General features: G+C 40.6%; 1 protein-coding gene across 2 annotated transcripts; it reads left to right on the forward strand.

Annotated features, from left to right (window-relative positions):
* Nucleotides 1-17,940: 17,940 nt before the first annotated feature.
* MBOAT1 (membrane bound O-acyltransferase domain containing 1) lies at nt 17,941-114,130 on the forward strand. 2 transcript variants are annotated; one of them, XM_046641294.1, is made up of 13 exons: nt 17,941-18,312; nt 67,495-67,640; nt 68,682-68,759; nt 76,491-76,586; nt 88,764-88,819; nt 90,744-90,798; nt 92,300-92,483; nt 94,363-94,555; nt 99,515-99,618; nt 102,386-102,450; nt 104,499-104,631; nt 107,108-107,259; nt 112,913-114,130. In XM_046641294.1, exons 1-13 carry the CDS (start codon nt 17,956-17,958, stop codon nt 113,037-113,039), a joined length of 1,746 nt encoding a protein of 581 aa, XP_046497250.1. In that variant the 5' UTR covers nt 17,941-17,955; the 3' UTR covers nt 113,040-114,130. The 2 variants fall into 2 exon arrangements, with proteins under 2 accessions (XP_046497250.1, XP_046497251.1); XM_046641295.1 differs by lacking the exons at nt 102,386-102,450; nt 104,499-104,631.
* The last annotated feature ends 30,049 nt before the right edge of the window (nt 114,131-144,179 follow it).

Consider the following 144,179-nt stretch of genomic DNA (forward strand, 5'->3'; position numbering starts at 1 on the left):
GTAGTTTCCATTAAATGTCCATCTGAAGAGGAAGGATCCTAGGTTTGAAAAAGGAGCTCGACTGATCTTGATGGAGCTCCAAAGAATGGAAAGAATTGGTCTCCAGCCACAGAATTCTCGCTTGGCTTGAACACACTAAAGACACAGGCGTGGCCTTGGCCTACACCTGTTAGAAGCAAAATACTCTAGATAGGTGTGGTGCAATTTAGTAATGTGAAAGCACGTCTTTCTCTATGCAGATGGTGATAAAAAGAAGTGTTGAAAATTTAAAGGATTTGAAAAGGTGGGTCAGCTCAACAAGATGTTTTGAGTCCTGAGCTCCCTCCAGAAGCCCATCTGGAAGAAAATCAATAACAGTAGATAAAGTAATACATTTGTTGTTGTTATTTTGTTTCTTTTCTTTTTTTAACTGAAAAACTTTGTAGTTGTATCAGGGAACATTTAAGTTACCGCTTTCTTACAATTTGCCTATAATTTATGGCAGCCATTGGTGAAAGGTGAATGTATACTCTAGGGGATATTTGCTCCCTTTAAATGCCGTTAGTATTCTTCCCCCACTACAATTAATACATATTATTCCTATAGCTATAGAAAGACAGAATGGTTAAAATAATACTTTTTCAGAGCAAAATACAGTCCTTTTCCTGTCTTCACCAGCTTACCAAGTAGCTGGCACCAAAAATGCTTGGGTCTAAAAACAGTTTAGGGAGGTTAAACGTTTGTTAGCAACCATATTTACATTTCTTAAGGTGGCCGCAGTACCAGGAAACAGAAAGCTTTTTCTCTTCACACTTTCTTCCTCTTGCCCCAGTTGTTTGACCTTCACTGGATGGTGAGGTGTTCATCTATTTTCAGTGATTTCTCTTGCAGTGAAGGATAATGTGCCACGTGCTCTCATGGATCTCAATGTCATCCCCTTGGAGAATGTCGTTTAAGATGAAGATTTTTGGTCCCCAGCTCTAGTCATTCTACTTTGGAGGGTCTGACATGAAGATCCCCCAAATCTGCATTTTTCACAATTATCTCAGATGTTTCTGATACTGGTAGGGTCTGAGCCTGCTTTGGGGCTGGCAGCAGCAGAGTGCTGGTTACAATAAAGATGCTTTTAAAATACACCTGGCTTGGGGATGCAAATGGCAATCAGGGTTGGAAGAGCCTTCGGTGAGAGGCCCTCCTATGTGTCCATTCTCTCTACAGGCCCTTTCCTCGCCAGTTGCTTCTCCCATGGAATGTTCTCTGTTGTCTTCTCAGCAGCCGCAACAATAGTCCTTCCTTTTCAGTCCTCGTGACTTCATTGAGAATTTGACTGACTACTGTGGTCTACATGGATGTCCTCCTTTTCTAGACTTGCTACCATTCCAACGAACGAAACAGAAGCATTCTGAGGTTGTGCTTTCTGCTCGAAATTTCATAAGGAGGGTTCTAGGCTCTGGCTTGACCATGAGGCATCTGGACTAAGTAACGCTTCTTTCCCTGATGCGTCTCCTGTTGCTACCTCTTCTGCCTCCTCCGCGGTCTCTCCTTCAATCACCCTCCCTGGACCTTCACTGCCTCTGTGACTTCGCCCTGCCACCTCCTCCTCAGCACACGCTCCTTCTTCCCCTGGCTTTGGGACAATACTTTCTCTGTGCTGCCCAACCCCTGAATCAGTTCCACGCCCTCCCCATTTGCATTCAAGAAATTAGAAAGTTGTTTTTATAAGCACAGCAGTGACAAGGCTAAAAATTCAGGCTAGGTTTCCACAGCCAGAGATTTTGTAAAGTGAGGCATAACTGTGGTGTCTATTATACGCTTTGTCACTTGCACACTCAAATTGAGTATTGCACTTTACACAATTTAGTCTTGCCACCTCAATTTCACTGGAAGCTCCTTAAGACTAGGGACCATGTCTTCTATTGTTTTCCACATTTTCCGTAAGGTTCATTGAGAACTGGAAAGGATGTCAGAGATGCAGTGAGAAGGGAGTATGATATAAAGAAAAAAGCATGGGCTTTGGAATCTGTAGGTAGAATAATAGCTCCCCAAAGATGTCCCCTTTCTAATCCCAAGAAACTGTGAATATGTCAGGTTACTTGGCAAGGGGGAATTAAGGTTGCATATGGAATTAAGGATGTTAATCAGCTGACCTGAAAGTAGACATATTATCCAGGTGGGCCCAATATAATCACAAGGCAGAAAGATGAAAGATGGAGGCAGGAGAGTCAGGGTCAAACTGATGTGACATGAGAAAGACTTGACCAGCCATTGCTGGTTTTGAAGACAGAGGGGGCCCGTGGGCCAAGGAATGTGGGCAGCCTCTAGAATATGGAAAACGCAAGAAAATAGATTTTCCTCCCAAGTCTCCTGAAAGGAATGCAGGCCTGCTGACACCTTGATTTTAGGCCAGTGAAACCTGTTTTGGACTTCTGATTTGCAGAGTTGCAAGATAAAAAAATTTCTTTTGTTTGAAACCACAAAGTTTGGGATAATTTGTTACAGCAGCAATTGGAGACTAATACAGAGTCTGACAGTCTCTTCACTGCCATTTCTTCACTTTGTGTGAATTTTGGCAACTTAACTTGACCTCCTCATCTTCAAAGCGGGGATAATGACACAAACTTTGAGGCACTTTTATCAGGATTCAATGAGATAATGGTATGTGAACTTCTAGCACAATACCCAGCACATAAGCTGATGCTTAATAAACATTAATTCTCTTTCCTAGAGAGACGATCAGTTCTAACTTTTACTTGATCTAGGAGTCTCTAATACAATATTCTTCCTTAATGGTGAATTTTTTTCATGAGTACTCCAAGGGAGAGAGAACTCACTTCATCCACTCCACTTTCAAAGTCATAATTGTTATGAACACTCTTCTCTATAGTTTTCATATACTAGTTTTATTCTGTGTTTTGGAATTAATTGGAATAGAGCCACAGGGACACTGCCAGCCTATAAAGTGCTTTTATCAAATGAGAAAAAAGGCTCCCCCTTCTCAAGACACTTTACTTTCTTCTGTTGGAAAATTGTTACAATTCACCAATTTTGTAGCATAAGGCACTTTGTTGCCATGAATCAGAAAATTGTTGTACTAGATACAGTTCAAATGTGTGATGCCTATGAAGTGAATGGTGCCCTCTTCAATGTAGCCCTTTATGCAGGTCACCACTTCCCATCTAAACATGACACCCTTGAGTAACCACTGACTTATACAGTGCTTTGCAGTTTAGACAAGTTTTCACCGCAGTGATCTAATTTGCTCTTCACAGTGGTCTGTAGAATATCTCAAAATAATTCTTAGTGTATAGAAATGCAACCGATTTTTGTACATTGATTTTGTATCCTGCAACTTGACTGTAATCCTTTATTATTTCTAAAAGTTGTTTAGTGGACTCTTTAGGGTTTTCTAGATATAAAATCATGTCGTCTGCAAAGAGTGATAGTTTCACTTCTTCTTTTCCAATGTGGATCCCTTTTATTTCTTTTTCTTGCCTGATTGCTCTGGCTAAGACTTCCAATACCATGTTAAATAAGAGTGGTGACAGTGGGCATCCTTGTCTGGTTCCTGTTCTTAGAGGGATAGCTTTCAGTTTTTCTCCATTGAGAATGATATTTGCTGTGGGTTTGTCATATATGGCCTTTATTATGTTGAGGTATTTTCCTTCTATACCCATTTTATTTAGAGTTTTTATCATAAATGGATGCTGTATCTTGTCAAATGCTTTCTCTGCATCTATTGAGATGATCATGTGATTTTTATTCTTCATTTTGTTAATGTGCTGTATCACGTTGATAGATTTGCGGATGTTGAACTATCCCTGCATCCCCGGAATGAAACCCACTTGATCATGATGTATGATCTTTTTAATGTATTGTTGTATTCGATTTGCAAGTATTTTGCTGAAGATTTTTGCATCGATGTTCATCCAGCTATTCCACTGCTGGATATTTATCCAAAGAACTTGAAAACACAAAGGCATAAAGATACTTGCACCACTATATTCATTGCGGCATTATAGACAATAGCCAAGACTTGGAAGCAACCTAGGTGCCCATCAAGGGACGAATGAATAAAGAAGATGTAGTATTTATACACGATGGACTACTACTCAGCCATAAGAAATGATGAAATCCGGCCATTTGTGACAACATGGATGGACCTTGAGGGTATTATGCTGAGTGAAATAAGTCAGAGGGAGAAAGTCAAATACCATATGATCTCACTCATAAGTAGAAGATAAAAATGACAAAAAATAAATCACATAGCATTGGAGAGTGGACTGGAGGTTACCATTGGGAAAGGGGGGAGGGGGGAGGGCAAAAGGGGTGATTAGGGTCACATGTGAGGGGATGCACTATAATTAGTGTTCGGGTGGTGAACATGATGTAATGTATACAGAATTTGAAATATGATGTACATCCAGAAAAAAAATAAATAATTCTTAATTTTCTAGATGAGGCAACTGAGGTTCAAACTGCTTAACAAATGCCAAAGATCACTTAGCAAGGTAGCAGGAAAACTTTCTGAACTCTGACTTTCGTCTAATATAATTCCTGTTCCTTTAGTTTCGTATCATTTGTGATATCAAGTGAATGGCCTCATGATTTCACACGAGTCATTGACAAAAATGTTCACAAGGTCAGGCCTGTTGGAGGAGGAAGGGAAATCTCTTGAGTGGTTACTTGGTGCCTGCAGCTTTATTTGATGTAATCTCATTCTCTTGAGGCAAAGTCATTATATCCATTTTATAGATAAGGAAATAGACTCAGACGGGTTAGTAGGTTGCTCAAATTCCCAAAGACAGCAAATAGTAAGTGCAGAGATGGCCTTTACTCCAATTCTGTCTGAATTCAAGGCCCCTTCCTTCTCTACACTATGCCATGTCTGACAGGGCAAGCCTCAAGTAATTCTAGGTTTTGGACTTCCTGTTATTTCTTATAGGTCAATATCATATTTTGCTTGTGTTTGGTTGTTTCATTCCTTCAACCTTTCCTGAAAATCTTTTTAAAAATGTGAGTTAAATAGAGCCTGCAATGGAAACCATTCTTTCGATCCCCTCCTCCCTTGCCTTTGGTGATCATCTGCAATTAAGAAATCAGAATTTCTCTCTTGAATACTTCCCAAGAGCCTTTTCCCATTTAGAGGAGTACTTCCTGATTAATTGATAGCAGACCCTCAATGAAGATTTTTAGAATTTACTTTAGGGATTCCTGGGGAGCTAGCATACGTGATAAACATCATAGCAACAGGAATTTTAACTTTATCATTGTTTTCATTTGAGAATACATTTTAAAATCCTGTTTTCCTCCACTTACTACATATATATAAATATGTGTGTGTGTATATATATATAACATATATACATATATAATATATATTTATATATATATAAAATCACAAAATGAGGGAATTAAGAGTGGAAATAGCTTTAGTGATTAGTTCACCTTCTTCTCTTCATTTTACAATGATGAGTAAATTAACCCAAAGTGATTAAACCAAAACCAAGCAGCTAGCTAGTGAAGACATCAACATGAGAATTAGAAAAATGAGTTCAATTTTGAAAGCCTGACATCCATTCCCAATTCTTTTGGTAATGGAACTCTATTTTTTTCTTGGAAAATTCCCCCTCCTCCACTTTCAGTCTGAGAGGATTGGGTTGAGTGAATTCGATTCCCAGCTCCATGGATGGGAATGTGGTACAGGCCTAGCCAATCAGAGTGCTGCATTCCTTGCTTGGTTCAGAGATGGGCACGTGACCCATCAAGAGCTAGTGAGACTCAATCCTGGGATTTCTGTGGGGAGGACGGAATCACTCTGGTTACTGAGAGGATGGACATTAGTCTGCAACTGCAGGCAGCCATCTTTCCATCTTAAGGGGATCATTGAATGAGAGTGGAGCTACCGCAGAGGGAAACAAAGCCTAGAGATGGCAAAAGACCAATCCTGAAAACATTGAGACCCTGGATCCAGTTGTATCTGAAGTGCAAATACCCTTGGAATTTTCAGTTATCTGACTAATTAGTTAACTGAGTCAATAGAACTCTGCCCTGTTTTTTGAAAAAAATTTATTGCCTAAGAACACTTGAACTGGGATTTATGTCATTTTTAACTGAAAAAAAAAAGAATGAAAACATGATCAAAAAGCTAATTGATAAGTACAGATTTGGGGAAATATGGCCTAATAGCTATTTGTGTAGAAAAGGCTCTGAGTAGAAATCCTTATGCATATTAAGTTGAAATCTGATTTCCTGAAATACATAACAATAGGTCTTAGTTCTATACTGAGAAACCAAATGAAATAATGTAAATTTGCTTCTATACGGCAAGGATATTTTCAACTTCTAGAAATAGCTGATGATAATTTCCATCTACACTACACTGGTCATTTCTCACTTGGAAGATTATTTTCAGTTTTGTGTAATGGTTTTCAAGAGAGACAGGGACAAACAACGGCGTCTCAGGGGGAGGGTGGCCGGGTATATGGGATCTTAAAATCACACCATTATTGAAGGAATAGAAGTTTAGCCAAGGAAAGTGAAGGCTTAGAAGAGAAAAAAAGGGATCTTTTCATAGACTTTAACTGCTGTCAATTGGTAGAAAATACATTTTATTTTACCATTTTATTTTATTTCCTTTGGCAGAACTAGGAATAATGGTTAAGAGTTTCAGGAAGGCAGATTTTAACTCAATATGAGCAAAATTTTTAACCAATATGCTCTTTCCACAGTATCTGTCTTGGGTTACATATGAACCCCATATGTTGGTTATTTTCTTGGAAGAACCAGTTGACACAAAAATTTTGCACTCTTTAAAGAGTCCCTCCCCTTCCCTCAGCTAATAACTGAGAACAGACTGTGTTTGTCTGTACATCATTACGTCTATAAGGTCTGGGACAATGTTGGGTAAGGGTGTTATAAATATACGCTCAGTAAGTGTACGAATAAAATGATGGTTGGTCTTTTAAATCTATCTTTTTGATTCAAAAATAGTGTTATACCCGTGTTAAGACTTTGTGAATGTTTATATAATCGACTTCAGTTAGCATAATATTAATTTGTACTTTTAAGCTACAAACGTAAGTACATAGTAGGACTTGATCTCTATCTTCAAAGGAGGAACTAAATGTGGCCTTATTTAGTTTCCATACGTTTCATACAAATTATTCTTATGCCCTGTCACATTGCTGACATATTTTCTTCCCCCAATAAATCACTTCAAGGAGGACTAGGTCTTATCCAACTCTATATGAAAGTACTAGAGGTTTTAGCCAGCTCAACAGGATACGAAAAAGAAATAGAAACATAAGGATTAGAAAGGAAGATTTTTAAGAAGATGACATGATTTTCTACTTAGAAAACTCAAAAGAATCTACAGTAGTCCTTTATCCACAGGGTATATGTTCCAAGAACCCCAGTGGATGCCTGAAACCACAGATAGTACCAAACCTTATATGTACTGTGTTTTTCCCTATATTTACATACCTATAATAAAGTTTAATTTATAAATTAGGCACAGTAAGAGATTCAAAACAATAATTAATAATAAAATAGAACAATTATAACAATATACTGTAATAAAAGTTATGTAAAAGTGATCTCTGTCAAAATATCTTATTGTACTGTACTCACTCTTCTTTTTGTGATGATGTGAGATGATACAACGCCTGTGTGATGAGATGACGTGAGGTGAATGATGGAGGCATTGTGACATCGCATTATTTTTGGACCACAGTTCTTGGCACGTAACTGAAACCATGGAAAGCAAAACCATGGATAAGAAAGGACTACTGTATATACAAAGAAATAAAATTAATAATAAAAATTTAAAAGGTTGCCACCCATAAGATGATAGATCAATTTAAAAAGTAAATTGCAACAAATAGAACATGTAAAAAAATTTACAAGTGCAATAGAAAATATAAAGTACCTGGAATAAATCTAATAAAAATGATCAATGCATTTACATAGAAAATAATAAAACTTTGTTCAAAATCTTAAGAAGACCTGAATAAGTAGAGGGAAATACTATACTCATGGAGCAAAAGACTATATTATAAAGATTTCAGTTCTCTACAAATTGAGAATTTCTCCACAAATTGAGAAATAGATTCAATACAATTCCAACCAAATCCCAATGGAGTTTTTCACGGAACCAAGAAACTGATTCTAAAAATTTATATGGAAGAAGAAGGTCCCAGGTTAGTCAAGATGCTCCTGAAGAACACATTCTACCATGTACCAAAACTTACAACATATCTAACACAATGGCATTGTGGTGTTGGCCCAGGGTAGACAGATGGACCACTGGAATCAAATAGTGAGCTTAGAAACAGATCAATGCAAAAACGAAAACTTGATATGTGACAGAGCTGGATCAGTGAGAAAAAAGAGGGACAGGTTAATAAAAGATTCTGGAACATCTGATAACTCATGTGGAAAAAATAAAGGAAACCTGAATTTATTTCACATCATACCCAAGAATTAATTACACTTGAGCAAAGGACTTAAGCATAAAACTAAGCTTTAAAACATTTCAGGCAACTGAGATGTCCTTCAGCAGGCGAGTGGATAAATAACTGTAGTACATCTGTACAGTGGAATAGTATTCAGTGGGATTAAAAGAAATGAGTTGTCAAGACATGAAAAAACATAGAGGAAGCTTAAAAGCATCTTGCTAAGTGAAAAGAGCCAATCTGAAAAGACTGCATACTGTGTGATTTCTACTATATGACATTCTGGAGAAGTCAAAACTACAGAGGCGGGGGATGTGGGGTAGGGAGAAGACGGGAGAGATGAAAAAATAGAGCATGGAATCTATTTACAGCAGTGAAACTGTACCATCTGATACAGTAATGATGGATACATATCATTAAAATTTGTCAAAACCCATAGCATGTACAACATGAAGAGTGAAATCTAATGTAAACTATGGACTTTACTTAATAATGATGTATCAGTATTGGCCCATCAGTTGTAACAAATGTACTACACTAATACAAGATATAAATAATAGAGGAAACTGTGGGGCTGGGGGTTTGAGAGAAGGTATGTGGTAACTCTGTACTTTTTTCTGTAAACCTAAAACTGCTCTAAAAAAATAAATCTATTAATTAAAAAAAATTAGAAGACAGAGAATAAGCTTATCCGTGAATTTTGGGTAAGATGGATTTCTTAAATAGGTTGCAACAATAAATAAAAAGGTAGATAAGTATGACTAAATTTAAACTGATTATTTTAAAACACCATAAAGAGAGTGGAACATAACCTACAGGCTGGGAGAAGATATTTGTAACAATTATGACTGATAAATGTTCAGTACTAGTATCTAGAAGGTGTAAAATACTCCTAAAAATAAAAAAATATCTAGAACATGTAAAATACTCCTAAAAATAAAAAATAGATAAAACATAAAACAAATGATAGAAAGAGAGGAAAAATGCACAAACACTTATTTCAGAGAAGAGGACACATGAATGGTCTCTAGACAAATGAAAAGATGCTCAACTTCATTACTAATAAGAAAAAATAATAAAAGTACCTCGCTCTTACCAGTTTGACAAAAGTTAAAAAGGCTGCCAACACCAAGTGCTCGTGAGGATGTGGAGCAGTGGGAATTTCATACACTGCTAGAGGGAGGGCAAACTGGTACAACCACTTTGGAAAACAACTTGGCCTTATCTTGTAATGCTGAATGTGCACTTAGCTTATGACCCAGCAATATTCACTCCTAAGTCTTTTTAAGGCACAAGGCTATTTAAGGCATTAGCTTTCAAATATTTTGTTAATTTATTCCATTAAAGAATTTTGAAAAACCATGTATGCTCCTACATGTCGAAGTGAACACCTAAAATTTTTTTGTTATAGGTTGAAATACTTTGCAAAGAAGGTAATTTCTAGTATATTGTAAATATTGGCATTTAAATACAAAACTGTCATATCTCGCTTTTAAAAGTAGTCAATAGAATATAAAACCATAATAATTTGATACCACTACCAACCAACCATTTAAAACATAAGTGAACAAGCTCTTTAGCATTAAAAAATATGTAAATCTTCCCTTTTTCTCTTTGAATCATATTTCTATTCTACTTCCTCCACAAACTTTTGTCCTAATACATTTTTATGCTTGAAAGTCTTCTATTGATTTCCCTATCATACTTATCCAAAACAAAGTATGCATATAAATGTAATTCTTAACATTTATCTCATTTCCTGACGTCATAAGGCTCTAAAATTAAAAAAATTCTTCAGATTGATTTACCTTTATAATTATTATTAGTACATACTTGATCAAAACTCCTTAAATATATTACAAATGTTGATAATCATTAAACAATAAGTAAAATTTATTGGAAATACATCTCTTTACAAGAAGAATCATGATCTTATTTCTTCTATGCTTTTAATGAAGAGAAAGGTTTTACACTGGTAAGAACTGGTGGGTCTACCATTTAGTTCATTAAAGGTTTTTTATTAATAGGAGATAGAAAATAGTAAGCATTTTATTGGATGAAATACGGTGAAGAATCACTGTTATTACAAAAAGATTCATAATATAATTGTTAAAATAGGTTTTAATTACTACACTGAGTACTACACACCAAAATGGAAAGAAGTTACACAAAAGATTTATTTTTGGGTTTTACTCAAAGTCATCCTGAAAATTTTGGCAGTCCCAGGAAACATTCCAGTCACATTGAAAAGAGTCAGAATTATTCTGCTTCTTCAGCTGATCAAGATGTTTTTATTTCCAGCAAATGACACACCCTAGGAAAGAGCATTGAGAACAGCTGAAAAGAAATGCTTGTTTTTAAATACCATATGAAAAAAAGTTTTTAGTGTTGACTATTTCCTGCCCATGTTCTCTTTGTTCTGCTCTCCCAGGGCTCTTCCTCATTCTTTGAAAATGGGCTGGGGGAGAAAGGTGGAAATTATCATTGCCACCCTCATCTTTATCATCACCATAGATTTAATTTCGGAATATTTTAACAGGAGCCAAAATACTTGATTCTAAAATTCATTCTTTGCTCTTAACAGAAATATGTATAAAACGGGAAACAGAAAGTCCCGTGGGTTTTACAGCGGCTTGCTTAATCCCTCAGGAGACCTGGTGCCTCTGGAGATGAGAGGGTTCATGCTCCAGGACCCTGGTCCACTGTGAGATTTGCAGTGGGTGGTTTGGAGGACTCAGGAGGAACTCAGCAGTTCTCAAATTGGATTTAGGAAGAGTATATATGAAATCTGGGTCTCTAGAAATAGATTTCCTTAAACTGGTAGATACTATGCACCCCCAGAAAGTCCTTATGTACCAGAGTCGGGGTGGGGGGTGGCGGCACACAAGCCTCGGTTTGAAGAACATTGTTGATGGTATTCTTGATGTTCTAGTCCTTAAAATGGGTAGTGGGGAACAGGAGTATCTGTTTTATTTGTGAGGATGTGGAGAAATTGGAAGCCTTGTGCACTATTGGTGGGACTGTAAAATGGCACAACTGCTATGGAAAACAGTGTGATGGTTCCTCAAAAAATTAAAAGTAGAACTACCATACGATCCAGCAAGCCCACATCTGGGTGTACACCCAAAAGAATTGAAAGCAGGATCTCAAAGAGATATTTTCACACCCATTTTCATAGCAACACTATTCACAATAACAAAGAGGTGGAAGCAACCCAAGTGTCCATCGACATATGAATGGATAAATGTATATATCATATAAAATGTGGTATATACATGTAGTGGAATGGATAAATGTGGTATATACATATAATGGAATACTGTTCAGCCTTAAAGAGGAAGGAAATACCGTCACATGCTCTACTATGGATAAAGCTTGAGGACGTCAAGCCACATGACATAAGCCAGTAACCAAAAGACAAACACTATGATTCCACTTACATGAGATATTCTAAAGTGGTCAAATTCATAGAAACAGAAAGTAGAAGAGTGGTTACCAGGGGCTCGGAGGAGGAGAAAAGGGGAGTTGTTGTTTAAAGAGGAAGACACTCCTCTGCTCAAATCCCTGCAATGACTCCCCATTGCAACTAGAAGAAAGTTGTTCTAAGGGCCAAAGTTGTTCTAATGGCCTCCAAAGGCAGGCTCGCCATACTTTGCTGGTTCATCTTCTTCCTCTCTCCCCTCACTCACTCTGCTCCAGCCTTCCTGGCCAGCCTGATGTTTCTCCACCCTGCCAGGCCTGCTCCTGTCTTAGGGCCTTTGCTCTAGACAGTTCCTGTTTCTGGAACATTCTCTGCCCAGAAATTTGTTCGGTTAACTTCTTGGCTTCCTTCAAATCTTTGTTCAAGTGTGACTTTCTCAATGAGGGCTACCCTGATTACCCTATTAGACCCTGCAACATACGGACCCTGCTCCATTCACCCCTTCCCCTTACTGTGTTTTCTTTTCTTCTATGCACTTACCATCTTCTGACATATTAATCTTTTTTTTTTTATGTTTTTTGTTTATGTCTTCCCCTCCTAGAGTGTAAGCTCCCCCAGGGAGGGATTTTGTCTGTTTGTTAGTTAATGTGTATCCCAGGCCCCTAGAATGGTACTTTATAAATCATGGCTCCTCAATAAATACTTGCTGAAAGTTGACTCAATCTTCACAAGGGAAAGCACTGTTTCCCCAAGTGAATCTGGGGAATGCTAATTCTGAAGGATGCACCACATACACAAAAAGTGTCCTGTGGTCAACTAAGCTTGATGTCCTATTCTTGGAGATTGAAAATCATCATGAGTACCTGCTAGTATATTTTTGTGAAAATCTAAGCTTGTTTTATAAAATATTTTGAGAGAATTGATGAATAATGACACAAAAATGTTTAGAAATGAATGAAATTTGCAGAAATGGCACATTAGGAGTATAGGAAAAGAGTCAAGGGAATAGAGGCAAATACCTACTTCAGTCCTATAAATAACAGACTTTATTGTACACTCAGCATTTAGGGCTAGCCAGCCTAATGTGCTGACCAAAGGCCATGCAGGCTCTGAACAACAAGCTGGGTCATGAGGACTTAAATGAGAGAAGAAGAGACAGTCATGAGTCCCATTGGTTGCACTGATTGCCAGGGAACCATCCATCCATTCATTCCAAAACATTGTTGTTCTTGGCACTATCACTGAGCCAGGCTGCGGAACACAGAGTGAGGAGTAAGGCAAAAATACAAGAGTTGGGAGATTCCAAGCAGTCTCCAAGATGAATACAAGATCTGGGGTTACAGGGTTAATTCTCTGGAGCTCCCTAAAGTCTAAGATGACAGTGGCCTCAGCAACAACACTCATGGTGGGGTTGGGGTGGGGGATGGAGAGGGTGGGGGCCAAGCATCTCAGGACACCTAAAGGGTCCAGGGGCATCCTACCTTGCTAGGCCCTACCTTGCTCTTTTTTAACTGCAGCCAACTAGAGAATCCTGGCAGCATAAGCAGATACATTTTTGCCTATCTCTATATTCTCAAATATTATCTTCAATCACACTTTATTATTCAAAGGACGCGTCTTTGGCAAGAACAACTATTTGGAACACAACCAAAGAAGCAGGAAGTAACGGAAAAAAAAGACTCTGAATATCCAAGATAGAAAGCATGGAGTTTACTTAAAATTGAAGTACTTCACTTCTTTAAGAACTCCTTAGGCACTCAGCCAAAGCCTAGCGATTCTAAGGCAATCTATAGAGCTCCCAGATCATAGGAGAACCGAAATAGCAAGCAAGGCAGCAACAACTGAAATATGAGAGCAGAAGAGGAGACTGAAAAACCAGAGAGTGGACACAGTAATTGAGAAAGCTTCTCTCTTTGGGTGCAAAGACAAACTCCTGACATGTCAACGGATTCCAAGCTATCACTGTATTGCAGTACGGGTTTTGCTCACAATAATGCCTGACTCATCAACAAAAATTCAGTTATGATCACTAACTCCATTTAAGTATGCCTGGATGCATTTTAGGAGGCTCTCCTTCCCAAAAGACTAAAGTTAAAAATAAACTGTTGGCTCCTAAAGGGTAAGCTTCAGCTAAGCAGAGTTAGCTAATATTTTTTGAACAATTACTTTGTGAGAAGTTATTTCACACATAATCTTTCCTTCAGTCCTTATACCAGCCACAAGAGATCGAGATCCTTATTCCCACTTTATAGAGGAGGAAGTTGAAGCTTGATGAAGTTAATTGATTTGCTCAAAGTCACAAAATCAATAAAAGGCAGTACGGGTTTTCAGATCCGGTTTTGTTTTGCTCTTCAAAGACTGGGTTCTTTAGCTTTTCATGATCTGTTCCTCTTCTTGGTTTTAGGCTCTGGTCCTGAGCACTCAGAAGTTGTATGAAATCATATTTATAAATATTGTTGTGAGTAATTTTAGTTAATAGAGTTTTGTTAGCGGGCTTTATTTCTGCATTCAGTTATCAGTGACTAACTTCTACTTTCTATTTCTCACAACTGGTTTCTTTCAGAGGTTGGTATATTATTTGGATTCTTTTGTCTTTAGACATATCAACATCTCCTTGATGTATGTACATAGGTTAGCACGCTGCGGCGATTTATTTTGATTTATCTTGAATGACTAAATGATACAGTATTCTTAGGGAAAAATGCTATTACTTAGCATTAATAGCTAAATCTGATAGGTGTTCAGTTGTACTAATTTCTTCATTTTCTGAACATGCGCATATATTATAACAATGTTTAACTGTGACCTCAAGCTTGGAAACTACGTCAGGCAGGTAGGTGGCAATTTATGTTCCAAGCAAATGCAAACTCATTGAGCTAAAACGTGAAGAAATGAAGCACTGATTGCAAAATCTAAATTGCCTACGGTGTTGTGGAAAATTCCTAAAGAAACTGCTAAAAAGGCAGAGTGATACCCATCGTGGATGTTTTTAGGCCATTCTCCAGATCAGCTCTCAAATGTTAAGCATAAAGTTTAATGTCCTATGCAGGCAACAATTTCTGCTGTTTTCCTGAAGGTGGACTCCTAGTATAATAAAAAGAACAATGGAATAGCCAAATCGGAATCCTACTTTTGCTGTTTACTAGCTGTATAACCTAGCTTCAAATGACCAGAAATTAATATTCTTGTGAATAAAAATGGAGATACATAATAATAAAAATGAAAATAATACCTACACTTCCAACCTCATAGAGTTGGAGAGAATTAAAGGGGATGATGTAAACGAATATGCTCTGTGAGTATACAGTATCATTATACAAATATGTATTATTATTAAAATAGTAATTTTACGTCTTACATGGGTTAGATCATTGTAGATGGTTTTAATGTGGTTTTGTTGGTGATCATCTTTAGTTGAATCTAGACCGAATGTGTCATTATAATTTTATCTTCTTGAGGGGTTATGCCTTTGTAAACTTTGAGGACAGTTTTGAGTTTTGATGAGTATCTTTGGCTGGGTCTGGACTGGCACGGGATTGGTGTTGAGTTTTTACCAGTTCACAGCACCATGCTGCCCTCCTGAAACATGTCAGCATCGCTTTCAGGTCTTTTTGTTTGGCCTTTAATTTTAGAGACTAGTCATCAGGATGAGCACTGGATCTTCTGGATGACTTCACATTCTGAGCATGGTTCCATAAAGGAGATTAAAAAGCTGATCCTGATATCAAGCCTCATCCTACTGCAGATGGAAAACAGGTGAGACAGAGTGCCTGAAGGGTCACCCCTGCCACCTCATTTTTGAACAACGTAATGCCTGCCCACAGGAATGACAGGTCTGTGTCAGGTGTGGGGGTGGGCCTCTTTTTTAGAGGAGGCAACACAGCCTAATGACAGAGAGCCCAGGCTCTGGAATCAGACAGACATATTTTTCTTAACCTCCCTAAACACACCCAAGGTACTCAAACTCTCTAAACTCCAGTTTTCTGATCTGTAAAACAGAGATTATAACAACTACCATATCGGCTATTGTCACCGGTAAATGAAACAACTTTTGTAAAGTTATGTCCAACTTTGTTATATATATTGCATATATTGTAAAGTTATACCTAATCATTATTATTATGAATCTACGATTGATAGATGATGGAAACAGAGATATAGGGGCAGTAAAAGAGGTCAATGGGTCTATGGTGCAGCTCTTTTATATCTTAGACTCATATCCCACCCTCCAGAAGCCTATTTAATTAGTCTACAGTGTAACTAATCCATTCTCTTGATACTGTCATCTAAAAGTTTTTTTTAAAACATTAATTGTACTACAGTATCAGTAGAAAAGAATTATTAAGATTTAACTTCTGTGCCATTTTGTTTTACAAGATCTAAGCACAGTTCTGCATTTTAAAGGAAAATTTTAGACTAGATTATAATCTGTGTTTTGTCAAGCAGAAAAAAATCTGTATAGGGCTAATCTTCTGTTTTTAAATTTATGCCAAGGTGAAAACTACTTTTTGACATCTGAAAGCATAGCTTTGTTTGTGGAAAATTATGAGTGGCCTGAGCCTTTGCTTCATAAATACTACCCAAACTCGCCTATTTTTCTTTTCTGGCAGTTCACATCTGTGTTGATTTTTTTTTTTTTTTTTTTTAACAGAGCTTTCAAGCCCCTTCTGCCCTCAAACACTTCCACTGAAGCTGTCAACTTGCTCAAGATAAGAGGAACATTGCTTCCGTTCTGGTCATTGTCTAGAACTGTGTGATATTTAATGAGTCTTTCTAGCCTGTTGATCCTCAAGCATATGCCTGTGTGTGAGTGAGTGTGTAAGAGTGGTGTGAGTAAAGCAGAGATTGTCATCTGATGGCGATGACATCTTATAAAATCTCCACGGGGACACAGAATGGCCGTAGGGACATTTTTTTGCCACTCGACAAGGGGCATGGGTTAAGAAACTCTGGCCTGGCAATTTAAAGTTCAGCGCAGCTTGTTGGTGATGCAACTCCTCAAGAAGGCCGGGGTGCAGCCGAAGCCTTGGAGGGCAAATTGTCAGTGTCTGCAAGGCCTTCAGCTGGGTTTGAAGGTGGCCTCCAGCTTCAAAAGTCACTGCCCACCTGCTTAGGTGGATTCTCCACCAAGTAGTCCTTGGCTGAGTAACAGCTCCCAGACAAACTGCTGATGCAAAAGCTTTGGGCTTGGTTTCGAGGTGAAGCCTGGGGGCTCACATAAGCTCACTTTTCTTTAGTTTTTTACTGTGAGTTCAGAGCGTGGCTTTCCTGAAAGCATTCTTCATCAGCTTGCCTACAGCACTTTCTGGAAAGGATCTTCAAGACTTCCAAGATTCTCAAAACCTATATATCTACTGAAAAAGTTTTCCACGTGCCAGTGATATGCTCAGGTGTCTGAGGGCAGAGAAGAGAAGGGGCCAGGTACCCATTTTTAGAACCCGGGAATGCAAAACACTTACCCGAAAGCACATAATGTAACAGTAACACCCGTTCTCGGGGGGGTAAAATAATTCTCGATCCAAAGGGACGGAAGGAAATGATCGAAGCTAGAAGTCCTCCGTATCTGCTTGTATGACACAGAGCGTGTCAGATCAGGGTGTAGGAAACCGTGTCTTGCCTAGAGGAACGTAAAGAGAGAGAGGGAGTCTGGGGCGCTGGCTAGCAGCACCGGGGGCTCCTCGGGCTTCCAGCGGCTGGTAGATTAACCCTTTGCGGCAAGGACTCCGAAGGAAAAAGCGTGAAAGGAAAGCGCAGGAAATTTTAGCCAGCACGGGGACAGGGAGGGGGGTGCCGCGATTGCGGGGAACCAAAATAGGGTGGGGCGGGGTGCTCTTTAGTGAAAAGCGCCCGCCTGGGTGACACGGGTGGCGGTCGTTTCGTGCGGCGGGGACACAGGACGGCAAGCTCGGGAGAAGGAGAAGAGAGACGCCTCCCTCCGCCCGGGGCTGCGCGCCACCATCCGCAGGGCGAGGCGGCCGCGCCCGCTGGCGTTGCCTTCCCTCTCCAGGTCCGGGCTGGGCGGGCCGGGTGGCGCTCGGGGGCCGGGCTCCGCGTCGCCCCTTTTCCTCCCTCCCTCCCTCGTCGTCCCCGGCGGCTGGGCCAATGAGCGCCGAGAGGAGGGGAGCGGGAAGCGCAGCGCGCTGGGCCGCGGCCCTCCCACGGCACCCGTGGCCGCAGCGCCAACGCCAAGTTTGCGCCCCGAGAGTTTGCAACCGTTCCCGTCCTCCGGCCTCGCCGCTCGGTCCCGGCGAGCAAGGCGGCCGTCCGCATCTTGGGGCAGCCACCCACGGGCACTCGGTCCGGAGGGCACCGAGCGGGGCGGCGCGGGCTGGAGCCGGGGCGGCCGCCTCCCGAAGATGCAGGATGGCAGCAGCGCCGCCGTCCAGCCTCTCCTACCGCACCACGGGCTCCACCTGTCTGCACCCGCTCAGCGAGCTCCTGGGCATCCCGCTGGACCAGGTAGGGAACTGCTGGCGGCCTGGCCGCGGCCGGGCGTGAGCGCTGGAACCCCCCTCCCTAGGCGATGCGGGCGGAAAGCCTGGGGGAAATGTTATCTACCTCCGTCCTCCACCCCTGTAGCCTATTTTACTGCTACAAACTAGAGTAAAAGGTGGAACTTTTTTTTTTTTTTTTTGAGTTGATGTTTTTCTCCTGTAACTGAAAAAAATTGGTATACCCTGCATGGCAGGTTCGAATGAACTTTTTTTTCTTTCTTTCTTTTTCTTTTCTTCTTCTTTTTTTATTTAAAGTTTTGGGTTACCTTGTTTTCTGTAACCAAGTTCTAAAGAATTCTGATAAATGAATCAACTGTCTCTTCCATCAGTGTAGTGAAGTCTTTGTTATTTTCAGTTTAGATGACCCTACTTAAAAAATAAGCCTGATTAATCTGTAGGCTATAGCTTTTGAATGAGAGACGTGGATTTTAGATTCCAGCACTGAGACTTGTCAAATCACGGTGACAGTTATTTTATACCATGTGTGATGTCCATTTGAAAGGGTGGAGGGACACGGGACACTATGGTTTTCCGAGGGCCTTAGTTTATTCAGTCAGTTTATCCTTGAGGGTCCAGGCTTCTGAATAGGACAGGTTAATGGGAGAAGAGGAGTTCTGTCCAGGAGTTGTCTGCTACCGTTAACATGGAAAATGGCGACAACAGTAAGGCCAGGTGAGAAATTGTCCTGAGGGTTGAGGCTGTCTTCACTCATTTTCTTGTCTCATTGCATGCTGCAGGCTCGATCTGCCATGTATTTCTTAGTGAGTCAATAAACACGCATTGATTTAAATGGAACTGGGTAGAGCATGCTGGAGGAGGGCCTGATGGTTTCATGCTGAGTTTTTGCCCAGTTTTCTTCCCCTGCCTCTCACTAAGTGATCTTTCTTTAAATGCTTCTTTTCTTCAAACAAGAGTATACCTGCTGCCCTTTCCACTCACATTCCTTCAGCAATGAGGAAGTGAGACCTGGACGTCTGCCTTACTCACATACTGTTTACTGAGCCACCCTTCTACCTGGCACCCTCTGAGGATATCATTTGTAATTCCACCTAATCTGACCATTGCCTTCTCATCAGTTGCAAAATCCAGAAAGTCAGGTAATTGGGAGAGGTATCAGATGCTAACTCGTGCTTTTGTAAATTACTCTTCAGTTTGCAGTGAGGATGGGAGAGACCCCAGGACCTAGGCAAAGGCAGAAATAATAGCAAATTCTTTAGCCCTGAAACTGACTCAGAGCTGAATTTCCTTAGGGGAGTTTGTTTTGTACTTACCCCTCCACCCCCTTCAGAATTTATTTTAATTGCTTTTTCTGTTTTAAGCTATTCTGCACAGCTAGAGAGAGGAATCCAGGGAGGTTTTTTTGTATGGAAAGAGGTAGATAGTTAAGGGACCCTGGTGAGTTATGGTGCTAGCCTCATGTTATTAGGCGCTTTTTGACTGCATCCACCCCATCCCCAATCTCCTGGATTTCTGTCAAAGAAGCTCTGTCTTTAACTTACAAAAAAGAGCAAAGAGGCTTAGGGATGTTTAAGGCTGGGTGGGAGTGATTTCTGGGATGAACTGAAGGAAAAATGTGGGCGATGGGCAAGGAAGGAGACCTGTGATCTCTTAGGTCTTAGGACAGCTCCACCGCTCTTGCTCTCCAGCAGGGTCAAATCTGAGTGACTCTTGGTGGAAGAAGCACTTGTAGGGCAGTGCCCCAGCCAGCTTATTTTAGGCCCAGGGAAAAGTCCCAAACCATAAATAATGTGGTTTGAGGCTAAATTGTGGCTTGAGAGTTTGGAAGCTTGATGTGTTTTTCTCCTTCACACTTTCAAGGGCTTTTTAAGGTCTTAGATGTCAGGCTGACTTGGGTGTCATTCCTGCTCTGCCAGCAAACTTCCTTTGTGACCACTTCTGTGACCGCTGGCTGGCACTCTACCCTCTCTGGGCCTCATGTCCTCATGTGTAAAAAGGGAGATAGCAATGAGAACTGCACATTGGAGTTGAGAACTGTGTATAGATCTCAGATGCCCTACATCAGGAAGGTCCGTCTATCAGACAGAGTCCTGTCAGGAAACAGAATTTAACTCATTGGCTCATTGGGTTACAATGAGGAAACTTGAATGAACTACTTCGAGGTATGTGTGCAGCATTAAGGTAGACACTGGCAAAGATGTTCAGGTACCAAGATCTGGGTGCTGAAGGGGAAAGAGGAGGAAGTCTTGTTGCCATTATCCAGTGAGACCTGCCCCCACCTCCTGCCACCTCAACCCTTCTCCTTACCCCACAGCCCTCCATCTCTTGCCACTGCCCTCCAGTGGTCAGACCCCACCCAAGGCTCGCTGGCCTGGGGTGCCTAGGTGATGCGGTCTGCAGGGCCTCCTCCCGGGGTACAGGCCATGGAAGAGAAAGGTAGAGCCAGACCTAGAGGACGATCCAAGGATAAGAGCAGAGTCCTTGATGAATGCTTGCTGCTGTCCCATTGAAAAGTGACTTTTTATTGGCCTGCGTTATGCTAAAAATTATAAAACATGTACTTCAGGTTACCCAAATAGTTCTTCATATGCTACTTAAGGCCACTGAATCTTTTTCCCACTGATTTTACATTTCACACTTAGATTCATAATTTCTGAATTGACTGCACTTCTGAGAATGACTTTGGATCCTGGGTGTCCCCATGTCAAGAAGTTTATTATTTGCAAAAAACTGAAATATCCTTTGAGCACTGTACTTCATGAGTGAAGAACTCTTTCATTATTTTTCATTTGATTCTTCCATTTATCTGTTCTGTCAACTCCTGGGGGAAGCCTGGGTGCAGTTGTGACTATTCTGAGGAAAAGTCTATTATTTGAGTTTCCAGGGACTTTTACTAGTCTGACATCCTAAAGATGTTCAATGTAAAATTTAATTAGAAACAAATAGAGCACAGCAATTCAGATGCAGAATATAGGAAATGGAGGATGACTTAGGGGCCTCCACAAGTGTCTCACAGATGAGTTTGTTGAGAGTTGTGTTTCTAAAATAGCGAGTCCCTGTCTGTCTAGCAAATATGGAGCTCTGGCTGTTACTAGGATTATTCAGAAATAAAGTTTCACTTACCCAGGACAAGTTAGGGAAGAACTTTTCTTTCCCATTTAGGGGGAATCAAGGAACGGAGGCTGAGTGTTTTATTTTTTGTTTAAATCGCCTGCTCATGCCGTCTCCACTTTGTTTTGGTTGTGGAGTGTGACAGGATCTGTCTTTAAACTAACCATAGCCTTCCAAGTGTGCAAGATTGACTCAGCTACTAGGATGGATGCAATTATGTTGACATTATTAATTTGTGTGGTGCACGGTCCTGTCCTACGAGCTGTGAAAGCTCAGAAAGAAACTGTTTTCTGACTTTAAGGAATTTACAGCTTGGTTGTGGGGCACTCTGGATACCAAGGCTATTTTTACCCACTGCCACCCCCAAATTTTTTGTGTGTTTGCATAAAGTATCAACTCAGTGTTAAATTACGATTCTTTGTCTGGGTTCCTTTCTTTTTTCCCCCTCTAATTTAATCAGCAAAAAAAGAGACAAGGGAAAAATAGATCAGGAATTAAGAATCCAGGAAATGGGGCCGGCCGGGTGCCACAGTGGGTAAGTGAGCACATTCCGCTTCTTCGGCACCCCGGGGTTTGCGGGTTCAGGTCCTGGGTGCAGACATGGCACCACTTATCAAGCCAGGCTGTGGTAGGCGTCCCACGTATGAAGTAGAGGAAGATAGGCATGGATGTTAGCTCAGGGCCAGGCTTCCTCAGCAAAAAGAGGAGGATTGGCAGCAGATGTTGGCTCAGGGCTAATCTTCCTCAAAAAAAAACAAAAAGAATCTAGGAAATGATTCTGAGATTAAAGCAGCGAAGATTTAGGACTATTAACATAAGCTTGTGTTAGAATTTAAAAGGCTAGATGAATGAAGACCAGCTCTAAAGACCTGATGCTCTCCACTAATGGTGGTACCAGCAGTGCGTTTCGATTATTCCTCTGGACCCTCTGACCACAAGGTGTCTTTACCTGCCTGGAGCTTTCAGTTGTCTGGTTGGTTCCTTTGGTTATTCTTGGAAAGGCCAACCTTCAGTTCTCTTCTTATCTGAGTCTTGCCCTTTGTTAAAAGCTCGGCTCACATTCCACAGTCTTATGTATTATTAAATCAATTGATTATTAAATCAATTAAATATTTATTTAATGCTGTTAGTGCCAGCTCCCTGGCCAGGTGATAGAAATAGAAGGATGAAAAAAATGAAGGTCCCCATCCTGGAAGAGCTTATAGACTAGTAGAGGAGACAAAAGATCCATGTAAGTATAGAAGGGCCATACACTCACAGACCTGTGTAGGCGCTTGTAGAGGTTTGTAGATGGTGCCTGCTGGAACAGAGAAGGGAAAGCCACAGCGCACGTTGGACTCCTGTAGAATTTACTGTGTACCTTTGACATGGTTTACACTTGACGTTTAGTAAATGTTACCGTATATTGTTAGTTACCTTGCTGGATTTATATGCTGAATTTCAAACTAATTTATTTATTTATTTTGAGATTTTATTTTTCCTTTTTCTCCCCAAGAGCCCCGGTACATAGTTGTGTATTTTTAGTTGTGGGTCCTTCCAGTTGTGACATGTGGGTAGCCGCCCCAGCATGGCTTGATGAGAGGTGCTATGTCTGTGCACAGGATTCGAACTGGTGAAACCCCGGGCTGCCGAAGTGGAGCACCCGAACCTAACCACTCGGCCATGGGGCCTGCCCCCTCAAACTAATTTAGAGTTTTCTTGAGGTCGAGGTTTCATCCCTCCTTGTATTCCAAGGAGGAAGTAGGTGCTCACTAAATATTTTAGGCATCCCTGGTGGTCTAGTGGTTAAGACTGTGCTCTCACCACTGCGGCCCCGGTTCATTTCCTGGTCAGGGAACCAAACCACCCGTCTGTCGCTTGTCATACTGTGTTGGCTGCATGTTGCTGTGACGCTGAAAGCGATGCCTCTGGTATTTCACATACCAGCAGGGTCGCCCATAGTGGACAGGTTTCAGTGGAGCTTCCAGACTAAGACAAACTAGGAAGAAGGACCTGGCCACCCACTTCTGAAAAAATTGGTCGTGAAAACCCTATGAATAGCAGCGGAACATGGTCTGATACGGCCCAGAAGGTGAGAGGATGGCGCAAAAAGAGCAGGGGTTAGCTCTGCTGAACTCAGGGCCTCTAGGCGTCAGGATCAACTCGATTGCACTAACAACAATAAATGGTTATCATTAGTAACACTATATGCCAATGTTAATGATATATATTATCAAATTTCAATATATAGAATCTGGTTTTTAAAGTGGACAGTAGATTGACCTTTGTGGGAGAAAGGACCCATGTAATTTCCCTCTCATTGCTGCCTCCAGACCATACCCTTGGGTTTCTGCCTTGAACAGTCTGCTCTTCACGTTGCGGCTTTCCAGTTCACACCAGCTTAGGATGCTTATGATAGGCCACAGAACATCCGTCTGCAGAGAGCCACTTTATTTTTCTTTTTTGGCCTCAGTAGTTCCTGCAAAGTCAGGTCTCCTCTCTCCATTTAATTCCCCTTTCATTGTCTGATAATGAAAATGATTAACCTGCAGGAGGAAAATAATGTGGTTAGACCACAAGTAACAAGTATTGAGTTTCTGCTGTGTTCCGGGAAAATTCCTGGGGCTGTGCTAGGCTGTGATGATTCAAACATGAATAATATAGGGCTCTTCCTCAAAAAGCTCATTGTTGGGTAGGAGACGCACATGTCAACCGGTGTGGCTCATGTCTAGGACCCGGACCAGCAGCATCAGCCCCGAAACTTGTTAGAAATGTCTGTCCTCTGCCTGGTGCCTCTATCTGCTGCTCTGGGGCCAGGCCCAGCTGTGGGGGATTTAGTGAGCCCTCCAGGTGGTGCTGATGCTCCCCAAAATTTGAACTCCCGTGCTGCACACAGATAATTGGGATACAAATTAATCAAGGACAGTGGAGGGGGCTGAGTGGTGGTTGGCAGAGAACTTCTCACAGGTGAGGAGGAACAAGAGTTGGGTCTTAAAGGGTGAAGAAGGCTTTGTCATGCAGAGTGGGTGGAAAGAACATCGAGGACAGAGGTGCGGAGGTGTGAAATTATGTGGTTCATTCAAGGAACTGAGTGTCCACTGAAGTGCCTGGTGGGCTGCACTTGTGTGGGCCGCTGGACTCCAGGTGGGAGAAATAAGCATGGGCCACTTCACAAGGAAGCTGAAAGGCTCTGTTGAGGGGTTGGCACTTCATCCTGCAGACCAGGACTCTCAAACTTTTTCTATAATTGGCTAGACAGTAAATACTTCCGACTTTGCAGGCCATACAGTCTTTGCTACAACTGCTCAACTCTGCCACTGTAGCAGGAAAGCAGCTGTAGACAATATGTAAACAATTCGGCATGGCTGTATTCTCATGAAACTTTATTTATGGATACTGAAATTTGAATTTCATATAATTTTCATGTTCTGTGAAATTTTCTTTTCTTGATATTTTTTCAGTCGTTTTACAATGTAAAACACATTTTTAGCCTGCAGGCCACACAAAAACAGGCAGGGGGCTGGATTTGGCCCAAGGGCCCAAGCCCCTGGGATAGACTAATATTCTTCAAAATTTGGTGTGTGGACCATCAAGAGAATCTCTTGCCACGCCTGTTTCTGGGATCTGGCCGAGACCTAGTGAATCTGAATATCAGGGTGGAGGGGTCCCCAGCTGATTCTTATGCCAACTGAAGCTTAGAGCCACTGCTGCCATCAAAGGGAAGGCATTGAAAGGATTAAGTTGTGAAGGGATTTTCGTTTTGTGAGGTGATGCAGACGGTCATGGCTGAAGGATGCAGGGATGCAGGAGGAGCAGAGGATGAGTGAAGGTTTAGGGTAGGCTTTATGGGGGAGTGGAGAAAGAGCTGACAAGGATCAGTTTACTGGGTTGCTGAGTATACTCAACCCACTGAATACCAAACATTTTAGAGGGATGACTTTGTGCCAATATGTGATGTTTCTCTTTCAACAGCTCCTTCTAGGAACAAAAGTAAAACAGACAGCTGGACCTTTGCAGAGAAGGTTGTTGGAGGGCTAAGAAGGAAGTGTGTTGAAAGATGCTGACAAGTAGTTGGAAGTGATGAAAGTGAAAAGGGAGTATCTAGAGCTGGGAGGGACTCTGAGGAGCAGGTGCAGAGGAAGTGAGAGAGCTGGAGGCTGGGATGTTAGAGTGGAAGATTCCTCATGAAGCTTTCCTGGATGATGAAAGTCAGGGTGCAGACACGGGAATAGGGGTGAAGGTCAGTTCGGTTTAGCAAGCCAAGGGACTGGGGCATTTGATGGATTGTCCTCCTAAACACTGAAGCTGCCCAGGTTGACTGGGGATATGAGGAGGAGCAAAAGACTGTGGTAGCTAAGCTTTCTAGGAATGTGGAGGTTGGTAGAGTCTGACAGAGTGAAGAAGGACCAGAAAGGGTATGACCCGCTCTGCTATCTGGCACTCAGCCAGCTGCTCTGCAGGCAGCATCTCATTTACTGTTTGGAGTCTGGGTGGTCTGGAGGGAGGAAAGGTTTTGTGTAAGGATGGTGGAAGAAAAATGGTCCAAAGCAGCAATGGGGAATCTGGAAAAGCAATGAGTTTTTTCGCTCTATTTGCCGGTTGTAGTGGTAAAATGAGAAGCAAATGCCTGGAGGCACATAGTTCTCCAACAAGGCTAAGAGGGAAGGGAGAGAGCTGGGAAGGCTCCAGTGAGGGCTTTGAGAAGGTCAGCAGTGGGAGGGAGGGAGGTCGGTGGTGGGAAGATGAGTCATGGAGCAGGGGAAAGTCAGGAGCAGCAGAGAGCTGCAAGTTGCTAAGTGGAGCTTGCATGCTGGTCATGAGGGTCGGGGGTGAGAGGGATGGTTCTAGGCAGGTAGAGGTGCCTGCACGGGTCCTAGAGTCCTGATAAGGGCGTGGCCAGTGACTGACCCTGAGCATTTTGGTCTTTCTTGGAGCTGCACATGAATGTAATAGAAAGTTCCTTTGTGGGTCTGAAGAGATTGCGGTTGGGAGGTGGAAGGTGGCTCGCAGAAACATCAAAGGATGAGCTGTATTGAGGGCCTACTGTGAGGTATAATCCTTGAATTCCAAAGAATTGAGAGGACAAGGCTGGGAGAGTTGGGGACGTCCCTTAGTGCAGCCCTGTGGGAGTCTGTGCGCGTACAGAGCAGGAGGATGAGAAGTCTCCATTCTAGGGGACCCTGGGTGAGTCCAGGATGTGGGCTGGCCTGGCTGGAAAGTGCTGGCTGGTGTCACAATCTGGTGGCTTGATTTGACAGTAATTGGAGGGAGGTCAGAGAGAGTGCAGGCGTGGCCATATACTTCCTGGCATTTCAAGCAGAGGCCTAGTGGATCCTTGAGCTTGTTGCTGTTGTGGAGCAAGAGGTGGTTCTTCACATGTGGGCTCACTTTGCCCGTCTGGCTTAATGACACCAAGGACTCCGTATATTCAATGCTTATGCTATCAGGCCTCAGCCTCCTGCTCTGTGTACATTATCTTGTTTAATTGGCAGCACTAAAAGTTAAACCCCAAATTTCAAGTTAAGAAAGAGGCTGGGGGCCGGCCGTGTGGCCGAGTGGTTAAGTTCGTGTGCTCTGCTTTGGTGGCCCAGGGTTTCACCAGTTTGGATCCTGGGTGCGGACCTAGCACTGCTCATCAAGCCACGCTGAGGTGGTGTCACATGGCAGAAATAGAAGGACCTACAACTAGAATATACAACTATGTACTGGGGCGCTTTGGGAGAAGAAGAAGAAGGAAAAAAAAGAAAAACAGAGGAAGCTTGGGCAACAGATCTTAGCTCTGGGCCGATCTTAAAAAAAAAAAAGGAAAAGAAAGAGGCCTCCCAGGCTTAGGTAACTGCCTGAAACCCTGAGGCTGGGAAGGGGCAGAGGCAGGCTGAAGTTCAGGACTATCTCTGTAGGCCTTGCACCTGGTCACTGCACTGCGTCCCAGCCACCATTTCCTGTGCACTGTACTGTCATCACGGTGGACTATTTATTTCCTTCACCTCAAATACTTCCGCTCACGCTCTTGCTTCTCCCTGAGTCCTCATTGTGGTCCTCATTTCCTTTTTTACCTCCTCCTCTCTGTACCCCTGGCCTTGTTGTCTCCTCTCCACTTGGGGAGCCCCCTCCTGCTCCCCTAGGGCCAGATGGATCCCTTCTTTTTCTTTGTTTCTGCTGAGCATTCTCTTCATACCGCATCGTGCCTCTTACCTTATGTCTTAGATACTTATTGGTCTTTCTGCCCTGCCTGACTCTGAGAGGCTTCTTTCAATAGTGACTTATTGAGTGCCGGATGCCAAACATTAGGCTAGAATGGGGACACAGATTAATTAGAGTCTGTGCCTTCTAGAGACAAACCTATAAGCACTTGGTAAACTACTATATTACTGTAAACCCTTGTAAGACAGTGTTCACGATGCTCCAGGAGATGGGTGCACGCGCCGTTGCCTGAGGACACGGGGCCTCAGCACCCCTGGGTGAGGGGACGGACTTTGTGGGAACTGCTGCTTTAGGAGAAGGGGAATGTGCTAGGTGAGGCCAGGTGGGATAGGCAGAATATTCCCGGAAGAGGAAGCTGTTCGAGCAAAGGTATTGAGACTCGAGAAAAAAATGAACCTTCTTTGTGGGCAGTGATGGTGAATGAGTCTTAGTCATCTTGGTAGGCTTCCTACAAAATAGGAACTAAACAAGCGATGGTGCGTTGAAATGGAATTTTATTTACATTCTTGCATTGGAATGAAGGACTAAATTAAGATAAAATTGGGAGCCAGTTCTTTTTACCGACTAGTTAGGTCTGTTTATTGTTTGGAACCAGCCTTTCAGATTGAATAGGCCTGGTTTCTGATTTGAAATTTAATTAATGGCCCAATTGATGATAGTTCAATGTTAATCTTGGGTTGTTTAAATATAAAATACTCCGTTCCCATTTGCATTTTGTGGAGTTGATGTATACATCACATGCAATTATAAATGCAGATTTTAATATTTTTTGTACCAGTTGTCTCAGGTTTGTGTGAACAACATGTAGAAATTTCCTTGTAGCTGTCTAAAGTCAAGTTACACATATAAAAGCTACCACATACCCAGTGCTCCCAAGTGTTCTGCAAGCATGGCCTCCGAATTACATTTATAAAGAAAATTTTTGTGAGAAGTTTATATCTAAGGAGATAAAATCTGGAAATATCTTTTGTGGCAGCAACTTGTGAAAAGAATTCAGTGTGTGTAATTTAATAACAGTGTTTGGTTGTGTGCCTTCTAGAGCTTTCTATTTTGTCAGTCAACCCTTTCAGTAAACAAGATAAATGGAAAACTCGCTGCAGTCTTATTAATGACAATTTCTAGTAGTTTTACCAGGATAACACAAGCATAGAATGTTGTGAGTGGGAAAAGTAACTTCAAATGGTTTATATTGGTTAAAAATGTGTTTTATTATAAGACTGCTGTCCCTCTGGGCTTAAGAATCACAGCCATCTGCCACAAGATGAACTCGTTAAGCCATTTGTAATGTGTTTTTTAGGTGTCCAAAAAATATGCGCTTGGTGAATCATTTACCAACTTCCCTGTAATAGTAGGGCTCTGCTTATAACTTTTTAAAGTTATCAGTGGTTAATCTTCTTTTATGCATTAGTAATATCGACCTGATTTGAAGTACGGTTTTGGAAGTCAGCAGCATTAACGTGGTTTCAAGTGTTGAAGATTTCTGGGGATTTCCCAACCGTGATAGCATTACAGATAGTCCAGTCTCAGGTTTATTTCCCAAAACAACAACACAGAGCTCAGGTTCTGGTCTTATCTGATAAACAGCAGGGGCCTGTTGGAAAAGTTTTGTTCAGATGATTCTAAATTCTTATTTCAAACAAGTAATTAAAATAAAAAAGACTGTGTTTTGTTCCCTCCACTCCCCTCACTTTTGTCTCATTCATCGTTCTGTAGCTCTAATTTGAAACAGAGGCAGCAAAGGTGTACAGCAGAAGCTTGCTAAGGCCTAGAGGAAATTGCTAAATTCGGAAGTCATTTTGTGAAATTTCTTGAAGTGGTTCAGCTATGAGCGTCACTGCGTTGAGACTTCTTTGTGACCAAGACTTTATTTTTTTCCTAGCACTTTTTTTGGGCTCTGTCTTTGTTTTTATCTTGTCTTATTTATTTTAAATTTTGTGTATTTATTTATCAATTTTGATTAAAATTTTTTGTTTTAAATAAGTTAAATTTTTTGTTTTTCTTTTGTATAAATACAGCTTTAAAAATTAGTTTTCTGACTAGGTAGCTTATATATTTAGCATCAAAATCAGAAGGCAGATTAGTCATCCTCCCCTGTGCCCGCCCCAGGGTTGCAGCTGCCCAGATCACCTCCCCGCTGGCAGCCAATGGCATCTGCCTATGCATACATGTGCACAGAATCTTTCTATTTTCTGACACAAGCGATAGTGTGCAGTTATTCCACTCCTTGCTTTTTACTTTTTTTTTAACTTAACAGTGTCTCGTAGGGATTGATTCATATCTGCATATACAAAGCTCTTATGACATTTGACTTCCTTTCTCCCTTTTCTGAGAGTTCTGTTTCTGTGCTTCCAGAAACTGCCTTGTTTTGTAGCAAACACTGAAAGTGCTGGTGTTGGTGGGTGAGGGGGCTGAGGGCTTCCCACGTCGGCACAGCCTCCTCTGTTCACATTCCCCAGGATACGGAGAGCACCGAGCACCACTTATAATGGGACACATGGGGGAAGAGCACTGAGCTTGGGAGAGGCAGAAGATTGAAGTTCGTTTCCAGTTTCCTCTTGGATGGAGAGAAGCACACTCTCGACTTAGGCATGAGGACATGAAAGATGCCCGCATCCATTGAGCTTCAGGGCTGCAAATGGCTCTGCCTCTAGCCTGGTGACAGAGCGCTTCTCCAGAATTCTGGGTATCCCCATCTGCTGGAAATGATGCTCAGTAGGCCCTCTTCAGCTCTAAAATTTTGTGATTCCAAGATCTTCAACAGTAGCAAGGAAGGCTTGGTTTTAGATTGTAAAGAAATACTTCTTGAGGGTAAACCCCACAAACCAAGACTGTTTTTCTTTTTACTTTTTAGTGGATGTAGCTAAAAGGATTGTACTTGTTTATTTTACTTTCTTATTTCTCTAAAGGAAATGTGTGCTTTTTGATACATGTTGGCTGAAGTGAATTTACTGTCGGGGCTCTGGAATCTTCTCTCTTCTTGCACCTCCTCATTAATGTCAGAATGCCTTAGGAACTTATGTGCTTTGCTCTGAAAAAGATAATAAAGAAGAGCTTCTAGTTCTTGTCTACTAGAGATATTCAGGTGTTTTTCCCCTCTTCTCCATTCTAAAGATAATTGCCCATTTGTCTTCTTACAATAAATGTTAACTTGCCTGCAGGTTATTTAACAAAAAGGGAAGAAAATCAACATTTATATGAAATTACACTCAGAGAGCCATTTTAACAAATTGTGGAGGGAAGGACAAAAAGATTTTTTATTTTTTTAATGTATGGGGCCTAGGGGTGGCGTGTACAAAAAGGGTATGGTGAAAGACTATCTTAAACTCATTTTTGTAATCTCGGCCTTCCTGGGTTAATATTTACCTTAGTTTTATAGTTAGCTTTACTAAGTTGCAAAACGTAAGTCAACTTATGTGTTTTTTTATCTTTCTCCTGAAGTATTTAGAGTGTCTTTATCTACCGGTTTTGTTATCTTATTTTAAAAGAAGGGCAAAATGAGGCTATAAACCAAAAAGTATCATTTCATCAAGGTACAAGGTGGGGCTCTATTTCATCATAATAATGAACGATGACTGTGCCTATTAGCTAGGTGAAATCGCAGAGTGGATTTGAAGGCAGGTAGCGGGCTGTAAAAGGGTTTAGAAATTGGTCACTTACAAGTTTTTGTGAGAGCTGGAAAACCATCTCTTGTGTACTCGGCAACTCTCAAACATTTATTAGAGTAATATGTATCTAGATTTGGTTCTCTGTTGCAACGTTTCTAGAAGAATTGGAGAAGTTAGAAGAGATCAAGAAAATTGGTCATAAGAACAGCTAGACTGAAGTTGCTAAACCAAAGGAAATGGAAGGAGCTAACATGCTCAGTCATCGTGGAGTGGCCATCAGTGAGGACCTTAAAATGCTAGTTAGGCAACCATAGATTGGGTGTGCCAGGGACGCATCTTATTTCCTGAAGAAGGTCTTGAACTTGATGGCCTTGCAGACCTCCTTTGGTGTGTTATTTTATAATTAACCCTCTTTAGCTCAAGTGAAAGTATCAAGGGTCTAACCAGTATTTCAAGAAATGACTTGCACATCACTTAAGGATTGCCCTTTGCTTCCTAATAGATGGATCACATTCCTTGGTAATTTTTTTTTTTTAATATTTAATGGTGGGTTTTTTTTTTTTTTAACTGGGAAAAGTTTGCTCTGAGCTAACATCTCTTGTCAATCTTCCCCTCTCTCTTTTTTTTCCTCCCCAAAGCCCTCGTACATAGTTGTATATTTTAGTAGTAAGTCCTTCTCGTTCCTCTATGTGAGCCGCCTTCACAGCACGGCTACTGATAGACCAGTGGTGTGGTTCCACGCCCTGGAACCGAACCCCGGGCTGCTGAAGTGGAGCACGCTGAACTTTCAAAACTGAAAAATCAACATTGATATATTAACTATTAAATAAATCCCAGACTTTTTGAATTTCACTAATTTTTCCATGAATGTCCTCTTTCTATACCAGGATCCTATACCTTACAATTCACCCACTTAAAGTATACAATTCAGTATTTTTTAGTTTATTCACGAGGTTGTGTAACCCTTGTCACCATCTAATGTTAGAACACTTTTGTCTGCCCTGAAAGAAACCCCATATCATTAGCAGTTCCCATTTCCTCCCAAATCCCGCCTCCTACCTCTCCCCCCAGCCCCTGGCAACCACTAATCTACTTTCTCTCTCTATAAATTGGCCTATTCTAGACATTTCACATCAATGGGATCATATTATATGTGTCTTTGTGATTGGTTTTGTTCATTTTCAAGGGTCTTTGATGATTTTCACTTGGGTGCTCATGCTCTGTTGTACTTTGTCTGTGGGAATATTTTGAGACCTGGATTTAAAGCACAATCCTTTTGAGAGAAATTGAGTTTTCTTCTGCCAGGGTACCTGGGAGCACTCCTAAGCTACATTCTCTTGAAGTGCATTTCCTGCTTTAGATTTTTTTTGATCATACAAGGCATGTGAACTTAGGCCTCCAAACTCTCATTCTCAGAGGAGTCTTTGTACATTTTGTCTCTCCACCCAGAGCCATATAAACATATATCCCACTCTCTCCCTCTCTGAGACGCCACCTAGTGAGGCGTCACCTTCCAGAAGTTTAGGAGGGGTTCTGGCTTCAAGACCTGTCTTAGCTTTATGAAGTGTCTAGTTCTTCTTCCCACCACTCCTTTCTCGGTCTGTTTTGTGTCTGGTGCCCAAGCTCCAAGCTACCTGGATGGGCGTATGTCCCAGGGCAAATGCCAGGGTTCCTTACATCTCTGATTTCTGCTTTCTTGTATTTCTGGCTTCTGAGGAATTTTCTTAGTTTTCCACCAGCTGTGCATGAAAATGATCAAGCACATCAATCTGAACTCATGTTTAGCTTAATATAGATATAGATGGTTACTTGTAGGAATATTTATGGATATGTGTATATTCGAGGGTTAATACACACACATATATTTCCTTGCTTGATACGCTGAGAGAGAGACTACAAGGAGTGACACTCCGTTAGCAATGAGCACACCTACACTTAGATCTTGGTTTCTAATACCATTCTCGGGCTCCTTGGAGAAATGGCTGATTCTAGGACTAGGACAGGAAATACACAAGATGAGCCTGTCGTATCTCGTAGTGGCAGAAAGTAAGAAAGTACAAAAACAGAAACAAAACCCATAATGATGAAAGTGTGTCAAATGGACATAGGAACTAACTGAAAGAGCTTCCAATGGCCAAAGCTGGAACAGTTTGAGCAGAAAAATAAAGACGTATTAGATTGTAGAAGTATAGATTAAAGAAGTATGTTATAGATCTGTAATTTATAGATTATAAAAGTATTAGATTATAAGACAAAGTATAAAATAAACATCCATGAGTTCATACTGATATAAATAAATATTTGAATAAGTAAATAAATGGGGGGAAAATAGACAAATCTTCCTGCGGAGGAATTCCAAATAATTCATGTAGATGCTCCGCCCTCAAGGAGGGGGAGCATACATAACTCTCCACTCCTTAAGTATGGGTTGTGCATAGTGACTTCCTTCCAAAGAGGACAGTATGGAAAAGGAAAGAGGGTCGTGGGAGTGCAGCTTTACAGTGGAGGAACCGAGTAAGCTTGACCTCAGCCAAGTGATCAAGGTCAGCATCAATAGTGATAATTATATCGATAGTGTGTTACCTTCTTTGTAGTCTTCCGCCCCCAAACCCGTTCTCTGTCCAGTTATGGGAAAAATATCAGACAATTACCAGTTGAGGGATTCTGTAAAATACCTGACCAGTACGCCTCAAAACTGTCGTGGTCATCAAAAACAAGGAAAGTTTGAGAAACTGTCATAACTAAGAGGAGTCTAAGGAGACATGACAACTAAATGTAATGTAGTATCCTGGATGGGATCCTGGAACAGAAAAAGGGGTTTAGGTAAAAACTAAGGAAATCTGAATAAAGTATGGACATTAGTTAATACTAGTGTATCAACATTGGTTCATTAACTGTGACAAATGCACCATAAGATGTAAGATGCTAATAATAGGGGAAACTGGTTGTGGGGTATTAGGCAACTCTATATTATCTTTGCAATTTTTCTGCAAATCTAAAACTATTCTAAAAACTAAAGTTTATTTAAAAACTGATGCTTTTTATTTTTAATCCAGGGTCATTAATTGTACTATATCTGTGAATATCAAACTCACCATATTGGCAGAAAAGGATGTTGAGACCTGTATGTTTTTAGAGAATTTTCTAGTCAGAAGAACGTTATGAAAACATGCAGTTAGTGCTTTAGATTTATTGTTTACTTTAAAGTTATATTTTTTAAAATTTTTGCATGCATCTGTGTCACACCTCAGGCTCGTCATCGTGTAATTTTCATGAATGAATCGTTGTTTAATATGATAAATATTTCTCTCCCTGTAACATCGAACAACAGAGCCACCTCCAAACAAACTTCCCATGTGTTTACCATTGCTCACTGAGATATTTCCTCATTAAATTTTGACTCCGGAAATGCTATTCTGCCTCTCAGTTCTTCATTCAACAGAACCATTCTAAGTGCATATTGTTTAAGCCACAGGAATCCGTGCAAAAAGCTGCTCGTAAGGAATGATAGAGTGCTAGCTGTATAGAAGTAGACCAGATTTCAGACCCAGGCTGTGAAATTACCATTTGGGTTTCCTTCTGAGCTCTGACCCGTGAACTCACCTTGTTCTAAGGTAGTAGGGAGAATGCTGGAATAGGACTATGAAGAGCTGGGGTGTAGGCCTAGAGCCAGTATTTATTAGACATGTGACCTTGGACAAGCCATTAAACTTTCTAAGCCTGATTCTTTATTTGTAAATGAGTTAATAATAACTACATTAAGGGGTTGTTGTGAATATCAAATGAGGCAGGTGATCCTTGGGGAAGGTTTTGGTAAACTCTTTAGTAAAGATAGGGATATTGTTTGTTATTACTTCCTCATTGGCAGCCCCATCACATTTTTGAAGCCAGTAGGGAAAAAGACTTCGTTATTATAGCACTGAACTTAATAAATACACATTTATTGTTTATTTAATTAAGTTTAATTACACATGTATTAATGTCTTACAGGAGTTTACTTTCTAATGGTCTAAGTTGGACAACTGTCTTACTCCACTGAAATGTCTTGGGTTTAAGTATGTTCTTGGGATTACCTTAAGGAATGGACAGGATGCCTGGGCAGTGAGGTGGGTGTGGGTGGTCGGAGGGGAAGTTGGGTTTCAGTTAGTATCTGGTGAAGAGGAAGAAAATACTCAACTCAGGGGAAGGGAGGGGATGAAGAGACTTAAGATACTTCAAGGCAGAAAAAGATGGGGCAGAGGAAGGCAATAAGTAAAGGTGTGGGTGACAGATGGAAAGAAAACTTTTTTTGACTGTGGTGAAACGGGAGGGTAGAAATCAGAGCTGAAATGCAGGTAAGTTTAGTGCGCCCAGGAAGTATGCAAGAACCTTGCAAAGGAATGGCTCTTCCTATTAGTTAAACATTACTTCTTATTAACTGAAATGCTGGGGTTGTTAGTTGGGTTGTGTTTATGGCCCCCTGAGTGGCTTTTCCGGTGGGAATATTAAAAAAAATTGTCTTTTAAAACAGACACTGAGGCACTTTTTTTTTTTTTTTTTTTTTTACTTATCAGCTAGTTGGATATGTAAAACTTGACTTCTTTCTATGTCTTCCATTGAAAAGCAATATACAGCTTAATTCCCGAGGAGGTATGGGCCGTAGGTATATTTATTCTATCACATGGCATTATTTCTACCTTCAACTTCTGGTCATAATGCTAATTGAGCTATAAATGAAACTTTTTGCTATGAGTGCTGCCTATATACTGTACTAAACACTCCGCGTGAATTATCTCATCTAAGTCACACAACAGCACTGAGTAGTAAGTGACCTATGAAAGATCCCATGGCTGGTCAGCGGTACAGCCAGGATTCAGGCCCAGGAAGTTTGGGTTCTAACCCTGGACTCTTATCCCTCTTCTATTTTATGCCTGTGGTCATCAGGTGTACCCTCAAAGCAAGGATGATTCAGAGAATATTTGGGTAAATCTGGGAATGAACCAGAATACAAAGCAGTTTTGCACCTGCTCTGTTTGGCTTGTCAAATGTGGAAAAGTGATCCAGGGGACTTGTTTTGCTTTCCTGTCCATAGCAGCTGATCCTTTGGAAGGGCAGGTGGCCATTGTAGTTCACTCTGTGCTGGTCAAGTCACAATTCCCCTAGGTGTTCAGTGCTGGGTGTCAGCTTTTAAGAGAGACTTGGCAAACTGAGGTATAGCTGAAGGAAGGCAAGCAGCAAAGTGTGTGGCCTTGAACCTAGTTCATTCATATAAGGAGGGATTGCTGAAGGAAGAGGAGGTGTTAAACTTAAAGAAGAAAAGCCTTAGAGATGATATGATAGCAGTTTTCAGATACTTGAAGAGTCTAATTATGCTGTATCCTCAGCAGAATTAAACTCAAGGGACAGAAACTTTAGGGAAGTAGGTTTCAGTTCATCATAAAGTTACTTATTAATGAGAGTTGTGTAGATAAAAGAACTGATGGCCATGGGAGTTCGAGAGTCCCCCACCCCTGGTGGAGTTCAGGCAGAGGCTGTAAGATGATGATTCCCATTGTCAGGAACAACCCTCTTCCTTACCTGTTTGCCCTGAGTTCTATTCCTTATCCAGCTGCCAGTCCACAGTGATTCTTGTTTTAGTATTAATTGACAAATAAGTCGGTGGTTTAAGGAGTGACCTTTCTCAGTGGGCATTTAAAGACAAAAAGATGTCTGTTAAGCCATGGAGGAGTGCAGTTATGTGCTGCATAACGACGTTTCGGTCAATGATGAACCTCATATACGGCTGTGGTCCCATAAGATTAGTACCATCCAGCCTAGGTGTGTAGAAGGCTATACTATCTAGGTTTGTGTAAGTACGCTGTATGATGTTCGCACAATGACAAAATTGCCTAACCATCAATGCACTTCTTAGAGTGTATCCCTGTCGTTAAGCAATGCACGACTGTAGGTAGATTAAATTATGGTATATTCAAGCTATGGAATCATATACAAGGATTAAAGAAAATGAGGTGAGATTGAAAGATGTGCATCATATTGTTTAAAAAGAGCAAGTTGCAGAACAGTTTGTGTATTGTGATCCTATTCCTATTTAAATTAAAAAGAATCAAAATGCTCTATCTCTCTATCTAGTTCTGGAATCAAACTTAGTCAGCAAAGTGTAGATAGTGGTGACAGTGATCCTGACCCTCTTAACAATCACCCAGATTACTGGGGAGGGTGAAGGAAGCTTTTACTTTTTAACTTTTACATCTTCATATTTTTTGAACGAACATAGTATTTTGGTACTTAAAACCTTAAAAAGACCCAAAGGAATGAAGTAATTGTGTAAAATATCAGACGGTGTGGTGGTTATTTTGGGGGTCTCCCAGTCATATAGCCAATAAGGTTGCAGAGGTAGGTATAAGAAGAAGAAGAAGATAGAGTTGTTACAAACTTGGAGTCCTGAACATCCTGGTGAACGGGACTACTTTTTACAAGAATGAGGAAAGTTGAAATAGAGGTTGACTAAAGGGGTGAGTTAATGACTTCTGCTTGAGCCATGTTGAGATGAGAGCAGGATTTCAAAAAAAAAAAAAAAAAAATGCCCTGGAGGCAGTGTGAGATGTGAAAGATCAGAGTTGGAGATTTGGAAATCATTGGCATCTGAGGACAAGGGTGGATGAAACCAGGTAATGGAATGAACTCACTGAGAAAGGAGATGAGCTGATACTACAGCAGAGACTCGCCTTGGCGAACACTCCTGGTTAAGCACATGTGGAGGAGCTCAGAGAGAGGGCAGCATCAGAAAGCCCATTTGGACCAGTAGCATGGAAATGGGGGAGGAAGGAGAGGGACCCTCAAGGGAGGTAGAAGGTTCAATTTTTTGAGAAAAAGTTGTTGAGGATGGCGGAGAAGGCAGTTTTAGGCAAGTGGCGAAGAAGGCAGACTACAGTGTTTAGGAGGGAATGAGGTGGGAGGAAATGGACTTATGAGTAGATGGCTCATAAGAGAAATCTGATGGTTTCAAAGACGCGAGACAAGAGACAATGGCGGGAAGGACCAAGGGGAGTTTTGGGTTTGTTTTGAAAGATAGCGGGGAGTTGTCCATATTTGAGGACAGAAGACAGAGGTGAAAAAGTCACAAAACCTGTGGAGAAGAAGCCGACAGAGACTTGTTGGTGCAGAGTGGGTTAAATGTGAGAGGAGATGGGATCCAGAACTTGATCAACTGAGGACAACCTCTCCACCAGGAAGGATAAGAGTAGACCTGAATCACTTCAAGGTGGAGATAGGAGGAAGTGTGGAGTGCTCCTACTGAATAGCCTTCACTTTGGTTTTTCATTCAACTGAAGAATGCCTGGGTGAAAATGTGAAAAATTAATTTATCCGTATTTATTCTCCAGAAAGAGCCAAGTAGATGGGAACAATCAAAAGGGTGGGATGGGCCTCACAGTGCCCTAAGAACCTAAGATGTCCTAAGGTGGCTCACAGTGTCTGTGGTTTACAGCGCTCATTCTCAAGCAGTGGTCATCATCAGAATCTCTGGGGCAGCTTCTTAAACACAGGGATTCCTGGGTCCCACCCCTGATCTCACTCAGAATTTCCTAATAAATTCAGGCTAAGACTCTTAGGGAATCCAAAGAATCCCTTCAGGAGCTGCCTGGGATGTGCTGGGGGTCTTTAAGAGGAAGCATGACTTTCTAGGGCATAAATACTCCGAGTATTGTGTGAAGGTTGGTCTGAGCATTTACTCCTTTAGGGACATGTTCTAAATTTTTGCTCACTTGGGAATTTCAAGTCTCCCAATGGTGATCAGGCAGCTTGCTATTTCCAAGGCTGAGCCATCCTTCGTGTGTGTGGATTTGTGTTTTGTTGTTTACTATTCTTAACCTACCCTGTCTTGTTCCTGTTAAGACTCAGAGGTGTCTTTGAGCACCCTGAAGTCCTTTTGTCTGGGTGTTCTTGCAGTTCACAGGGTTGCCTCTCACTCATGCTCCATAGGGTGTTCCCATTTTACTTTTAAACTTAGGGAGAAAACCAGTGCTCTGTTAAGTTTCTTCCTTTCTTCACCTGACCAATGGAAATTATTCTTTTTATACTATTCTTTCATATTAATTAATCCAGGGGTCTTTTAATGACATGACTCTCTTTTCTTCCTTTACTTCTTTGTTGAATTTCTTCTGGTTTTGTAAATTGTTTTAAATTTGTAAAATAAGAGTTTGGAACTATTTTCACAGCGGAAATGGGAAGAGGAAAGTGAGCTCTATGGGACCACAGCAGAGACTTGCCCTGGAGAACGCTCCCCAATAAGTGCATGTGGAAGAGCCATTTAGATGCTTGTGCTAAATGTGCTACATGTATTTCGTTATGGAATTTTCAGAATTATCCTAACAATAATCCTATTTCCTTCCTCATTTTACAGGTAAGATCTAGGCTTATTGAGATTAGATCACTTGCCCAAGGACACCAGTAAGCTAGCTAGTGGCAGAACTGATTGTCTGACACCGAAGTCCATGCTGTTTTCAATATGGCATGCTTACTACTTTGCTCCTATCTTCTGAATTAATAAATGGGGTCATGTTAAGAATGCTAGACCTTTGAATTAAATGGTTATTGCAAACAGAGTTGCCATTGGTTGGCATGTAAACACTCCAGGCAGCTTAGGAATCCTCTCTCATGTCCTTGGGAGGAGTTTATATTAATATCTGAATAAGCAAGTTGTAGTGGTCAAAGATGTTTTAGAGGAATAAACATGGAAGGTTATTTTTATCCCAAAGATGTTTAAGTTTGAAGTAAATGTTTCCAACCAACTTGGTAAATAGTTTTATAGCCATATTTACAGGTTGCAGGTTTTCTTTAAAGCTTAATGGCTTATGTTTTGCTTTCCACATTTCAGAGTGTTGAACTTGTTAAATTAACTAGAAACTGATCATTGGACTGACCTTAGGCTCTTGGTTTTTCTTCTGAATTTATGGTTAGTTGACTTTTAGAAGTAGACATTTTCTTTCTCATGTGGTTTTCTTAAGTCCCAGACTCAGATATAGTTTTTACCCCTTTATACTGTCCAAGAAGTGCCTTTGACAGAATATTCCTATTTATGCTACTTCTTCAAAGCTCAGAGCTCTGCCCCAAAGCCATAGCATTTTAGCCGGCCTCGTTAGCTCTCCAGATTCAGACCCAGCAGCCAGCCAGGGAAGAACTTGCCCACTAAGTTCAAACAGCAAGTTGTTATCCATTCCACACAGGGTCACACTCTCGCCTTTCTTTCTGCTTCTCCTTTTCTTACCCTGGGCTTCAGGAAGGGTGATGAAACTCAGGCCACATGGGTCTTTAAGTACTTGAACCTGGAGAGAGAAGACACAGGGAATGCATATGCCAGAAGAGTCGATGAAAGGAATATGTGTTGGTACAGTCATTATGGAAAACAGTATGGAGGTTTCTCAAAAAACTAAAAATAAACTACTATATGATCCAGCAATCCCAATTCTGGGTTTACATACCAAGGAAGTGAAATCACTATCTTGAGGAGGTATCTGCACCCTCATGTTTATAGCCAAGACGCGGAAACAACCTAAGTGTCCATTGATGGATGAATAGTTAAAGAAAATGTGGTATATTTATATATATACAGTGCACTCCTATTCAGCCAAAAAAGAAGGATATCCTGCCATTTGGTATAACATGGATGAACTTTGAGGGCATTATGCTAAGTGAAATAAGTCAGATGGGGAAAGACAAATACTATATGATCTCACTTGTCTGGAATCTAGAAAAGCTAAATTCATAGAAACAAAGAGTAGAGTGATGGTTACCAGGGGTTAAAGGGTGGGGTAAATGGGGAGATGTTGGTCAAGGGGCACAAACTTCCAGTTATAGAAGGTATAAGTTCTTGGCATCTAATGTACAGCATGGCGACTATAGTTAACAATACTGTATTGTATAATTGAAACTTGCTAAGAGAGTAGATCTTAAATGTACTGCTACACACAAAAAAGGTAATTAGGTGAGATGATGGATAGTCAACCTTATTGTGGTAGTCATTTCACAATATATATGTATATCAAATCATCACGTTGTATACCTTAAACATACACTATGTTTTATGTCAATTATATCTCAATAAAGTTGGGAAAAAAGAGATTCTTGAGATGTGTGGAAATGCCCATAATCGAAAAGCCACACTCTCTTATTCCCAGGAGGAAAAAAAGATGAAATACCTGCAGATGAAGACATAGCTGAAGCTTTCAGCAAATTCCAGCCCTCTCACCACCATTTCCTTTCTCCCAATCGTTTATTGATGTTAAGGACTAGTTAAAGGCAGGAAGTCCAACAGAACTGGTATTAACTACCTGCAAGGCCTTGAGCAAGTCACTAAGACTCTCTGACTTTTAGTCTTTTCATCTCTTAAATGGAGATAGTAGTATCTGCTTCATAGGTTTGTTAACAGGATGGAATGAAAAAAATATGGAAAGTGCTTGAACCATAGAGAATAAAATTAATTTTTATTTTCATGTGCTAGGTACTATCCTAGGCGCTAGGTACTATCCTAGGCGCTAGGTTTACAAAGATAGGTAAAACTTCTTCCCTGCCTGTGGAGAACTCAAACTCAGCTAGAATATAGACATGCAACAAAATAATTGCGATTATGTGTGGCAATTAAAATGATAGATATGTCCAGGGAGTACAGAGGTAGTACAGAGGCAGGTCTGGCCCAGCATGTGTGTGTGTCTGGGGATGGGTGTAGGAGAATGGGATTGAGGAGACCGTTTCTGAAGGAGGGAGGTAGGCTGGGAGGGGGGAGTCAGATGATGGCAGGGGATGGGAATGTACCTAAGGGGCTTTAATCCTGGGAGAGACATGAGTGGATTTGTGTTATCCGTAGTTCATTTGGTGGAGGATGGTTTGAGGAGGTATGGACGAATTGCTCACCAGAAAATTTGGGAAGTCTTATAGACACACAGGGGCTAGTCATTCTTCTAGAGATTGAGGCCTAATCCTCAGCCTTGGCTTAGTGACTAGGGTCCTGGTCCTGCACTCTGAGGATAAGTTGCTCATCCCTGTTTCCCTGTCTGCCAGCATGAGCTTCCAATATGGTCTGGTCTACCTTGGGTTGTCACCAACTGTTCTCTGCCCACTTGTGAATGGCATCGCTGTAGACAGTGTCCCATCCTCCTCCTGTACCCTCACCCACCCACCCCCTCTGCATGGTGATCAGCAATACTGTGCTCATCAGAGCTGACTGTCAGCCAGGCTGGACTTCCCTGTCAGCACCAGCACCTGGATGGTTCCCGATAGGCTGTCCTTCTGGGTGGCCCTGATGCTAGGTCCCTGCTTCTTTCTGCTTGTCTTGCTGTGAGTTACTGGCCAGAGACCCCATGGATTCCTGTTGTTAGTGCTGTTGAGTTGATTCTGACTCCTAGCCACCCTGTGTACAGCAGAGCATAACCCTGCCTGGTCTTTTTGTGCCATCATCTCATCGTTCGGCACTATATCAGACAATGCTCCACTGCTATTCATAGGGTTTTCATGGCCATTTTTTTTCCTGGAAGTGGATGGCCAGGTCCTTCTTCCTAGTCTATCTTAGTCTGGAAGCTCCACTGAAACCTCTCCACCATGGGTAACCCTGCTGGTATTTGAAATACCAGTGGCTTAGCTTTCAGCATCACAGCAACGCACAGGCACCATAGTATGATAACAGACAGACGGGTGGTGTGGTTCCTGGGCTGTGGTGGTGAGGGTGCTGAATATTAACCAGTAGACCCCCAGGGCTGGCTATTCTATTCCTCAGATACTGTTCAATTTAAGAGGAAGCAATATTGAAGATTTTAGAGTTGTGTGGTGAGCCTTTTGGGCAGGGTCTTGCCAGCAGTGGTAACTCATTGGAGTCAGGGTCCTGTTCTTAGATTTGCTAATTAGTCTAGGGTCTTGACTTTTGTTGGTGGACACTTGACGGTGCTCAGGGACGGACACCAACCAAACAGAATGCCATTTTATCCATTTACTCTGATTAATACAAGTGATAAGCAGGATGGGAATTGTGATATTGGGTAATCATTCCATTTATGTCCCATATAGGAGACTTTCCTTACAAATTCAAAGTATAACCAGAAGTAAAGGGAGTCAGCTGGATGGGTGTCATGGTCATGGTGTTGAGCCGTGCTGGTCACCTGGACCCAGGTGCATCGTATGGCTGTACCTGGGTCTGCCAGTTGTGGCAACTGTTCATCTATAGGGTGCTGGGGACATCTTCACATAGTCAACTATTTTCCTTTTTTTCCCCTTTTAATAGAATCCTTGCAGACCTCCCCTTTCTGTAAACACATTATCTTTCCCAGGTAGATCATAGTACTGTGGGTTAGATTACGGTGTATTTTAGTTACATTCCAGCCTGGAGGACAGGGCAGCCTGCCAGGTACCTTGAGTGAGAGAGAGAGTAACCAAGGGGAGCAGAGGACAGGGAGTTCTCTTTGGCTGTAGTCACAGCCTTGCCTCTCTGGATAGGAATGAGAGATAAGGGGAGGGGACTTTCACATGTGAAGAGCACTGTATGTCAGCTTGTTCTCTTTATAAATGTAATACCAGTCCTTTCCATTGTGTTTTCCAAATTTTTCTCCATTGGAAAATTGGAAAGTTCTCCATTGTTTCCCATAGTTAGAATAACTGTCAGGGTTTGAGGCTTCCATTTTCACCCCTCCTATGGGTTGTGAATCTGTTGAGAAATATGCATGGGTGTTAGCCAGGGGTACAGATATCAGCTTTGATACTGGGAAAGCTAAATGGAGATGTCAGTATGGCCCTGGGGCTAAGTTAGAGCTCCTGCAACCTGAGTGGATCTGATTTATCTCAGTGGCAGGTGGAGCAGCTGCACAGTGCTGCATCGGGCACTTGTCCCATGTTGGGGGGAATGGGGAGACTGGGCAGCCATGGGCAGGCATCTCAGGGGAGAGGGTGGGAGAGTGGACCCTCAATGCATCCCTCCCCTCGAGGAAGAAAGGATCACCGTAGTGTCAGTTATACTCTCCGTCCAACATGCTGAGTGAGGAGGAGGAGAAAATGGAGGAGGGTTTCTTCCCAATGTTCTAGAGATGAGAAGTCCTCGATTATATATGGACCCAGAAGGAAAGGTTAACAGCTTATAAGGGTTTGAGTAACCATGCATGACTGAAGTTCTCTTAACTCTAGAAGTAGGCACTCGACTCCCGTACTTGCATTTTATAACAGGAACTTGAGTAATTTGTCCGGGGTCCCCCAGATCTATGTGGGAGAACAGGGACTTCAACCCAAGTCCCCTGACTCCAAAGCCCAGGCCATCCTATCGCACCAGGCCACCTGATGAGAACATGTGTGTGCTGCTGGCCCTTCCTTACATTTGCTATGGATGTAAAGTACTCTCTTAGTAATCTGAGTTCCTAGACCAAAGATACATATGCCCGTGTCTGTTAATATGCTTTGTTTTGCAAGCACCGTCTCCGCTTAGAATGATCTCTCCTTCATCATCTGGTCCCGTGCAGATATGAGCTCTCTCCCCTGGTTGCCCACGGGTTCGTGTCTCAGGCGAGTGAGGACCAGTGACGCTTGTGCTTTAGGAGTCGGCTGTGCTTGCTTTACCCCTTTCTTAGAAGGTGGGAACCAAAGCACCTGTCGTTTTTGTTCATATAGTGCCTGCAGCACAATGCCTGAACTCACAGGCTCTCTGGGAATATTTATTTAACTGAATCAATTTAAGTGACTACTTTTCATTCACTTTAGAATTCAAGAGGGAAGAAAACATGGAGAGAAAAGGCCAGCAGGAGAAAACAGAATAAAGTGGGAGCAGGAAGAAGGAGAAGGCAGATGGGAGATGATAGAAGGAGAGGTCACACAGCAGGCATTCAAAGTGGACCAAGGACGTTGTGTTTCCTCTTCCACCTGAGGTGGTCCTACCCTTTTGAGTGGCTCCGACCACCCTTGTATTGTGGTGGTATTTGGGGGCGGCGGGAGTGGGTCGTCACCACAGCAGTGGCCAGAGTGTCATTCATAATTCATCCCTCCTCATTGGAGCCACCCAGTCGGAAATGCCCTCAATAGGCATGTACTTTGGCAGCTGAGAAGCAGGCAAGTTTAAATCATCTGGTTTCTATTTTTAGCCTGCTGTTAGCACTGCCCCCAACTGATTGGTTCAAGGTAATCATTTGCTTCTATTTTAATTATATGTCTCATTAAACTCAGTTTTGGTTACATCAAACTGGTTTCTGGTCATTTCACTTTCTTTAATTCTTAAATTTTAAGTTCTAATTAAGCTTTTCTATGTCTCTAATTTGAAAACATTTTATGGGTTTACATAGGAGATGTCATTTCTTAAATGAAAGTTTTCGTTAAATTCATTTGTCCGTGGTAACAAGTGAATTAAAAAATTCACTTGTTTTTAAATTAAAGAAAAAAGAAAAGTAATAATTGGTATTTGTTAAGTGGTAGAGGGAAGAGTGGGTGTCGTCTTTAAAGGCCAGAAATGCAATATTGTTTAGGGAAGCTCAAAGTGGAATTTTGTTGGCAGATTCACCAAGGACCGACTCTTGAGTTTAGCTAGCAACAACTCAGAGCAGCTGATTCTGTGAGGGCCACAGAGTGTGGAGGGTGTAGGCCATCCAAGGCCAAGGTGCTGATTGGAGCAGGAAAGGGGCTAGGGAGCTGCACATGAGGCCTGAGAGTCCACACTGGGGGGGCCTTGGGGAGATGCCAGGAGTGAGCAAAGGATGGAAAACAGCAGGACTGGTGTGGGGAAGGGGGAGGAGTATTGGGGATGTGTGACAATAGGAAGTAGTGAGAGCAAGGGTGATTGGAAGTGGTTGGAAAAAGGAATGAGGGAGAAATTAAAGCAAGTGGGAGGACATCAAGCTACGTCAGAGGCTTATTGGAAAGAGCAGAAGTGTCTGCTTTCTGGGCAAAGTGAAGATCAACTGGGTAAGTTTCCTCTCATCAGGGAAGAAACAGTCTGGTAGCGGAACTGACCTGAACACAGACACTTAGAGTACAAGACAGTATGCAGCGGGTACAATAGGCTGGCATATGCCAGTCGCGGTGGTTGCTGAAGGGAGGTAGAGATTCAATGCTTGCCTCTCCCCAATTCTTTGAGGGAAGCTATTGTTTGTTTTTGTTTTTTTCAGTCCAACTCTTGGCAAGTCCCTGACACGAACCAGACACCCAGTGTATGTTTGGTGAGCTGAACTTTGAGGAAGAGTGGCCATTTGGTGGGATAACCTTGCTACCCGCATTGTATTGGTGTCAGTACAATGTATTTATTTCCCATGCTGTCTTGTGTTGTCACCAGTGACTTAATATGACGGCAATCAGTTAATCATTAGCTAGCTGTCAGATGGCAAGCAGCCTGCTCCCCTAGGCTAAGTCACTTAATCCCAGCCAAAGCATTAAAAACATTTATAAGAATTTAAAAAAATATTTTTTTGGTGAGGAAGATTGGCCCTGAGCTAATGTCTCTTGCCAGTCTTCCTCTTGGTGCTTGAGGAAGGTTGTTGCTGAGCTAACATCTCTGCCGATCTTCCTCTTTTTTTGTACGTGGCTTGATGAGTGGTGTGTAGGTCAGCACCAGGGATCCAAACCTGCGAACCCCAGGCCGCCAAAGCAGGGCGTGCACTGGCCACTGGGCCGGCCCCCAAAATTTTGAGTTAGAAAGGATTTTATGGATCATTGATATGATCTCCTGATTTCCCCGGTTAGAAAGCTTAGGCCCTAAGGGTTAGATGAGTTGTCTGATTAATTGGTAATAGACATTGACTGCAGCCTACAGATGAGCCTGTCATAGAGCCACTCAGTGTCTGGTCCAGGGTTAGGAAATGGCTATCCTCACTCTGACTCCAGGTGTACTTGGAAGGGCCATCACGTTTAAAACAACAGTTAATTTTTAAATATTTATTTCCCAGAATGCTGTGATGATTTTCTAAGGTATGTTTCTGTGGCATTAGCTACTTGGTAAGAATTGCAGTGATGAAATCTTCATAGTAGTAGGTAGCCATAGCAAGCTCAGCTTTTGTTCTAAAGGAAAATGGTGTCATGGGGGCCGCCTAGAAGTCTGTTCATTGAATAAACAGGTCATAATTGTCTGCATATTATGTACAAATTGTGGGGACTTTCCTGTTTCCTGATGTGCAGGTTGCCCCTCTGCTGCCTCCTCTTCCCTGTAGGATTTATATCCTTGGGAACTGGTAGCAGCAGGCAGTAACTTCTGCCTTCTGTGGTGGAATGGTCCAATTCAAAGGTAAAACAGAAATAGAAATACCACAATAGGAGAAAGGGAGTTGTATCTTGGTTTAGTGGGGTTCCCAGGTGAGTCGATATTTTTTTGTTTGCACCACTGAAAAATTTAAATTATATACTTTATAGGACTAAGGGGTTACATATAAAACCCGAAGGACTTTCCCCTCTACACTGAGTAGCTTTAATGCTCAACTGTGCATTCGAGAAGCTTTTAGGCAAGTACAGGACATGAGTCCTGTGAGTGACACCCAATGCCATCAGGGATTGAAGAGAAATTGGCATCAGAGGAAAGGGAAAGAGGGAGTCAGGTGGTAGAGGTGGCTGCAGACAGGCTGAGCTTAGGAGGAAAGCAACAAAAGTGAGAAAATAAACGTAAAGTTTTAGAGAAAGCAGACAATTTAGGATAATGCCTCAGAAACGTTTGCCAAGTTTCGTAAGAAATCACAATATTGTACTTCACTTTATTGTCCGTATCTACACATCTTGGTGGATTTTTTCATAGACATATTTGTTAGCACAGCACCCCAAGGCAGGTCTGAACCTTCTGCTGGCTGCGGAAGATAACGATGCAGAGGAAGGTGTGACTTCCTGAGGCTCCAAGGCCAGCTCCCGGGCGCAAGCTGACTGAGCACTGGCCTCTTTTTAATTGTTGGAACACCAACAATTAGGGTCTTTATTAGTGTTTTCAACCAGGTGGTGACTATGGGCAGGTAATTCTCGATGGTAGGTTAGACTGTTAAGAAACTTTTAGTGTTTCTAATATATATGAAATAGCTTTGTAAACTGTCAAATTTTACCCATCTTTATAATCAATAATTTTGAGGCTAGACCTCAGCATCTTTGAAATGCAGTAAAAACTGATAGCAAATGCCGTCATCTCCTCTGGGTCTTACTTTGGCCCTGTTTAAATCCTCAGCTTTAAATAAATGAACTATTTCCGAAGTTAAATAATCATAATGATAATAATACTAAATACTTAGGCCTTGGCTGGCACTATTCTATTTACTAATCTTTCACATGTATTCATTAAAACCTCACACCATCCTAAGGGGTAGGGCCTGTGTCTATTTTATAGATGACGAAGGTAATAAATAGTGAGTGGGTCCAAGACTCCAGATTCTGTGCTTTTAACCACAACACGGCGCTGTGTTAATCCTAAAACAAATGAAAACGAAAACGCACATGCCCTCACAATCAAGCTCTAAATAGTTCTTTGAAGACAACCCTCATGATGCTATTGGGCTGCTTGATATGTTTTGCAATTGTATATATCTTTTTCAACAGGGAATATTTTTTTCTCGAATTTCTCTTGAAGAGAAAAATACGAATTTCTCTTAAGAACCTAAGCTTAAAATTCCTTACTTTAGAAGAAGCAGTGTCTGTGCTAAAGATAACTTCTCTCTTTGGACTTTTCTTGCTATATTATTTTTATTAATTAAAAAAAAATTTTCTGTAGGCTCTTAAAGGGGACCAGCTTTTGGGGAGGGAATGGTTTTTTTCTCTGTCCCTGACTTGCCCGCAGAAGTCTTCATTCTGCATTCAGAACTTACCACACAGTGGCTGTGCTGTGCCCTCCCTTTCTTGACTGTCTTATTAAAGATACATCCAGGCTGAATTAATTTGCCTCTCATGGATGTTACTGCCTCTCTTCTGGCAGGTACCCATAATGTCAGACGTGAAAATAGGAATTAAAGGAATTTAAAAAATAGTAACTTCTTACCTTGACAATTCCTCTCCATAATTGGTAACTTGATATCATTTTCATTCAGTGCAGATCCCATGAGTGGAATGGTTTTTGGGCACTCCTGATTTCTTCAAGCTCCTCAAAAGAAACAGCTTTTCTTTCTTGGGCCCTGATTGCTTCCAGCTGCCAAGCTGTTGCACAGAGCAGTGCAGAGTATGCTGCATGTGGCTCCAGGAGTGGCCGCCTGGAGTCGAGCGGTGTGGCCTTGCTGCACACCCTTCTGTAGATTGGTGGCCAGGGCACTTGGACACCTAGTATTTTTTTCTGCCTTCTCCTTCAGATGTCTTAGTTTTTCTCTTTAGAGCATACTAAGGAACTATTAGCCATATTATGAGGCTCAGTGTTTACTCTGAGAGAAGGACAAGTACAACCCCACCACCTGGAAGGTGGGCAGAGGGTCCACTGACATCCATGTATGTTGTACATATACATTTTCCTCGGACCAGGATGAAAGAGATCACAGAGTGGGGGTGGGTGGCATCTGCCGAGAGAGCTGCAGGGAGGTCCAGGAGGAGGTGATGCAGACACAGCTTGTCCCCAAGAGCAGAGAGCGCCAACAGCATTACCTCTGAAAATGAGCTATCCAGATCCGGAGTGCACCACAAGAATTGTGATTAGTACCCTCACAGCTTTGTTTAGTTAGTGTGCTACCATTTTTAGGTTCCTTCAAACCCTTTATTTTATGTAAACCATGCAAACCTCTGCAAAAAGACCTGACAGTTATCATTAGTCCCGTTTTTTGTTTGAGTCCACAGAGGCCCCAGTAAGTGGTTGTTGGGACCAGCCAGGTAGTCTGTGGAGCTTGACCTATGAGATGAGGAGGGAGTCACTTCCTCTTGGCCTGGTTGATGCTGTGTTTGTGTAGGACTGGTCTCTTGGGCATTGAGAAGAGGTAAGAATATCAGGTTAGATTTGCCTTTTTTTCAACTCTAGAGGAAAAAGAGATCAAGTAGCCTTCCAGTCAATAAAGCCTGACTATAATTCTACATTTACTCAAATAGCATGTGATCCCCTGTAAAGCGAGAAGGGAGAGGAACTAGTTGGGATCATTCTTTGGAGCCACCAATTGTGGGTGCCACTGAATGATACCTGTTGTAACTGTCTCAGTACAACCCTTTGTCTTCTGGCTTTTCTTTAGCTTTCGTCTTTTTGTCTTTCCCATTCATTCATTCTATAGAGATAAATACTTACTATGTGCCAAGCACTGTGCTAGGTGCCAGGGATCCAAAGAATAATAAGCCGCTGGGTTTCTGTCCATGAGACCCTCACATTCTATTGGAAAAATAATTAGACTTTGTGAAGAGTTTATCATTTACACTGTGCTGCCAATTCTAAGATCTCATCTGAGTTTTATAACAGTCTTGTAAGAAGCAACTGTCACTGGTCCCTTTTTGTCTTTTCCCTTCTTATTTATTTCTCTTCCCCAACATTTTTGTCTTTATCCTTTCTCCATACTTGAAACCTGGTATTCCTAAATATTTACTGGCATTGCTTAGCTCTGCGTGTAGTACTCAGATTTAAAAAGTTGTCCGATTTCTGGTCTGTCTCTTCCTAAGTCAAACAAAATTTTAAATCACTTTTGTGTCCTCCTCTTCATGAACAGCCAAATGTATTTTGACTCTATTTCAGGTATTTTCCAAAATGAGTCATCAGTCTTTTCTGATGAAATGTTTCCATTAAATGGTGATATCTTTTAAAAACCTGTTTTAATCTCTATGATTATTTTATGGAAATTAAGATTTAAATCCTAGATTAGCTTTTGAAAGCTTTCTCTTCTGTAGTAGCAGAAGACTAGAAAATACCAGTTTCTATTATTCAGAGACCACGAAATTCCAATTTTGTGCAACCTTGATGAGAACTTGCCTTTTTTCAGGAGTGGGCATCAGGAGAACGGCTCACAAATGAGAGGAGTAAGGACTGATCAGAAAGGTAAAGACAACCAAGAGAATGTGGTGTCAGGGAGTTAAGAAGAAGGAGCAGAGAATAATGCACAGGGTCAAATGTTGCAAAGCACTCACGGCAGACAGAGACTGGATATGGCTCATTGGCTTTAGCAAATAAGAAGATAGCTGGTGACTTGGTCAGAGCAGTTGTTGTGGAGGGCTAGGGATATGTCATGGTCAACGGCATGAAGAGGAGGTTAAGAAATGGAATATGATTTTAGGGATCCTTTGGAATTAAATTTTTAAAATACAAATCCTGCCCCACCCCCTTTCTCCTATGACTCTATAGATGGGAGAATTAATAGTCACCAAAGAAAAGCTTGCTTGCTACTTAAAAATTTTTTTAACCTATAGTTGGTAATTTGTTCCCCACCTTTGAAAACTGTTGTCTAGTTTACCACTGAGTAAGCTAAGGTTTTTTTAAAACAGGGTTGCACGGTTTCTTGGACTCTTGGTTCACGTCAGAGTTTCCCTTTTATTATAAACATGTATTTTAGAGAAGGTGATTACATAATAGGAGCTGAAAATAGCTAAGTTCCTAGGGACGAGGCGGAATCACAGATATTCCTATTTTGATGGTCCGCGGTTGTACAACGGCCACCAGGCCTTGGGGCTTTCCGCTCCTGGAGTTGTGACATTTGTATTGATCCCATCTGGCTCCACAAGATGTCTGTTTTATAAAAGCTAAATGTTGATGTATTTTATTTTCAACTTAAACTAAATTAAAATTAATTCTGTTTTGACACTTTTGAGGATTGCATAACACACTGAGATAATTGGTCACACCCTAGGGTGTTGCATAAGAAATGTAGCCCTGGTTCTGCATTTGCCATTGTCCTCAAAGATCTCACTCATAGTAGCATCTTAAATAGTAAGTAGTATTATTGGTGGTAGGAAAGCATATATGTCTGAAGAGGGCACTTTCTTTGGAGTGATAAAGTTTTTACTTATATCCACCAGGAAAGGAATTGTTCAAGTCAGATTTTTTGTTTAAGAGGCAACATAGGTTGTTGGGGAAAGAGGTGACTTGGGAGTCTGTTTCCCTCTGTCTCATTAAATAACCTTATTTAACCTCTCCATCTTACCCACTGGGAAAACACTGATGATATTTGTACTTACTGCCTCCTTAGTGATATGAAACAACCAAATACATTTATGTTCGCATATGTGCATGTATGTGTGCGTGTGTGTTTTTGTGTGTGTAGTTACTTTTTTATAAGAAAGACGACACTGTAGTAGCATAGTATAGTTGATTCATCCTCTTGTTTCTTGATTAATTCTACTATATCAAATGTGTGAGTCTAATAATTTTTTTTTTTTAAAGATTTTTTTATTTTTTCCTTTTTCTCCCCAAAGCGCCCTGGTACATAGTTGTATATTCTTCGTTGTGGGTCCTTCTAGTTGTGGCATGTGGGATGCTGCCTCAGCGTGGTCTGATGAGCAGTGCCATTCCGCGCCCAGGATTCGAACCAACGAAACACTGGGCCGCCTGCAGCGGAGCGCACGAACTTAACCACTCGGCCACGGGGCGAGCCCCTGTATGTCTAATAATTTTAAAATAAATAATGTGAAGATTTAAAAAAAAAGTTAGAGTAATGAACAGAGCCTCTTTAAAGCACAGTCATAAAGTCAGATCTCATTTGGGAAAGAAGATGAGCTAATTGCATTTTTACCTTTAGGACAGGTCTTCGACTATATAGGAGCTTATTATGCATTTCATAGGCTATCAGTGATTGGGGGTGGCGTACATCATTTATATGCTTTCTACTGAAGGATGTGTAGAGAAGTTAGTCAACTAATTAGTAGATTTGAGCTTTTCTCCTTGCTGCTGTGTTGGGTAAACAACTTGATGGAGAAAAGATAATAATATTTAGTATGCATTGAGCATTTCATGCTGGGCAGGCACCATGCTAATCACTTTACATGTATTAACTCATTTAATCCTGTGAGGGTAGCTATATTATTATCCTCATCTTATAGGAGAATTTGAGATAAGGTAATGATTTGGCTAAGGTTGTACAGCTAGGAGGTGAGTCAGGTTGGGATTCTTTCCCCTGCAGCTTGACTTCAGACCTTGTGCTCTTAACTCTACCTGCTCTCATTTCTTTTTTTTTTTTTTGAGGAAGATGAGCCCTGAGCTAACATCTGCTGCCAATCCTCCTCTTTTTGCTGAGGAAGCCTGACCTTGAGCTAACATCCATGCCCATCTTCCTCTATTTTTTATGTGGGACGTCTAGCACAGCATGGCTTGACAAGTGGTGCCATGCCTGCACCCTGGATCCAAACCGGCAAACCCCAGGCCGCCGAAGTGGAATGTGTGAACATAACCACTGTGCCACCAGGCCAGCCGCAACCAGCTCTCATTTCTATTGATTAAATCTGTGTGCTTAATTCATCTGCATAACTCTCCCTTTTTCCAGTAATTACTTGAAAATGTTAGTCCAGTGGCCAATAAATTCATTGGCCAAAGGCCAATAATAAATGAAAAGATGCTCAACAAGTCATCAGGAAAATACAAGTTGAAATTAATACAATACCAGTTTTTCCACGATCTGATTGAAAAAATTGAACAGATTCATAGCATCCAGTGCTGGCAAGAGTGAGGGGTAAAGGGGTCGTATATGACTGATGCGAGTAAAAAACTGCTTCAACTTGTAGAGAAGGTAATCTGGTCATATTTATTAAAATTTTAAATAAATATGTTATTTGACCAAAGTCCTAGGAATTTATCTTATAGACATAAAATCACCAGTGCATAAGGATATTGTACAAGGATTTTTTTTTTTTTACAGTGCACCATTTTTGTAGTGATGAAAAAACTGGAATTCATTTGGAAGTTGGGGAATCCTTGAGTAAATTGTGTCACATATGTAATACTGGAGTTTTGGGAAACTGATAAACAAAATCCTTTTCTTCCTTTCCTAGATATGAAACCAATTGGAAATAAGACCCAGGAGACAAACACAGGGAGCAAAATGCTATTTTTATTAATGATAAAGCTGATTGACTGCTTCCCTGGGGAGGAGGGAGTGAGGGGATCAGCATAAAGTGAAGGTGGAAATTCTCCTGTCATATTTTTCCTCCTAGGGAATGGAGTGGAAATTATTTCACCCTTATGGAAATCTAAGGAGTGGAGAGTGTTTACCCCCTCCAACACATATTATGGAATACAATGCAGCTTTAAAAAGTATAAATTAGCTAGATAGGAATAAACTTGAAAAGATATCTATGATATTTTGTTAAGTGAAAAGTTGAGTTACATGGTAATTTTTGTACCATGATTATATTAAAAGGAGAGGGGCTGGCCCCATGGCCAAGTGATTATGTTCGCGCACTCTGCTTCCGCAGCCCAGGGTTTCCCCTGTTTGGATCCGGGGTGTGGACTGAGCACTGCTCATCAGGCCATGCTGAGGCGGCGTCCCACATTGCACAACCAGAAGGACCTGCAACTGGAATATACAACTACGTACTGGGGGGCTTTGGGGAGAAAAAGAAGAAGAAGAAAAAAGATTTGCAGCAGATGTTAGCTCATGGCCAATCTTTAAAAAAAAAAAAAAAAGCAAAAAAAATCCCCAGAAAACCCCCGACAAAAACAAAAGGAGAAACCATTATATATGGGTACATTTTTATAAACATAGACAAAAAGTATTAAAAAATGTAATCCAATTTGCTAAGAATAATAGTGGGTGGTGTATTTAGAAGATTGAGTATGGGGGTACTGTGTGCTTTTTTTCACTCCACGTGTCTGTCTTGTTGAATTTGTTAAAATGAGCATTTATTAATTTTATAATAAAAAGAAATTAGACTTAAAAGAAAAACCTCTGTGGCTTCTTTTGATTGACTTCATTTAGCTGTAGTTTCACTAGATGCCGGAAGAAGAACCTGAAGTTGTTTTAGTATGTTTCATTCAGTCCTGGGAATATAGGATAATAGTTTGATCAGCTTGGATGACTTTTAACTGTTTTATATGAGTCACTTGGTTTCCCTATTCATTTTTAAGCCTTCTGTGAAAAGCTAGGTATGCAGTGTGCTAAACCTTTTTCATAGCTCTTCTGCCAGTTCATAAAGCAGGGTGTAAATGGAGTGGTGGATGTTAGGGAGATGAAATGAAGTCAGAGTTAGTCAGCCAGCACATATGTCACAAAAGTCTCCATCAGTAGAGAAGTCATAGTTCACATGGGGCATGAAGTTTGAAGTCCGTTGGTAAGGTGGAAGCTCACCCACAGAGCTACGAGTCTCCTGCCGTGGTCTCCCTACTACTTCCCTCTACGGACCAGTTTCCTTACCCACAAAATTAGGGGCTTGGACTGGATAATTGCTAATAGTCTGAGATTCTCTTGTCTGCTTTATGACTGATTTAAAATCTTTAGTTACTCTAAAATATATTCACCAAATTGCCTCTTACCTCCCAGTTAGCAACACAATAAGTTGAAGCTGTGATTCTCAGACCTGGCTGCACTTTAGAATCACTTGGGAACCTCGTAAAAAAAGATGGCTGGCCTCCCTTCTTGCCCATCCCTGCGAAACTCAGAATGGGGCCCTAAAATCAGTCCTTTTTATTTTTTTTATTATTTACAGTAGCTAAGACATGGAAGCAACTTAATTGTCTACTGATGGATGAATGGATAACGAACATGTGGTATAGTTACCGTGGAATATTATTCAGCTATAGAAAAGAAGGAAATCTTTCTATTTGTGAAACATGGATGGACCTTGAGGGCATTATGCTAAGTGAAATAAGTCATACAGAGAAGGACAAATAGTGTACGATCTCACTTATATGTAGAATCTTTAAAAACAGCAAACAGAACTCATAAATACAGAGAACAGATTGGTGGTTGCCTGAGGGGGGGTGGGAATGGGCATAATGGGTGAAGGCAGTCAAGAGGTACAAACTTCTAGTTATAAAATAAATAAGTCATGGAATGTATAATCTACAGCATAGTGACTATAGGTAATAATACCATATTGTATATTTGAAAGTTGCTGAGAAATCTTAAAATTTCTCATCACAAGAAAAAAATTTGTGGGGGCCAGCCTGGTGGCACAGCAGTTAAGTGCGCACGTTTTGCTTTGGCAGCCCGGGGTTTGCCAGTTTGAATCCTGGGTGCAGACCTATGCACTGCTTGTCAAGCCATGCTGTGGCAGGCATCCCACATAAAGTAGAGGAAGATGGGCACAGATGTTAGCTCAGGGCCAGTCGTCCTCAGCAAAAAAGAGGAGGATTGGTGGCAGATGTTAGCTCAGGGCTAATCCTCCTCAAAAAAACAAAAAAAAGAAAGAAAAAATATGTAACTATGTGTCGTGATGAATGTTAACTAGACTTATTGTGTTGATCATTTCACAATATATTTAAATATCAAATCACTATGTTGTATACCTGAAACCAATATAATGTTATATATCAATTATTTCTCAATACGAAAAAGAGAAGAGGTTATAAAGTCGCTCCAGACACTGCAGGTCTGTGTTCAGTGGTGTTTCCTTCAGCAGTGTGTGTTCCTCTCACCCTTTGGCAGTCCGGGGTTCATCACTCAGACCTTATTCCTAGATGGGCCTATCTGATCTCCTGCATCCTATTTTATTGCCATCCCACATCCAAGGCTGGTGTGGAGTTATGAAAAGGTACACTGGACTGGAGTTGGACACCTTAGTTCTAGTTCCAGCTCTGACACTCGGTGGCTGTGTGACTCAGGCCAAGTCAATGACAGTCTCTGGGCTCCACTTCCTCATCTGGAAAATGAGATGTTGGAATTAGACCAGAAGTTTGAAGTGAATGAATCATTGCATAGTGGCTAGGCAGATGGACTCTGGAACCAGACTTCCTGAGTTTAAATTCCAGTGTTGCCACTGACTGAAGTGTATGATTTTTGGGAAAATTTTTTTTTTCTTTTTTGAGGAAGATTAGCCATGAGCTAACATCTGCCACCAATCCCCCTCTTTTTGCTGAAGAAGATTGGCCCTGAGCTAACATCCATGCCCATCTTTCTCTATTTTATACATGGGACACCTGCCACAGCATAGCTAGATATGCGGTGCATAGGTCCGCCCCTGGGATCTGAACGAGCGAACCCTGGGCTGCCGAAGCAGAACATGCGAACTTAACCATTGCACCAGTGGGCTGGCCCTCAGAAAATTTTTTAACTTCTCCATGACTTTATTTATTTATTTATAAAATGAATGCCTCAAAGAGCCTCAAAGAGTTGTGAATATTAAGGGAGTTATACAGACAGAAGGACTTAGAGCAGTGCCTGGGATGTAGTAAGCACCCTAAATACTAGCTACTATTATTATTTTGTTATTATTGTTATCAACATTATGAACTAGCTAACAATGGAATTAATTCTAATGGGGAAATTATATCTCCAGAGGAGCTGGGTGACAGCATGTTTGTGAACAGGGTCTTTCTGGACTCCTCAAATGGTCCTGAATTCTATTCAGTCTTTGCTGCTTACTTGGCCAAAGATTATAAGACTATGATATATGGGGTGGGAAGCAAGCTGGAGGCAGATCCTTAAAAGATAGCACCCACATATTTCAAGGTTTTTTCTTTGCCATGGCTAGAGGAACAGCATAAACATTTTTTCCCCTTGTATCCAATGGAATCAGTTTTTAAAAGACTTTTAACTCTAAATCATAACTAACACATGACATGATATTTACAGAATAAGATAAGCCACCAGTCTTCCTGTACAATTTAAACTCTAACCAAGCAACTAGGGTTCTTTCCTGAGAATTAAGAGAGGGATTATCTCCTTCCAGAGAGACTGGATGCCTTCCTCTGAACTGGTGGAAGGAGGCTTGTTATGTGAGTATACAAACTCCAGAGAGAAAGTTTGCGCAAGCCTCAAAGAAGAATCGTTGGAAAGGATTTTGACCCCAGCTGCTTAATTCAAGTCTCCCCCTGTACCTGATTGAGATGTTGAGAGGCAATCCTAGGCAGTCACCGAGCATTCCAGTTTAACTCATGGTGCTGCCCTATAGCTGGGTGTTTTGGGGCCATTACTTTGTCTCCAGTTTCCTCAGTAGTACATTGAGGGTTGTTGGGAAGATTAAATGAGATAATAGATAGGAAGCATTTAGAATAACAGCCGACATTTGTTGAGCTCAATAAACATACATGCTCAATAGGTGCTGATTGTTATTACCTAAAAGTAGTGTGTTTGAAACAAAGGCTAAGGAATAATGAACTTTCTCAACATGCACAGACCATTATCGGGTAACAAGCTTTTGACAGAGGTAGGAGCAAGGAGGCAGGGGCAGCATCTGGGAAGCCCCTCACAGGAGCTGGTTGTGGTGGGCTGAGAGAGACTTCCAGGCGGATGGGAGGCTCCAGCTCATGCTGAGACTCACAGCATCCCTCCCAGGCTTTGGTTTGGGTCCTCTTACTTTTCACCTGTAGGAGCAAGGAAAATGAAGTCTGTTTCACTCCATGTGTTTGAGTAGAGGATTTTTATTGGGCAGCGTTATGGGCTGAATTGTGTTGTGCCCAAATCCAGATGTTGAAGTCTTAAGCCCTAGTACCTCAGAATGTGACTGTATTTGGAAATAGTGTCTTTAAAGAGGTAACTAAGTTAAAATGAGGTCATTGGGGTGGGCCCCAACCCAATGACTGATGTCCTTATGAAAAGAGGAGGTTTGGATACAGACACGGACAAAGAGAAGACCACATGAAGATACAGGGAGAAGATGGCCATCTACAAGCCAAAGAGAGAAGCCTCAGAAGAAACTGACCCTGCTGACACCTTGAATTCAGACCTTTAGCCTCCAGAATTGTGAGACAATAAAGTTGTATTGTTGAAGCTCCCCAGTGTGTGGTACTTTGTTGTGGCAGCTGGAGCAAATTAATACAGGCAGCTACTAAATTCTCCTTGAATGGTAGTGTTTCTGGGGAGAATGTTGGGGGTTGAGGGGAAGTGGTACAATATAATGGGTGAGAACTCAGGCCAGGTTTTAAACCCTGGTTCTGCCACTCACTAGCTCTGTGAAATCAGCCGTTATACTTAAACATTTTATTTTTCATTTTCCTCCTATATAAAGTGGGAGTAAGTTACTTCATAAAGTCCTTGTAAAGCTTAAATTGAATCATTTATGTCAGGTTTATCACGTGGTCAGCACTCAATAAATGGCACTTACTGTTATGATGAGACAAAATGCCAACTGGAAGCTTGTTTGGTTATAAGTTATGCACATTGATTATCAATCTTAAATAATATTTGCTTATCTGCAAACTTGGAAAAAATAGGCTCCTGACAGATGTAGAAGCATTTCTTGCTGACATTCCAAGGAGTCTGGAATGAAGGCAAACAAGGATCTCTTTGAAAGTGCAGAGCAGCTAAAGAGTGTGGTACAAACCCTTTTTGTTCTGTAGGACAGAAAGGAATAGCATTTTTCATACTCCTGCCCAGCCACATTTATTTGTAGGGGGCAATGCAAAAGAGTACTGTTTGTGGTGGAGGAATGGCTTGCCTTTAAATAAGGAATTGTTTAATTAGATTGGTTTTGTCTTGGAGCATATAAGGCAGTGTTGCTGAGAAAAGCATTCCAGGCTGGACAGTTGCCTGCGCCTCATTGGTGAGCCTCTGGTAAACTACTGTGGAGGAAATCATTTTGGACTGTTAATATTTGCTATTTGTTAAAAATAGCCTGCTTGCATCTCTTCATTAGGTGGAAGGCAATGTTTTCTGCTCCTGGCAAGGTTCATTTTTTTGTTGGAAGAGTATGAAAGTCATGGGACAGAAATCCCCAAAGAATGCCTTTCCAGCAGCACGTTAGAGCAGAAAGATTTGAAGCTTACATCTGAAAATGGCAGGACAGTTTTATTGTGCTTTGGTGAAATAAGAAGTCAAAGCCTTGGGCTTGTGTTTTATTTCTTCTCAGTGACTTCGAAATCTTGCAAGGGCTGTGGAAATTGAGCTCCTGCTGAATCCGAGTTATGTCAGTCTTGCTTGTCTTGGAGAGTCTGATCAAAACAGCTGTGCTCTCCTGTTTCCTTATGCATGAGGGCCCACACAGTGCTTTAATTGTGGAGCACGCATTGTTGGAGATCATGACTGGCAGTGCAGCTTTCTCTGCTGCTTTGAAGGAGTGGATCAGGAGGAAAGTCAAACCTTTGCACATGTTCCTTTTAAATGTGAAGGGTTTATTAAAGAGCATCATGGTACGCATTTTCATTCTCTTTGTCCATCCACGTTGTTACTCTTGACACTTTGCTGCCTATAAAAAGTGTGTTTTTCTTTAAGATGAAACATTTTAAAGGTTGACTTCTATTTATGACTAACTCCTCCCTAAACTTTATTTGTAGTGGCGCTAATAAATGCAACCTTGAGGACAGAATAAGTAGAATAAAATAAGGATTTTGATGAGTTTCTAAGAGTGCCCGCCCTGACCGTGTCTGTGTGTGTGTGTGTGTGTGTGTGTGTGTGTGTGTGTGATGAGTGCATGGGAAATTCCATATGGAATTTACAAATGGTAAAAAGAATTTCCCTACATTCCATCACCCTGATAAAACAGCCATATTCAATTCTGCATGTTATCTTTCCCTTTTCCATATGGTGCTATTGTTTTTTTTAACGTAGTTGTAAATGTGCATACGGTTTTATATTCTGCTTTTTATTAGTTATAGCAAATATTTTTTACTTTACTATAGGTAGTTTATAATGCTCATTTTTATTAGTATTATATTGAATGGGTTTCCCATTCATTACTATCCCTCTATTGTCCTATATTTTATTTCATTTTGTCTTGTAAATAATACCTCAACATTTTTTTCAGCACTGAGCTTTTTATTATCCAATGAATAATTCCAGGAATTGGTCAAAAGCATGGCTTATAGCAAATACTACCATATTCTTTTCGAAAGGGATTACAACGCGAGGTGCATTCTTTACTTGTTTCGTGTGTTAACCAGTGTCTTTATTAATTGTTGAACTTTTAGATTCCTTCTTCTTGCTACTAGAAATAATACTGAGGTCAATATTTTTTGTACAAAATTTTTGTGCACATTTCTAATAGCAGCAATAATAGTGGGCTTAAAATTTGCAGTCACAGACATAGATATGCAAAAAATGTAGCTGTTTAATTTTTCCCTGCTAAACTTAATTTAGTATTCAAGCTAAATTGCCAGTTTTTAGTCAGCTCACTTCCAGTTTAAGACTGGTTACATTAAAGGTTTGTCTTCCTCTACATCTGGAAATGAGCTAAGCCCTGAGGGGTTTATAGACCTTCATGGCCTTGGTGAGGGCATCGGGTCCCTGTGCCGCTGGGGCCTTTCTGGCTTCTGCTCAAGTGGAGCTCATCCTTGTGGTCCTGGGTGTTGGCCTCTTGCTGCTGCATCATCTGATGTTCCCTGAGGCCCCTTCCATGGCTCGTGGTGGTAGGTTCACACTCAGTGTTCTCTTCGATCCAACTGCAAGACCTTCTCAGGCCTCTTAGCTCTCAGCTGGCCTCTGCTGTTCCCAGAGCCCGGGAGAGGGGCCCGGGTGATGCATCAGTCCCTGGACTTCCTCACCCTCTCAGCCTCCTGGAAGCCGTGCTTCTTTGCAGGGCTGGCCCTCTCCCCGGGCTGCATTCTGAGAAGCCAGGCAACCGTCTTTTCTCCTGTGACACCTGCATCATTCCTCCAGATGTCTCTAGGGATCCTGTCCATTGTTATGGTCTTAGCACCTTTGCTGTCACCTCTCTGCCCCCATGTCTACGTGCTAGTCCTGCTCCACTGAATCCCTCCTTCAGCTCACTGGCCAAACTCTTTATCTTTATTTATCTTTATCTTTATCTCTATCTTTATCTTTATTTTTGGGGCAGAAAATAAGCTTTCCATCATTAAGAAGTTTTCTTCCTTCCATGATTGTAGTAGACACTCCATGCTTGACATTCTTCAGCTTTGCTTTTGATCTACAAAGACAAGTTTTTAGGATTAAAAAGAAAGAAAAGATACCTCTCCTAAATCTCCAGAGATTGCTTTGACTCTCAGCTATCTCTCTGCTTTAGGTTTATAAGACTCTGCTCAGGAGCTGGAAAACCTGGAGATTCACTCTTTGTCCCAAGCTGCATTGCCTCTCCCTGTGGAAGAAAGAACACATGGAAAACTCTGGCAACTGTCTGAATGTGGGGTGGGAAAGGGACTCAGGGCCAGGACAGCAGGGAGGAGACTGACTGGGGAAGCCAATTCTTACCAGCTCAATAGTAGTTACCACATATTGAGTTTATTCTGCGCACAATGTGTTAGTTCAGTAGATGTAAAGTAACATGAATAGCAAGTGCTTGTCCGTACCAAGCACTGTTTCAAGTGATCTCACATATTTTCTTTAGTCCTCAGAACAACCCTGTGAAGTAGTTCTATTATTACCTCCATCACGTGGACTAGGACCCAAGATGCAGTGAGCTTCTGTAACTCCCACCAGTAAGTGGTGGAGCTGGGTCTTACAGCCAAGTAGTCTGGCTGTGTGTTGACTTTGCCCTAACCACTGGATCTGTTGCTGGTCGTGGGGTACTGACTTTAACTATTGTTAAAGCTAGGTCTTTTTCTCTTGTAATTCTTATAATTTGATTCTCTTCTTATGGGAGTCTGATTATTTCATAAAAGGTGGTGGTTTTCCTGTTTTGGAAGACACAATCCCTTTGTTGTTTTCGTTTGTTGCTGTCCTTATTTATATTACCTCACTCACATAGATGTTTCTCCGATGTGGATAAAGAGACCTTCTCAGTTTCAACTGCTTATAGTCATCGGAGTTTAATATCTGTATCATCCCAAGCCAGTGATTTGCTTTCCACAGGTGTATAATTTTTAAAACATGTTTGTTATGGAAAAGTTCAAACATATACGAAAGTGGAGAGATTAGTAAAGTGAATTTTCATATGCCCAGCACTCAGCTTCAACAGTTTTCACCTCATGGCCAATCTTGTTTCATCTATACCAGGATTTCTTAACCTTGGTACTACTGACATCTTGGGCCGGAAAATTCTTTGTTGTGGGCGGCTGTCCTCTGCCTTTTAGGACGTTTAGCAGTATCCCTGGCCTCTACCCACTAAGTGCTGATAGCACCCCCTCCCTTTTCTGATTGTGACAATCAAAGATGTCCCCTGGGGGGCAAATGATCCCCAGTTGAGAACCACTGGTTTGTACTCAATTCACTCTCCCCCACTCCTTCAAGATTATTTGGAAGCAGTTCCTGTACATCAAATCAAACCCATTTTGGAATGTATTTCAAAAAGATAATGGCTTCAGTTTTGTCAGCCCTTTAGAGAGGAAAGGAGCATAGATCAAATTCTGTTCCTAGATGAATTGTTGTTATGGCAGCAGAGATGGTCATAGTTCCTACCAGCTACTAGTGTTGATGTGAGTTAGCAAACACGAAGAAACTGGTATCGTGCTACAGCTGGTATTTTTTTTTTAATTGTGGTAAAATATGTGTAATGTAAAATTTTCCATTTTAGCCATTTTTTAAGCTTATAGTACAGTTCAGTGGCAATAAGTACATTTACATTGTTGTGCAACCATCACAACCATCCATTGCCAGAACTCTTTTCGTCTCGCAAAACTGAAACTCTGTACCCATTAAATACTAACCCCATTTCTTCCATCCCTCAGTCTTTGGCAACCACCATTCTACTTTCAGTCTCTCTGAATTTGACTATTCTAGGTACTCATATAAGTGGAATCATACAATATTTGTCCTTTTGTGACTGGCTTGTTTCACTTAGCATAATATCTTCAAGGTTCATCCATGTTGTAGCTTGTGTCAGAATTTCCCCCATTTTAAGGCTGAATAATATTTCATTGTATGTATATACCACATTTTGTGTGTCCATTCATGTGCTGATGGACATTTGGGTTGCTTCCACCTTTTGGCTATTGTGAATAATGCTGCTGTGAACATGGGTGGACAAATATCTATTCAAGACTCTGCTTTCAGTTCTTTTGGGTATATACTCAGAAGTGGAATTGCTGGATCATATATAATTAGATTTTTAACTTTTTGAAGAAGTGCCATACTGTTTTCCAAAGCAGCTGTGCCATTTTACATTCCCAATAGCGATGCACGGGGTTCCAGTTTCTCTACAACCACAATGCTTAGTACTTTGTTTTTGTTAAAGTAATAGCCATCCTAATGGGTGTGAAGTGGTATCTGATTGTGGTTCAGCCTGTACCTTTTAAGATGTACATGTGGTAATCGAGAAGCATTTCTGCTAGAACCCTGCTGCTAGAACTAAGTGATGCTGTTGTGTGTTTCCACTTTTGCCTTGGAGCCGTTTGCCATGGTACATTCAGCTAGCCATCCATGACCCACTCCTGGGAAGAGGGTGAGGGAGTGGGTTGTGTCTGTGTGTTGGGGGAAGCTTTTAATCCATAGCAGTCATGTGTTTAGGCACTTTACCGTTAACAGTTAAGGGAAAGGATTTGGGTTAGATATAGAATCAGAGACCATTAGAGCCAGAAGGGACGTTAGAGACAAGTTCACCGAAAGCACACATTTTGCAAAAAAAGGAACTGAAACCCAGAGCATGTAAGTCACCTCTTCTTGACTTGAGGGTAGTGACAGTGTCTTGCTCACTGTCCCCAGTCTCTGGCAAATACAGTCAACCAGTAAATGTTTGTGGAACTGATCAATGAATTACGTATGCCCAGCTGACATCTTAGTGTCAGAACTAGGGCATTCTGTCGGCTCCACATTCTATTATGGTGACTGAAAAATGGCCGATTGCTTCAAGGACCAAGTGAATCTTTCTTGCCTCCTTTTCAGTTGCTAGGGCCACAAGATCAGATGTGGTTTTCCGATGGTGAGGCCCTCTCTTCCTTGGAGGTAGGTTTGAAGGGGTCTTAAAGAAGACAAACTCAGCTCAGGAGACTGACAGAAGGCTGAGGAGGCCTGGGCTGGCCGAGTGATAGTCACCATGCTTTGATCACTCATAAATCTATTCCGCCTCATCCCTGCCCCAGAGCTTTCACCTTCCAATCTTCCTGTCCTTTGTGTTTTTCTTCCCTCTGGAGAAGCCCAGCTCTTCGTGGCTGCCTCGGTAGGTCTCTGTGCTTCTAAACTAGGAGGTCTCCATCTTGCCTGCATCTTAGAATCACCTGACCTCTCTGGAAAGCCCTGCTGCCAGGCCAGTTAAGTCAGAATGATTGAGGATAGGACCCAGGCAGCAGTATTTTTAATGTCCTTAGCCTCCCTCCTTTTTTACCTATTTCAACAGTTTTCCTGATTGTCTGCCTGAGTCTCATCCCTCCTTAACCGTGAAACTTCTTGTTATTTGCTTTGGATCTAAAGGGCACATACTGTAAGAATATAATAATACTGTAATAAATTCACACAATGTTAATGTTACTTCACAATTACTTGGAGGTTATCTGTGCTCTTTTCCATTTAGATTATAAGTTCCTGAAGGCGGGGATCATGCCTTCTTTCTCCTCTGTCCCAGTGGTTCTCAAACTTAAGTGTGCATCACAATCACTTGGGGAGCCTGTGAAAACACAGATTTCTGGGCCCACCCTGGGAAAGTCTATTTTGCTAGGTGTGAGTTGGGACCCGAGAATGTGCATTTCTAACAAGTTTCCAGGTGATGCTGATGCTGCTGGTCTGGGGATCACATTCTTAAGAACCACTGCTCTATCCTCTGAATCATGTGCAGGGATGCTCGATAACTACTGGCCAACCAAAAGGAATGGAGCACATTTCCTCTTGGTTGCTCTCCTGAGTCACTGTGTTCCGCTGTGGCTGTGGGCTGGTCCCTAGGCTGAGAGAATGAAAGAATGTGTGATGGATTGCCTACACAACTGATCATAACTGAATGATCATACAATCATACGTAGTCATAACTTTGACTTCCCCGTTGCCAATTCCTTTCCATTTTGAACCTTGCTAAGAGGATTATTTTTCTCTGTGTGTGTGTGTGTGAGTTGTTGGTTGGGCATTTAGGCTATATAAAAAGATTTGACCAAATTATGCAGGATGGGATCACAGTTCACCTTCTCTCTGCCTTTTGAGGTAGAATGTGAGGGTGGGCAGTGGCGGGAGTAAGTTTTTGGAAAGATTGGTGAAGAATGATTTCTAAATAGAAGGGAAACTCAGCACAGTTAATTTTTAAAAGCGAAACAAAAAATTCCCTGAAAGTATTATTTTCTATGAATTATAGGGCGTCCAAAGTATTCTTGTTTTTTATCCGGAAAACAAAAAGAGCTCAGGTGGAGCTGATAACTGCTACCCCCAGCCCTAATGAATTTCACCAAGAGCTACAGTTTGTTGTTGTGTGAAAAACTGCCGAGGTTGATGTCAACGGTCTGTTCAGATATTTATATCCTCCATATCTTTTAATTAAGTGCATTTCCGAAAGCGAATTGATACTGAAGTTTTCATCCTGAATGCTCTGAAAAGTTTAAACTACTTTTCCAGTTTTCATTAATGGTTAAACGACTTAATGTATTTTGGTTTTTTTGTTAAATCAGCTGGTCTTTCCAGGGGTATCAGGGAATTATTTTGTATTTTCTTTTAGGTAAAATTTTTTTGAGTGATAGATCATTGAGATTTTCTCTAGGGAAATTTGGTGCCTATTTTGCATAACTGGAGAGGGTTGGCATTGGAAGTTTAACGCAGGGCTGTTTCGTTTTTTGTGGATCTTTAGTGTCACACCTTGAATTTGAGCAATGCTCTTGCTTATATGGTGTTAATTTAACATGAGGAAAATTAGAGTCAGAAAACAGCTGATGATTACATTGGAGAAGCACTTGGTTTCTTAGGTACCGAATGAGGGGAGCTTCATTGATCTGATTCATTTGCATCTCTAAAAGAACACATTCTTTCTTAGGATCGTGCTGGGGGAGACGGGGAAGAGACCCAGCCAGCTGCTCTTAACAGTCAGCTAAGGGCCCTTTACACTGAAAAGTCCCTGTTTGTGGGTGGAAAAGCAACCTTGGCTAGTCTTAAATGATTGGAAAAGAAACCATTGAGGCCCAGCCAGGTGGGGCAGCGGTTAAGTGCGGGTTAAGTTCCGCTTCGGCGGCCCGGGATTCGCGGGTTCAGATCCTGGGTGTGGACATGGCACGGCTTGGCAAGCCATGCTGCGGCAGGCGTCCCACACATAAAGTAGAGGAAGATGGGCACAGATGTTAGCTCAGGGCCAGTCTTCCTCAGCAAAAAGAGGAGGATTGGCAGCAGTTAGCTCAGGGCTAATCTTCCTAAAAAAAAAAGAAAAAAGAAACCTTTGAATTCTTCACTTATATCAGATGAGGTTGTGGTTATCTGTTCAGTCTCTTGCACTTCCTCCAAGTGAACGCTACTGAGAAAAAAATCCATATCCAAGTCTGAGATGCGCCTGGATGTGGAAATCTGAAAAAAGTAGAGAAAATTCGCACACAGGCAAAACAGTAAAGATTTTGATTCTCTTTTTTTCCCATATAGGTGAATTTTGTGGCATGCCAGCTCTTTGCTTTGCTTGCTGCTTTCTGGTTTCGCATCTACTTAAGTCCTGGTAAGACCAGTCCCGATGTCCGGCACGCATTCGCCACCATTTTTGGCATCTATTTTGTCATCTTTTGTTTTGGCTGGTGAGTATGAGCCTCATAAATTCTGGTCTTTATCATTTGGGTGTTTTGTGGCAATATTTTTGGCATTTCCCAGACACTAAGGAAAGAAGTATATTTAGTCTTATTGTAAAATACGGGGGATGTTGCAGGAATCTCCATTTACTGTAAGAACCTGGAACCAAGAAACTGACTCCCCATTAGAAGGTGGTGTGTTACCCCAGCACCAGCCCTGTAAGATATTAACCACAATCTGCTCAGAACAAGCCTAACAAGTACGGCGAATTTTTTCTTAAACCTTTACTCATGTCCCCTGGGTCATGTAAATGGAATGTTATGAGGTTTTATTTTCTGACCGGGAGACTTTCCTAACCGTTGTAGATATTGGTGTTTTTCTTGCACGACTGCTGGAGATATTGGTGTTAGTCCTGCACTTAGAGTAGAACGGTAGTTTCAGTCCGGCTTTAGGCAGTGGGAGTTATTCTTTAACAGAGAAAGCCTGTGGATTATGCTTTTCTCTACCAGGGAAGCTGGACAAATACCCTGGGAGTGGCACTTGTTGGGGAAGAAATTTTAAAAACCAGCATTTCTAGAAATCCAACTTAAGACAATTTGTGAATTTGTTCAGGGTCCTAGAATACTGCTCCTCTTCCTTCAACAAAAATTTGGGAAAGGGTGATGAGTATTTTGAATCAGCCACCAGGTGAAAGTCTTGGTATCTGGGGCAGCTCGGTTTTAAAAAAGTCCTGAAGAAAGAAAGAACTCTCTTCCAGACTGTCAATTGTATATATGAGAAAGTATAAGCATTCCGTTTCTGGATTCCTGACATTACTAGTGCTGCAGTTGGCAGACTATGGCGTAACTTCCTAGTGTCATTTCAAGATATAATGTCTTAATTACATAGAACAAAAGTACTTGATTTCTTTTCTCTTACATAAACATGAGTTAACAGATCACTTGCTTTTTGGCAGGGGGTGGAGGTGGAGTAGCAGTATGGGTGGCCAATAGGTATGTTAATACAAAATGTATTCAGTGTTCCTCCTTCCCCCCTGTGATGTCTTAAAGGTACTCTGTACATCTTTTTGTGCTGGTGTTAATGTGCTATGGAATCATGGTCACTGCAAGCGTATCCAATATTCACAGGTAAGACCCTGGGAATGAACAGTGCAAGGTGAGGTTTGTCCTGATCTTTGACATGTTATTTCTGGGGTAAAGGGGGTACCTTCCCCCTTTGTCACAGTGGTGTGTCCTAAGTTCTCTGGGATGTTAGGGGGGATGGGGAGCCCTAAATGCTGGGAGTCTTCAGAGAAAGCTTTATGAAAAAGGTGGTATGCAAATTGGGTCTCAGGGGAAAAAGAATATATCAGAATTCGGCAGCTCTATTGACCGATATTGGTGATAGTTCCAAAGTGGAAACAACCCAAATATTTACCAAAATGGTGAATGGAATGGTGAAATGGAATACTACTCAGCCATAAAAAGGAATGAATGATTGGTACACACAATTACATGGATGAATCTCAAAATAAATATGCCGAATGAAAGAAGCCACACAAATTCTATTCTCAAAATGCAAACTAATCTGTAGTGACAGAAATCAGAGCAGAAGTTGCCTGGGGTGGGCTGGTGTGGGGAGATGTGAAGGGGATCACAAAGAGGCATGAAGAAACTTGGAGGGGTATGGATATGTCCGTTATCTTCAATTTGGCTGTGGTTTCCTGGGTGTGTACATATGTCAAAACTTTGTATACTTTAAATCCCATATATAATTGCAACAAAAAGAATAAAATACCTAGGAGTAAACTTAACCAAAGAGGTGAAAGATCTGTACACCAAAAACTAGAAAACATTTTTGAAAGAAATTGAAGAAGACACAAAGAAATGGAAAGATATTCTGTACTCTTGGATTGGAAGAATTAACATAGTTAAAATGTCCATACTTCCCAAAGCAAACTATAGATTCAATGCAATCCCTATCAAAGTTCCAACAACATTTTTCACAGAAATAGAACAAAGAATCCTAAAATTTATGTGGAACAACAAAGACCCCAAATAGCCAAAGGAATCCTGAGGAAAAAGAACAAAGCTGGAGGTACCTACTCCCTGTTTTCAAAATATGCTACAAAGCTATAGTAACCAAAACAGCATGGTACTGGCACAAAAACAGACACACAAATCAATGGAACAGAATCGAGAGCCCAGAAATAAACCCACACATTTATGGACAGCTAATATTTGACAAGGGAGCCAAGAACATACATTGGAGAAAGGAGAGTCTCTTCAATAAATGGTGTTGGGAAAACTGGACAGCCACATGCAAAAGAATGAAAGTAGACCATTATCTTACACCATGCACAAAAATCAACTCAAAATGGATTAAAGACTTGAATGTAAGACCTGAAACCATGAAACTTCTAGAAGAAAACATAGGCAGTATGCTCTTTGACATTGGTCTTATTTTCAAGTACAATGTCTGATTGCACAAGGGAAACAAAAGAAAAAGTGAACAAATGGGACTACATCAAACTAAAAAGCTTCTGCATAGCAAAGGAAACCATCAACAAAATGAAAAGACAAGCTAACAATTGGGAGAGGATATTTGCAAACCATATAACAGATAAGGGGTTACTATCCAAAATATCCAAAGAACTCATACATCTCAACAACAAAAAAACCAACAATCTAATTTAAAAAATGGGCAAAAGATCTGAACAGAGATTTCTCCAAAGAAGATATACAGATGGCCAACACACACATGAAAAGATGTTCAACATCATTAACTATCAGGGAGATGCAAATCAAAACTACAGTGAGATATCGCCTCACTCTGGTCAGAATGGCTATAATCAACAAGACAGGAAACAACAATTGTTGGAGAGGATGTGGAGAGAAGGGAACCCTCATACACTGCTGGTGGGAGTGCAAACTGATGCAGCCACAATGGAAAGCAGTATGGAGTATCCTCAGAAAATTAAGAATAGATCTACCATATGATCCAGCTATCCCATTGCTGGGTATTTCTCCAAAGAACTTGAAAACGCAAAGGCATAAAGATACATGCACCCCTATGTTCACTGCAGCATTATTCACAACAGCCAAGACTTGGAAGCAACCTAGGTGCCCATCAAGGGACGAATGGATAAAGAAGATGTAGTATTTATACACAAAGGAATACTACTCAGCCATAAGAAATGAGGAAATCCAGCCATTTGTGACAACATGGATGGTCCTTGAGGGTATTATGCTAAATGAAATAAGGCAGAGGGAGAAAGTCAAATACCATAAGTAGAAGATAAAAACAACGAAAAACAAACACATAGCAACAGAGATTGGGTTGGTGGTTACCATAGGGGAAGGGGGGACAGGGGAGGGCAAAAGGGGGATTAGGCTCACATGCAAGGTGATGGACAATAATTAGTTTTTGGGTGGTGAACGTGATGTAATCTACACAGAATTCGAAATATATTATGATGTACATCTGAAAAAGAAAATCTTCAATGGAAAAAAAAGGATGATCAACTTTTTTTGTAAAACATTCATCCATTTTGTGAAGTTAAGCTTAGTTAAAATTGGATAACATAACACGTAAATCCACTAACCAAGTAGACATAAATGTCAATAAGTAACAGTGAATTGAAAGCTAGAAGGAATAAGGGGTGCATTGTCATCCCCACTGGTTTGAAATCTCCACACTTCCCTAAGGATGCTTTACTGACGATATGCGACATGGGACCATATGACACACAGACCAAATGTGAGTGCCAGAGCAACCCATATATTAAGTATTACAAAGCTCAATATTTTAATATTGTAGATTAAAAACAAATAAAAGAAGTTCTAATATTTTCTTCACTATCCCATTGCAATGTGATGGCCAAGCCCTGCTTATGCACACACCCCTTTAGAGACTGCAATTCTAAAGCACAGGTCTGATCATATTCCTCTACTTCCTGAAAATTTGAGGAGCTCTCTACTGCTTTACCAAATTATTTTCATATTCAAGATAGTCCATGCTGTAATTCCAACCTATCTTTCCTAATTAGTTTTTATATATCTACCATTTGTTCTAATCACTTGGAAATACTTATATTTCTCAAATACATACCATACCCTCCCATCAATGGCTTTCTGTTCAAGCTATATCCTCCATCTAAAATATAACTCCAATTCCCGTTCCCACCTGTCAAAATACCTCCCATTCTTCAAAGACCGTCTCAAATATTATCTCAATGGAATTCTTTTAGATTAGTTAAATAAATTAATTTCTAACATAAAAAACTGTATACTTTAAATATGTACAATAAATTTCTTACTATGATATTTTGATTTCAAAGTACAGAAGTAATTTAATTCTACCTTGAAGGCTACATGCTTGGATGGTCAGTTAAGATACCTGGGATGTTTGTTTTGCGTTGTCTCTGTTTCCCATGGTCTTGCTGAAACCTCAGTATTAATTCTGCCTTTCAGTAACACTGGAGTGTAAGCCTGGTGAAAACAAAGCCTTTTCTCTTTTGTTCACTGTTGCATCCTCAGAGCCTAGAACAATACCTGGCACAAGTAATGGCTCCATAAATATTGATGGAATGAATAATCAAATATCTTTGAAAAGACATTTACCGTTTTTCTACTTCTTTTCTGATAGCTTCTCTGAAAAAGCAGATGCCTTATTTCAGCTTCAGAAAGCTCTTTGATTAATAATAAGACTATTGGCACCATAGTTTTCCTTCTTAAAAGCATTGAAATTTAACTTTTCAGTGTATAATCTTGTAATGACTTAAAGTAAATTTCTGGTTTTCAAGGGAAAATATTTTTGCATGCTTTTACATTTTAGTAGTCATTCAACTTCGTATCCAAGTGAGCTGTGAAAATTTAGTTCTGATCATCTCTCTTCTAAGTGCCCTCCTTGAAGGGGATAGCGTCATTCCTTCAGAAGGGAAATAGGAAATCCATATTTCTAAATTGGCAAGAATGGATTTGGGAAATGCTTCATATTATGACAAAATGCCCTTTTTAGTGGGGAGCGAAAATGCGTGGCTTTTCCTAAACTCGATTTTGGAAACAATTAAATGATGAATAAAAATGTTGTTGCATCTCTATAGCAAGCACATTTCCAACTACCTCACAAATCATAATTTGACAGCTCTACCCACACTGGTGATGCTCATGGGGTATAGTCTGATTTTCAGAGGGTCAAGAACTTGCATGCATACTTGTCCCATACCAGCCCAGGTTTGCTGTGTTCGTCTCTGGCCAGGAATGGAATTCTCCAGCTTTGGCAGAGCCGAGCAGTTTACAGACAGGCGATGACTATTTCACTGCAATAATATTGTGGTAGCAGAGGGCTGTGTCATAAGACCACAAAGAAAGGATGCCAGAGCAAGTTCTTCCCCTCCGTCTTTGCCTGTGCGTTTGCCAGAACCGCAGATGTGGGGAGCGGTTCACAGTTCCCGATGGATGGCAGTTGTTTCCTATTGATGCAGGGAAAAAGCATTAGACAGGAGTCAGGAAATCTGGTTCTTTCTAGCCGTGTGGGTTCAGACAAGTCACGCAGTTTCTCTGTACATCACATTTCCCACTAATAAAACATGGGGTTTGTGGAAGTTTGAACTTAAGTTCTCCTCAAGACCAGGATTTCATGATTCTTTGTGAATTGTTCTCTTTTTCCCTTTACTGAGCCAGTTATAAGAGTTGTGTCCACAGGAATAGCGGGGGGCAAGATTAGTATTTGTTGCCAGGTGGAACTAACCCTTTTCTGGACTGATTGTTGTTATTCAGGACTTGTCTAGAGAGTTCTTGGAGTACCACCTCTGTTTCCTTCCCAAGCCACTACGTTGGGCAGAAGTCAGAGGCATGAATCTATCCTATATGAACCAACTGGAGCAGAATATAGTTAGTATCTCCTAGGACAGAGGCCTTGTGTGAGAACTTGGTGATGCATTTATCAATTTTGGAGTACCTGCTTTATGCCAGTGCTAAGCCAGGCTCTTTTAAATATATTACGATTTCAGTTTTTTTTTTTTTAAGATTGGCACCTAAGCTAACACCTGTTGCCAATCTTTTTTTTTTCTTCTTCTTCTCCTCAAAGCCCCCCAGTACGTAGTTGTAGATTCTAGTTGTGAGCGCCTCTGGTTGTGGCATGTGGGATGCCGCTTAAGCATGGCGTGATGAGTGGTGCCACGTTCGCACCCAGGATCCAAACCGGCGAAACGCCGGGCCGCCAAAGCGGAGCGCGCAAACTTAACCACTCAGCCACGGGACTGGCCCCCATATTTCATTGTTTCTAACATGTAAACTTTTATTTACTATATCATTTAATAATCATTGAATATATTATATATAAATGTGTTAATATACATTTCATGTTATTATTGCAAATATATTCTTTCTAGGACAACTCTGAGATTTTTTTTTCCTGAGATGAGGAAATGAAAGCTCAGAGAGGTAAATAGATATACGGTTCAATGAATTTTCACAAAGCAAATACACCCATGTAACCACCACCCAGGTCAATTAGTAGAATATTACTGTCGCTCATGTCCCAATCTCTACGAAATTCCTCCTTCCTGAAATAACCACTATCCTGACTTCTTACACCACAGATTAGTTTTGCCAATGCTGGGATTTGAACTCATGTTGGTCTGTCTCCAGAATACATGCTCCCTTTAGCACTCCTGGATTCTTTCGGTTTTTCAGGTTTGTCCAGGGCATGAATGCATTGCCCTGTTGTACTGGGATGCAGGACTTGCACCATCCTTGATAGGTGGGTCTTATTATAACAATTGAATTGACCTTGTTTTTCTCTCTGGGTGGGGGGCAGGGGAAGGTATGGGTCTAGCTCCTTCCTGTGGAAGAGAAAGGGGAAGCCACAGGCATGCCTGCATTTGAAAGGGCCCTGGAAGAATCTCTTTTGAATTTGCTTTGTGCTTCTGCCTTGAGCTGCGTGAACCGGTGCTGGAGGCAAAAAGGCCTAGGTCCATTCTACTTCTGCTTCAGCTCTTATGGGAGTTGTTTTTTCTTAGTCATTTGCTTTGTTCATCATCTTCTTGGTTTGGGAAGGGTTAAGGATGAACCCAAGGTAGGGAAAAATCTTTTTTGTGTAGTAAAGTCTTTGTTTGCAAATAATGGTAAGGAGAGGTAAAGTTATATAGCGCTTTAGAGTTTACAGAACTATAAACCATATTAATATAATATATTAATATTAATTACCTTAATATTAATATAATATAATTAATATAAATATTGCTATAGTTGAGAGTTTCCTTCCCATTCTTATCTGGCTCTCCCTTGCTACCAAATGAATTTTTATTATCCCTCCGTTACTGTTCCTTAGGTCGATCTAGTCTTCATGAATTATTTTAATGTGAATTTGTGAATTTCAGTATAATTTAATATCAGAATATGTATCTTCCCTGTTTTATGACCCATGTTTAAAAGTTATACCTTGAATTTATGTCTGTTTCTGATGAGCTCCTGAACCATTTAAAGTGTTTAATATACTCATTTCAGCTCCTTCCAACTAATAGTAAGTGAACCCCTCCTATGGTCAAAGGTTGGGATGCTCAAGGTCACAATGAGCTGGGGAAGCAGATACATATAATTTTAATACTATAAGTTAGCATGTAGCACTAGAGAAAAACAGGCAATGGAGCAATGAATTGTGCTGGGAGTGGGGGTGGGATGGATAGAGCAAGATCAAGCCAGGTGATTTTGGAGATAATTAGGCAGTTTCCAGATTGGATGGAGAAGGGAGTTGCAGGCAGAGAAAAGAGCGTGCAGAAAGAAAGCTGGCCTGAAAATGCAGGATGTAATTGTGGAAAGTGAGCAGTCCAGTGTAGTTTGAACATAAGGTGGACATGGAGCATGGCTGGTGATGAGTCCAGAAAGGAAAGGTAGAGCTGAGGGTGTGAAGTACCTAGAATGCTGTGTACTGGAATCCCACATCAAAATTCCTAGAGTGTGGGATCTGTTGGAGACTTTTAAGACAAGTTATATTTATTTGGTTGTTTGTTCATTCAACACACAGTAGGTGGCTCTGGTGAATGAAACATATGGCCATCCTTGCTTTCAGTCTCATAAGGGTGACAGTAGTTAATTGGATTACCACATATCTTTATAATTACAAATTGATGAATGTTCTGAATGGCGTGTGTGTGTGTGTGTGTGTGTGTGTGTGTGTGTATGTGTTTGTATTGCTGGTTTATACTATAGTGGTCAGAGCCAGACTCTGAAGGAAGCCAGGGAGGGACCATGAGCAGGTGGTAACTGCAGCCTCAGGCATGGACGGGGAGGGCTCTGAGCAGAGCACTGGGAATGCTAACACTAGGGAGTAGGTAGAGGAAGATAATCTGAGCAAGAACCGTAGAAGAATTACCCAGAGAGGTGGGAAGAAAACAAGAATGGAAGCCAAGAGAAGAAAGTGTGTCAGAAAAGGAGTGGTCGGCACATGGTGATGAGTTGTGTTTTACTAAAGATCATCGTGTAAGTGTGATGGTTTGTAAAGATCAGAATCTGAGCACAAGATCTTGCAGGTCAGTGGTTCTCAGCTCTGGCTGCACATTGGAATTACACCTGCCAGGTGCATCCTATACCCATTAAACCAGAATGTCTGGGGGTAGGGACCAGACATCTGTAGTTTGTAAAGATCCCCAGGTCATTCTAAGGTGCTGCCAAAGTTGAGAACCACTGCAGTGGATGGACCAGGTGAGAAAAGATGAAGGGTTCAGAGCAGTGGTGGGAGGTGAAGGGAGGGGAGGGACTGGGATGTGGACAGACCAGATAGGACTTTGCGACTAATTTCAAGTTGAGAGGTGAGGGGAAGGAAGAAGATTAAATTGTTATGCATAATAATCTGAGCCTCTGTGTTTTTGGTTTCAGATATTCCTTTTTTGTAGCAATGGGATACCTTACGATATGCCACATCAGCCGAATCTACATCTTCCACTATGGAATTCTCACTACAGATTTTTCTGGGTGAGTATCTTGACTTGGGGAGGGCAGTTTGACTGGTGACTTTAACTCAGTCCCTTGGGGTCTGTAAAGATCAAGCATGTGCAGAAGAATCATGGGTGGCTGTTAAATCAGTTGGTAAGACTGTGCTAATGAGGTTAAGGTTGGAGATTTGATTGCTCTGTTAGCTCTGCTGTGTTGTAAGGCAGGAGTTGCAAACTATGGCCCGTGGGCTGTGTCTGTCCTGACGCCTGTTTTTGTAGTTATATTAGAACACAACCAGGCACTTACTCATTTATGTTTTATCTCTGGATGCTTTTGTACTACAGTGGTAGGTTTGAGTAGTTGTGGCAGACATATGACCATATGACCCACAAAGTCTAAAATATTGACTATCTTGCTGTTTACAGAAAAAGTTTGCCAACACCTATTCTAAGACCCTTAACACAGTGTTGGTGTTTATCTCTTACTAGTTATTGATAGCTCCCATATTAGCTAATAAGCGGCTGCCACCCTGACCCCCTTGAGTGCTCCCTGGCTGCTCCCCCCAGACCCCCAGACTTCCAGCAACTAGAAGGGTAATGCCCAGCGCAGAAGGGGGCTCCATGCTAGTTGTAAAAATTTTCTGTCACCAGGCCTTTGCCTGGTGGGCCACCCATCTCCCGATTGGTCACCTGTTGAAGACTGGGGATGGATCAGTGAACATTTTATGCTCTGGTGATGTCTGTTCAGGAACAACTTTTTATGAATCCTGAGGAACGCGTGCTAAAGCAGAGTGATTCCTCATAACACGTTGTATCTTATCCACGAGACCTTAGGAGTTTGGTTCTGTTCTTTGCAGGCAGTCTGAGGTCAGGGGGACCCTGAACTGTCTTTGAGAGAATGGCTTGCATTTTATTGGATAAAATACTGGAGAATAGGGAATGAAGTAAAGGGGTTACAATTCACAGCTCATCTCTGTGAACTTTGCAAGTTGTGCAACTAAACTGTCCCACCGTCAAGAGGCTCAGGAAGGCAACGTGTAGTTTTGGGAAGGAAAGACTGTTGCATTGAAATTTCCATGACTGTGGTTTGGTCTCAGCTGGCTTTTTGTGCCTCAGTCCCTGCTCTCAGGCCTCTGGGATTTCACCTGTTTCTCTTTCAGTTGTCTCCTCTCTGCATTCCTTTCCCCCCAGATTGTGGAGCATGGTTTTTCAATTTTTCCGAGACAAGTTCACAGACTTCTTTTATTTTTTAATGATGTGCATTACTAGCAAAATATGGACAATATGGGAGCAACAAAATTAACAGTACAGCCAGGAAGTTATAGTATTAAAAGTAATTTTTAAACATTGATCATAACTCTCCCTAGTATTTAATCAACAAACTTCATTTCTTTGGTTTCACCCCAGAACCGTGCTCCTCATCCCCCATACTTAGAAGAGTTCCTGGCACTTAATGGGTGTTCAATAAACGAACGTATGAAACACCTAGTATTTTGTCAGTCCTTTATTCAGTGCTTCCAGGAACCTCAATTACACAGCCCCTCCAGCCATATTTGCTTGGGATATTGAACAAAAACTTTGACTTCAGCCCAAAGTAGATTATTACCTGTTTCTCAGTTGTATCATCCTTTTAGGCCACAAAGCGTATATTCATCCATTCGTTTCTGCAACAGTTTTTGAGTCTCCAGTATCCTGGGCACAGTGCCAGGTGCCAGAGACACTGTGCATTTGAGCAGCAGGAAGGGTATTCCAGGCACAGAGATGTCAGACAGGTGCCTGTGAAGGTCCCAGAAAGCCACCTCCCTTTCTGTTACCACTCACATCCCTGTGTCACCAGGTCCTATCAGGTCGGCAGCCTGGCTGTCACTGGACTCCATCCGTTGCTCTGCATGCCCACTGCCACCACCCTGGACCACCACATGTCTGCAACTTTCCTAGCTGGCCGTCCATCTTTCCACCCAGCCCCTTCTCCAGTCTCTGGTCTCTATACCAACCAGAAGCAGGTTCTAAAATATCAAGCAGATGAGGAGCTGGCCCTGCCTCATCGCCTGCCATCTCCTGCTCCCGTTGTGCACTGCAGATGGCAGCAATGCCGAAAAGTTTATGGTGCCCATGCATGCTAGGTTATTTCATGTCTCTGTGCCTGTGCCTTGCTCATTCGCCTGATCAGAAGGCCCTGTACCATCCTTGTCTATATGGAAATCTCTTCCTTCATTTTCTAAAACTCAGCTCAAAGATCACCGCTTTACAAAGCTTTCTCTAATTGCCACCCTCTCCCTCCCCATCCCCTTCCTCCACATCAAATTAGTCACTGCATTTTGGACCTTGCACCTGGCTTTTAAGGGCTGGTGCTGGCCAGAGAGACCGTGGTGCACAGAGTGTTTGTAGTGGGCAGGCAGGGGCACTTCTGCTTTCATCCTTTGATTTGTACGCTTATCCTATGACATACGTGTTTATTCCCAAACTTGTTCATTCTGGTTTGTACCTATATATAAGCTGATTATATATGAATGTGAAAGGAGATTGAGGAGAACCTAAATTTAGGTTGGGTTCTTTGGACAGCCACCAAAGCAAGTTTAGCATGTTAAAAGTGATAGCTGTTGAATTAAATGGGGGTGGGAATGCTGAAAGGATTTGCGGGAAGATTATAAAAATTAAGGATTCTGTACTCAGATTGTTTTGCAAGCATCTTTACTTGCTTTTACCTCCTTAGTCCATGGTAGAGGAAATAACTCTGAAGAGAGTGGATGGGGTTTGTGTAAGAGAGATGCCATCATTCAGCAGATCCACACTCCAAGGAAAGGCTTTAGTCCTACATCAAAAGTTTTGTTCATTCATTAGACACTGATTGAGAACCCTGTAAATTCCGGGCATGGTTATAAGAGACAGACGTGGGCAAAGACTGCAGAATGAATGCATAGTTATCTATTTCAAGTTTGTATAAAAGGTTCAAATGTGAGCATATCATTGTATACTGGGTTGATTCGTGTTCCCCCAAATGCATGTCCACCTGGAATCTCAGAATATGCCCTTATTTGGAAATAGGATCTTTGCAGATGTAATTAGTTAAGATGAGGACATACTAGATTAAGGGGGACCCTAAATTCATTATGACTGGTGTCCTTATAAGGCCATGAGAGACACAGACATGCGCATAGAGACACAGGGAGAGAACAGCCCATGTGAAGATGGAGGCAGAGATAAGAGTGGTGCAACTACAAGCCAAGGAACTCCAAGAATTGCTGTCAGCCGCAGGAAGCTAGGAAGAAGCAGGGAACAGATTCTCCCTCTGAGCCTCTAGAAGGAAGCAATTCCGCCAACACCTTGATTTTGGACTCCTAGCCTCCAAAATTGTGAGACAGTGTTTCTGGTTTTAAGCCACCCAATTTGTGGTAATCCCTTACAATAACTCTAGGAAACGAATATGCAATTTTTTATGATTGCTTATGTTTGGTGAACTAACAACTGTTGCCTTCTCCTGATCGTGCAGGATGAGTGCCTCTACTGCCCGTGTTTCTCCCTGCTCTTGTCACACCTCCTCTGCTGTTGATTTTATTCATAAAACCATAAAGTCTTGAATGATTGTTACATCATTTTTAGTATAACCAGAATTGTAGGAAGTTAACAAAAGGAAAAAATAAAGGGCCTTTGCAGAAAACAGCAATGTGCTTGTGGAATGTGGTGGATTTGGGTTTTGACAGCAAGGGAGGATGAAAATCAGTTCCTGTCAACTTTACTTTCAGCAATGTTATCACAATACATTTCCTCAAGGGATGGTTGTTCTCTGGCAGTTTTTGGATCTTCTTGTATTAAGAAATTCTGACATTACACACAAAACCACAGAATGTTTGAACTAGAAAGGACGCTGTTAATAGGGAAAGGATACAAAGAAAATATGTCTGCTACCTATAAATGGCATGCGATTTAGTTCTCTTAATTGCTCAGTGGAAATACTATCCAGTTCTTGGGGAGTGTGTGGTTTTTTTTTTTTTTTTTAACTATAGAGCATTATTAAGCAGCACTATTTTTTCCCTAGCATCATAAGTGCACAGTGCCTTACTGACATAAATCCATCTTCTTGGATAATGTCAGTAAACAAAAATGGAGAAGTACCTGCCAACCTGAAATTGACAAGATGTTTTAAATCACAAATTGTCAATTAGAGAGATTCTTTACCAATGTCTGTTCTCATTATGCTTGCAAGCAACTGCCAGTTATCCTTCAGAATGGAATTTAACATTACTATTTCTTTCAGATTAAAAATCTTATTTAGGATTTTGTTGAAGAATAAAGTTTTGAAGTTGAAACTGGCGTTTTAAAGCAGCCTGATGTGGTAGCTCTTCTCTTTTGACATGCGCCCACATCTAAGCGCAGAGCATCCCGTATTACCCCTTTAGAATAAGAGCACAGACAGGCGTTGAATGGGATTGGATTAGATTAGTGTTAGTGTCAAACAACATATATATGTTTTTAATTTTGGAGAACACACAAACTTGTACTTTAGATTATTCTGGGGTTTGAAATTTTATTTATTCTGAAAGTAATCAAGTTTCCATGAGCTGGATTGGTATTAATGGTGAGAATAACACACAAGATACACTTTTATTAGTGTAGCTAATACAGTTCATATCAATACATGTAGTAGCGAATGTCCTCTGTGATTTCTCTGTGAATGTGGGCTATTAAAAATACTGGAACATTTACTGTTCCCCTAGGGGAGGCTCAACAATGGCTTGTAATAAAGCTGGTACTTGATTCCTTTTAGGTTTGTGGCAGTGAACTAATTCTCTTTTGCTCACAGAAGAATGCAAATTGAGTTTTCTTCTGACAGAAACAGCAAGAAGCACCCTTATTTCCTTTTTGCAGGCCAGGCCAGATTCAGGCAGATAATTACTCTCCCGTTATGTTGACAGTTTGAGGTGCCCATGTGTTTTTAACGTTATGAAATGAGAACTTTTATACACTGCTAGTGGGAGTAGAAATTGGTACAACTCTTCTAGAAGGCAATTTAGCCATAAATTTCAAGCAAGAATTTTTTAAAACTTCTTACCCTAGAATAGGATAAATTCCTAGGAATTTAATTACCTTGAGGAAACCTGATTTGTTCATAAGCTTGTTCAACTGTTGTCAATAATAGTGAAAAACTGGAAGCATCCTAAATGATCCCAAAGAGGTGAATGATTAAATGAAATTAAATGAAATATGCTTCCATTGAAAATGATGTCTTCAAGAAGTGTTTGATGACACTGGAAAATGCTTATAATGTAATGGAAAATCAAAACCACAGAACAAATATGTGTATTAAGATTCCATTTTTATGAATGTGCACATGCATAGGAAAAAAGAGTGGAAGGAAATACTCAAAACGCTAAGACAGTGATTCTGTTGGGGGGGGCGTCTTTATTGGTGATTTTAATAATTATTTTATTCTGTCATATGATTATAATAATAAGGGGAAATTCTAAATGTTATTTAAATATATTTGCATTCGTATTACGGTGAACTGCAGCCTACGCAAGCAGAGCAGTAGCCGTTTGTGTTCCATGGTACTATGTTGGGGCATAATAGAAATATCACGTGCCCACAGCCCTTGCGAGTGGTGGAGATCATTTGTCCTTTTGTACCATAGGAAACATTTCCTTCTGTTGGTTTATGACATCCTGATCACTCCACTGACCAGCCCAGTATTCAAATCATTGGGTTCTATAATGTGGAATAAAGAAGAGATATTTGCAAAAAGATTTCAAGATTGCTTATGTCATATTTATCCTTCAGGCTGCTGCCAGCTTTTCAGTAATTAGCACAATCCCTTGGAATTTAATTGCGAGGAGATGAGTATAAGTTATACCAGGTCTATTTGGTGGGCTCCTGTTAAAATGGGGAACTGATTGTTGTTGAGTGTCAAAGTATAGAGATTAAATCTTTGAAAAGATTAATGGAAAGAGTAAAAACTCATTCTACTCTGACTGACCTCTGGATGGTTCTGAAAAGATACTGGTGAACTCTAAATTATGTCTAGGAGTTCCCACTGCTTTCAGTTGAAGCCTGATGGAACTGTGTTTTTTCTTTGCTATGACTCCTAGAGTCCCTTATTTTCTTCCCCCATGCTTGCATAGTTGGTAGGAGTTTGGAAACATGACACTAACATTGTAATATCATCATCCTGCTCTTCAGTTATCCAGGGAGCAGGGGGTCCCAGAGGGGCAGATGCAACGGGGAGATGAGGAAGTACTGCCTGAGCCTTCTCTGTCCCTCCGCTGCTGGGTCCAGGCTATGGGTTGCACAGTTTGCACTGTTATCTTGGTGCCCCTGGTTGTTGTGTGACATGGCAGGCCCGGCCTAGGTTGCAGCTGATTGGAAGTCTGTTATGATGGTATTCTCCCCCCCTGCCAAACTTCTTGCTTGTCTGTCTCATTGCTTTCCTAGTCTGTAAGTATTACAAGTGGATTTTTATTATAAACAAAGAAGTAATAAAAATCTAAAGTAGAACTTTATGGATATAGAATTACCTGTTGAAGAGAGTAAGACCCTTGAATGTCAGATCTGGCTTGATGCTGGCCAGCCAGCTGCGTGATTGGTTGGCTCTTTTGACACCTTTAACTGATGACTGCGTCATCGCATTCTTCCATCCTAGCTTTACCAGGACAGAGAACTTAACCACCTTAGGTCCAAAGATTAAGGTAAAATTGGTAGGCTTTATTGGAATATTGCTCAAAACTGAGTTTCTTTTTAATGTTTTAGAGATAGGTTATTTTTTGTTGGGAATTGATATGAGAAGTGGAAATGGATGAATGGGCACCACTGCTGGTAAATTGCCCAGAGTCTGTATCAGAAGGCATTGAGTGTGTGTGTGTGTGTGTGTGTGTGTGTGTGTGTGTAGAGGGGAGTGGGGACTGGCATTGTTCTTTCTTTTTACTCTAAATACATCTCCATCTGCCTATTTTCCCGTATTTGTTTCTTCTTATATTTCTTTATCCCAATTAGATTAATAATCGTAGATTCAGGGAGGAAAAAAATGGTTTTCTTTGGCTTTTTTTTCCCAATCATGAAAAAAATTCATAGGATGATAGAGGAGTGGCTCTACCTCAACCAGGCTGGATGCACACCTTGATTTCATATTGGTCAGAAGGTTCCCATGGATTCAAGGGCAGGGCCTATGACTGACGAGTGTGTGCAAATCCAAGGACAGGGCACACTTCTCAGGGGCTGGAAAATCTGAGTACAGCTCAAGTTCTAAGGCCTCGTTGTCTTGAGGATGTTCTTTGGCTGCACCAGGGAGCCTTTTTGTGTCCTTCTTGTGCTTGGAGTATGTGCTTGTGTACGCTGGGTTTTGCATTTTTGCAAAAAGAAAGCGTGAGTTCCAATCACAAAACAGCAAACATGTCTTAGATTAAGTTATGTTTTGATTGAAATGCAGCATGGATGGTCTTTGAGTTTTATCTTAAGGCAGTAACTCTAGGGATTTGACTCTCAAATCTAAGGAACTTGTGCAATCTAAACTTGGCATCTGATCTACCCATAAGTTTAACTGGAAAAGTGTTCAGAGAGGAATTCCTCTGAGTAAAAACATACGGCGCACTTCCTTACACCCATAGAAAAGTTAGAAATTTTTTAACTCTATTTCCTTTTAGTGAACAGGTTCTAGTTTTAGTTTGTGGATTTTAGATCTAGTTTTTCACAAGTTATCGGAACACTGTGTTTTATAAACTCATGATCAGTTGTGTGAGTTGTTTCTTATTTAAGTTGCTAGAAGCTTCTTTGGATATTTAAAACAGAAGCAATATATTGTTGAAAGTATAGACTGGATGATGTATAACAATATTTGATCCATAGCTTCTTATTTTTATTCCCAAGAAAAGGGAACATTTTTTTCTAAAGAGTGACAACAATATGGTTTTTACATAGACCCAATGGTGCAGATTTCATATTGAATAATTATTTATTGACGTTGATCTAGAAATTTAATATTATGTATTGCCTTAGTCTGGGTTCTCTGAGGAGCAGAAACCAAGATGGGAACAGAAGTGTAAGAGATTTGTTGGGTGAAATGCCTGTGAGGGAAACCGGGGAGGCAACTGGATGAGGCTGGGAGGGCCATCGGATTGAAATGCACATCTAATCCCTGAGCAAAGAGAGAGGGAAGGAAGGAAGAGAGGTCTTGGACTGCAGTGCAAGTCTAAGAAAGTTTTGGCAGATTCAATGAGAAGTCCTTGAGCTAAAATTCCTGGGCCAGAGGAGCATTGTGCCTTGAGTGGAGGGGCCTGCCTGGGTACCCACCCTGCTGTGCTCATCATTGGCTAGGAGCAGCCTCAAGGGGACGTGGGCTCAGCATGAACAAGGTGGCAGTGGAATCAGAGGGTGCAGCTGGAGCCAGTCAGTTTTGCTTCCACAGCAGCCGATCTGAAAGGCTCATTTTCATGGCCACCGCATATGTGAATATTTGACTACCAAATGCTTTGCTGAAAGCATGTGCCTAATTAGGGAATACATTAAATCTAACCCCGATGAAGGAAGACAAATGCTGTATTTCTATAGAGACAGAAAGGTAGGCTAATTCCATGGCACATTTTCTTTACTGATATATATATCAATTTGTTAGGCCCTTTAAAAATGAAGTTCTGAATTAAATTGAATGTAGGAACTTACTTGGGCTGCAAATTGCATAGTCACCAGAGTGTGCCTCAGATTTTAAAAATTTTTTTACTGGGATTTGTGTAAGGAAGGCTGGAAGTTTAGGTCCTATTCCTTATTCCTAGGACTTTCAATCTTGCAGGGAAAAAAAGGACAAAAGCCTTTGGAAAGATAACTATTGTGCTTTGAAAGTCCTATTTGGAAACTATGTTGAACGTGATGATTAGAATGAGTCCTTTCAAGTAGAACAGCCCTCAGCATCTGTCATACGTTCTATGTCAGAGGTCTTATTGAATATCAAGAAGGGGAGCTGCAAAGTTATGTTATTCTCTAAGACCAGTTTGGCTTTGATGTAGCCCTCATCACTAAGATCCAAACCTCCGTGTTCTGAAAGAGCAGTTACTTTTTTCACTATAAAAGAGCATAGTCAAAATCATTGTTAGCTATGAGCATGTCTTGTTGCCCTAGAATGACTGCCAAGGTGGTTCCCTTGTTTGTCATCCCCACTTCTCACCAGTCCTGGCAGAGCATAGTTGCCCTTCCCTTCTGCAGTCAGACTCCTTTCCCCTTCTCTTAGCCTCACACACAACATTAGGAATCTTGTTTCAAATGTTAGCCATTGGGCTTTTGCAAGTAAAATATAAAGTTGGGCACAGGTGTTAAGATTTCAAAGGACATTTGTTGGTACTTTTTAAAAGATGGCTGATCTTATTAGTTGATATTGATAGTTTAAAATATCACATGTGCTTTTTTTTTTTTTTTGGTGAGGAAGATTGGCCCTGAGCTAACATCTGTTGCCAATCTTCCTCTTTTTGCTGGAGGAAGATTATTGCTGAGCTAACATCTGTGCCAGTCTTCCTCTATTTTGTATGTAGGACGCCGCCACAGCATGGCTTGATGAATGGTATATACGTCCATGCCCGGGGTCCAAACCCATGAACCCCGGATGGCTGAGGTGGAATGTGAGAACTTAACCACTGACCCCACATGCTTATTATTTTAAAGAGGTGGAAAATAGGAATTAGAATGAGAGGAATTAAAGAGGAAAATGGACTCAGAGAAGTGGCTGAGTGCAGTTGACACACATCAGACTTGGCCTAAAGATGATTTGTGTCTGATCCCATCCTCCCACACACCTGGGCCTGGCCTGAGCTCAGGGCACAGAGACTGTATGGAATCCCATGGTCATCCCAGGGATGCTGCCATAGGTCACTGATCTAAACCTTAGCTGTCTGTGTAAATGAGCCATCAGTCGATAGGGATCAGAGACAGGAAATTCAGTAAGAAGCCACAAGAATCAGAGATCAGTCTAGGCTAAGAAGGTTTGAAAGAAAGTATGGTAGTTAGAGCAATGGGATTTTATTTTCTTGTTAGGCAGGAATAGGGCTATTAAAGGTACTAAACTAGGGTAGATGATTGGAAAACAGGTACCATGTTTTTTATTGCAGCTTTATTGAGATATAATTCACTTGCCATACAAGTCATCCATTTAAAGTATACAATTCATTGGCTTTTAGCATATTCACAGAGGGGAATTACAGAGGACAACCACCACCACAATTAATTTCACGATATTTTCATCATCCCCAAAAGAAACCAGTGTGCATTAGCCATCACTTCTCATTTCCTCCCAATTCCCCAAGCCTTAGGCAGCCAGCAATCTACTTCATTTCTCTATAGATTTGCCTATTTTAGACATTTCATATAAATTGAATCATACAATATGTGGCCTTTTGTGTCTTGCTTCTTAGCATAATGTTTTTAAAAGGTCCATCTGTGTTATAGCATGTATTGTACTTCATTCTTTTTATTGCTGAATAGTATTCTCTTGTATGGACACACTACATTTTATTTATCCATTCATCAGTTGATGGATGTTTGGGTTGTTTTCTTATGGGTTATTATGAATACTGTTGCAGTGAACATGTATGTACCAGTTTTTGTGTAGACATATTTTTATTTCTCATGGGTATATACCTAGGAGTGGAATTGCTTTGTCATATGGTAACTCTGTGTTTAAACTGTTGAGAAACGGCAGACTATTTCTAAAGTGGCTTCACCACTTAATATTCCCACCAGCAATGTATGTATGTCCACCTCCTGGCCAACACTTACTATTCTTTGTCTTTTTGATCCTAGCCATCTTAGTTCTTGTGAAGTGGGATCTCATTGTGGTTTTGATTTGCATTTCTCTGATGGCTGATTACTGTTGAGCATCTTTTCATGTGCTTATTTGTCATTTGTATATCTTTTTTAGAGAAATGTCCATTCAGATCTTTTGCCCATTTTTAAATTGGGTTGTCTTTATTATTGAGTTGTAAGAGTTCTTTATATATTCTAATACAAGTCCCTTATCAGACATATGATTTGCATATATTTTCACGCATTCTGTGAAATATCTTTTCGCTTTCTTGATGATGTGTGTCCTTTGAAGCACAAAAGTTTTTTTTTTTTTTTTAAAGATTTTATTTTTCCTTTTTTCTCCCCAAAGACCCCTGGTACAAAGTTGCATATTTTTAGTTGTGAGTCCTTCTAGTTGTGGCATGTGGGATGACACCTCAGCATGGCTTGATGAGCAGTGCCATGTCCATGCCCAGGATCCGAACTGGTAAAACCCTGGGCCACCAAAGTGGAGCGCGCCAACTTAACCACTTGGCCACGGGGCCGGCCCCAAAAGTTTTAAGTTTTAATGATATCCATTTAATCTATTTTTTCCTTCTGTTACTTGTGCTTTTGGTGTTACATCTAAGAAACCACTGCCAAGTCTAAGGTCATGAAGATTTATGCCTGTGTTTTCTTCTAAGAGTTTTATAGTTTTAGCTTTTATATTAGGTCTTTGATCCATTTTGAATTACTTTTTGTGTTTCTTTTCATGTGGATATCTAGTTGTACCATAACCATTTGTCAAAAAGACTCTTCTTGCCCCCACTGAATTATCTTGGCACCCTTGTTGTACATGGGTGCTACTTCTTAGGCAAGTTTTTATTTGATGGCTTTTTTTTCAAATTAAGATTGGTGTTATGTTTTGGTCACTAAATGGTTTATTTACAGGCAGCTGCATTTTACAGATTTTTACACTTTTACTATATGTGCATGGAAGAATTGCCTTTAATAGGACAAAGCTTATTAGAGCATCTTAGGATCAAGAAGTATATACATCTATCCAGGTGGACCCCGGACACTGGATTAGGTATCTCCAAAACCAGTGCTGCTTACCCTTTGATATGCATTCAGATTCCCTAGAGATCTTTTTAAAATGCCGATTCTCATTTTCTGGGTTTGGAATGGAGGGTAAGATTCTGCATTTCCAACAGGCTCCAGGCGATGCTGATGATGCTGGTCCTGGAACTTGCTCTTTGAGCAACAGCGCAAGAGGGACATTCTAGTGTGATCTTGTGCAATGTTGTTATATTTACTTATTTAAAGTGATTTGAAAGGGAAATAAAAATTGTTTGTTTTGAATTCACTGTTTTTGTATTTTATTTAATAATCTTCAAGATGAAAAGCTACCATGCAGAGAAATAGAGTAAAACTTTCTTTCAGTGGCACTTTCAATAATCTTGACTATTTTCTATCTTCCTTTTAGGCCTCTGATGATTGTCACTCAGAAGATCATAGCCTTGGCATTCCAAGTTCACGATGGTGAGAAAAAGCACCCTCCTTTCAGTTCTAAAAGTGACCCTGACATTCAGAGCTCTTCCTTTATCCTATATCCACACTCCAAAGTTTAGACAAGTGCTGGCAGATCCTGCTATCTCCGGCCTCTTTAATCACAACCTTTTACCCTCCCAGCTATTATTTACCATTTCCTTGCTGAATCCCTCGTCTAAATTTGCAGAATTATTTGCTTTGAGAACAGTGGGTTTTTCTATTAACCTTTACAATGTTTTAAATTTAAGTTAATTTATGATACTCTCTGCCCTTCATTTCCAAATCTGTTAAGAAGACATGGCATCCTTTTTCTTTGGTTTAATCTCTGAGAAGCTCACGAAGTAATATAAAGAGTAAAAACAGCATTGGCTGGTTAACAATTTTTTAATGCTGGTTTTTTTCTTTTGCTTGGAAAATCATCTAAGGAGATTAGCCTGACTATAAAAAGCTGGGAGAAGGAAGAATCTTCTGTTTGCATAAAACTGAACGTTTTCTTCTCTCAGGCCCTTCCTGAAAATGGCCAGAACGTGTGATTTCCACTGTTAAAGCTGGGTTCCAGGAAAGGAGGATGGTACTTTCAGCCAGGCGGAAGATGGCAATATGGGTTTAAGAGGCGCCAGGTGCCATTAGTAAAAGTATCTTCTGCAGATTTTTACTGTTCTGGCAAACGCTTTCTGACTGTTGAAACTTCTTTAGGTGTTGACAGGTTGAGCAGATTGATAATCTCGGCTAGCTACCTTGTTTTTCCCTAACGCTTGAGAACTGCTTGAATTTCATTTTGACCCTGTGTATTCCTAGTTCATACTTGGTGATTTGGTCATTCTGTAGAGAACTGGGTAACACCAAGGATGGAGTCTTTCCGGGGTGGCCGAGAATCCTGGTTGGCCCAGAACTGAGAGGTTGCCCCAAACCTGAGACTTCCAGTGCCCAAATTGCTAAAGTCCCCGACAAACTAGGGTGAGTCGGTCACCCTCTTTGTACCTGAAAATCCTCTTGGTAGTGGTTTTAAACCAATAGCTAAAATCAGCGTAATTTCTGGGATTGCCAGAGATGTACTATTTGATCTCAGAAAAAAGTGAGTGTAATTTTTAGCACAGCTTCTTGGTTTTGTTTTGTTTTTTCATACATGGGCTTTTTGCCTAAATTTACTTTTTAAAGGATTCTCAGTTTACCCTGTTTTCTGGAACATCCCTTATGCGGCAAAATGTTTATTTGCTTTTTCCCTTTTTTCTTGTGTGTGGCAAGAGCAAGTAAATTCGAGAAACACTCCGCCTTCTCTTAGGCATGTTTTTGAGTAGCCTTTGTGATTGGCAAAAATAATAAGTCTTAGCTGAATATACCGTTTTAAAGTCGACTTCTGTTGCTTATAAGATGACACTTAAATTTCTTTGACTATAAGTTAACATATAAATTTTGTAGGAAGCACAGATGTGATTCGGTTGGGAGTTTTTCTGGCATAGATGCGTTTTAAAAGAAAAATCTCCTGATTAATTTTTTTGTGTTTTTGCTGCATTCAGGGTTACATTTCCTGTTTTTTGGAAGAGGGAAGTCTCCTATTCTTTTCCACATTACATTCCACACCCATGTTTTCAGCTTGTACCAGGTGTCTGCACCCAGCATAATCAGACCGGTATTTAAGGTGCTGCAGGCTGCAAAGGCAGGCTTCTCTCTCTCATGTAGCAACAGAAACAGATGCAGCGTGGTCAGGAGTGTAGGCGATGTGGAGGGTTCTCTGGGATCCGTGTCATACTGTGCAAATTAAATAGGAGCAACCCCTGAATTCTGCCCTTTTCATAAGAACCTATAGAGACTTTTTATAAATCACTTTTTTCAAATGAGTTTTATAAGCCTCTTCTAGGATTAGTTATCTCCTTCACTTCAAACGTCTTATTTCTAAATTTTCTCCTTTTCGTAGGATTAGGTCGAAGAGCTGAAGACCTCTCTGTGGAGCAACATCGACTTGCTGTAAGGTAAGTGAAGGTTAACAATATATTCTCGAGCCCTTTGTGTATCAGTATCTAGACCTCCTCCTGATTTTGTTATATCTACATCTTCACTCCATTATATGGATGTAATATTGTTTATTTAACGAATCTGCTATTGCTGGACACTTGGGTTGTCTACCACTCTTTGGCTTTTAGAAATGGTAAGCGATGAATAACCTTGTCCATAGGTCATTTTAAGTGGGGTTGGGTATAGCTGTAGGATAGAGTCCTAGAAGTGGGATTGCTAGGCCAAAGAGTAAATGGATCTGTAATTTGTTAGTTTTGCAGGATGATTCTTCTCTGGAGGTGTGTCTATTCCAGAATTATTTTTATTGGGCATATATCTGGGGGTCCTCAAGAAACAGTTAATTATCAATGCATATCAGTGGGGTTAAACACTGGCGTGAAAAAAGATAAGAAGAAGGGCTGGAGAGATAAATATGGGCTGGGAATAGCAGGAAGACGGAAGACCGAAGGCGGACATCGGCCAGTATTGGTGTGCAGCTGAAAGGCGGGTGGGTGATGGAGAGGAAGGGAGGCTATGTAAAATAGGGGAATAACATTGATATATGGGAATGGAAATGGCATGTGGAGTAGCACATCGGGGAGGGTGGTGCAGCCATGGTGGAGGGTTCCTACTGGAGGGGTTTAGGAGATAAATGGCGTAAGGGAGGGTTGGGTGGTAAAGAGATTGAGTGCTTCGTTCCTTCGTTAAGGAATTAGGACTTGGAAGCAATGGAAAAGCATTGGAAGAGTCTAATGAATCAAGTTCTTTGCTAAGCATTATGGGGGTGTAAAGGCCATAGGGCGTAATTCCAGTGACTGCTTAACAACGGCATTTTAGGAAGCCGTTCCCCACAGTGCTATCCTGCTAGAGGAGCATGCCTCCTAAAATGCCATTAAAACGTTACACAGAACTAGTCTCTACAGGATTTTTTTCCTGCTACCTCTCTTGTTTGTTCAGGACCTCGTGCCTGGATGCCAAAGCCGACTAGACTTAGAGCGGTAGTTTTGTGTGGCCTCTTCAAGTGGAAACTGGTTCCACCCATCATTTGTTTTGTGTTTATTTTGGCAGTCGGAAGGGAGTTTTCCCATTTCAAAGCATCAGCTAACATGAGGTCAGGTTCCCACCCTGCCTTATGTTTATTACCTTCATTTTCTCTTGTGGACAGATGAGGTTTATGAGAAAGAGCTTTTGCCAGCTTCAGAGTTGCCTTTGCCCTGCACCCCGCCCTCAGTGCTTGTATCGGTGATTGGCCAGCAGAGGGCGCCACGGAGTGCTGCGCCGTCTCAAAGCCACTCGCCCACCTTGTTGTCTTTCCCAGAAGATTTCTCTCTTAGGCGTATTTTTAAAGAAACAGGGCAAGGAAAGATCACATCACGTTTAATAATCTACAAAGACAACACCTGTGTTTACAGTTTGCTTATTTGCAAATATGAAAGAAAAATCAAAGACTTGTCAATTTTTTACTTTTTATTTTCACAGAGTAAAACCCTCTTTTCTGGAATACTTAAGCTACCTTCTCAACTTCATGAGTGTCATAGCTGGCCCTTGTAACAATTTCAAGGACTATGTAGACTTCATTGAGGGGAGACATATACACATGAAGTTGCTGGAAGTGAACTGGAAGCAAAAAGGTTTCCACAGCCTGCCAGAGCCTTCTCCCATGGTAAGTTTCTAGTGCCAAGTATTTACCCAGAGGTCCAGAAAACGAGTTTTTCTGCCAGAGCTGACTCTCACTAATAATTGTTCTAATTAAAAAGCCAAACAGTTTACCAGAAAGCTTGGCCAATGACTTTTTTCCCCATTTGTTTAAAATACCAGTATTGGTATTTATTTGCAGCAGCTCTCTGTGTTGGAGCAAGAGATGTTTATTTCACAGAGCTCATTGGCTGGGAATATTACAGAAATTGATCCCTTAGTCAGCCAGCCAATCTTCAGTGCCTACAATGTACTCAGCACTGTGCTAGTTAACACATTCAAATTTATGAGTGTTTTGTCTTTATGAAGAGAAATTAATATACAGCCAAAGGATAGTATGTCATCAGAGGTGGACGAGAATCAGTGAGCTTTTTATTGTGGAGCCTGCTGATTGCAAGGGAAAACAGTTTTATGATGGCATGCCCAAAGCTTGGTTTTATTGACTTTGAGAGAGTTTAAGATGGTTTTTTGAAATCATATTTTAATTTTAATCTGAATTTTATTAATCTCAAATTAGATAAAATTAGGATAATTTATTCAGCTTTATAGATATGCTAAATTTACTCAGATCAAATATCCTGTATTTAAGGGAAATTTGTAGTTAATTGAAGGAATGGGGAAAATTGGAAAAGGGAGAAAATGAGGATAATTTAAATATTTCAGAAATGCTAGTTAAAGTCCAGACCAAATTAATTATTTGAAAATTTAAGTGATTTGTTAATTAAGCATGAATTTTCAGATAGTTCTGACACAGTCGGGTCCTCAACACTTTGTGGTTAGTCAACTGTCTCAGCTCCAGCTGCTTTATTGAAACGATCTGGGAGTGAAGTCGCCATGGTTAGAGACATTCAAAGTAACCACAGCTGTTTGTAGGCAGTGTCTGTCACAGTAGTGCTTTTGTGTTTCACGTGCTTTTATTTAGAAAATAATTTTGTCACAGAGTCTTAACCTCAGTCTCCAAGGAGACTCTAGTGCACAGAGAAAATGAAGTGGTGAGGCCGCGTTTTGGCTAAAGACACATTAATGGGAGGGGGCTGGCAGCCACAACCTGGTGCGTCCCCAGTGGTGGTGTCATAATTGTGGCCAAGAGTGGTGAGCACTTAACTGGGAGCGAGACACTGTTCTCAGTACCTTGTAAATATTCATTCACTTAAACCCCTAGCTACTATGTGAGGGAGGTGCTATTGTTATCCCCATATTACAAATAAATGGAGCCTGTTTTTATAAAGCTGGGGACTGTAATTCTGTTGATGTTACGTGACATTCCCTAGAATGGCAGGGAAACTGGGCAAGATCGCTCCTTCCAGAGGTATTTAAAATGTCAGAGCAGACTACGTGTAAGTTACTCTGGAAGGCGTTCGAAAGCTTTCCATTACCTACCAGCGTCCTGGTTCAGGCATTTAATCACTTTGATCCTTCCTAACTAAGCCTCTGTCCTCGCCGGTGATTCAAACCCATTTCCTTGGCTCTGCTGGCTACAGAAGTGGAAGGCAGTGGTTCTTTCTTTCCGAAGGAAGATTACCGCTCTGTAATGTCATCTATTTCTCTTGTGTTTTGGATAATAAAACCACCTACCCTTTGTAGGTAGAATTTCCTGGTACGAGTTTTCTTCCATTTTAGATACATTCAGTCCTCAAGTGTCAGAGGTCTATTCTGCATCTAAATATAGTATATCTGCCGATCATCCAATTCGTGTCGCGAGGAACTATGCCTGCTGCCCCTCCTTCTGGGGAATGTTGTCAAAACAGCTATTGCAATAGCTTTGTTCTTAATGTGCCCCTGCCAAAATGGTTTTCCTCAGCCCAGAATCTTCTGAACGGTTACGCTGATCTTTTCCTCGTTTTCAGGGAGCTGTCATACACAAGTTGTGCATGACCTTGGTGTCTCTCCTTTTGTTTTTGACACTCACGACGACCTTCCCTGTCACCTGCCTGGTCGACGACTGGTTTGTTTACAAAGCAAACTTTCTGACTCGACTCTGCTATCTATATGTTGTCATGCAGGCCTCAAAGCCCAAGTATTACTTTGCCTGGACATTAGGTAAGTTTGATGGAGTGGCCCTAAAGGAAGGAGGAAAAAAATGGTACTCCCTTTGATGGCTTACCCAGAACAACATTTTGGATCACCTAATCTAAAAAAGTCTAATACATACTGGAAGACAGTTGAGCCAGTATCCTTTTTCCCTTCCCAGCATAGCACTCTTCTCTCCTGCCATCCATAAACCCAGTCACCTGTAATAAAGAGAAAAGCAATCCTGGCTGTTGTTTAAACCCAATGTTATTAACAGATGTCAAAACTTGGAAGCTTCTGTTTCCACCAGTCAAACTTGGCCATTTAGTGCAGTGGAAAGTTAGGGAAAAATTCCAGGCCAGCCCAGTGGCGCAGTGGTTAAGTTTGCATGTTCCACTTCGGGTGGCCCGGGGTTTACCGGTTCGGATCCCAGGTGCAGACATGGCACCACTTGGCAAGCCATGCTGTGACAGGTGTCCCACATATAAAGTAGAGGAAGATGGGCATGGATGTTAGCTCAGGGCCAGTCTTCCTCAGCAAAAAGAGGAGGATTGGCAGCCGATGTTAGCTCAGGGCTAATCTTCCTCAAAAAAAAAAAAAGACAAAAAGTAAGTTAGGGAAAAATTCCAGAATGATCTGGCTTTCTTGTCATTTTTCTGGATTGTACATCATAGAGGATACAGACTGAATTAATTTTATCAACACACATGCTAATGTAGGTTACACTTTTTCGTTAAGAAATTGTTCGTTAAGCTTTATGCCTTAGAAAGAAGCTGACTTCAAGTGATTTTCTTTTTTTTTTTAGGGTTGAAAGTTCAACTTCATTTGGTTTTATCACACTTTTTTTTTTTCCTGGGAGGTAATTTAGTCAATATTAAGCTTTTATCTCTTTCCTTTCAAACAATTTTAGACTGGAAAAGTTTAAAGCTTTACTAAAATGAGCAATAAACCCTTTATTTACTTCCCAGGAGTGGTAAAGGGTTTGGACCGTTTCACACTGGGAACCCTTTCAAGAACGGAAGTTTAACATCTCAGCTGGAAGGAACGTGGGGCTTGATGTCAGCGAGCAGGGACTCAGCTTATTGAGTCAAATAGATGATGAAACTCAGTTCCTCGTGCTTAGCCCATATTCTGTGAGTGAGGCCGTAGCATTTAATTGAGTTCCTCTTCTCTCATTTCATGCTTCAGGCTTTTAGCCTCAAATTGAAGTTTACAGCTATTAAATTATTTTTCTCATTTATTATATTTTTTATTGTGGTAAAATATATGTAACATAAAATTTACCGTTTTAACCATCTCTAGTGTACAATTTAGTGGCATTAAGTTCTTTCACACTGTTGTGCAACCATCACCACTATCCATCTCCAGAACTTTATCCATCACTCCAAACAGAAACCCTATTCATTAAACAAAGTAATAAGTCTTCATTCCTCCCTCCCCTCAGCTCCTGGTCCAGTTATTTTTAAAGGTCAAAATGTTCAGGGATAAGTTCAGTCCAATGCAGCATTTATGTAATACTTGGCCAGCGATCTGACTTAGAGCTTTTTAAAATTGGCAGTGTGGGAAATTTGTTTCTGTTTAGTTTAATTCAAGGGGTTTTCGTTGAGTACCAGGTTCTGTGCTATGAGGAATTCAAAGGTAAGATATCTTCTCTACCCTCAAGATTGGTACACTCTGTGGGAACACAGATGTGCACCCGCACCAGGCAATATGCATCAAGAGCTGTCCCAGAGGTAGGAAGACAGAGGAGATCTCGATGCATATGGACTGGTCATTGGGGGAGGCTTCAGAAGTCTCTCTCATTCCTTTTTCTGCAGTTGTGTTATTGGAAAATGATAATTTCTTTAGTAGGTAGGTCTGATACCAACTACGGTTTGAACCTACTTGGAACACCAGGCTTATTTTTCTATGTGAAATGGTATTTTCACTGTGCTCTAACCTGTGTGTGTATGTGTTTTTAAGAGAGAATCTTTCAACTCCCTTTACTACCTTCTACTTGCTCACTCATCCTCCTTTTCTCTTTCCCTCTCCCTACCCTTCCTGCTCCCATATTCTGTATCCCAGGGCTTGTGGGCTGGCTCCTGGACTAAATCAGTTCCCGATTTAAGGAGGAAAGAATGGCCATTCCGTGGCCTGATAGGGAAAGTCTAACACGAGGTGGGTTGTGCTGGTGGGGCCCTGGCTGGGGAGGGGGTGACAGGGAAGAGGGGGTGTCTGGCATCGTTCTGCCCTTTTACCCCAGATATCTGGAGTATGGAAGGAACCCTTTCTGTGGATAGCTTTCTCTGTGGACTTAGCTCTTTTTCTTTTCTTTTTCCCTCCTTTATCTTTTTTGGTAGCTCCAGTAGAAACACTTCATTAATTTGTATGGCCTCAATTTGAAATTTGTTACCGCTTAGATTTCATGGGCTGGTGTGACATTAACCTTTGTATTATTTATGAATAAAGAAGCAATGAATAGTATAACTGAGAACATTTAAACTGCTTAACCAAATAATTGTTTTATTCAGCTCCTTAAAACATCATTTACATATAATTGATGTACTAATTATACATGATTATAAATTTAATCCTTAAAGCCGGGCTCTTGATGAATCTCAGCTTAGCTGCACTGTGTTAGCCTAGTTCTAGTTACTGTTTATATTGAAATAATACAGCTATTTTCTTTGGACTTAGTGTATAATTCTGGTTGTTTTTCCCCTACTAATTAGTGAGACTCAATGTTAGCCCAGGCTGTGTTCTAAGGATCACAAACTCCAAAATATGGGTGTCCAAATTAATTTATCCGTAATAATACAATACAGTGCACAATACGAGTAAAGCCAATTTTGGACTGGTGAACTTAGAACCTCTAACTGTTCTAAGACAAAAGCAAGTCTTGGATAAACTGTAGCGGGATGTACAAAGGAAAGCAGGGAATTCTGACATCGTCTAAATGCACCAGTTCTGAGTCACCGCTTCTGGTCCTGCATCATTTATCTTTCAGAGTGGCTCCTAGCTGCTCGGACTGTGGAATCAGAGTTCTGCTATTCAGATTCTGGCATTGTTTACCACCTGAGTGATCTTAATGTTGACATCACTAAGCCTCGGTCCCCTTAACAGCAAGATGGGGGCAATAATAATAATAATAATAATAATAGCAACTGCTACCATTTCTTGAGTGCTAACTTGGGCTAGGCACTGTGCTATGCACTCTATACACACTTAATTTCGTTTAATCCTTTCACCATCCCTTTAAAATAGGTCCCATTATCACATCCATTTTATACTCAAGGGAATAGGTTTCTAGAAGTTAGATAACTTTCCCAAGGCCATGAATTTGCTCTGTTGCTGAGTGGAGATAGGAACCCAGGGGATCTGCCTCCAGAGCCCGCCCTTAACTACCGTCTTCATACTGTTGTGAGCATTAAATGAGAAGTGTCTGTAGAATGCTCTATAGAATCCTGGAAAGATAGTAAGCATGCATGCACAGACACAGATAGTTATCATTATTCTGTTTTTCTAGATCTGACCCAGATGTGCCAGATCAGAGGCTAGAGACAGAAGTAGGAATTTAGGGACTGCTATGCTGGTCCCAGCAAGGGCAGCCCAACCTGGTTTTTAATTGTCAACACAGACGTCAGGGCCCCTCTTCTCTCAGTCTAGTTTCTCTTCTGTCATTCACAAATTTCTTCCCACACATTTAAAACTGTTAGTTTTTTAACTGACACACCCTCACTTTGTTCTTATTTTTCTTTTCCACCAAGTTTCTATCCAGTCGGCTTGGGAGAAAGACATAGCAGGACTTAGTACTTTTCATCCTTTCTTCTCTAAAAGAAACCAGATCATTTTACAGTGAAGCCAAGCCTCAGATAAGCAATGTTAAATCATCACCTTTGCCAAAAGTAAATGAGACAAACACAGAACACGTTGTTTTTCTTTAGAGGAACCTTTCAGAAGTCCATGTTGAGTTGGACTTGAACTCCTATAGAAACAGAAGGAATAGAGCTACAGGAAAGAAAGATTTATCTAAGGTTTCCTCCAGATCTAAGACTTGAGGGTGTTGTGATTTAATTAGTTCGGTTAATTACATTTTTAAGAAAATATTCTGACAAAATTAGCTCAAAATAAGATAAATGAAAGGAGAAAATTGGCCTCTTGATCATCATCATCAAAATAAGTTGATTTCATCAGGTCTGTATTTGGTTACAAAAACGTTTCATTAAGGATTTGATTAGAAATGTAATACCACAGGGGGACATTTTCTTAGAGTTCAGTGACGTGAAATAAGGAGGGAGACAGGAGCTTTCAGACTGACTTTATGGGTAGGATGGGTTTGGTAATTGTGTCCAGGTGTGGCATCTGTGGCAGCTGGCCCTAAATTCACATCTCTAGCTCTGTTTTTTTCTTGTGTTCTAAACTTTCCTGACTGCATGTTGGCAGCCCCATCTGATGTCCTACTGACATGTCATGCTTAATATGTCCAGAGTGAGCTCCAATTTCTCTTTCAGAGCTGGTTCCCTCCTAACTTAATGCTGTCTAGCAGTTAATGTCCTGCCTTCTTTAATGACAGTTCTTGGACCGCTACTGAGACCCCTGTTTCTTCTGGTCTCTGCTTCTGAGCTTAGATGTATTTTTACCTTGTTCTCTTTCACCCCTTCTATCAAATGGTCTCTAAATCCTCCTTATTGCTTTCCTTTGGTTCTTCATTTCTCTTTTTTCTCATTTTGCATTCTATGAGCATCTAGTGCCTTTCTTCTTACTTAGCAGGTGCTCACTAAATGGTAGTGAATGAGTAAAGATGAATGAATAAAAATTGAGGCCACTCAAGAGCCAAAAATGTTTTCTCTGATTCATAACAGTAGCAGGTCCTTTAGATTTTTTTGGTTTCTTTACCAAGGAAGCTACTGTGTATCTCTTGATCTTAAAGCTAGACAGACATTTAGTATCTTTTAAGGCAACAATGTGACTTTTGTTCCATATCCTAATGTGTTGTTTTAAAAACCATAGCGGATGCAGTGAATAATGCAGCTGGCTTTGGGTTCAGCGGAGTGGATAAGAATGGAAATTTCTCTTGGGATCTACTTTCTAACCTAAACATCTGGAAAATTGAGGTGAGTCTACCATGCTTTTGCATCAAGCTTCCATAGTGAGTAAAGCAAGTGGTTTGCTTGGAGCGTGGGATCCATGGACGTTCGTCATCAGTGTCCAAAGAAAAGCTACTATCAGGGAATGCCATGTCCAGCAGCCTCCTGGACATTTTGCGTCTTGGAATTTTTTTCCTCCTTGTTTTTTTAAAGATACCTACTTTCTTGATAGTTCTAATGGTTCAAGGAATAATGACACACACAAGTCTGAAAAAGAGCCAGGAAAATCTTTTTGCTGTTTATATTCCTGTTCTTTCGACTAGAAAGTACAGATGTCATTTTCTCTTGTTCACGTTCTATTTTGTTCGGTCGAGAACGCAGACTGGAAGCCCCTGTATTTAGATTTTAATATTGCAGGTGTTCTCTGTGGTTTCTTTGGACACATTTATAATCCGTTTCCTTTTAGGGAGAATTGTCAAGGCACCCAGCTTTTAGGCCACTAGAATCAGTGTGTTTTTTCTGTTTCTTCTTTCTTCCACAATTATCGACCACAATCCTTGATGTGTCTTCATCATCAGAGGTGGTTTCTTTGGAGCCACATTACTCTTGGTTTCCTTGGCACTGTCAACACTTGGAGCTGATAGGAATGCCAGGTCTTAGACCCTTTTCTCCTTGTAGCTGGATGGGAGTAAGGACATAATTCTCAACATACAGAAGTCTTGGTTCTCTAACCAGGTGACTCCAGTTTGCTACGGGTTTCGGTTTTCCACCCATCCCAGGGCAGGCAGAGTGCCATTGGAGAGTTTGGGCAGAGGGGGATGTAACTGTAAAGTAGGAAACAGGGATGTGGAGACTGACCACCTGCCACCCACATTAGGTGGACACTAGGCCACAGTGGACATGGGGGGCGCCCTTCTCCTTCTTGATGCCTGAGGCTTCTCTTTATCTTAAGTAGACAAGCTCCAGCCTTCAGAACAACCTTTCTAAGTTTGGGGAAGGCAGTGTAGATAATCTGCAAGCTTCTCTTTCCTACATGGATGATGTCAGTGAGAGTCCAAGTGTATTATGACTTTCCTGCCTTTTCCCACTAAAACTCTTCTCTCTCTCAAAACTCTTGGACCACTGCTGGCTGCCTTGGAGCGCTGTGGGTAAATGTCCTTCAGAGTGGCTCTCCTTGATCCTTGGCTGCCCACAGTCCACTGAGCTATATACACCAAAAGACTGACTTCTTTCACTGTGGGCATGTGTTCAGGGTAAAGGACTAAGTTATTAAATGTTTATTATAAAAGAAAAGGAGAAGGAGAAAGTTTATATTTTCTTCTTCTTTTTTTTTTTTCGCTTGAGGAAGATTCGTTCTGAACTAACATCTGTGCCAGTCTTCCTCTCTTTTATATGTGGGTCACCGCTGCCACAGCATGGCTGACAAGTGGTGTAGGTCCTTGCCTGGGATCTGAACCCACAAACCTGGGCCACTGAAGCAGAGCTTGCCAAACTTAACCACTATGCCATGGGGCCAGAAAGTTTGTATTTTCAGTGGAGTTGATATACAGCAAGGAACTAAAGAACTCCAAGGAAGTTTGATTTAGTTAAGGTACCTTGAGCTGTGCATATAGCATTTTATTAGTCAGAGAAGACAAGGATAATTAAAACTCCTTAGGGTTTTGAAATAAAAACTCATAATGCAAAATCTGTCTGGGGGCCAGGTTGGTGACATAGTAGTTAAGTTCATGCACTCTGCTTTGGCGGCCTGGGGTTTGCCAGTTCAGATCCCTGGGGTGGACCTATGCACCATATCACCATGCTGTGGTGGCATCCCATATACAAAACAGAGGAAGATTGGCACAGCTGTTAGCTCAGGGCCAATCTTCCTCACACACACACACACACAAAGAAAACAAAAAGAAAATGAAAAATCTGTCTGTCTACCTACCCACCTACCTACCTACCTGTCTTCTCTCTCTTTTCCTCCCTCTCTGCCTTCCTTTTAAACATACTGCATTAGGCCAGTGTACAGCTTCCTAAGATTTTCTTATGGTTGAAACAGAAAAAAGTGGCACTTGTACTTCCCACCTTTGTTAGGAATTCTGGTTCTTGAGTGTTGGCTTCATGCTATGTGCCACCAGCCTTTGAAAAGACTTTTTTTTTTGAGTGAGAAAACCCAGTTGATGGCTTCTTTTGGAATCTCTCCTCCTCAGTGGTTAATTTACCTGCGTCTTTGCCAGTTGGGTGATATTTCTTTGTTTCCTTTTCTGCACGGTGACTCCTTCATGCATAAAATCTCTTACTATTCTAGATACAATAGGAAGCGTTTGAACCCGTGCACCCGTTTGTAGAATAACCCCACAAGACTGACCTTGTTTATAGATGGCTGCCTAGTGAAAAGATGACAGTTACATTCAAGCTGTCTCCAAAAGGGCACGAAATTCACAGGATTAAACTTTTCCTGTGGCAAATCCCCTTTTAGATTATTTGGTCTTCAAATTCAGATGACTCAAAATTTTTTTTTTAACCACAGTGGAAGGAAAACCCACAAAACAGTCCTTCAGTTTTCCTATAATTAGAAAATAAATTTTGAGAAAAATGGAGACTTTGCAAGTTAAGCTTTAGTGCAAAGTTAATCTTGTAAACACCAGAAAATTCTACTGCATACAATGGAACAGCTGATCTACTCTTGACTGAGTCGTCTCTATTGAAATAGCACATCTACTCTGCTGCCAGGGAAGTTCTGGAGAAGACTTTCCATTACTTGGGGTATTTTTAAAGCTAACGATAGGTGTTATTTTCCTCTTTCTAGACTGCCACAAGCTTCAAAATGTACTTAGAAAACTGGAATATTCAGACAGCTACTTGGCTAAAGCGGTAAGAAAAACAAAAACGACCTCATTACTCATGGCACTCGGATATTTTAGATGGAAGCCGTCAGATGAACAGCAATCCTCTGCCCGTAGTAATGTCATCTGATGCTTTGTTTTGTATTAACATTTATGCCTTGTAAATGAAAAAGTAGAAATATAGTGATTTGAGAAGGTCACGATGTAGCATGTTTATTTTAATATATCAGACACTGGATGCTGCCATTCCTGTGTACCAGGCACCCATTTAATCCTCAGAGCAATCCCATGAGATGGTGGTAGTTATTACCCCTGTTTTACAGATGAGGAAAGTGAGACTCAGAGAAGTTATGTCACTTGCCCAAACTCACACAGCCACTGAATAATAGATAAGAGCCCAAACAGACTGTCTCCAGAGCCAGGCTCTTAACCTCTGTACTGCGCTCCCTCTTACCTAGCAGAAAGTCTGTCAGCATCAAATGACTGACAATCTCTATGCTCATCTCCAGCACTAAAGGCTTTATGATACCCCAGATGTTTATTTTAACTGTATTTTTGTTGATATTTCTCTGTCCTTTTGTTTCTCTTCACAGTCCAAAATTAGAAACGTTGCTTATTATGGACTAATAATATGCTGTCCTTGAAGCAGAAGACTCTAGTGAATATTCCTATCATATGAGTGCAGGGAGAACATAAGAATATTAAGCTGTAGATTCTACTGTTTTTGATAAATAGCATTTTTCATAGGTCAAAACATTGGGGTAAAAGAAGAGACAAGTACAGTAATCTCTCCAAAGTAAGCTCGTGCAGTGTTGTCTGAAAATTGATCGAACATGCAGTTTTTGAAATTTTGCCCTTAATGTTGTTGCTATTAATTTTGCAAATAATTTTAGCATAAACCTCTATTTCTGTATATTGAGTAATCTCAATGTACCGGGAGTCCTAGTGTCTCCATTAGGAGTTTATATTCTGTGGTGACTGAACATACAGGATTCCACATAAAAAATGAAAAAAAGTGTTTATTTAAAAAAGTCATTTTAGAAAATGAAATATTTCATTCCTACAAAAAGATACAGAGGGGAAGAAAAAAATACCTATGCAAGCTACCCTCATTTCAAAAAGAAACATTGCAAATGGGGTCCCAGTCCTTTGTTTCTGTCCCCAAGTACATTCTGTTTCTTCCTTTGAAGAGGGAGCCATAATCCTTAGTTTGGGTTTAAATCAGTTACTTTGACAACCCATATGGTGCTGGATTGGTGTTAACTGTTTGAATTTCTAATTTATTCTTTAGCTGGGTCGTCTTATTTACTAAACCACGTAGTGGCTTCCTTACAGTGCCATTGGCAATTCATAGGCTGAATTTGGGAGAAAGCCCCCTATCGCTTTGTCTTAATAATCAACCAAGAAGCCAAAGATCTCCAGGGTATTTGTTGACAGTTTCTAAATCCTCACAGTATCCTCACTCTTTAAGGCAAATGCATGGATTGAAATCTGATGGACACTGTGAGAACTGGAGAGGTCATATAACCAACACATAGATTTTGTGCTGGAGTCATTGCCAAGAGAGATGAAAAGTGTTGCAGCATTGATTAGTTAGATGGCATAGGGGCTAGGCTGGAAAGGTAAATTAATTTTGACTAAATGAAGATATCCATTTCTAAAGACCCTTACCCTGATTCCAAAACTTTTAGTGCCAAGGGCACTTATCCATAAGTATCCCTGGTAGATTAGGCCATTAGTGGAATAAGCTTCCATAAGGCAGGAGCTCGTGCTGGGTATAGAGTGACCACTCAGACTTTTATTAGATATAGTATGATGGGGTCCAGATCATTTAGTTCTATGGAGGTTAAAAACTCATATTCATCTCCCCAAAGGATTGCCTATCTGGTAGTTTTCAAGAAAACTAGAGCTCAGGCTGCTTGGATTGCACTGCAAGTCCCTGAATGGGGTTAGGCAGGCATGCCATCAGTAATGGATCAAATGATTTCTGCATGGTCTGATCCAAAAAGATGCAGTGTAGCTAGACGTTTCTGGTATGTTTGACCTGTGGCTTGTTGCACCTTCCTCTCTTCACAGAGTGTGCTATGAGCGGGTTCCATGGTACCCCACCATGCTAACCTTCATCCTGTCTGCCTTGTGGCACGGGGTCTACCCTGGATACTATTTTACCTTCTTAACTGGAACCCTTGTCACAATAGCAGCCAGAACGGTAAGCTTCCTTTGGTTGTAGGGTCTTTTCCTTAATAATCTGATGCCTTTGTGTTTGTTGTCTTTTAGTTCCCATCAGGAGTCGGGAAGGTGGGGGCGGGAGTGGTATTTTGAAAAATCAAACAAAAGTCTTCCCACTAGAGAAATACTTCAATATATGGGAACTTTGGGTCATAAAATGATTAGCCATTTTATTTTCTTAGTATGTACAGAGAGTGTTTGCAAAACAAAAGGAATTTTAGCACTAATGTTTAAGACCTTAAGAGATGAAGACATTTTTAGTCATTAGAGACGGTAAACAGTCTACTAATTACAGATGATGATGATTATTAATTAACGTAGGCTCCGTAGGACTTCATTTTGCTTATACTCCACTTACTTTCCCTTGTCATTATCCTAAGCCTAGAAATAATTCACAAAGTCTCTGAGCAGCCAGTAAAATTGCAGCCACAGGAACTGTGTTCTGTTAGAGATTGCTCTAACATTTCATGCACGGTCTCAGGCCTGATCCAATTAATTTGTGTAAAATTCTTTGTGACTTTTATAAATTTGGTTCTCTAGGTTTTTGGGTAGCCTTCAGTTTGTCCTAGACTGTTTCTACTATGTGCTGGTTATAGAGCAGGATAATAGAGGAATAATAAAATATGCCTGTCCTCAAAGAATGAGATGGACACATATGTAGGTAATTGCAATTCAAAGAGCTCTGTCAAACAGAATTTTGTATTTGATTTAATTGCAATCTTTGATAAGGATTGTGGCCTTCCTTATTCAGGTACCAAGAATTTTTAATGACATATGTCAAACTGTATTTTGGATGTGAACTTAGGAGCTCCAGCCTATGTGTTGACCCATTCCTTAATTCATCTATTCTGTGAATATTTTAGAAGTCCTACTATGTGCCAGTCAGTGTTCTTGGTTCTGGGCTACCGCAGTGAACAAGACAAGGGTCCCTCCCCACGGAATTCCTATTTTGGTTAGATGAGTGTTTGTTGGAATATGTGTGTGAACAAGATGGATAATTGATTACTATTCATGCTGATTAGCACACTTTTAAAATATGGTATATATTGTACATATACATGTACATATGGTATATATTGTACATATTTGTGCATAGAAAACAGGGAAGACATTTTTCTTTTCTCCCATTCGTATACCTACTTGGATTATAAAAGAAAACTAAAGCACAGATGGCCAGGAAAAACTAAAACAAAGGCTAGAATTTTGTTTGTTAATATATTCAGAGTATTATTCCATAAAATGTCTTTAGTCTGGTGATCTCAGCTGGTATAAAAACATTGATTTATGTAAAACCTTTCTTTTGGGTGGCCTGGAGACATTTTCCGTAGATGAGTCAGGTAGGGCGTGGAGAGGAGAGAGTTGAAAGGAACAGTATTCCCATTTTTTTCTGAATAGGAGAATGAACTTAAAGAGTCATGAATTGTCTTAGGCCCAGGGAGTCACCTAATAAATTCTCAATCGTGCTTCCAGATACTGCTCAGGCTCCCCCCAGTGGATGGACTTCTGGCCTCTGTCTTAAGGAACTCAGGGCCAAGGAGAGGAATCCTAGGCTTACCAGGCAGCCATGGTACCAGGGATGAGCCTTTCCTGCTTTGGGGCTCACCTACCTATAAGCCAGCCATTGTTCCAGCTCTGCCTTTGGTACTTGGATCTGGAAATTAGGTCTTTTTTGGAGGCAAATCTAGTTACATGTGTCAAAAGACCGATAAATAAGTGTATCCTTTGACCCAGCACATTCTATTTCAAAGAGCTGCCTCAGTTTCCTTTTCTGTAAAATGGGAATAATGATGCTTACATGATAGGCTTGTTGGGAGAATTAACAGAGATATATATAAAACATTAGCACAGACTTGGCACACAGTAAGCACTCAGTAAATGGTAGCTGCTCTTATTATTATCAATAGTAATATTATTTTATTATTATTATTCAAAGGTAATAATTAGGAAACAATGCAGAGTTTTAGCTACAAGGTTTACGTATCACAGAATTGTTTACAATAGTGGAGGATGGGAGTCAAGCTAACTTTTCCAAATTAACTTAAAATTATACTGGAGATTAATATTTACCAACATGGAAAAAAATTCATGATTTAGGACTTATTCATAAATGAAAAAACAGGCTAAAAATATATTGATGCCATTGGAAATATAAATATGGATATATATGAATAGAAAAAGTCTTGGAAGGATATGTGCCAAGTTTATAAACAGTGCTTTTCTCTGGGAGATGTTAAAGAAAAAATTTTTTTGCTTAGTTGTTCTTTGAACAGTTTTCTACAGTGGACTTGTACTGTTTTTTTTAATAATAAGAAAACCCATAATGGTATTTTAGTTGAAAATAGGCTATTGAAATTCCAACCGTCTGAGTTCCGTGTTCTTGAGGTATACCACCTGCATGCATGGAGTAAAAGTCATTATTTTTCACCCTCCCCACCTTTGCCTTCTTTGGCTTGCAGATGAGGAACAACTACAGACATTACTTCCTTTCTTCAAAAGCCCTGAAGCTTGTTTATGATGTGGTCACCTGGGCTGTCACTCAGCTGGCTGTCTCTTACACGGTCGCGCCCTTTGTTATGTTGGCTGTTGAACCAACCGTCAGTTTATACAAGTAAGTTTCCGTTGTTCTCCATGGCTGTTTAGTAAACTTGTCTGTTTTCTCTGTTTAATTTAGGAGTTGGTAAATTCAGTCAACTAGTACTAAGCATTTCTAAATATGGCTTCACTGTGAAAATGTCCATAGAAAGCTTTAGGAAGAAATGGCCATCCCAGAGATACCAAGGTACAAATAGTGATATAGATGAGCAAAGGTGACGGGAGGCCCTTCAGCCATTCCTGAGATAATTAAGGAATGCTTATGGGAGTGAGTTTGTAGAAGATGTACCTGGATTACAAACCCAGAGGGTGAATTTTGCTGCCCTTGCCTCTCTTTCCTGGGGCTATGTCATGTTGGAGAGCATGGGGCATTCTGAGAGCAGGACAGAAATGGGCGGGAGCTGGATGGGCTGACTTGAGTGGTCTCCAGGAGAGCTCTGTGCTCTCCTGAAATGGCAATGCTGGTGGGTGCATGTGGGGATTTCTGCTATGAGTTGCACATAGTAGAGGGGAGTACGCAGCATTTAGGGTGGAGGAGATGGTCCACCCCAGAGGCAAGAGGCCTTTCGAGAAAGGATGTCAGCCCCTTATATTCAAACACCAGTGCTCCAGCTGAACTGCAAACCTATTCTTGCTTGCTTTTACTGTTTCACTCTTATGTCAAATAAGTCTTATTTCTCCGCTATTGCAAACTGGCTGCGTGACCTCTGGCAAGTTATTAACCTCTTTTACCTGTGTTTTCTCAACTGTAAAATGAGGGTAAGGATAGAATCCACCTCAAAGCACCTCTGTTAGGATTAAATGAGGCAAATGTGCAAAGGGCTCAGCTGGGCCTGGTGTAGTGTCTATACTCAGTAAATGCCAACTTGTATTATTTAGTGGTTTGCACAGGCTTTTGTAGATTAATTTTGGAAATAGCTATCATCAAAAAAGTGACTTACAAATAAACAGTGCAAACATCCCTTATTTGTAAGTTGAGGATTCCCTATAGTTGATACACCGGTCAGGAATGATCAAAGAAACTTTTAATATTCAATGTAGATGCCAGTGTTTCGCAGGTCATAGGAAAAGAAGGTCAACACCCATCAGTAAAGTCTATTTCTATAATACCAGTTAGATCATAGGAGTTATGTCAGGATAACATGGGAGTTGAGCTGGTTTATTAATATATAAATTTTCCTAGACCAGGCATGCCAGTATAGAGGGAAGAGAATTATAATGTTCAGCAAAAAAAGCCCTCAGTTCAGCTGCTACAGAAATAGAAGCACTTTGGCTCTATATAAGAACATGGAACCTGAGCACCCCTTCGCTGGGCTCCCTCTTCTGAGAGGCACCCTCCCCCCAAAAAAACCCGCACCTCTGGCTGTCAGCTGGGTTTACCTCCCCCATGCCCAGCCTTAGGGCAGCCCCACTTGCTCACAGCTCCGTTTCCCTTCCCCTTGTCTCAGTGCCCTCCAGCCAGCATTTGCCCTTCATTCTCTGCCACCCGCTAAAGCAGCTGTTACCCCCATGAGCTGTCTGCCTGGGCTGACCAAGTTGTTGGCTTAGGTGCTAATTGTTTTTTGTTAGTGCTGTAGTTGCAAAGTCTCATAGGTTTTGAGTTGTCTGCTTCTGACATGATCCCTACCCTCCCATAAGCCTTTGTATTTTAAGCACGTGATATTGCCAAATGAGAGATTTTTCAGGAAGATATGCATCATATTATAGCAGAAATGCCTGTATTCACCTGAGTACCATTTAATACCTGCAGTGTGCTGGGCGCTGTTCTAGAAGCTGGGGATAGAGTGGAGCAAAATATAGAAATCATTCTTGCTCCCATGGAAAGCACAGTCTTCATGGAAGAGACAGGCAATAATTGGCAAATTTATAAACACACACTGAAATCATACTCTGAGTCAATGGTCCAAAGATTTAAGGGAGCATGTAACAGGGATCGGACTCAGACAGGGCATCGAGGGTGGCTTTTGGGAGGTAGTGGCGTTTGAGTTAAGTCCTGGAGGCTGCATAGTGGGAGTGAAGCAGGCACAACGTGTGTGAGGGTGGTGGGCAGGTTGAGCACTGTGGGCTGTGCTCCAGACACAGGGAACAGCATAGAAAAGCCCCCTCATGACAGGAGGAAACTTTGTGCACTGAAGACCCGAGAAACATGAGTATGGGCAGAACATAGAATTAGGGTAGAAAGTGGTGAGCTGAAAAGAGAGAGTTGTTAGGTTTTGGTTTCCCTGTTTATCATTTGAGGATATGGAGGCTCAGAGATGGTGAGTAATTTAATAAAACTCACACAGCAAGTAAGTGCTAGACCTGAGTTTTAGACTCACAGTTCCTTTAACAGCAAGATCCATAGTACATTTACTAAAAATTTCTTTAGGAGAAGCAATTTGGGAAGAAAATGAACACTTGGGGATCATAACTAAGCAATGATTTGTTTGGGATGACATGCCTTTAACCAGCTAAAGCATGCTACTGCTACACGTAGGCAGGGGTTCCAGGGGAAGAATCAAATAGTTACCAATCCAGATCATGCTTAAGTAGATTTCTTTCCAAAAACAATCTAGAATATTAAAACAAAAACACCTTTGTTTAGGGTGAAAGTGACATTTCTGTCAATTTTGTCAATGTCAGATGATTCAACCTAATGTGTTATCTCGTTATCAAAGTTGCTTATATATATGTAATTTAAATTCCTTATCCAGATCAGCTGTGTCCGAGAGATGTTTCTACACTTATGGAAATGCCATCCCATGTGTGAGCCACCAGTACATGTGGCCATTGAGCATTTGAAACCTGGCTAGCATGACTGAGGAACAGAAATTTCAATTTTATCTAATTTTAATTAATTTGAATGTTGGCAGCCACCTATTGCCAATGGCTATCATAGATTGCATCTCAAAAAAAAGTGTTTTCAGAATCTTTTAAGAGAATTACAGAATCTGGTAAAAGAAATTAAAATTGAATGGTGTTTTAGTGGAGGTGGGTCTGGTTGTATTCCAGATCTGTTCCTCACATGGGGCTAATTTCAGTCACTGGCAGTGAATGACAGTTGTATGCAAATCCATTTCTCAGTATATTCTTCCCTGCTTAACATTTGCATTTCAGATGTGCTTCATTTTTATGTCTATTGTTTTCAATCTATAGTGACTTCAAATTTCAGCTTTGAATTTCTCAGTCTAATTTTTCCTTAAGTGGTAAAGGAGCCCCAAGTGAACACGTAAACGTTATGAAAGAACCTGTCTTAGTCAGCTCACGCTGCTATGACTGAATACTATTGACTAGGTAGTCGATATTTATTTCTCACAGTGGTGGAGGCTGGGAAGTCCAAGCTGGTAGCAGATTCGGTTTCTGGTGAGAGCTCTCTTCCTGGCTTCAGAAGGCTGTCTTCTCACTGTGTCCTCACATGGCAGAGAGAGAGGCAGACAGAGAGAGTGAGAAACACGGAGGGGCACAGGAAGAGAGAGACAGAGAGATGGGAGGAGAGAGAGATGGGGAGAGAGATGAGGAGGAGAGAGAGACACACACAGACAGGAAAAGTGACAGTGAGAGTGAGAGAGAGAGAGAGAGAGAAAGAGAAAGAGAGACAGAGAGGGGAGAAGAGACAGAGAGAGACAGAGCTCGTGCACTCTGATTTCTCTTTCTCAATAGGCACTAATCCTATCATGGGGGCCCTACTCTCATAGCCTCATGTAAACCAATTACCTCCCAAAGGCTGCTCCTCCAAATATCATCACATTGGGAGTTAGGGCTTCATCAGATCGACTGGGTGGGGGGACACATTCAGTCCAGAGCAGAACCTTTCTATGAAATCATTTTGAAAAGCAAACCCTCATACATTAATTTGTCTTTAACTAGATAACACTTTCTTAAACTCAACGTGTAAGAATGTTAGAACTGGTGTAGAAATTTGTGTAGGTAGCAGCCTCCTTGAGAGTGGGAACTATGCCTGATTCATCTGTGTATCTGGAGTACTTAGGCCAGTCCTAGCATGCCCAATCACTGTTAGTTGAGTTTTTCCATAATAAAAAGATCAAATATTCCTTAAAATTTTAGAGAAATATAGAATGTCAGAATAAGTTACTAAACCTCCCTAGGGGACTGAAATTTTTTTCCTTGGCTTTTTCAAAATATTTTGTTTTCATCTAACATAATTACTCCAGTGTAGACTTGGCCACATACGAAGGAGGAAAGCAAAACGGTGCAAGAACAAAGTATATTTTAGATAAGCAGACTTTGAATGCTGGACTTGCCTGTGGCTGGGGTACGCCTGCAAAATCCCAGTTTACGTCTGTTGCGCCAGCGTGTTTGTAGAGTTCTTTTTCACTCTCAGTAATGTCCTGGTTTAGACAGTACATTCGATGGCCACTTGCCTGTGGCTCTTCACCCCTCTGCTGGTTAAAGTACCATTACTCCTGTGCTGGTCCTGTTTTCCATTCCTGAGAAAAGGGGGAGGGGCTTTGCCTTTCTGTGGATCCCAGTTTAAAGCTTTGTACATTCTAAGCAGTAAATGCTTATTGAAAGCATAAATGAGTGAAGCTCTGCTTCTGTTAGAGCTCTTGACTATTCTGTAGACATTTTCCAGGAGGCATTCCTCTTGCTAAAGGGTGGGCAAGTTTAGGGGATGTGTGAGTTACCTGATTTTAAGGTAGCTGATCTTATGATCACAGAAGCTGGGGAATGATCCATAAACCAACTGTGGGTTTTTCCCCCCGCTTTTAACATTATTTTTCTTGATCTTCAAAAAGGACTGGAGAAAATATAAGTTCAACTTTTCCAAATGGTTATAGAACAGTTGTACAAATGCCAGCTCTTTTTAATTACTTGCACTTATTGATATACTCAGTATTTTTTTTTTTTTAAAGATTTTATTTTTTCCTTTTTCTCCCCCAAAACCCCCCGGTACATAGTTGTATATTCTTCGTTGTGGGTTCCTCTAGTTGTGGCATGCGGGACGCTGCCTCAGCGTGGTCTGATGAGCAGTGCCATGTCCGCGCCCAGGACTCGAACCAACGAAACACTGGGCCGCCTGCAGCAGAGCGCGCGAACCCAACCACTCGGCCACGGGGCCAGCCCCGATATACTCAGTATTTATCAAGAGTCTGCGTTGTACCCAATGTGCTGAATGCCACAGTTAGGCAATAAAAGGCCACAGACCTCAAAAGCAAAGCTTGTTTTTTATCAGTTTGGATGAAAGTTATTTTCAGAGTTATGGAGTAGGTTTTGAAAATCTGGATTCTTCTGGCTCCTAATACGCACAAGAAGAACACCTTACACTGAGCAGAGCATATTGGTTGCATTGGTGTTTAGGGAACAGAGGATAGGGTTTGAATTGGATCCTGGGCATTCTGACACTTTGAATATTGGGGGTTTCGGGCTGTCGTGGGGTTAATTCTCTCAATCTGTGTATAATGTCAGTGAGACAAATACTACACGCCTATCTGCAGACAGCTGGTTGGTTTGCTGTGTCCAGTTTTGTGGTTTTGGTCCATCCCTGGCCCACTCACCCAGCAAAGTTGTTCCCTGTGCAGTGGATCGAGGCAAGCCTGAGTACAAACGCGTCCACTCCTGCCGAAAGCACTGCCTTCACTCGTGAGACTGCAGATGGTGCGGTCATGTTCGTGGGATGGTTCCCATTTGTATCCTTGTTTGAAATACTTTTTGTCTGTTTTTCTTCCTAGGTCCATGTACTTTTATTTACACATCACAAGTCTCCTGATAATATTATTTCTGCCAATCAAACCACAAGCTCATATTCAGAAGCAGCCACAGACTCTGAACTCTGTTAATGAGAAAAAAAAAGATTAATACCTCCAAGAAAAGCTGAACGAGGGGAACTGCAAAACGTTGGAAAGATGAAATGAAAAGGCTCAAGGTTCTCCAGTGACTTAGAGGCAACGTGGACATGCATCTTTTTTTGTTTTTTAAGTGCAGGGAATATTTTTATAAAGCCTTTTTGTACCAGTAAATCAGCCATGTCCAGTTGATTTAATATTTTATAGGACACTTGAGTGGTGTGGAGAATGTAGCAGAGCTGCAGAGACAGTCCGTCCGGCGCTGCTGGGTCCGTGTTTTTCTGGCATGATTTCCAGCCACTGAAATCTGGATGTTGGAACCCAGGCTCCGGAAGTTAGAAGGTGAAGCTGAGATGACTTGTCTTCCAGAACATACCCAGAAATGGTTGTTCCTCCGGAAGCCCCAAATCCTTTCACTTGCGACATTGCTGTTTTCGAATAACTACACTCAGAAGACCGTGGAGTGAGGTTTTCAGGGTACCAAAGACTCTATGAGCCAGGAGGACCAACCGTGAGCACTTGAACGGACTGGAAGGCAGACAGGCCCTAAAGTAGGCTGCGTTATTTTCCAGGGATGTAACTCTCCCCTTTTTTCTTCTGAACTGAGCCAAAATTGGAAATAAGAAAGTCTCCTGTCCCCACACCAGGAATCTAGGTGGGGCCACTGCTTCCAAATGTCTTCCACTTCACACGCGCCTTCTGCTGGGAAAACACGCAAGTGTTACCCCATCACAGGCAGCGAAATGTCTTTTAAAGAAATAATTTTTTAAAAAAGTAATTTAAAGTTAAATTGAAGTTTATGAGAAGCAGCAGCTATTTCTCTTTTCTCCCCCATTACACAGAGGTGTTCACAATCATGATGTACACACGGGCTGGTTTTCATTTTCCCGATTTCATAGCTGATTAAATCTGACTTGTTTTAGTTGACTCATCATATTGGAAAGCAGAAATTGAAAGATGGTTTACTTTTCAATCTTTGTTATGAATGTGCTGTGGCTCCTTCTGGGGACTTCTATTGAGTAGGACTCTCTGTGGGGAAGGGAAATGTGGCATTAACTATTGTGGAAAATAATAATAATGATAATAATAAAATATATCCTATAATGGTGTGCCTGCAATCAAATGCCTTGGGAAGAGAGAATTTTTTCAAATCAGATGGTAAAAGAATTAGTTTCTTAATGAATGAATACTGTGTTTGTATATAAAGCAAATATTTCTGAACAGAAGAATTGCTTTTTTTGTGTGCCAGTAGAGACTTGCCATTTTGAAGCACCTGTGTGTTTTTGTGTGTGTTTTAACAAACGTGCACAAGCTTAAGGTTTTACTTGTTGGAAATTGGAGCATTATAACATGTTCAGTTTGTCCTCTATGCAAGGGACTCAGACGGTTTGGTTTTGGGTTGGATTTCTAGCCTTTATTCTCAACTTTTCAGGCAGGACTTAATCCCCTTTTACAGATGAAGAAACAGGATCAGGAGATGTTTGCCAACTGCCCCATGGTCACAGTTCTTGGTAAAGCAGAGATCTGAATCCACGGCAGTTCCAAGAAAGCCGTTGGCCATGCGTCTTTCCATGAGGTGTCCTGGTGGTGCCTTTCTTAGGAAGTGAAGTGTGAAATGATGTGCTTGTCCCATAAACTGGTGCTGGGCAGAGAACTAGAACCTGAACTCTGGTTCTTAAGTGAGATAATGGAAGTTAGGACATAGCACATTTGAGACAGTGTATGAGGTTCACCCCAACTTAACCAGGATATCTTGAGGCAACCTATTTTGCTGTCCCAGGAGGAATATTAGATAGTGGGGAGAAGGGAGGGGATGTAGGTGCCTAAAACCTGTCAGAGTCTGTCTCCAACGGAATATTTTGAGGTGTAAGATCAAAAACAATGCACATCTTGCATACCAGCAAAAATGCTATATATCACCAGTGCATGAAGTGTGTGGAATAATCCATATTACAATGCAATCTTTGAATTTGCAATATGATTTATGGCCGTGTTTCACTGTGTTGCAGTATCTTTAGTTCTGAGAGAAGAACTTCAGTAGCGAGAGGAGAGGTGATCACTAGGGTGACCAGCAGTCTTGCTTTGCTAGAGACTCTGATGACCCCTCAACTTCTGGGCAAACTGGGACCACTGGTCCCCCTAGTGACGGCCCAGAATCAATGACTCGTCATGGAATGGAGTGGAAGTCAAGCCCCTGGAATCTGGGCTTTGTAGATGCCGTATGTCAGGTAGTACTGGGCCCTTGGGCACATTTTTCTTCTTGTGAGGCTTTTTTTCAGTACTAAAAGGAGAACACTTAGAAGACTGACTGGTACCTTTTTTCCCCTGAGAACTATTTACCCATAGAAAAAAATTTCAATGTAGGGCCAAAGTTTAGACAGAAGGTTGGGACTGTTTCTATTGCTTTCAAGTTCCAAGTTGTCCTAAATATAATATGCATTTAATAATTATGTATTGGGTTGATCAGCTTTCAGTTTAAAATAAATACATTTATGGTTTTGTTTTTGAAAAGGCCAAATCTAAAATAGTCTATTTTAGTGTTTAGTATATTTTAGTTGTGGGTCCTTCTAGTTGTGGCATGTGGGACGCTGCCTCAGCATGGCCTGACGAGCGGTGCCGTGTCCGCGCCCAAGATCCAAACCAGTGAAACCCTGGGCCACTGAAGCGGACGGAGTGCTTGAACTTAACCACTGAGCTGTGGGGCCGGCTCCTCTTTCACTTTTTAAGGTAACTGTAAGGAACCGGAACATTATTCAGTAGTTGCAAAAAGCAATAAATAATTCAGTCTGAGATTTTGACTGACTAGTGGAGAAAAAGGCTGAAACTGGGAAACTGGGAGGAAAAAAGGGGAGTTTGTGGGTGGTCACCAGAACTGGGGCGGGCGTGCCCTCCGTTACTGTGCGGGTTCTGGGCGGGGAGCTGATGGCCTTGCTGGGCAGTCCTTCTCCCAGGCTGCACAGTAGACCGCCTAAGACGTGTTTTAAAAAGTGATCGATGCCCACCCCCTCGAGGGAACACATCTTGTTTCTCTTCTTGTCTCCAGCTCTTGGCATAGTGCCTGGCATATAATGAAGATTCAGTGTGTGTTGAATGAATGAAGGATTGAATGAATTAATTCAATGCGTTGTTGCACCTGACAGTTTTGATGGAGTCGCTTTTGCACTGGGAAACATCTTTTCTGCTTTTCAGAATTAGTTCTTGAAATAAAGGCTCGTGTTTTCAAGGGATTTTGAAAGCACATTATGTGAAATAACCATTCATGCAGTCAGTTTACATAGGCTGAAAGTCCCTGGTCTGTCCATCCATTAATTAATGCAGTCACTTATTTATCAAATGTTGTCATGTCTAGTATGGACCTGGTGCTGTGTTAGGCACTGCAGGTAAAAGATGCTGAAGATGCATTCTCTGCCTTTGAGGAGCTCGCAGTGTGACCAGAAAGACACGGTCCAGAGCGTGTGCTGTAGGAGCGCCCAGGAGAAGCCCAGCATTCAGAATTATACCATATCTTTGTTTTCCTGTAAGTTTGGAGCCACCTTATTTCACGGTGCCTGAAGGTTCCCCAGGACAGCAACATCACTGCTTTCCAGCCTCATGTCCAGGATCTATGTCTGGTCCTTTAGAGTTAAACTTGCCCTTGTCCTGAAATTGGATGTTGACCGTGCAACATTATCAGCACCAGTTAACGTAGTAGCCACCCAAAGGAGCAGGCCGTACTTCTAAAAGGTTGCCCATAGAGGTAGTGGGGTGGCTAGTCCTCCTCTGGAAGAATCTTTAGTGCAGGTTCTAGGTTCATTGAATGACTTCATGAGGCCTAGGAGGAAAAGTATTTGCAGAGAGAAGGCGCATCCCACATGAGCTTTGTCTAACTCCCTAAACTATGTAAGGCTACCTACCAGAGGTTAAGACGACCAAAACTCAGTTCTTAACAGTTCCTGTCACATGCATTACCTAACACAGTTCCGTGAGTTTGGTATTTTTATCCTCTTTTTGCAAGTGTAGAAGCCAAAGCTCAGAGACTTTAACTAACTTGTCCAAGGTCACCCAGCTAGTTAGTGGAGGAGCTGGGGTTTGAATCCTGGTCTGGCTAACTCCAAAATCCATCTCACCCCCCAGTGCAGAAGCACTTTTGTTTTCAGAGAGAGAAAATTTTAAAGCTGAAAGTAACACTACAGCTCACCTGGTCCAGTGGATTCCAAATGCACACTGGTGGCCCTGTCACTTGGGGAGCTTATGAAACATGCAGGGAGTAGGGAAATAGATTTGCTGTTGAGAAGAAAATGCTGGCCGCTGCTACTTCCATCTTCTAAGGGGAGCAGCAGAATTCCTATCAATGGAGGGTAGGGTAACCTTGCTGTTACTCTCTGCTGCTTGGGGAAGGAGTAAACTGGCGAGATGGGAGCCAAGCTAAATCCATTTGATTCTGTTCACGAGAAGGTATTTTGAAGCTTCTGTCAGTGCTTGTGCTCCTAGGAGACCTTTTGTTTAACATGATCCCTAGCGCATTGTGAAATATGCGAAAGTTGGCCTAGACTTTCAGTCCTTGATGTGTGTTGTGGGGAGCCACTTGGTTTGCTGGAGAAATGAACAGAACTTGGGAGGAATTAGGCATACACTGCTCCAGAGCAGAAGAATGAGACAGGAGAAATTTGGGGCCGGAGGAGAAGGGGAATTCCCAGTGGGTAGACTGGTTAGGGTGACCTTTAAGTGTAGGAAAGTGTAGAATAGCTGGGCTGTTACGGAATCGTCCTCTCTTACAGTCATAGCTAGAGTTTTTTTTTTTTTTTTTTTTTTTGGTGAGGAAGATTGGCCCTGAGCTAACATCTGTTGCCAATCTTCCTCTTTTTGCTTGAGGAATATTGTTGCTGAGCTAACGTCTGTGCCAATCTTCCTCTATGTTATGTGGGATGCCTCCACAGCGTGGCTTGACAAGAGCAGTGCTAGGTCCGGACCTGGGATCTGAACCTGTGAATCTTGGACCACCAAAGCAGAGCACAAAAACTTAACCACTACATTACCGGGCCAGCCCTGAAGATGCTTTTAATCTTAAAGGTTGGTCTTGGTTCCAGTTTGGGCTGCCATTGGGAGGAGAAAAGAGAACAGACTAAGACAGAGAATGGAGTAGATGCTAGAGATTAGAGCAAGATATGCCCAGGAGTTATGTAAGCCCCCTGTGAGAATCCCCCAAAATACTGGCCAATATATTGGCCATTGGGTTGGGGGTGGTACTATGCTATGAATGAATTCAAATTCATTAATTGAATTTTTAAGTACAAGGATATCTTATAAAGTGAGAGACCCTGGGCATACGCTGGTAACAGACGCCTTAGCAGATACTTGGTTACAGACTCACTCCAGTGTCCCATCCCCAGATAATTTGATTCAGCTGGTCTGGAGTTTTGCCTAGGAATCAGTATTCTTAACTTGCTTCCTACATAATTCTGATGTGCAGCCAGGTTTGGGAACTACAGGCTCAATCTAGTTTTTTTTTACATCTGGGGAAACTGAGGCCCCGGGAGTTGAGTGACTTGCCCAAGGAATCACAAAGCTCTTCTGGAGCAGAGTTGAGGGAAGAAGCAAATTCTCTTGACCAAGCACAGTGTACTTCTCACTAATACACACGCTTCTTCCCTTCTAACAAACACCCAGCAGAATGCACTTCATGGGGACAAATGGGACAAGAGGAGCCCTCCAAATTTTCTGGAATCAGCATGCCCCTCTAAGGCCGGAGGATTAGGGTACAGGTGAGTGTTTGGGTGTGTTTCAGCAGACCTGGACATCCTCATGCCCTGGGTACCAGTTGGCCTTCACATGCCACAACATAATGTCAGCTCCTAGGCCGCCTCCCAATTTTTCCAGAACTGCTGATCCAAACTGTCGGGGCAGATGGGGAGCTCTTTTCTGGACACTGCAGCACTTTTCTCTATGCCTTTCTGGATCCACATAGCCCTGAGGATCAAATGGCCCCTTTTGTTCTCAAAGAAAATTCATACAGAATAAGCACTTTTGAGATTAAAATATACAGAGTCTAAGCAGTTGCCAGCTACAATGGTCCATTCATTCCGGGCCTTCTTTCTGTCCATTGTCTTGTGTTTCACAGGCAAAATGACCTTTCAGCATTTCCAGCTGCAGCCCCGGGTGGCAACCGTCTCTGTGTGCACTGGCCTGGAAAAGCCCAGATGCTGGAACAAGTTTGCTGCCTGGTCACCAGCCCCTCTCCCTCCAGTTCTTCTCTAAGCTGCTGCCAGAGAAGCTTCCTGGACAGCACGTCAGGCCAGTCCTCTTCATAAAAACTTCTGTTGGCTCCTGCTGTCTATAGCGTGAAACCCACCACCTTCCCTTCAGACCCCAACCCGCCTGGTTCCCGCCCCTCCATCAGGCCACGCAGCTGCCCCACTCAGAGCCCCAGCCCCAGCAGCCTGGGCGGGGGGGGGTTTGTGACATGGTGTCTTTGTACCCTTCATTACCTCTGCCTGAAATACCTGCCTTTTTTGAGCAGGCACTTCCCAAAGCAAAAAAGGCCTTTCTGGCAGAGAAAAATTGAATGTACAAGGTGCTGCTTTCACTGTGACATCTTTCTTCACTCGCCTCTGAATTCTGCTCATAGATCCCCAATAACACCCGTGTAGTGAGTGATTTGATTTGTCTCTCCTCAACCAGACCTCCAGCAGCCTGACAACTATAAGTTTTGTTTGTCTTCATATCTTTATATAAGGCCCTGACTCAAGGGGGTACTGGAGTCAATACTGGTTGAACTAATGAGTGAATAAATGAACTCCACTCTGGCGGGATTATTTCTCTCGGGTGAGGGGGAGACAGCATCTTGGTGAGGCAGGTTGCGTTTGGGGTTCTGGCCGCTGCATCTATAAACGGCCCTGGTAATGACTAAGGCTCCATGTTTCCTCGCCCTTTAGCGTCCAGGCTTTCCCTTGAATATGTGCTGGATCAAGCTCTTCTGGCCATTGGGGTTCGGGTGGGGTAAGATGAGCAGGCTGGAACTAAATTCCTGGGGATTATCCACTCACTGGACTCCATATTCTTGGGACCCTCATCTTTTACAACTTTTGGTAGTTGTACAAGTTTTGGTAGCTCTGTTGTCTGCATAACCAAGGCTTTATTTATCTGTCTCCTACTGATGGACTTTGTATTCATCTGCTCAGGCTGCCATAACAAAATACCACAGGCTGGGGGCTTAAACGGCAGAAAGTTACTGTCTCACAGTCTGGAGGCCGAAAGTCTGAGATCAAGGTGTTGGCAGGGTTGGCATCCTCTGAGGCCTCTCTCCTTGCCTTGTAGATGGCTGTCTTCTCCCTCTTTCTTCACATGGTCTTCCCTATGTGTGTCCCTGTGTTGCAACGTCTTCTTATAAGGACACCAGTCATATTGGATTAGAGCCCAATCCAATAACTTCATTTTAATTTAATTACTGCTTTCAAGGCCCCATTTCCCAATACAGTCACATTCCGAGGTACTAGGGGCTAGGACTTCAAAGTAAGAATTTGGTGGGGACACGGTTCAGCCCATAACAGCCCTTTAGGTTGTTCTCATTGTTTCTGTGTTACAGAATGCATCCTTTTGTATTTCTCTGTGGACACATAGGGTGATAAGGTAGATGTGAGGAAGTGGAACTGCAGGATCTCAATATAAAGAAATGGACTTTCAGCTTGCCGAGGTGTTACTGTTCTCTAAAAGGTTGTAGGAACCTTCTCCTTGCCTTGCAACGTCTAACACTTCTCCCTTGTCCACATTCTCATCGGTACTTGGTATCACCAGACTTTTGTTTTTTGCCAATCTGATCAATGTAAAAAAATAGAGAGAGAAAAATAATTCTCCCTCCTAGGTCTGTCCTTAGCGCTCTTGTTTCATTCCCTGGAGGCAGCCACTGCTATCTCCTTTGTATACAGCCTTTCAGAGAAATTCTGTCCCCTGCATCTTTTCAGAAATATCATAAGCAAATATCCATGATATCACAGAAACTTCCTAAAAGTTGTTTTTTTTGAGGAAGATTAGCCCTGAGCTAACTGCTGCCAATCCTCCTCTTTTTGCTGAGGAAGCCTGGCCCTGAGCTAACATCCATGCCCATCTTCCTCTGCTTTATGTGTGGGACGCCTACTACAGCATGGCTTGCCAAGTGGTGCCATGTCCACACCCGGGATCTGAACCGGCGAACCCTGGGCCGCCGAAGTGGAAGGTGCGAACTTAACCACTGCACCACTGGGCCAGCCCCATAAAAGTTGTTTTTGGTGACTATATACCATTCTGTGAGTGAATGTGCCATAGTTTTAAAAAACACCCCCTAATTATTGGACACTGGTTGGTGCTTCATTAAAAAAAAAAAAAATCACTCATGATTTCACTCATACGTGGAATATAAACAAACGCATGGACAAAGAAAACAGTTCAGTGGTTACCAGGAGAAGGGGGTGGGGGATGGGTACAGGGGGTGATGGGGAGCACTTATGTGGTGACAGACAAGAAATAACGTGCAACTGAAATTTCGCAATGATCTAAACTATTATGAACTCAATTTAAAAAAAATACCTTCTAGAAAATTTTAAAATTCATGAAAAGAATAGGGCATGTGTGATCCCAGTACCTGTTGACATTTTATCATATTTTTAGTTTTTCTTTTATAGGTTAAAAAAAATTGCTAGTTATTCTTTTTACAGATCCTTTTTATTTTTACGAAAGTCTAATACTTCCTATAGAGTTCAGAATTTTATCTTTAACTTTACAGTGTGAGCATGTCCCCATGTCATTAAATCTTCCATCCCTTTTTCTTCTGCTCCAACGAGCACGTTGAGGAATGAAAACTGGTGAGACCACAGTTGGGGCTGGCTTGAACAGGGTCTAGTAATTAATTTTTTAAAAGGTAAATCAATTGCTAACTTTAGCTTTTATATAATTATTAAGGAATTACTTTGACATATCTCACAATCCATCAGAACATGGAGGCTGAGGCCAGCTTCTCTGAGCCATTTAACCTGCTGCCTGCTAAGTGACTTTATTTAGCCTCTCAGTAAGTAGGATGTGGTTGTACAGGAAATACGGGCCCGTAAAGCAGAACAGCTCTTTTGGTCTACAAAGTTGAACCATCTTCCCAAAACCTACCAAGCAGCTTCTTTTTATAACAGAATGAGTTCACTGCTTTCTCTGGCTCACAAGACTTGAATTGTCATTAATGAAGATTACTGATTCCAATGTCATTAAAAAGATTAGGACAAGGAATCTCAGTAGAAAACATGAATAAAGTACATAAAACTTCAAAACATTCTGGGAACTTTAAAAATCTGCAGTCCACAAGCATATTTTGCATCAGTAGATCTCATATGAATAAAGTATTTAAATTAAAATGAACTTAAGGTTCATCAGTGCTAAATATAACTGAAGTTGAAATATTGAGCCTGGCCAACATAATTTTGATGTTTTTAAAACTTGTAAAAACGTGAAAAAATGATTTGCAAACTAAATTTTAATTATACTTAAAAAAAAAAAAAAAAAAAGCAATAAGCACAGGACAGCCCTGAATTGAATAATTAAACGCACACCTAACACACATAAACTTACACAGTCATTTGAACGTCAGTCCTGGTGAGGGAAAATATAAGAAATATTTCAGGAAGAAAGCACAATTTAAACCCCCAATGCGCTGTCTTTTCAACGTTGCTGAATCACTGTTTCCCGTGAGTCTGAAGCAGTGAGGGTGGTAGAATTACAAGAAAGTGCTGACAGGCGCTTTGCCACTGTGCAGGTTGAGGGGTTAACGCAAGCTCTCCGGCCCTGCCTTTGTTTTCGCTGAGCGGCCTTGGGAACCCGTCAGTGGGTGACTTCTAGGTAAATGTTTCCCAGCATCAAGGGTCTCAGGCCTTATTTAAAGTCTATGTTTTGCAGTATCTCCTGAGGTAGAGAAAACAAGGAAGCAGTCAAAAGACATTAGAAATGATGGAGCCTCTTTCAATTACGAGTGATAAATCATCGCTCTCTGTCCAAATGATCTAAAATTCTTCACTCGAACGTGGATAGTTTTTTCGAAGTGGTGTAAAGTACTGACATCTTGCGGACACTTCCGGTAATTGCAGGCGACTTGCGTTGCGTTACTAAGTCAAGCATTCATTCGTTGCTTGGTCTGTTCGTCCATACATTCATTCGCTCGCTCACTCACACACTGAATGCCTAGCAAGTGCCTTTTTAACCTCTCTGGTGTTCCTTTTAAACAGGAAATAGTCTCTTGGAGTAAAGGTCAGATTTTAATGACTGTATTCCTCTAGGGTCAAATACTCTCCTGTGCTCTCTCTACCTTAGAAAAAACAAAAAGAGGGTATATGGACTCAAAGGAGTGTAGATGTTGGAGGCAGAACTGCTTTGTTTAAGGCACATTTCTGCCTCTTTCTTGCTGTGTGACTGTGGAGAAAGTGAACCAACCCTCTGAGTACTTCTCCTTTTAGGTAGAATAACAGCAATAATTACTGGGCAGAATTGTGGAGGTTAAAAACGAATTAAGCCAGAATGTGAGTTATTAAGCTGATAGTTTCTGAAATGATGGTATAGTGGAAATAATCAAGTCTTTGTAGGATGGGGCCATATAAGCTCTTTGGATATCAATTTTCTCACCTATAAAAAGTACAAATACAACAAGCTGACTGTCCGGGTCACTTCTGCTTCTAACATTCCATATTTGATGTTTTCCTTCACAATCTCATGCATCTTTTTATTTCTGGTAGTGAGCTCCCCAGTCTGTGGTTGTGCCAGTGTGATTTTTTTTTTGTCTGTAACTTTGGGGTAAGTATTTTGTTTCCTGGGTAATAAGTTCTGAGTGACCAATTTCTACAGGAAAAGACAGGCATTTTATACATTATCTTTCGTCATTGACATTTCAGTTTTATGATTGGGTTAGTTAGGCAAGTTTCTGAATTTAGAAAGAAACAGGGAAACATTTTGGCAAATATTTAAAGCTCCCCTGTGTGTCCAAAAGACGCAGTAAATGCCTGTTCACACATGTAAGTTATGGGCATCTGCCCTCCCCTGGCCCAAGATTGCTAGGACCAGCAGCTCAGTAAATTAATCTTTCTTTCTAGGTCTCCCTTCACAGTTCATTTGTTTCTCAAGCAAACAAGGCACTTGGATAAAATTCACAAATTGAGTTTATGCCTTACTGTCATAGGGAAAAATATTAGAAAGCAACATATCTTTTAGGCAAGTTTGTTCTTCCCTTCATCCCTCTCTTCCTCTACTCTTTCCTTCCTTCCTCTTTTTCTTTCTTGTGATTAGTTTTCTAAACATTCCAAGAAGAGTTTCAGTTCCTCATGAAAAGAGGTGATATTACATGTCATACCATGTTTTATTTGTAATTCACAGTTCATAAAGCCCATTCCCATACATTCTCTCCTTTGCTTCCCAAACCAACAATGTGAGGTTAGCGGAACCAGGTGTTACCGTCCATTTTTAAGGTGGGAACCTGAGGCCTGAAGAAGTTGAGTAACTTTCCTGTGGAGCCACATATGAAGGCCCTCTTGGCCTTCAGTCTCGTATCACCTCACTGTCTAAGTTCATTTCCAGAATTATATCACAAACTCTTCTTGTGCTATTCTTTTGAATAAATTGCAGTTAGAAATTGTTTTTGAAGCCTTGTTAATCTCTGAATGAGGGGTGATCCCTTCAGAAAGACAGAAAGACCCAACAGATGGTCTCGGGGTGCGTCCTCCCAGAAGCAGACCCTGAGATGGGGATTCCAATTTAAGGAATGGTAGTTTGTTTGGGAAGTGATAACCAGGAAGAATTTGGAATGGGAAAGTGAGACAGGGAAGGGAAGGAAATTAATACGGGGTGCATTAATTAGTAGATTATCACTGCGGGCAAGTGGGGCTCAATCTGCTGGGGACCCCGGGAGACAGTGTAGAGCCCGCCCTAGAGTTGCCTCACCGGATAGAAGAGGAGGCTGGGTATTGACGGACCAACTCTCATTTGTCATTGAGACAACTCCCCAGCACTATGGCACGTCCTGCAAGCAGGCCAAGCATGACAGGGCCCTGGGCAGAGCTGCAGGGGGTTGCAATAAGCAGCTGCTGCATGCATGGGAAAGGTGAGTGCTGAGAAGATGTGGGCAGGCACTGGCCATGCCCCTTCCCAGAGAACACCAGATACAGGCAGAGCAGGTGTATTACGAGGGTGAGTCACACATCTGGCACCATGCAACGTGCTGAGGGAATCACAAAACAAATTTAAAGACAATAGGGTCTCTCCCTATCACAATAGGCTGATTGAAAGTCACGTACAGACTTGAAACAAGTAATACTATGAGACAGTTTATTATCATGTCAAAATGAGTAAAATGGATATCAAATACTGTGAGAGATCAGAGAAGGGAGAGGTTGGAAAGCCTTGCTGAGGAGGAACTCCAAGGGCTGACCGGATTTGGGGAGATGGAGAGTGAAGACTGAAGGTGGGATCAAATGAAATATACAGGTAAGTGTGCACGTCTTTCTCATCTGTCCTCTAGCAAATGGGAAGTTGAAAGTCCCCCCAACCTTTGTATCAAATTTACATATGCATACAGCTTAAAAGAAAAGGAATAGTGCAGAGGCTTATGATGGGATGTAAATAAAAGTAGATCTAAGATTGTTTTTTAAATAAGTGATAAAAAATAGGTGTATGCATACAAAGTTACAAGGGTACTACAGCTACTAATAAAACAGGTCAGTGAGGTGCTGTTAAAGCCATGCTTACAGTCAAGTTTACAGCCTTAAATTTCTATAGTTGTAATGACCAAGATCTAAAAATAAATGAGCTAAGCATTCATCTCAAGAAGTTAGAATAAGAAAATCAAATTAAACTCCCCAGAAAAGAAGAAAATAGTAAAAGTAAGAGAAAAAAAAATAGTGAAATAGAAAACAATCAAGAAAGAGGATCAGTAAAGCTAAAAGTTGGTTCTTGGAAAGAGCTAATAAAATTCATAAACTCCAGGACAGACTGATTAAAACAAAACAGGTAGAAAACACAAATAAGTAATATCGGAAATTAAAAAAGGACACAATAGTATAGATCCTGCTGCAAACATTTAAAAGATTATAAGTATATTATGAGCAGCTTTAAATAGTGTTTGATAAGTTGCATGAAGTTGACACATTCCTTAAGAATGTCAGTTGTGACTGGCCAAAACTGACATAAGAAGAAACAAGAAGATCAGAAAAATATTATAACTATTAAATAAATTAGATCTATAATTAACAAACCTTCCCATAAAGAAAACTTTAGGCTCAGAAGTCTCACTGGTGAGTTCTTCCAAACATTTAAGAAAGAATTGCTAAACTTTTAGGCCTTTCAGAGAATAGGGAAGAAGAAATAAAGATCATCCCCAATGCCTTAATAATCTTGATATCAAAACATGACACAATTATAAGAAAGGCTACAGTTGAATCTGCTAAAAAATCCTAAACAAAATATTAGCAAAGTGAATTGACCAATATGTAAAATGGATAATAAATCTTGCTCAGACTGGTTTATTTTGGGAATACCAGCTTGGTCTAGTATTTAAAAACTAATCAGTGTGATTAACATTCTTACAGAAAAAAGGAGGAAAATTATAATGATCATTTTAACAGATGCATAAAAAGCAATTTGAAGCATTTAGCATTTACTCATGATTTTTAAAAAGTCTTGGCAATGCCACACAAACACAAAGGATCATAAGAGACTACTATGACAATCATATGCCAACAAATTGGACAACATAGAAGAAATGGATAAATTCCTAGAAACATACAGCCTACCAAGAATAAATCATAGAGAAACAGAAAATACGAACAGGCTGGTTGCTAGTAAGAAGACTGAATCAGTAATCAAAATCCTCCCAACACACGAAAGTCTAAGACCAAATGGTTTCAGTCGTGAATTCTACCACACATTTAAAGAAGAATTAATACCAGTCTTTCTCAAACTCTTCTAAAAAATAGAAGAGGAGGGAACACTTCCAAATGCATTTTACAAGGCCAGCATTACACTGATACCAAAAGCAGACAAGAAAACTATGAAAAAAGGGGTAATTATAGGCCAAAATCCCTGATGAACGTAGATACAAAAATCCTCGACAAAATATTAGCAAACTGAATTCAACAATATATTAAAAGGATCATACACCATGATCAAATGGGATTTATTCCAGAGATGCAAGCTTGGTTCAATATCTGCAAACTAAATCAATGTGATACAGCACATTAACAAAATGAATGATAAAAATTATAAGATCATCTCAATAGATGCAGAGAAAGCATTTGACAAAATTCATCAACCATGTGTGATAAAAATTCTCAGCATAGTGGCTATAGAGGGATCATATCTCAACATAATAAAGCCCATATATGACAAGACCACAGCAAACATACTCAACGGTAAAAAGCTGAAAGCTTTTCCTCTAAGTTTACAAACAAGATAAAGATTCCCATTCTGGCCACTTTCATTCAACACAGTATTGGAAGTCCTAGCCAGAGCAATTAGCGAAGAAAAAGAAATAAAAGGCATCCAAATCAGAAAGGAAGAAGTAAAACTGTCACTTTTTTGCAGATGACATGATATTATATATAGAATACCCTAAAGACTCTACCAAAAAACTGTCAGAACTAATAAACAAATTCAAGAAAGCTGCAGGATACAAAACTTATAGACAGATCATCCTTGACTTATGATGGAGTTACAGCTGGATAAACCCATCATAAGTTGAAAATATCATAGTCAAAAATACATTTAATATACCTAACCTACCTGAACATTGTAGCTTTGCCTTGCCTATCTTAAACATGCTCAGAACACTTAAATTAGCCTACAGATGGGTAAAACCACCTAACACAAAGCCTATTTTATTTTATTTTATTTTATTTTATTTTTTTAAAGATTGGCACCTGGGCTAACAACTGTTGCCAATCTTTCCCCCCCCCCCTTTATCTCTCCAAACCCCCCGTACACAGTTATATATCTTAGTTGCAGGTCCTTCTAGTTGTGGGATGTGGGACGCCGCCTCAACGTGGCCTGATGAGCGGTGCCATGTCCGCACCCAGGATCCGAACCCTGGGCCACCGCAGCGGAGCGCGCGAACTCAACCACTCGGCCACAGAGCCAGCCCCCACACAAAGCCTATTTTATAACAAAGTGTTGAATAGCTTATGTAATTTATTGAATACTGTACTTAAAGTGAAAAACAGAATGGTTGTCTGGGTTATAAGTGTATCAATTGTTTAACCTCATGATCGCGTGGCTGATTGGAAGCTGCGGCTTGCTGCAGCTGCCCAGCATCATGAGGGAGTATTGTACCACATATCGCTACCCTGGGAAAAGATCAAAATTTGATGTACACTTTCTACTGAATGCATATCACTTTCACATCACTGTAAAGTTGAAAAATCCTAAGTAGAACCATTGTAAGTCCAGTACCATCTGTACAAAAAACTTGCATTTTTATACAAAAAATAATGAATATGAGAGAAATTAAGACAACATCCCTATTTACAATTGCATCAAAAAGAATAAAATACTAGGAATAAATTTAACCAAGGAAGTGAAAGATCAGTACACTGAAAACTATAAGACATTGATTAAAGAAATTGAAGAATTCAGTGCAATCCCTATCAAAGTTCCAACAACATTTTTCACAGAAATAGAACAGGGAATCTTAAAATTTATATAGAACACCAAAAGACCCTAAATAGCCAAAGGATTCCTGAGAAAAAAGAACAAAGCTGGAGCTATCACACTCCCTGATTTCAAAATATACTACAAAGCCATAGTAACAAAAACAGCATGATATTGGCACAAAAATAGACACACAGATCAATGGAACAGAATCGAGAGTCCAGAAATAGACCCACACGTTTATGGACAGCTAATATTCAACAAGGGAGCCAAGAGCATACGATGGAGAAAGGAGAGTCTCTTTAAAAAATGGTGTTGGGAAAACAGACAGCCACATGCAAAAGAATGAAAGTAGACCATTACCTTACACCATGCACAAAAATCAACTCAAAATGGATTAGAGACTTGAATTTAAGACCTGAAACCATGAAACTTCTAGAAGAAAACATAGGCAGTAGGCTCTTTGACATCAGTCTTAGCAGCATATTTTCATGTACCATGTGTGACTGGGCAAGGGAAACAAAAGAAAAAATGAACAAATGGGACTACATCAAACTAAAAAGCTTCTGCACAGCAAAGGAAGCCATCAACAAAATGAAAAGACAACCTAACAATTGGGAGAAGATATTTGCAAACCACATATCAGATAAGGGGTTAATATCCAAAATATCCAAAGAACTCATACAGCTCAACAACAAAAATCCATCAACCCAATTAAAAAATGGGCAAAAGATCTGAACAGAGATTTCTCCAAAGTAGATGTACAGATGGCCAACAGGCATATGAAAAGATGCTCAACATCATTAGCTATCAGGGAAACGCAAATCAAAACTACAATGAGGTATCACCTCACTCCGGTCAGAATGGCTATAATTAACAAGACAGTAAACAAGAAATGTTGGAGAGGATGTAGAGAGAAGGGAACCCTCATACACTGCTGGTGGGAGTGTAAACTGGTGCAGCCATTATGGAAAGCAGTATGGAGTATCCTCGGAAAATTAAGAATATATCTACCATATGATCCAGCTATCCCACTGCTGGGTGTTTATGTAAAGAACTTGATAACGCAAAGGCATAAAGATACCTGCACCCCTATGTTCATTGCAGCATTATTCACAATAGCCAAGACTTAGAAGCAACCTAGGTGCCTATCAAGGGACGAATGGATAAAGAAGATGTGGCATATATACACAATGGAATACTACTCAGCCATGAGAAATGATAAAATCCGGCCATTTGTGACAACATGGATGGTCCTTGAGGGTATTATGCTGAGTGAAATTAGTCAGAGGGAGAAAGTCAAATACTGTATGATCTCACTCAAATGTAGAAGATAAAAACAACGACAAACAAACAGCAATGGAGATTGGATTGGTGGTTACCATAGGGGAAGTGGGGGGAGGGCAAAAGGGGTGATTAGGCTCACATGTGACGGGATGGACTATAATTAGTTTTAGGGTGGGGAACATGATGTAATCTACATAGAATTCGAAATATATTACAATGTAAATCCGAAAGCTATATAATGTTATAATCCAATGTTACTGCAATTAAAAACAAACTCCTTCTCCAAAAAAAAAAAAAGAGAAATTGAAGAAGATACAAATACATGGAAAGATATTCCATGCTCAAGATTGGAAGAATTAATATTGTTAAAATGTCCGTTCAATAAATGGTATTGGGGAAACTGGACAGGCACATGCAAAAGGATGGCTGTCATATATCATATACAAAATTCAACTGAATTTCATTAAAGATTTGACTGTAGGGCCTGAAATCATAAAACTCCTAGAGGTAGTTTTAGGTGGTAAGCTCCTTCACATCCGTCTTGGTAATGATTTCTTAGATTCGACACCAAAAACAAAGGCAATAGAAGCAAAAATAAACAAGTGGGTCTACATCAAACTAGAAAGCTTCTGCACAATAAAGGAAACTATTAAAATGAAAAGGCAACCTACAAAATGGAAGAAAATAATTCACACTACATATCTGATACAGGATTAATATCCAAAACAAACAAAAAGCTGATACAACTCAATAGCAAAGAAACACAATCTAATTTAAAAATGGGCAAAGGGGCTGGCCGGTGGCCCAGCGGTTAAGTTCGCACGTTTCATTTCTCAGTGGCCCGGGGTTCTCCGGTTTGGATCCCAGGTGTGGACATGGCACCGCTTGGCAAAAGCTATGCTTTGGTAGGCGTCCCACGTATAAAGTAGAGGAAGATGGGCATGGATGTTAGCTCAGGGCCAGTCTTCCTTAGCAAAAAGAGGAGGATTGGCAGTAGTTAGCTCAGGGCTAATCTTCCTCAAAAAAAAAAAAAGGGCAAAGGAACTGAATAGACATTTTTCCAAAAAAGACATACAAATGGCCAACAGGTACATGAAAAGTTGCTCGACGTCAGTAATCATCAGAGAAATGCAAATCAAAAGCACAGTGAGATATCACATCATACTTGTTAGAATGGTTATTATCAAAAGGCAGGAGATAAGTGTTGGTGAGAATGTGGAGAAAAGGGAATCACTGTGCACTGTTGGTGGGAATATAAATTGGTGCAGTCACTATGGAAAACAGCACAGAGGTTTCTCAAAAAAATTAAAAATAGAACTACCATATGTTACAGTAATTCCACTTCTGGGTATTTAGTCAAAGGAAACAAAAATACTAACCTGAAAAGATATATGCACCCCCATGTTTGTTGCAGCATTTACAATAGCCAAGGCAAGGAAGCAACCTAAGTGTCCAATCGTAGGTGACTGGATAAAGAAAATTATATATATATACATACACACCATGGAATATTATTCAACCACAAAAAAGAAAGAAATCTTTCTATTTGTGACAGCAAGGATGAAACCTGAGGGCATTATGCTAAGTGAAATAAGTCAGATAGAGAAAAACAAAGATCATATAATCTCAGTGATATATGGAATCTAAAAAATAAAACAAACCCAAATCCATAGATACAGAGAACAGATTGGTGACTGTCAGAGACAAGGGCTGTGGGGGTGGGCAAAGTGGGTGAAGGTGATCAAAAGGTACAAGGTTTCAGTCATAAAATGAATGTGTCCTGGAAATGTAATGTACAGCATGGTGACTATAGTTAATAATACTGTATTGTATATTTGAAAGCTGCTAAGAGAGTAAATCTTAAAACCTCTCATCACAGGAAAAAAATTTGCAACTATGAGTGGTGACAGATGTTAAACAGGCTTATTGTGGTTATGATCTCACGATATATTCAAATATTGAATCATTATGCTATACACCTGAAAGTAATATAATGTTACATGTCAATCATATCTCAAAAAAGGAAAAATAATCCCATTTACAACTGCATGAAAAAGAATAAAATACCTAGGAATAAATTTAACCAAGGATGTGAAAGATCTGTACACTTAAACTGTAAGACATTAATGAATAAAATTGAAGAAGACAGAAGTAAATGGAAAGATAGTCCATGCTCATGGATAGAAGAATTAATACTGTTAAAATGTCCATACTACCCTAAGTGATCTACAGATTCAACACAATCCCTATCAAAATTCCAATGGAATTTTTCACAGAAATAGAACAAACAATACTAAAATTTGTATGGAGCCACAAGAGAGCCCAAACAGCCAAAGCAATCTTGAGAGAGAAGAGCAAAGCTTGAGGCATCACACTTCCTGATTTCAAACGATATTACAAAGCTATACTCATCAAAACAGTTTTGTATCAGCATAAAACCAGACACATAGATTAATGGAACAGAATAGAGAGTCCAGAAAGACATCCACGCATATATAGTCAATATGTTTATGATAAAGGAGCCAAGAATATACAATGGGGAAAGGATAGTCTCTTCAAAAAGTGGTTTTGGGGAAAGTGGACAGCTGCATGCAAAAGAATGGAACTGAACTCCTGTCTTAACACCGTACACAAAAATTAACTAAAACTTCATTAAAGACTTGAATGTAAGACCTGAAACCATAAAACTCCTAGAAGTGGTTTTAGGGGGTAAGCTCCTTGACATCAGCCTTGGTAATGATTTTTTTGTATTTGACACCAAAAGCAAAGGCAACAAAAGCAAAAATAAACATGTGGATCTACAGCAAACTGAAAACCTTCTGCACAGCAAAGGAAACCATCAATAAAAGGAAAAGGCAACCTATGGAAAGAGAAAGTATTACAAATCATATATCTGACAAGGGCTTACTATCCAAAATATATAGATAACTCATAAAACTCAATGGCAAAAAAACAACGATCCAATTAAAAATGGGCAGTGGGGCCAGCCTGGTGGCACAGCAGTTAAGTTCACACACTCTACTTCAGCAGCCTAGGGTTCACTGGTTTGGATCCCAGGCGCAGACCAACCCACCACTTATCAAGCCATGCTGTGGTAGGCATCCCACATACAAAGTAGAGGAAGATGGGCACAGATGTTAGCTCAGGGCCAGTCTTCCTCAGCAAAAATAGGAGGATTGGTGGTGGATGTTAGTTCAGGGCTAATCTTCAACAAACAAAAATATGAGCAGAACAACTGAAAACTGAATGGACTTTTTTTTCTAAAGAAGACATACAAATGAACAACAGATACATGAACAAATGCTCAACATCACTAATTATCTGGGAAATGCAAATCAAAGCCACAATGAGATATCACCTCCACGTGTTCGAATGGCTGTTGTCCAAAAGACAGAAGATAATAAGTGTTGGTCAGGATGTGGAGAGAAGGGAATGCTTGTGCACTTTGGAGGGAATGTAAATTGGTTCAGTCACTATGGGAAACAGGATGGTGGTTCCTCAAAAAAATTAAAAGTAGAGCTACCGTATGATCCGTCAATTCTACTTCTGGGTATATATCTGAAGGAAACGAAATCACTATTCTGAAAAGATATCTGCTTTTCCATGTTCACGGCAGCATTATTTACAATAGCCAAGGCATAAAAACAACGTAAGAGTTATTGACAGATGGATAAAGAAGATGTGGTATATGTATATATATTTTTCAGCCATATAAAGGAAAGAAATCCTGCCATTTGCAACAACATGGATGGACATTGAGGGCATTATGCTAAGTGAAACAAGTCAGACAGAGACAAATACTTTATAACCTCACTTACATGTAGAATCTAAAAACCCCACAAACTCATAGAAACAAAAAACAGATTGGTGGTGGCCAGAGGCGGGGGGTGAGTGGTGGGGAAATGGGTGAAAGTAGTCAAAAGATACAAACTTCCAGTTATAAGTTCTGGGGATGCAATGTACAACATTGTGACTATAGTTAATAATATTGTATTGTATATTTGAAAGTTGTTAAGAGAATAGATCTTAAAAGTTTAAGTCACAAAAAAAAACTGTATGTATGTGAGGTGATGGGTGTTAACTGGACTTATCGTTGTCATTTTACAATATATACATATATCAAATCATTATGTTGTACACCTTAAAGTAATACAACGTTATATGTGAATTATATCTCAATAAAACTGGCAAAAAAATAAGGTATCTCACTCCAGTGCACCACCCTCAAAAAACCTTGGCAAATTAAAAATATAAAGAAGCTTGTGTTATCTAACGAATATAAACAAAAAATTATAGCAATTGTCATACTTGATAGTGAAATGTGAAGGCTTGCTTCTTGAAATTGGGATGAGAAAATATGTACTAGAATTCCTAGTCAATACAATAAGGCTAGAAAAAGAAATCAGAGATATAAGTGTCGAAAAGAAAGAAAAAAATCTTTTATTAAATGTAGATGCTATAATTTTATAAACAGAAAATCCTGTAGAAAATACATACAGATAAATTTTAGGATCAATAAGTAAGCTTAGCAAAGTCATGAAATAAAAGACCTAAATACAAAAATATTTCTATAACAAACAGAAAAGCAAAATAAAAGGAAAATAGCTCTACACAAATAAATACATATTATAGGATTCCATTTTAAGTAAGTTGAAAAAATAGGAAAACCCAAAGTGTATTATTAGATGTCATGGTACTTACTTTGAGAAAGAGACAAGGGGCATTACACATCCTTCTAGAGGCTGGCAATGCTCTATTTCTTGATCTAGATGGTGGTTACACAGATGTTCATTTTGTTATAAGTGAACAAAACATAAATATACAGCTCAGTTATTTGCATGTATGGTAAAATATAACAAAATTAAAAAGTCAGGTCAATATAATAAGCAATGGTATCTATAAATATATAATATAATATATATACTACAATTTGGGTTTCAGAAACATTAAATGATTTGAATGCAATTGCAAGAAAATCCATCAGCATTAATTTTTAACCACAGAAGTCCACCAGATTGTGTCAGAAATACAAGGACACAATAATGCAAGGATGTACAAGCTGAATGTGGACACAAAAGTAGACAGTACCAGGAGTGACATCACTAAGATGGAAACATAGTTCCTTCCTAGTTTTGTTCCGCCTCACAAGAAGAACTAACAACTACACATGGACCAGACACCACTGAGAGAGTCCTAGAACTTGTGAGTGAGGCTGAAGCACCCCCTACATCACAGAGACCAAGACAGACTGCATTAGAAGTGTAAGAGGAATGGCTACATGCTGATTGCATTGCTCTTCCTCCTGGCTGGCACAGCACCATGCTGAGAGGTCTCCCCTTGCCTACACTTCCTCCAGGGGGAAAAGAGAGCTAAGGGGTGACATACAGCACCCCTAGCATTGTGGGTTACTTCATGGGAACTCCTACTCTGGTTTTACCTGCAGGGGAATCTGCTGGGCTCAGCCATTGGGAATCTGATTGTGATGGAGAAGAGGTAGGGGTTGCCAACAACCAACACTTGAATCTTGGCAGACCAGGTTCCTACCTGCAGAGCCCAACAGTAGGCCCAACCAATGGCTTTGCTCATCTGCAGAACCAAGTTGATGGTGCAGTCTGACCAGGGAACTTGGTAGGATTCAGGTTTGCCTGATTTGGGTCCTTAAATGAGGAGTTTTGCAGGCCCTATAGCCTGGTCTGCCACTGCCCAGGAAGAAGACTGAGTCATAGCCCAACCCACTGTGGAGAAGGGCCTCTCCTGACCAGAAAGCCTGTTTGGGAAAATTTGAGAGTTGCCTGAAGTGGGCCCTCCCAATCCCACTCAGGTAGGAGAGCTAAGTCATAGCCCCACCCGCTGCAGAGCATGGCCACCAGCCCCATCTGACAGGAAGGGCTGGCGAGAAGACCTGGAAGCTGCATAACTCAGCAACACTTAAGTTTAGAGGAGAGGGGGAAGAGCTGATTGCCCTCAAAGCAAAGCCAGTACTGGATGTGAACAGTTCCCATGCTATGCCTAAGCAGGGGAGTTAATTCATAGCCCCACTTGCTGTGGAGCATGGGTCCTGGCTCCATCTGACAGGAAGGACTGAGACGAACACCTGGAAGTTGCTGTATAACCCGGAATTTGTTGAGCTGAGAGGTGGGTGGGGAGAGCTTATCACCCCCAGAGCTAAGCCAGTGGCCTTATTCAGCCAGAGAACTTGGGGCATGAGTCAGCTTGAGTCAAGACCACAAACAAAGAGGCTTAGTGGCTATGGAGCTGCTTGTTCCACTGTACCGAGGCAGGGGAACTGATTCATAGCCCCATTTGTTGCTGAATACAGAGTTAAGCCCACCTGACCAGGGAAACTGACCAGAGTACATATATAGCTGAAGTGCAACAGCCATGCTTGCAGTGAAAGTTGAACAGAGAGCACAGCCTGTGGCTTTCCCTATTTGCAGAGTAAAACAAGTGGCTGTATCTGACCAGGATATTCAGTGCACACTCTAGCCTGATTCAGGTCCCCAAACAATGAGCTGTGAATGCCCTGGGGCTCATCCTGCTGCCTGTCAGGGCAGAGAAGTTAATTCATAGCCCCACCTATTGCCAGTATAGTGCCCAGTTCTGACCATCTAGTAAGTCTGATGAGAAAATCCAGGCAACTGTAGAGCCCATCTTACAGCCTCACTTGGGCAGGGAACCAAGCCAGCAGTCCTATACAGTTGTTCTCAGCAAGTGGCACACCCCCAACCCCCAACCTTAGAGCCAAAAGAATTGAATCACCCAAAATTAGACTCAATAGCAGGCCCCACCTGCCCTAAAACATTACCAGCAGATACATGCAGAAATGCAAACTGAGCTGGCTGGTGAAGAACTGTCTCTGCCAAAGCAAACCTATAAAGTCTGAAAGAGGAGACTGCTTACTCAAATGCTCAGATATTAACATAAGGAATAATGGATAATGAAAAATCATGTGACTATGACACCACCAAGGAAACTAATAAACTTCTAATAACTGCCCCTAAAGACGTGGAGATCCACAAACTGTTAGACAAAGAATTCAGAATAATCTTCTTTAAGGAGTTTAGTGAACTCCCAGAACTCACAGACACTAAATGAAGTTAGAAAACAATGCATGAACAAAATGAAGTGCAATAAAGAAAGAGAAACTTTAAAAAAAAAACAACCCAGAAATCTTGGAGCTGAAAAATACAATAACTGAACTGAAGAATTCAATAGAGAGCTTCGAAAACAGACTGAACCATGCAGAAGAAAGACTTAGCAACCTCGAATATAGGCCATTTGGAATTATCTAGTCAGAGGAGCAAAAAGAAAAAAAGAATAAAAAAGAATGAAGAAAGCCTATGGGACTTATGGGACAGAATGAAAAGAAACAACATTCACATTATGGAAATTCCAGAAGAAGAAGAGAAAGAGAAAGGGACAGAAAGTATATTTAAAGTAATAAAGGCTTAAAACTTCATAAACCTGAGAGAGAAATAGACATCCACCTCCAGAAGGCCCAAAGAAGCCCAAATAGGTTGCACCAGAATAAGGCTACACTGTGATACACTATAATTAAATTGCCAAAATTCAAAGACAAAGAAAGAATTTTGAAAGCATCAAGAGAAAAGAGAGAAGTTACAAAAAGGGAACCCCCATAAGGCTATTAGTGGATTTAACAACAGAAACTTTTCAGTCCAGTAGAGAATGGGATGACATATTCAAAATATTGAAAGGAAAAACCCCATCAACCAAGAATTCTATACCCAGACAAACTGTCCTTCAGAAATGAAGAAGGAATAAAGACTTTCCCAAACAAACAAAAACAGAGGAAATTTGTTACCACTAGACCTGCTTTAAAAAATGCTACAGGGAGTTCTTTGAGTGGACAGAAAAGGACACTAGTTAACATCATAAAAACATAAGAAGGTAGAGTAAAACTCCTTGGTAATGATAAATATATAGCCAGAGTTATATTCTGTAATATGGTGATGGTGATACATAATTCACTTATAACTCCAGTTTAAAAGTTAACACAGTAAAAAAAAACCACATAACTACAATAATCTGTATTAGTTACACAATATTAAAAATATGTAAATTGTAACATCAATAACCTAAAATGTGACGGGGAAGAAAAGCAAAGTGTGAAGCATAAGAATTCTATTGGAGTTGTTATTAGTTTACAATAGGGTGTTATAATTTTAAGATATTTTATGTAAGCCTCATGGTAACCACAAGGGAAAAACCTGATGTACTTACACGAAAGAACGTGATAAAGAAGTCAAGTATACTGACACCAAAAGACATCAAAAACACAAAAAGAAGGCAGCAGGACAAGAAACAGGGCACAATGGATCTATAAAACAACCAGAAAACAATGAACAAAATGGCAATAGTAAATCCTTACCTATCAATAATTACTTTAAGTATAAAGAAATTAATTCTATAATCGAAAGACATAGAATGGCTGAAAAAATAAAAACGCAAGATCCAGCAATATCCTGCCTACAAGAGACTCACTTTAGCCTTAAAGACACACATAGACTGAAAGTGAAGTGATGGGAAAACATAGTTTAGGCAAATGGTAATCGATAATAAGCAAATGTAGCTATACTTACATCAGACAAAATATACTTTAAATTAAAAGTGGTAAAAAGAGACAAAGAAGGTCATTATATAATAATAAAGGGGTCAATATATCAAGAAGACGTAACAATTGTAATTATCTATGTGCCCAAATTTGGATCACCTAAATACATACAGCAAAAAACTAACAGACCTAAAAGAAGAAATAAACATTAATACCACAGTAGATGGTGCTACCCCACTCTCAACAATAGATAGATTGTTCAGACAAAGAATCAATAGGAAAACAGCAGATTTGAATAACACTATAGACGAAGTGAACCTAACAGAAATTTACAGAACATTCTATCTGACAACAGCAGAATGTACATTCTTCTCAAATGCACATGGAACACTTTCTAGGATAGACCATAATATTAGGCCTAAAACAAGTCTTAGAAAATTCAAGAAGACTGAAATTTTACCAAATGTCTTCTTTGACCACAATGATTTGAAACTAGAAATCGATAACAAGATGGAAACTGCAAAATTAAAAAATACATGGAAATTAAGCAACACTTCCCTGAACAACCAACAGCTCAAATTAAAGGGGAAATAAAACAATATCTTGAGACAAATGAAAATGAAAACACAATATACCAAAACTTAGGGGATGCAGCAAAATCATTTCTAAGAGGGAAGTTAATGGCTATAAATGCCTACATTAAGAAACAAGAAAGATTCCAAATAAACAACCTAAGTCTATGCCTTAAGGAACTAGAAAAAGAAGAACAAACTGAGCCCAAATTTAGAAGAAGAAAGGAAATAATAAAGATTAGAGCAAAAATAAATGAAATCGAGAACAGGATAACAATAGAAATGATTAACCAAACTAAGAGTTGGTTCTTTGAGAAGATAAACAAAATTGACAAACTCTTAGCTAGGCTAACCAAGGAAAAAAGAGTAAGGACCCAAATCAACAAAATTATAAATGAAAGAGACATTACATCTGATACCACAGAAATACAAAGGATCATAAGTGACTACTATGAAAAACTATACACCAACAAACTGGACAACCTAGAAGAAATGGAAAAATTCTCAGAAACATGCAAACTACCAAGACTGAATCAGGAAGAAATAGAAAGTCTGAATAGACTAATTACTGGCAACTAGTAAGTAGATTAAATCAGTAATCAAAAATCTCCCAATGAAGAAAAGTTTAGGACCAGATGGCTTCACTAATGAATTTTACCAAATATTTAAAGAATAAGTGTCAATTCTTTTCAAACTCTCCCAAAAAATCAAAGAGGAGGGAGCACATCCAAACTCATTTTATGAGGCCAGTGTCACCATGATACCAAAGCCATAAAATGACACTACTACAAAGGAAACTATAGACCAATATCCCTGATGAATATAGATGCAAACATTCTCAATAAAATACTAGTAAACCAAAGTCAGCAGCACATTAAAAGGACCAACTACTATGATAAAGTGGAATTTATCCCTGGGATGCAAGGATGCTTCAACATATGCAAATCAATCAATGTAATACATCACATTAATAGAATGAAAAAAATCATATAATCTTGACATACACAGAAAAGGCATTTTCCAAAATTCAACATCTGTTCATGATAAAAACCCCTAACAAGTTAAGGATAAAAAGGAACATATCTTAACAAAATAAAGGCCATAGGTGATAAGCCCACAGCTAACATCACACTCAATGGTGAAAGGTTGAAATCTTTTCTTCTAGATCAGGAAAAAGACAAGGGTGCCCACTCTTATCACTCCTTCAACACAGTACTGGAAGTTCTTGACAGAGCAATTAGGTTAAAAAAAGAAATAAAAGGCATGAGAATGGAGAGGAAGAAGTAAAACTCTCTCTATTTGCAGATGACATTTTATATACAGAAATCCTAAAGACACTACCAAAAAACTGTTATAGCTAATCAACAAATTCAGTAAAGTTGCAGGATACAAAATTTACATGCAAAAATCAGTAGCATTTCTATACACTAACAATGAATTATCTAAAAAAGAAATAAAGAAAACAATTCCATTTATAACCACATAAAAATACTTAAGAATAAACTTAAATAAGGAGATGAAAGATCTCTACTCTAAAAACTATAAGACATCGAAGGAAGATATCAAAGAAGACACAAATAATGGAAAGGTATCCCATGTTCAGACTGGAAGAATTCATGTTGTTAAAATGTCAATAGTACCCAAAGCAGTCTATAAATTCAATGCAATCCCCATCAAAATTCCAATGGCCTTTTTTTATAGAAGTAGAAAAAACAATCCTACAATTTATATGGAACCACAGAAGACCTTTAGTAGCCAAAGCAATCCTGAGAAAGAAGAGCAAAGCAGGAGGCATCACACTTCCTGATTTCAAGCTATAATATAGAGCAGTAGTAATCAAAACGGTATGGTAATGGCACAAAAACAAATACATCAATGGTACAGAATCAAGAGCCCAAAAATATATCTAAGCATACATGGTCAACTAATATTTGACAAGGGAGCCAAGAATACTCATCGGAGAAAAAACAGTCTCTTCAATAAATGGTGCTTGGAAACTGGATGTTCACATGTAAAAGAATGAAACTAGACCCCATCTTACACCACTCACAAAAATTAACTCCAAATGCATTAAAGACTTAAATGTAACACCTGAAATCATGAAACTCCTGAAAAAAAACATAGGAAAAAAGCTCCTTAACATGGGTCTTGTTAGTGACTTTTTGGATATGACACCTAAAGCAAAAACTGGTAATCAAAGATAAGTGGGACAGTATCAAACCAAAAAGCTTCCGGACAGCAAAAGAAACAATTAACAAAGTGAAAAGACAACCAAAATGAAAAGAATGCAAAAAAGTATTTTTGCAAACCATATATCTGATAAAGAGTTAATATCCAAATTATAGAAAGAAGTCATACAACTCAATAGCAAAAAACCTAAATACAAAAAAAAAAAGAAAATGCAAACAACTTGAATAGACGTCTTCCAAAGAAAATATATGAATGACCAATAGATACATAAAAAATGGTCAACATCTTTAGTAATTAGGGAAATGCAAATCGAAACTACAGTGAGACATTACCTCATGCCTGTTAGAATGGGCATCATCAAAAAGACAAGAGATAACAAATGCTGGCAAGGATATAGAGAAAAGGGAACCCTTGTGCACCATTGGTGGGATTGTAAACTGGTGCAGCCACTATGGAAAACAGTATGAAGGTTTCTCAAAAAATTAAAAATAGAACTACCATTTGATCCAGAAATTCTACTTCTGGAAGTATATCCAAAGGAAACAAAAACACTAAGTCAAAAAGATATCTGCACCCCCATGTTCATAGCAGCATTACTTACAATAGCCAAAACATGGAAACAACCTCAGTGTCCATTAACTGATGAATGGATAAAGAAATTGTGGTATATATTTACAATGTATTATTATTCAGCCATAAAAACAAGGAAATCCTGTCATTTCCAACAACACATACAGAACTTGAGGGCATTACGCTAAGTGAAATAAGTCAGACAAACACTGTATGATCTCATTTAAATGTGGAATCTAACAAAACCCCAAACAATCCAACTCGTTGAAAAAGAGATTAGACTTGTGGTTACCAGAGGGATGTAGTGGGAGTATAGGGAATTGGGAGAAGGTGGTCAAAAGGTATAACTTCCAGTTATAAGATAAATAAGTACTAGGGATGTGATGTATAACATGATGACTATAGTTAATACTGCTGTATGATATATATGAAAGTTGTTAAGAGAGTAAATGCTAAGAGTTCTCAACACAAGGAAACAAATTTTTTTCTTTTTCTTTTGATTGTATCTATATGAGATGATGGATGCTAACTGAACTTCTTGTGGTAATCATTTCACAATATATGTAAGTCAAACCATTATTCTGTACATCTTAAACTTACACAGTGATGTATGTTAATTATATCTCTATAAAACTGGGGAAAAAAAGAGGTAGATGTGCCATGGAAAGCCCAAGGAGTGGTTTTGATAGTGGGTAGAAATCTGTGAGTAATCATACAAGAAAACCTAAGAAGGAGTTTTAGCTTTGTATAAATATTGAAACTCAAGCATGTGCTTTTAAGAATTTCTGGAATATTGCAGGTGAATTGCTTCTCTCATCCTTTCTTAACTATACATTTGTGTAGCTAATTATATAATAATGTATCCAGGTGCCACATCCATAACACTGAGTGATTGATATCTGCACGGAGAAATCAAGGGTTTGAAAATCGTGCTGGATGAGTTGACCTGTATTGGAGAGATCTTGGCAGTCTCAAGCTTAGAATGCTCTTCTGGCACAGTTCTCTGCCCTCTTCTGCTCCCACACCTTCACCAGTCCTGCTCCCAAAAGGCAGCCAACTTCAACTCTCTTCAGCTATTTCTTCTATTATTTTATCTCCATATTTCTATTGATATTTTTTTGCTTTACCAATTCTAGACCTTATCTGATGACTGCCTATTATGGGAGATTTTAGCTTTTTTAACTCCCTATTCACTTCCCCTTCCTCTCCTAATACTGAATATCTATATTATTATATAAATATTGTTCACTACTAAGGTGTACTCTGATACTATTTCTTTTCTTGAAGAACTTTTTATTTAACCTAGATTATTAATTGCCTTTTTGTTTGCCTAGTTTTCTGTGTACCTATTGGTAATCCTTCCAAAACTCTCTCATGGATCTCTAAAATGTCTCTTAATATTATTTCTCATATGGTCAATCCCTTAAGATGATTTATCAATTCCACTTTTTCCTGGAGATATCTTCCTGAAGCCTTCTATTCTCCTCCAATCTAGACTCCTTGCTCTCTTGGCCTACTGCCCATCTCCATTGACCTGGAAGTAGCCTTCACTCTCCTCTTATATTTGATCCTCTATTTTTTGGGATCTTTTACCTTATTCATTCTTGGCTTACTCCCTTTGTTTAGTGTAGCACATCCTAAAGTAGCTTCAGGATAAAAATTCCATGAGACATAATGTCTAGCCTACTCAAAACTTTGTTAAAAGTTTGGTTGGATATAGAATTTATGGGTGAAAGCCATTTTCTCTTAGAGGTTTAAGATGTTGCCCCATTGTATGTTGTTTTTATTCAATTTTGGTTCTAGAGTTTTTCTTTATATAAATGCTTTGTGTTCTGATATTTATAATATGTCTTGGTATGGGTGATTCTTCATTCACTATTCTGGATATTTGCTGATCCTTTCAATATGGAGACTCAGCTTCTACAGTACTGGGGAATTTGCTTTTATTTCTTTGAAAATTTCCTTCTTTGGTTTTTAATCTGGCCGCTCTTTCTGGGAATCTTATTAGTCAACTGTCAATTTATAGTCCATTATTTTTATTGAATTTTAAAATTTCCTGTTTAATTTCACATGTTTTGCATTCTCTAACTGTTCCTTTTTTATGCAACTTATTCTGTTATCTCAGAAGAATAAAGGGAGGCAATCAACAGTGATGCCTACATTTGTGAAAAAGTGATATAGGACTCCATGTGAGTTGACAGGGACACTTCCTTAAGGAAGTAACATTTGGGTGAGTCAGAACTATCTATGTAAAGAGGAAACTGGGAGGCACACATTCCAGGCAGAAGGAATAGTCTATGTGAAAATCTTTAATAGGGAATTAGTATGGAAATGAAGGCAGCCAGTG

Source organism: Equus quagga, chromosome 15, assembly GCF_021613505.1.
Source record: "Equus quagga isolate Etosha38 chromosome 15, UCLA_HA_Equagga_1.0, whole genome shotgun sequence".
Lineage (NCBI taxonomy): Eukaryota > Metazoa > Chordata > Mammalia > Perissodactyla > Equidae > Equus > Equus quagga.

What these genes read in the sequence shown, in the direction of transcription:
- MBOAT1 (XM_046641294.1), top strand. Translation starts at nt 17,956, where the DNA reads ATGAGCGCCGAGAGGAGGGGAGCGGGAAGCGCAGCGCGCTGGGCCGCG. An exon ending in GTCATCTTTTGTTTTGGCTG is followed by an intron (nt 67,641 to 68,681) that starts GTGAGTATGAGC and finishes GATGTCTTAAAG; the next exon opens with GTACTCTGTACATCTTTTTG. An exon ending in AGCGTATCCAATATTCACAG is followed by an intron (nt 68,760 to 76,490) that starts GTAAGACCCTGG and finishes TTTTGGTTTCAG; the next exon opens with ATATTCCTTTTTTGTAGCAA.